The sequence below is a fragment of the Leucoraja erinacea genome, chromosome 14, assembly GCF_028641065.1.
Source record: "Leucoraja erinacea ecotype New England chromosome 14, Leri_hhj_1, whole genome shotgun sequence".
Taxonomy (NCBI): domain Eukaryota; kingdom Metazoa; phylum Chordata; class Chondrichthyes; order Rajiformes; family Rajidae; genus Leucoraja; species Leucoraja erinaceus.
In genome coordinates this window covers 13,467,916-13,577,133 of record NC_073390.1, presented here as the reverse complement: position 1 = coordinate 13,577,133, position 109,218 = coordinate 13,467,916, and the positions used below count along the sequence as shown (strand labels likewise).

The 109,218-nt window shown below is 42.3% G+C and overlaps 5 protein-coding genes across 6 annotated transcripts in view; 3 read left to right on the top strand and 2 right to left on the bottom strand.

The window, feature by feature from the left end:
• Nucleotides 1–6,559, top strand: part of LOC129703786 (thiamine transporter 2-like) — an 18,769-nt gene extending 12,210 nt beyond the window's left edge. Inside the window, exons 3-5 of the mRNA XM_055646498.1 lie at nt 180–372; nt 3,292–3,373; nt 4,796–6,559. Coding sequence (XP_055502473.1) covers nt 180–372; nt 3,292–3,373; nt 4,796–4,996 — 476 coding nt within the window. The 3' untranslated portion in view covers nt 4,997–6,559. The remainder of the gene's footprint in view (nt 1–179; nt 373–3,291; nt 3,374–4,795) is intronic.
• Nucleotides 6,560–12,132: 5,573 nt separating this feature from the next.
• LOC129703290 (thiamine transporter 2-like) lies at nt 12,133–18,726 on the top strand. The gene is made up of 3 exons (XM_055645637.1): nt 12,133–12,590; nt 14,701–15,496; nt 18,287–18,726. Exons 1-3 carry the CDS (start codon nt 12,420–12,422, stop codon nt 18,487–18,489), a joined length of 1,170 nt encoding a protein of 389 aa, XP_055501612.1. The 5' UTR covers nt 12,133–12,419; the 3' UTR covers nt 18,490–18,726.
• A 6,188-nt stretch (nt 18,727–24,914) lies between these two features.
• Nucleotides 24,915–80,465, bottom strand: agfg1a (ArfGAP with FG repeats 1a). The gene is given in 16 exon segments (XM_055646495.1): nt 24,915–25,442; nt 26,331–26,416; nt 26,518–26,673; nt 31,096–31,179; nt 35,056–35,132; nt 43,463–43,547; nt 44,712–44,906; nt 49,386–49,505; nt 51,658–51,808; nt 56,001–56,163; nt 59,366–59,481; nt 68,078–68,171; nt 75,837–75,868; nt 75,870–75,928; nt 75,931–76,055; nt 80,395–80,465. Coding segments are annotated over 16 exon segments (1,674 nt in total). The 3' UTR covers nt 24,915–25,382.
• A 968-nt stretch (nt 80,466–81,433) lies between these two features.
• LOC129703289 (transmembrane 4 L6 family member 20-like) lies at nt 81,434–87,587 on the top strand. Its single transcript, XM_055645636.1, has 4 exons — nt 81,434–81,943; nt 84,919–84,984; nt 85,104–85,255; nt 87,084–87,587. Exons 1-4 carry the CDS (start codon nt 81,773–81,775, stop codon nt 87,418–87,420), a joined length of 726 nt encoding a protein of 241 aa, XP_055501611.1. The 5' UTR covers nt 81,434–81,772; the 3' UTR covers nt 87,421–87,587.
• A 10,222-nt stretch (nt 87,588–97,809) lies between these two features.
• mrpl44 (mitochondrial ribosomal protein L44) lies at nt 97,810–105,181 on the bottom strand. 2 transcript variants are annotated; one of them, XM_055645635.1, is made up of 4 exons: nt 104,901–105,181; nt 102,676–103,144; nt 100,869–101,047; nt 97,810–98,098 (listed from the first exon to the last, which is right to left on the bottom strand). In XM_055645635.1, the coding sequence occupies exons 1-4, from the start codon at nt 105,032–105,034 to the stop codon at nt 97,930–97,932; spliced, it is 951 nt and encodes a 316-aa protein (XP_055501610.1). In that variant the 5' UTR covers nt 105,035–105,181; the 3' UTR covers nt 97,810–97,929. The 2 variants fall into 2 exon arrangements, with proteins under 2 accessions (XP_055501610.1, XP_055501609.1); XM_055645634.1 differs by having other exon boundaries at nt 104,963–105,150.
• Nucleotides 105,182–109,218: the final 4,037 nt, after the last annotated feature.

Genomic DNA, 109,218 nt, shown 5'->3' with positions numbered 1-109,218 from the left:
TTACACAGAATACACTTACAAAGAAATACACATTCCGCATGTTATACATTTTCTTTCTACCCCCAACTGACACTATTAATGTTAAACTGTTGGTACTGTTCAATTTAACTGTGTGTTTGATTTTCAGTGAGTGACTCAATGACATTTAAACATCTGAATTCCCCTCTACTTGACTCCAGGTGCTGTCATGTCCTTTGCTGTTGGCTTTGTAAAGGTGGATTGGGCAGTGTGGGGAGAACTGGCCCTTGGCATCTTCTCAGTGGTGGATGCTGGTGCTTTATACACTATGGATCGTGCAAACAATATCTGGGTTTGTTATGCCAGTTACATTGCTTTCAAAGCATCCTACTTCTTGTTAATTACCATAGCCACGTGAGTATGATATCTACATATATTACTAAAACTCTCATCTTGTTTGTTTCTTTGTATGAGTGCACGTGAGATCCCAAAACCCCACCAAAACGGTACACAATTTTTGGCCCACCGTACTCACCATTGTCCTGTGATTTAGTTCAGATTGATGTTATATTTTACAAGTTATTGACATTTAATAACATTTCAAACCACTTTTCCACTTGCCCAGCCGTGTTAACGTCACTATGTTCACAATGACGTCACAATGGGATCCCGAATCTCATTTACATTAAAAAAATCACGATTTAAAAAAAAAATCAATTTTAATCACATTCTTCCATTTTTATTAACAGTCAACATTATGTTTAGTTTATTTTAAAGATAAAACGCAATTTCCACTGAGGGTAGGGGAAAGGGAGGGAGAGGTGAGGGAGGGAATGGGAGAGGGCAGGAGGAGAGGGAAAAGAAGAGGGAGGGTGATGAGGAGGGGGAGGGAGTGCTGGGGGATGAGGGGGAATGAAGGAGGATAGGGTTAGGAAGAGGGATGGAGAGGCGCAGTTGATGGAGGGATGCCATCTGGCATCACAACAGAAACCCCTCAGCCAAGCCTGCGCAGTTGGGGGCTATGGGGCACCGTCATTCAATGTGATCATGGCTGATCATTTACAATCAGTACTAGTCAAAATTTTAACTAGTCAAAATGTCCGTTAATAAACAAGTAGTTCTAGATCTTTGAGTTGTACTGAGCACAATCCCCAAACAATATCTTTATCTTCTGAAGGGTTGAAGACGGGTCAGTCTGAAGAAGTGTTTCGACCCGAAACATCACCCTTTCCGTTTATGCAGAGGCACTGCCTGGCCTGCTGAGTTACTCCAGCATTTTGTGTCTACTCTATCTCTAATGCTGAACTTTCACTTTCATGCATTTTCCTTATTTAAGTCTTTATTTAATACAAAATAATTCTTCTGCTGGTGAAAATGGTAAAGAATTGGATCACAGAGCCACGACAAACTTCAGATACTGGAATCTTGAGTAAAACATAAAGTGTTGGAGTAACTCAGTGGGCAGGCAGCACCTCTGGAGGACATAGATAGTTGACATTTAAGGTCAGGGTCCTTCTTCAAATTTGGGTCATGTCAGTGGTACATTGAACAATCTCTGTTACAAGCTGGGCACTTGCACCCAAATGTCTGCTGACAGGATTCCTGAACACTGGTGCTGATGGTTGGAATTTCCAATGCTCCATTTGCAATCAGAAATGAGACAGTAGTACAAGGAAAATGTTGAGGAAAGATTTTCATTTGGGAGAAGTGTGTGCGTGTGTTGGTGTATTGGGAAAGGGTGAGTGTAGAAGAAGTGTATAGGAAGTGATTTCTAGCAATCCAGGACATAAACTTTACAATACTGTTGACATGAAGCGGTGTATTTCAACTCTCAGGCCTTACTAACTTTGAGATGGAATCATCCTGCTCGCTGCACAATTTGGGGTAGCACCCCGGCACAGAGGTACACATTAATCCTTGCAACCTTATTTAGTTTTTCTTTCTACATGATACCATCCTTAACTTATTTAGTCAGACACAGATCCTAATTATTTCCTTCGAAGCTTACTTTTCAACCAGGCTTTATCCTTGATGCCAATGATTGCAGTAAAGGTGCTCACCAGTGCTGCTGAATACTATCAGTGGGGAGAGGGGATGTATTACTAAAATTCATCAACAGGCAGCCACTCACCTATTGTTGCAGAGTAGAAGGTCCATGGGTGTAAACAGTTTTAGCGATATTTAGCAAGCAAATGCTTGGTGCACTTGTAAACTGCTCCATCTGCTGGAACAGTACCAACCTTGCCTCTTTATTTTAGCTGAGTTAATGTCTATATTTGATTAAGGAGATGTAGATTAGTGTGTCGATACTATATATATATATATATATATATATATATGTTACCACACAGATTATGCTTGATGCACATTCCTTATGTCACTCATACTACTGGATCGCCCACAGGCTTATTAGTGAGCTCTCTCTCTCTCTCCAGTTAGACTAACTGAATGCATGGAGCCAAAAGCACCTTGTGTTTCCTCCACAGAGTTGCTAATAAAAGACTATGGATTGTAATCACTAAGTGTGAGTCTGATCATTTCCTACATGGTGTCAGAAGTGGGATTCTGTGCAGTGTGCAACAGTTTGGCACCACATCAACAAAAGCAACCACTTCTCTCACACAAAGAGTGAAACACTGCCATTAAGCGACCACATTAATCTACAGGAAAGTTGATCTTCAACAGCATTACCAGATGATTGTGGACAAGTACAATTAGCTTAGAGCGCGGGGTAATTGGACCATTGCGTACAGATGTAAATGAATCTGAAGAAGGTTCCCGACCCAAAACGTCACCTATCCGTGTTCTCCAGAGATGCTGCCTGACCCACTGTTACCCCAGCATTTTGTGCCTTTTTTTTGTAAACCAGCCTCTGAAGTTCTTGTTTCTACTGTAAGTTAGTCCTTATGTTAATGGTGCACACACAGTTCCTATAATATTATAGTTGTCTATATCCAAATTTAAAATGGAAATGTGCTGACTTGCATTTTATTGGTATTCCCCCTTAAAGATTGCTGTTGCTGATCTATACTTGACTTCCCCCCCCCCCCCCCCCCCTCCTCCCCCCAGGCCCATGCCCAATTCCACTTAGGACCACCCCCACCCTCAATACATCAGCTGTCTCCCTAGGGAAGTCACCCAGTACCCACTCTGCCCAGTTTAATATGAGCTATTTGCCAACTGCAGGGAATGCAAACATGGGTCTCAAACTGCCTTGAACCTCAAGGAAGTTGCAATGTAAATGTGGAACCTCCACACACTCAACACGAAAGGCCGAAATGTTGTTCTATTCTTTGTTAAATTAGAATTCAAACAATTATTTCCCTCATCAAGGTTCCAAATAGCAACTAACCTGAGTGTGGAGCGCTACGCCTTATTATTTGGGGTAAATACCTTTGCGGCTCTACTTCTGAGCGTCACGCACCCAGGTGGGTTGAATTGGGAATTGTAATTTCCTTTATTGTCATACAGACCTTGTCGAACGAAATTTTGTGCTCTACTTCTGATACAATACCATTCACTGTGGTGGACCAAAATCATTGTTCTCCCTCTGGCGCTGATTCAAACAAACAGGCAGCTCACCGAACCCCGCGAAATGGTTTGGGGTGGTCGAAGCCGCCGCATCCATTATCAACCCAGGACTCTGACACCGTTAAACAGCCCCCGGACCGGATTTAAACAGTGGATTCCATGAGTGAGCTGTAGTGATGAAGTTTGGGCAATATGGAAGATCAGGTTTGATTTATGGACATATTATTCACCAGTAGATTGAGAACTATTAGAATGTAAATCAAGACGGCACAGGAACAAGCCTTTCGGCCCACAATGTTCTGTGCCGAACATAATGCTAAGATAAACTAATGGCAATTGCTTGCACATGATCCATATACCTCATCTTCTGCATATCCACAGTCAGGATCGAACCCAGGTCTGGCACTTTAAGGCAGCCACTCTAATGCTGCATCACTGTGCCGCCTGAGTTCCAGGAATTGTTAGACGAAACTCTGAAATAAGTTATTAGTTGTGATTTATCAATAGCTCTTTTTGATATGAATCAAAATGTCACAGGTTCAAATCACTCTCAAAACCAAGGGCTGAATCACCATTTTACACGATTACACCTCCTTCAGTCTTATTTATTCTAAACACCGTTATTTTTTTAAAACACATATGTGAAGTCACCAATATTCTTCCTGTAATTAGAAACAAGGAACTGCAGATGCTGGTTTACCAAGAAAAGACACAAAATGCTGGAGTAACTCAACAGGTCAGGCAACACGGAGAACATGGATAGGTGGACACCTATCCTTGTTCTCCAGGGATGCTCCCTAATCCACTGAGTTATTCCAGCATTTTGTGTCTTTTCTTCCTGTATTGACTTGTCTTTTCTAAGCTGGAGGTGTCCAGATCAATGTGTTGCATCCCTTCAGTTGAATTTTCAGTAAAATAAAACCAAAGTTATTATTTCCTACTTGTAAAGCATATAACCTGGCAAATTAGTCTGGGTAAATGTCATTAGACTTTAGAGATAATGGCCCATTAGGTCCACACCGTCCAGCGATCACCCCATACACTAACACTATCCTACACACTAGGGACAATTTGCAAATTTACCAAAGCCAATTAGCCTACAAATCTGTAGGTCTTTGGTGTGTGGGAGGAAACTGGAGCACCCGGAGGAAACCCACGCGGTCATGGGGAGAAAGTACAAACTCCATATAGACAGCAGCCGTGTGTCTGGCGCTGTAAAGCAGCAACTCTACCGCTCCTACTACTCAAGCATTAGCTACTGTATTCGTTACATTGAAGCAACATTGTTGAGCCCCTATGAATCCAGCTGCAACCCATGTTTGGTTTTATTTTGCAGTTCCTTGTTTATGGGACATACTTTGCTGCCATAGCAGGACTTTTCCTCATCAGAGGAATGTACACCTTTTATCAAAGTCGACAGAAAAGAACTCAGCAGGATGGGTCAGAGGTCATCAATGAAAACACTTCACCTTCTGGAACTGAGACATACCTTGCAGAACGATTTTGACATTTTGTCCATTGAAAAGTGTTGGACTTTTGTTGTTACAATTTCTCGCTCAATCCTCTTGGTCAGGTGGCTAGAACATTTGTCCAGGGATATCTGCAAAGATCACATTCAATTAGTTACTCATTAAGAAGATAAAGGACCATTCATGGGATTCAATCCAATGCAGGAAATCGGTTATTTAGAGTGTTTAAACACATTCCTTTCAGCCAAGGGTGTTTTATTGTTAGATACTAGACAAAGTGGGACCCATTGGGTCCAGTCCCCTCAACACGCGGTTGCGTGGGGAGGGGGTGGCCTGCGGCATCACACACACACTGACCAACCCCTCGCCACACACACTAACCATCCCCATTGATATTATATTAATATTATTTATTCACTCCTTTTACCCCATCCCCCGCCCTATCCACTCACGTATAGCCCCTAACTCACAGGTGCAGCTAGAGAGGGACAGGGGCACAGAGAGGGACACAGAGAGGGACTGTACGTACGCATGTAATTGCGCCCAACACTCGCTCGACCGTCTCGGATCAATGCGACCACGAGGTTGCGTAATTTGCGTGCCAAGGGCACGTAAGTGGGACAGGCCCTTTAGTCTTAACGATGAGAAACAATTGTTGTGGTACCACTCAAGCCCGGCACGCCCAGGTTCATTCTCTCCACCGCCATCCTGTAAAAAAAAACAGGTTCATAGATCCTTGGTTTCCCCTTCCTGAAGGCAACAATCAGCTCCTTGATCTTGCTAGCATTGAAAGCAAGATTGTTGTTGTTCTGGCACCATTCAATCAAATGTTCAATCTCCCTCCTGCACTCTGACTCATCATTATCCGTTATTCATCCGTTAACGCTGGTGTCATCAGTGAATTTGATGATGATGTTGGAACAGTGTCTGGCAGTATGGTCATGGGTTTCAAGAGAGTTGGTAGCACCTAAGCACACAGTCTTATGGTGCTCCTGCATTGATAGTTATCGATGAGCAAATCTTGTTGCCAATTCATACTGACTGTGGTCTGTGTTAAGTAAACCAGAAGATCCAATAAGCAGAGACACAGTTCTTTGAGTTTCATGGTAAGTTTCAAAGCGATGACCATGCTGAATGCTGGGCTGTAGTCAATGAACAACAGCAATGAACAACAGGGACATCCAGCTGAATAGACCAAGCTTCAAGCCAAGACCCAACATGGTTTAGGTCACATATAAGCCACTGCCCAGGCAGTCAAAATGAACAGTTGTTGAAATCCTGCTCAATGTCTTTGAGATACGCAAACCTTCAAAAATAGTAAGATATTTAAAAATGCAAAAAAAAGCTTTAGATTTAGAACAAAATTAAAAATAATAAGGCATTAGGAATAACACCTGGCTGAGTGGTACCACAACAATTGTTTACTCATCGTTAAGACAAAAGAACTGATTGTCGATTTCGGAAAGAGGAAGAGAAGATCACACACCTCTTGATTAAAAAATACATGATGTGCTGGAGTAACTCAGCGGGTCAGGCAGCATCTCTAGAGAACTACTGATGCTCCAGTTTGGGACCTTTCTTCATACTTCTTGTGGTGGGAAATGGGGGGGGGGGGTGAAAACTGGAAGAAAGGAGAGGCAGGACAAAACCTGGACAAAGTAATAGGTGGATGCAGGTAAAGTTTATTTTGACAGACAAATTGTTGGACAAATGCCAGCGATGAAAAGACACAAACTACCGCGTTTGATTAGTGGGTCGGCAGTGAAGAGAGCAGCTTCAAATTACTGCATAATTTGTTTTTGTGTGTTTGATTGGGTCTATGTGCCAGGATTTTTCATTGTACCTCTTCCTCACTGTACTCCTACATTGGGCAATCAACCTTAATTTTAAGTACGAACATCAAATACATTTGAGTTAACTGTTCAATATAGTGTTGGCTTAATTAATTCAGAGGAAGTCAATCACCTGAAACGTCCTTTTTTTCCTTGGAGTTACCTTTCTCCGTGAGAATGAATTTATTTAGCCTTTTATTTAGACTTTTAGAGATATATTTCGCTGAGTCCGCATCCACCATTGATCACCCCGTACACTAGCACTATCCTACACACTAGGGACAATTTGTACAATTTTACTGAAGCCAATTAACCTACAAACCTGCACATCTTTGGAATGTGGGAGGATCGCACAGCGGCAGACAGTAGTTGGGACTGTTTGGTGCACTTGCGTAATTTTATCAGCGCCAAAACGTGGCGACACTTGTGTATTGCCAAGGTGAGGTCTGATACATGATTTTACCCAGTTGTATGCAAAACAAAGCATTTCACTGTACCTTTATGTGACAATAAAATATCATTATTGAGTTATTGAATGTTTGAATTGGTACAGGCACAATGCATTAAACACAGAAGACAACATCGACCATGCAGTGTATTCTGATTCCTAAATCAGGTCATCAAATGCTATGGAACAAAATTCAGAAAGGTATACAATTTAGTACAAAGCCCATGTTACATTGTGTGTCTTCAGAATCAACACTAGAATGAAAAAAAAATAGCCCCTGGAATTTGATAGCATTATTGTTAGAATTTCATTCTTTTTTAACATCAATTTGATCGTGCTTTGCTCCATCTGCTGGAATATTTCTGACATTTACACACTTGTATTAGATTAGATGAATGCAAACCCACATCACTGTAGGAGATAGGACAATGCTGACACCACCCACCTGATTCCAGACTTTGGCTGAGCCAACAGGATCATTTGACCATAGTGTGCAAATAGAATTCAATCCCAATTTAAAACCCATGCAAAGGAAGATTCATGAGGATAAAGAGCATGGATTTGCCGCACTGCTCTCCGCTTACGCACAACTCTGTAACATGGTCCACCAATATAATGGCACCTAATGGCAATATTTATTGACAAACCAATGCCAGAGACTGGAAAGGTCATAAGTGGCAGGAGCAGAATTAGGCCATTTGGCCCATCAAGTCTACTCCGCCATTCAATCATTGCTGATCTATCTCTCCCTCCCTCCTAACCCCATTCTCCTGCCTTCTCGCCATAACCTCTGACACCCGTACTAATCATCAAAAGGATGCAGGGTACTTGGTCTGGAGAGTTTGAGTTATTGAGTTTTCACACAGAGGGTGTTGTGTATATGGAATAAGCTGCCAGAGCAAGTGGTAGAGGCAGGTAAAATGACATCAATACAATATAGACTTTATTTTAGACTTTCGAGATATAGACCCTTCGGCTCACCGAGTCCATGCCAACCAGTGATCGAGCACTAACTTACATGCTAGGGATAATTTACAATCTTTGGATTAAGTACAAATTGTAAATTTCCCCTAGTGTGTGTGTAGGATAATGTTTGTGTGTGGAGATCGCTGGTGTGTGTGGACTCGGTGGGCAGAAGGGCCTGTTTCCCTGCTGTATATCTAAACTAAACTAAAATATATAATTTAAAAAAACAGTGGGAGGGGGAAGCTGATCCTTCAGATCATTTTGAAGGCAAATGTTGGTGGATTTGGAGTCGGGTTTAGATCATAATAGGTGAGGATGACTGATTTCCTTCCTTGAAGAACATTAGTTAAACAGATGGGTAAACGTTAGTTAAACAATACGGGATTTTGTAGTCACCATTAATAACACTAGCTGTTTTGATTTCTGGTTTACTGAAATTAACTGAACTGAAACTCCCCAGTGCTTAAGAATTTGAATGCATGAGTCTAGATCATAATGCAAAGCATTGAATAACATACGTCCCAATGTACAAACAGAAAACACTGGAAATGCTCAGGTCCTATGCTCAGGTACATAGTAGCACCCATGAGCTAATGTTTCAGGTCAAAGAGTTTTCATCAGGACAAGGGAAAGTGCAAAAACAAGTTAATTTTGAAAGTTTTTAAGTTGACTGTTATCCTGACTTGTTCCTAAATACACATCCCATCCAAGAGGAAAAAAACAGCTTTCCTGGTTCTTAATCTTTGATAAACATTTGTCTATCATGTTTAAGGTACAAAATAATATTACCTGGGGTTCCCACATTTACAAATTAACAGTTTTGGTATTAAATTACTGGCAGCTGTAAGGATCAGTGATCTGGTATTTGAATTACAGGCAGCTGAACTCTCATATTCTAATTCTGGATCTGAAATCTGTACTGACTGAGCTGATTGCAGAGGAAGGAGTTCAAATGTGTTGTAGTTTTAGTATCTATTCCTTAAAATCAGATTATGTCAAAATCCATTGCCTAAAACTGGCGGTGCTGGCTCGAAGGGCCGAAAGGCCTCCTCCTGCACCTATTTTCTAAAACACCATTGAATAAAGCTTGGGTAGACACAAAATGCTGGAGTAACTAAACGGGACAGGCAGCATATCTGGAGAGAAGGAATGGGTGACGTTTTGGGTCGAGACCCTTCTTCAGACTTGAGGGCAGGAGGAATCACAGGGGGAGCAGTGAGAGAGGATGTTGCTGAACTCTCGTCCGAGAGAGGAGGAGAACTTCTTCAAAGCAGACAAATCTTGAGGAGATTTTGCAGTGGAGCAGACAAAATGTGTAGGACAGAACTGCAGATGCTGGTTTAAATCGAAGGTAGACACAAAATGCTGGAGTTACGCAGCGGGACAGGCAGCATCTCTAGAGAGAAGGAATGAGTGATGTTTTGGGTTGAGGCCCTTCTATAAAGCTTGTTCCATATATATACCCAACCGTGGATACCTTTTAAAACTTTCCCTTCTCACCTTAAACTTATGCATTCTAGTTTTACTTTCTCCAAGCTGAGGAAAAGTATCTATAACCCTTTATAAGGTCATCTTCAGCCTCCCATATCCAGGGAATAAACCTTTCTTAAGGGCCTGTCCCACTGTACGAGCTAATACAAGAGTTCTCCCGAGTTTCCCCTGATTTGAACTTGGAGAATTGCGGTAATAGCCGCTCGTAGGTACTCGGGCTCTCGTGAACATTTTTCAACAGACTCTACAGACTCACCACTTTCTGTGAGAAAAAGTGTTTCCTCGTCTCCGTTCTAAATGGTTTACTCCTTATTGTTAAACTGTGGCCCCTGGTTCTGGCCTCCCCCAACATCGGGAACATGTTTCCCGCCTCTAGCGTGTCCAAGCGCTTAACAATCTTATATGTTTCAATGAGATTCCCTCTCATCCTTCTAAACTCCAGAGTGTACAAGCCCAGCTGCTCCATTCTCTCAGCATATAACAGTTCCGCCATCTCGGGAATTAACCTTGTAAACCTACGCTGCACTCCCTCAATAGCAAGAATGACGTTCCTCAAATTAGGGGACCAAAACTGCACACAATACTCCAGGTGTGGTCTCACTAGGGCTCTGTACAACTGCAGAAGGACCCCTTTGCTCCTATATTCGATTCCTCTTGTTATAAAGGCCATTTGCTTTCTTCACTGCTTGCTGTACCTGCTTGCTTACTTTCATAGATTGATGTACAAGGACCCCCAGATCCCGTTGTACTTCCCCTTTTCCCAACTTGATGCCATTTAGATAGTAATCTGCCTTCCTGTTTTTGCTACCTAAGTGGATAACCTCACATTTATCCACATTAAACTTCATTTGCCATGCATCTGCCCACTCACTCAACCTGTCCAAGTCACCCTGCATTCTCATAGCATCCTCCTCACAGTTCACACTGCCACCCAGCTTTATGTCATCTGCAAATTTGCTAATGTTACTTTGAATTCCTTCATCTAAATCATTGATGTATATTGTAAATAGCTGTGGTCCCAGCACCGAGCCTTGCAGAACCCCACTAGTCACTGCCTGCCATTCTGAAAGGGACCCATTAATCCCTACTCTTTGTTTCCTGTCTGCCAACCAATTTTCTATCCATGTCAGCACTCCACCCCCAATACCATGTTTCCTAATGTTGCCCACTAATCTCCTATGTGGGACCTTATCAAATGCTTTCTGAAAGTCCAGGTACACTACATCCACTGGCTCTCCCTTGTCCATTTTCCTAGTTACATCTTCAAAAAATTCCAGAAGATTAGTCAAGCATGATTTCCCCTTCGTAAATCCATGCTGACTTGGACCAATCCTGTTACTGCTATCCAAATGTGCGGCTATCTCATCTTTTATAATTGACTCCAGCATCTTCCCCACCACCGATGTCAGGCTAACTGGTCTATAATTTTCCCTTCTCCGCCTTTCTTAAAAAGTGGGAAAACATTAGCTACCCTCCAATCCACAGGAACTGATCCTGAGTCTATAGAACATTGGAAAATTATCACTAATGCATCCACGATTTCTAGAGCTACTTCCTTAAGTACCCTGGAATGCAGGCCATCAGGCCCTGGGGATTTATCAGCCTCCAGTCCCATCAGTCTACCCAACACTATTTCCTGCCTAATGTGGATTTCCTTCAGTTCCTCTGTCACCCTAGATCCTCTGGCCACAGGAAGATTGTTTGTGTCCCCCTTAGTGAAGACGGATCCAAAGTACCTGTTCAACTCATCTGCATTTCCTTGTTCCCCATAATAAATTCACCTTTTTTGGTCTTCAAGGGTCCAACTTTGATCTTAACTAATGTTTTCCTCTTCACATACCTAAAGAAGCTTTTACTATCCTGCTTTATATTCTTGACTAGCTTACCTCCGTACCTTATCTGTTTCTCCCCGTATTGTCTTTTTGGTTATGTTCTGTTGTTCTTTAAACATTACCCAATCCTCTTGCTTCCCACTCATCTTTGCTATGTTGTACTTCTTTGCTTTAATTTTTATACTGTCCCTGACGTCCCTTGTCAGCCATGGTCGCCCCTTACTCCCCTTGGAATCTTTCTTGCTCCTAGGAATGAACTGATCCTGCACCTTCTATATTATTCCAAGAAACACTTGCCATTTTTGTTCCACTGTCATCCCTGCTAGGGTATCTTTCCAGTCAACTTTGGCCAGCTCCTCCCTCATGGCCCCATAGTCCCCTTTATTCAACTGCAACACTGACACCTCCGATCTACCCTTCTCCCTCTCCAATTGTAGATTAAACCTGACCATGTTATGGTCACTGCCTCCTAATGGCTCATTAACCTCGAGGTTCTTTATCATATCTGGTTCATTACATAACACTAAATCCAGAATTGTCTTCTCCCTGGTAGGCTCCAATACAAGCTGTGAGCTTGTACAATACAACCTCTTGTTATAAAGGCCAACATGCCATTCGCTTTCTTCACTGTCTGCTGTACCTGCATGCTTACTTTCATAGACTGATGAACAAGATGTACTGGATGTTTATACAAAGATCTTGAATTTGTCCTTCCTGTGCCAAGAGTTAAGCGTTCAGTAACTTATTTACCTCAAATTGTGTAAATACAAATCAGTTTGGGAATCTAATTTAAGACAAGGTTGAAAGTTCATGTTTTTATGAGCAAAGGCTCAGAGTGTAGCTGGAAACCAGTAAATGCTTTTACTTCGTCCAACGACAAGTGTTCAGCACCATGTCATCCTGCTGCCAAGCTACAGACTGCTGGAAGAGAGGACAACCCAATGAGTGGATGTATCCTACATTGATTTTGTGTGCCTTTGGATTTTTCTCTGTGATGAGGCCAATAGATTCTTTTTTTTTGGCTTATCTAGTTGGACCTGACAAAAACATAACTGTTCACCAGGTATGTGTTGAATGGAACTTCTAATCTGCAAAGTTATATTTTATTGCACTAAAATAAGCACTCAAGAAATAATGAATTAATATCGAGTTGAGATAGGGGGATATATAACAATGGGAGTGCCGAACTGTAAGTAGTTCAGGACTACTCTCTAGTTGTTGGTAGGATGATTCAGTTGCCTGATTCAGCTGGGAAGAAACTGTCCCTGAATCTGGAGGTGGTGTGCGTTTTCACACTTCTATACCTTTTGCCTGATGGGAGAGGGGAGAAGAAGGAGTGGCCAGGGTGCGACTTGTCCTTGATCATGCTGCTGGCCTTACCGAGGCAGCGCGAGGTATAAATGGAGTCAATAGAAGGTTGGTTTGTGTGATGGTCTGGGCTGCGTCCACAATTCGCTGCAATTTCTTGCGGTCTTGGATGAAGCTGTTACCAAACCAAGCTGTGATGTATCCTGATAAAATGCTTTTGATGGTACATCTGTAGAAGTTGGTGAGAATTGTAGGGGACATGCCAAACCTCTGAAAACCTTCTAAGGAAGTAGAGGCGTTGGTGTGCTTTCTTGGTCGTTGCTTCAATATGGGTGGTCCAGGAAAGGTTGTTGGTGACATTGACTCCTAGGAACTTGAAGTTTTCAACCATCTCTACTTTGGTGCCGTCAATGCAAACTGGGGTGTGTGCACCGCTTCACTTCCTGAAGTCCATCACTGTCTCCTTTATCATGCTGACATTGAGAGAAAGGTTGTTGTCTTGACAAAATGTGTAGGAAGGAAGAGCTGGTTTAATATTGAAGATAGACACAAAGTGCTGGAGTAACTCAATGGGTCAGCCAACATCTCTGGAGAAAAATGGTGACGTTTCGGGTCGGAACCCATCCCTTTTCTCCAGAGATGCTGCCTGACCTGCTGAGTTACTTCAGAACTTGGCGTCCACATTCTCCAGAGAAGCCGTCTGACCCGCAGTTACTCCAGCACTTTGTGTCTTTTTTTGACAGCATGAACTATATTGAACAATGTACTCCATCCATTATTTGCAACATTCAATGATTTTTTCCTAGAATTGGAGTAACTTCCTTTTAAAAGGAGATGTTTAAGGATTTACTCAGTGCACATCGTCATGAATGGGAATATTATTTTTAGTCCTTTCGAAATATATTTTGTGTTTGAGAGTTTTACATGTCACGCATGATGGTGATAATGACGGCGTCCCCATTGTTGACCTGAAATGTCATCTATTCCTTTTCTCCAGAGATGCTGTCTAACCTGCTGAGTTACTCCAGCTTTTTGTATCTATCCCCATTGTCTTACTTCTATTCAACTAATATAGAAGCCCAGCTGCACTGCCATAGACTAATGCCCCTGTCCCACTTAGGAAACCTGAACGGAAACCTCTGGAGAATTTGCGCCCCACCCAAGGTTTCCGTGCAGTTCCCGGAGGTTGCGGGTGGTTGCAGGTAGTGGAAGCAGGTAGGGAGACTGACAAAAACCTCCGGGGACCTCCTGGAACCGCACGGAAACCTTGGGTGGGGCGCAAAGTCTCCAGAGGTTTCCGTTCAGGTTTCCCAAGTGGGACAGGGGCAATAGTCTACGGCACAAAGTGTGTGCAACTGAGTCCATACCTCATTTTCCTTTTCCATATGGAGAGACAGTCAAACTGTTCGTACCTTCCAATCCAATCTGACCACCAAACAAGCTTCTGATTCAAACCTTCTCCATCCCTAAAGATTATTTAATATTTTCTATCAACTTGGTCACAATTTGTCAACTCTGCTACATTTACCTAATAAACCGCGTATCAAACAACAAAAAATTATTTTTGAGAATCCCAGAAAACCGCAATTAAAGAAATGATGTTTTTAAGAAGGAACTGTAGATGCTGGAAAATCGAAGGTAGACAAAAGTGCTGGAGAAACTCAGCGGGTGCAGCAGCATCTATGGAGCGAAGGAAATAGGCGACGTTTCGGGCCGAAATCTTTCTTCAATTAAAGAAATGACCACTGGATAATATATAATCCAAAATATAATCTGCATACTTATTGTATTTCTAGGATTATTCGTTTTATTTTTAATCTGTTTATTTTAGAAGTAACCTTATACATTTTCCTACTTACTTTCAGGCTATGAATGAAATATTTCCAATATGGACATACTCTTGTTTGGTACTGTTAATTCCCACCTTCTTGCTCACAGACTACTTGAGGCATAAACCTGTCATAGTTCTTCATGGTTTTGCCTTAATTATTCAGTGCACATTATTAATTTTAAGCCAAGGGGTTTTGGCCATGAAATGTCTTCTCTTTGACTACGGGTTGGTGGCTGCCACCAATGTAGCTTACTTTTCGTACATCTACAGTGCCATTAGCTCTGAGCACTATCAGAAGGTGACTGGTTACTGTCGGACTGTCATATTGGTTGGACACACTCTGGGCTCAACTGTGGGACAAGTTTTAATCTCTGTGTGGAACGCCTCGTATTTCTGTCTCAATGCGATTTCACTCGCTTCGGTGTCCGTGGCCTTCCTGACCGCCCTCTTCTTGCCAACGTCCAAGAGAAGTAAGATTTTCCACAGGGAAGATGTGGCTGAAGTCAATAGGGTGTCACCGGCAATTGAAGACGGCCGACAAAAGTGTGGAAAGACTGGACCCCAAGACAACCCGGGTGATCAGACAGTTGATGGACTGGCAATGACAACAGATCGTAACAACGCTTCAAATGTCTTCCTCCAGCTGTGGTCTGATTTCAAAGAATGCTACTCGTCTCCACAGCTGCTCTGCTGGTGCCTTTGGTGGGCATTGGCCACAGCTGGCTTTAACCAAGTTGCAAGTTACATCCAGATGCTCTGGGAACACATTGAGCCAACAGGAAATGTTACAGTGTACAATGGCGGTGCAGAAACCATCTCCAACCTCATGGGTAAGTCAAGAAGCTTTCACCTGTAAAAATGAAATCCGTTGATGCAACATCCTTACTGCTGGTGCAGATGTAAACATGTGGGAGTAGGAAAGGAAAGAAAAGCTTTAGGAATAGGTAACTAATTAAAAAGGGTAATGTGCTGTAAAAGTATCAGCAATGTGAATGATAAGATGGACACAAAATGCTGGAGTAACTCAGCAGGACAGGCAGCATCTCTGGAGAGAAGGAATGGGTGACGTTTCGGGTCGAGACCCTTCTTCAGACAGAGAGAGAGAGAGGGGAGAGGGAGTCTACAGATACGGAGGGGTAAGGTGTGGAAATGAGGTCTGTTCTGGCATTCCAGAGGTGAATCGCAAGTCTAAGTTCCCATCCAAACCAAAGGCAGTCTCGAGGAGCCTGTGAAACAAGGTGAATGAAACATTCATTACAAATAAGACAAAACAACAGGTACTGTAAAAAGATGCAAATCAGAATAGCCAAATAAACTAATGGAAGGCCATAGAAGATGCAATAAATAGAATAGAATAGAATAGAATGCTATTTATTGTCATTCAAACCTAGGTTTGAACGAAATATAATTTCTACAGTTTTTTACATTACAAAACAATCCAAGACCCACACTTAACACAGTTTACATAAACATCCATCACAGTGAGTCTCCAACATCTCCTCACTGTGATGGAAGGCAAAGTCTTTATCTCTTCCCTTTGTTCCTTCTCCCATGGTCCAGCAGTCCAACTGCAGTGTCGAGGTGAACTGGGGCTCCGATGTTAAAGCCCCCGGCGGGCGATGGTAAGTCCTGGGGCCGTTTAAGCCACGCCGGGCGATGTTAGGCCCCGGCTCCATGTCCTTTAAACCCGCGATTCCAGCGGGAGAAGTCGCCGTTGCGGAGCTCGGAAAAGCGGTCTCCCACCAGGGACCTGCGAGCTCCCGATGTTCCCGTCCACCGGGTCTGCGGCCGGTGCCTCCGAACTCCAAAAGTCGGGTCGCAGCCGCACGCCACCACAGCTCTTCCCGCTCCGAAGTTGGCCAGCTCCGCGATGTCAGTTCCGCAGGCTCTGCAACTGGAGCCCTCAGGTTAGTCCCGGCCAGAGGTCGCCGCCGGCTCCATGATGTTAGGCCCAACGACATCCGAGACCCGACAGGGAATAGTCGGGTCCCCGCACAGGGAAAAGATTTAAAACGGTTTCCCCCACAGCCCCCCCACCACCCCCCACATATACACAGCTAAAAACAAATAATAAAAACTAACTCAAGACATACATTTAACAAGACAAAAATAAAAAAAGACAGACGACTAGTCGAGCCGCTGCCGTTAGGCGCCGCCACTGACCAACCAACTAAATGAGCCAATACATTCCATATAAACAATAGTTTAAACCTCAGGTGTTTTATGGTTATGGGGCAGGCACAGGGCTGTAGTCCAGGTTCAACCTTGAGGCAGTGTAGGGTTTCCTTATGGTGCTCTGGTTTCCAAAGAATGCTGGTAAATTCGCTAATTACCTCTATTGTTTTCAGACGACCTCCCCTAAAATAGGGTGTAGTCCCAATCTTCCAATCTACCTCATTGTGGACTTTTTCTCTGTAAGTGCAATACAGACACACTCTGGTATATTTCTCTTTGCACTATCTCTTGTACGTGTACATGTCTTGATTGTACTCATGTACAGCGTGGTGTGGCACTGAAACAAAGCTTTTCATCGTATCACGGAACACACAATAACCAGCACCAATAGTAAAGGTAGCTGACAGAAACATTGGGAAGGGAGGAGAGGGGGAGGGGAGGGGGGTAGTCGAGAGAATAACTTTCTAACTGACCTTCTCTTGCCAACTTTTAAGAGAAGTATGATTTTTCACTGGGAAGATGAGGGTGAAGTCAACAGAGTTTCACCAGCAATTGAAGAGATGTTGGGATGTTGACAAGAATGCTCTGCAGGTTTAAATGGGTTTCAATGTCAATGATACTTTATTGTTGCATGTACATAGGTACAATGAAATGCTTTGTTTTGCATACAATCCTGTAAAATCGCACAGCACACCTCGCCCAGTACAGGCGGTACACAAGAGTCGCCACATGTCTGGTGCCGACAGTTACAAAACGTTCACCGAACCTTTGTTAAACAGCCTCCTTTGTTTTTGTTCATGCAGTTGCAGAAAAATAAATGACAGGATCATTGGCAAGAGTGGGACACTCCCAGTCTTTGGATGATACTCAGTCTTCAGTTACAAATCTCTTGCCCCTGTCTTGTATCTGTGTCTGACATAGTGCATCTCAGAGCTGTGACTTGGAGCTTTCAACTGAAGGCTAATCATTTTTACTTTATTGAAACTTATCTGACTGTAAGGTCTATTGCTACTGCCAGGTTTAACAATTTTTTGCTGGTCTCATCTACCTGGAAATAAATTACCTCTTCTTGGTCAATGAAGCCACAATGAGTCTTTGGGGAAGTTCACCAGAACTTGAAGCAGAGTTATTTTTAAGAAACATTTAGACAGGTACACGGACAGGACCGGTTTAGAGGGATATGGGCCGAATGCAGATGGGGCATGGGACATGGCCAGAGTGGGCAAGTTTCCACATTGTAAGAGTCTTTGACTCAATGACAGAGAGTGTTGTCTGACAGATTTCAGAGATTCTGATTTAAAAGGAAACATTGTTTATGGCAAATACATTACTGTTCATTAAAAGACGGAAAGGGGTGAACAGATCATGTAGACTCCATGTCGGTTACTCAGCTGGCCTGGGTCAAGATTGCTGACGTTGATGATTCTCCTCATTCTGTTCTCCAGGTGCTACCTGTGCCTTTGCCGTTGGGCATACAAAGCTGGACTGGGCCGTCTGGGGTGAACTGGCACTCGGCATCTTTTCAGTGGTGAACAGCGGAGTTTCATATGCCATGGCTTTAACCAAAAATATCTGGGTTTGTTACGTTTGCTACAGCATATTCAAGAGCTGTTACATGCTGCTGATTACCATTACGATGCAAGTATGAAACAGTAACTTTACCGTTGCCTAGTAGCTATTTTTAATGAAAGTGCAGAACTAACCAAAATGGTTAAAATATTTGTAAGATAAGTCTAACGTAATGACTTCCACTGAACTGCAAAATTGTGATGGATACAAAGTGCTGGAGTAACTCAGCGGGAAAGGCAGAGGCAGCATTTCTGGAGAGAAAGGATGAGTGACGTTTCGGATCGGAACCCCTTTTCAGTGTGATTCTGGTTATGAGCAAAATGCTGAAGATTATCTGAATGTTGGATTTTTCTGATCAAAGGGAAAAACCATACATAAGGCTTGGTTTTTACTTTCTCAGTGGTTTATTTTAAATCCTACCTTTGCTGGATTTAATTTAAAATGCTGAATTTAATTCTGTTGAATTTACCCATTAATTACCTAGCACATATCAGACCGTGGCATATGAGGTTTTTTTTTTAAACTTCAGAGAACATGGATATTCCTGACAAAGCCACATTTATTGCCCAGCACTTGTGGTCTTTTATGGTTTGTAAAGGTGCCTCCAAAATTATCACCTGAAACAGCTCAACTCTACAACAAGAAATAGATTTTGATAGAAATCTCACATGAAGTAATGGGAAAACAAACCATTTCGATTTTTTTGCAGTTGTGTTTCAGGAATTGACAGAAATGAGATCTCACTTGTACAGTAAATCTCTCTAAATAGACCAGGGCAGATACATGTGAAAACAAGGAACTGTGGATGCTGGTTTACAAAAAAAGACACAAAGTGCTGGAGTAACTCAGAGAGCCAGGCAGTGCCTTGGATAGATGAGATTTCGGGTCGGAACCCTTCTTTTTGCAGACTGATCGTGGTGGGAGGTGGGGAAGAAAGATGGAAGGGAGGAGGGGCAGGACAAACCTGACAAGGTAATATGGATACAGGTGAAGAGGGGAGGTGTTAGATAGGTAGATGGTTGGGCAAAGACCAGAGATAAAAAGAGTAAAGGTATGTGATGTAACAGTCCTGGTGGGGCACAGGGAAGAGTGGGGGGTGGAGGGGGGGGGGTTAGTAAGTTGCCTAAAATTGGAGAATTCAATGTTCATACTGTTGGGTTGTAAGTTACCTATGCGGAATATCCAGTTTGCACGTAGCCTCACTCTGCCAATGAGGAGGCCCAAGACAGACAGGTCAGTATGGGAATGTGATGCGGAATTAAGATGGTTAAGATTGGGAAATCCAATCGAACTTGGCAGATTGAGTGCTAGTGTTTGACGAAATGGATGCTGAGTCTACGCGTGATGTCGCCGATGTACGAGGTATGTCAGGAACACCGGATATAGTAGATGCGGTTGGAGGAGGTGCCCCTGAACCTGTCACATCTGGAAGGACTGCAGGGATCTCTGGATGGATATGAGGGAGGTGTAAGGACAGGTGCTGCATCCTATTTTCTATGTTTCTATCTCCTGTGGTTGTAGGGAAAAATACCTGGGTGGGGGGTAGTTTGGGCGGGAGGGGATGGTGTACCAAAGAGTTATGGTGTGAGCGGTTTAGTTTAGAGATACAATATGGAAAGTGGCCCTTCAGCCCACCAAGTCCATGCCAACCAATAATCATCCTGTACACTAGTTCTATCCTAACTCTAGGGACAATTTACAGAAGCTACTCTGCAAATCTTTGGAATGCGGGAGGAAACCGGAGTACCTCGATAAAATCCACGAGGTCAGTCACAACCTCTGTATAGACAGCACCCATAGTCAGGGTTGAACCCGGGTCTCTGGTGCTGAAAGGCAGCAACTCTGTAAAGAGTGGGGTTGGGAAGATGGGATAATATTGAAGGTGGCGGAAATGTTAAAGTACAATGTATTGGATGTGAAGGCTGGTGGGGAGAACACAATGAGGTTAGATACATGTTTAGCCCAGAAATAAATGAGTTTTTTTTTGTTAAAACAAGTAATCTCGCGTATAGTGTTAACTTCAGTCTTTGTTTAAATAAGTACAATGACTTTGTAAATCTTTCCGAAAAACGCTGAGAAATTTGAGTGTAACAAGATTTTCTCTGAATCCAGGTTTCAAATTGCAGTTAACCTCAAGAAGGGACATTATGCTCTCATATTTGGAGTAAATACCATGATGGCTATGATACTTCAATCCCTCCTGACCATCATTGTAGTTGATTCAAGAGGCCTCGGTTTGGACGTTATTACCCAGGTTATTTATACATATTATATGTTTATACACACATACATATATACTTATTAAAGCAATGGTAATGTTTACTGGTTATGTTAACGAGATAAATACTCCAGAGGCTGCAATACTTGAGTGGGGCACAGAAGTTCAAATCCTATTACAAGTTTCGGTAAATTTTAACATTTGCTTAATCACCGGATGTCACGGTGGCACAGTGGTAGAGTTGCTGCCTCACAGTGCCCGAGACCCGGGTTCGATCCTGACCACGTATCCTGTCTGTACAGTTTGTACGTTCTCCCAGTGACTGTGTGGGTTTTCTCCGGGTGCTCCGGTTTCTTCCCACACTCCAAAGACATACAGGTTATTAGTTTAATCGGCTTTGGTATAAACTGTTCCTAGTGTGTAGGATAAGGAGTGTACAGGGATCGCTAGTCGGCGCGGACTCCATCTGTTTCTGCACTTTATCTCTAAATGAAACTAAACTACTTCTCCAGATCTAAAAAAAAAATTAACGTAGCTAACATAAAAAATTAACGTAGCTAACATAATGAAACCATCATGATAGCTTTAAACCCATTCAGCTCACCACTAGGGAAGGAAATCTGCAAATTTCTCATTTTGGTCAATAAAAGAGATATCAAAGGGAAATAAGAGATTCAGGGATATTCCCCTACCTCCCTCTTTCCCCTTAACCCCACTCCAGTGCCAACACATTTGTCCCACCATCCTTGTCACTCCTCCTCCATGTGTTTATCTCCCACCCTGTCACATATTTCCCCTTTATCCCCTCCCCACCTCCTTCCGCTCACATTCCTCCCACGCTTTACATTCCACGACTCCTCTGACACTCCAGCCTTTGTCACCGACTCCATCCACCCATCTCCCAGTCACCCCCTGGCCCCCTCACCTGTCTCCACCCCTTCACTTTCCCGGCTTTGCCCCTCCCCCACCTCTCTTTTCCAGCCTTCTCCCCCTTACTCCATCAGTCAGAGGAAGGGTCCTGACCCACAATGTCATCTGCTCATTCCCTCCACAGAGGGTGCCAGAATTAGGAGTTGTTTCCAGCCTTTGTGGGGGGGGGGGGGGGGGGGGGCATTAATATGCCAGAAAAGGCTACAAGCCAGAGGGTTGGAGAAAAAGTCGAATTCAGCAAATTTTCAGTGGAAGATGAAGATGAGGGAAAGCCTGTGTTGACCATAAAAAGTAACCGTGAAATCTTCAATAAAAATGTGCAGAGGAAATGGAAGTGAATACAAATATAGGTCCAGCAATTACCCTGAAACGGGGTTATTTACAATACAAAAATTATGACCAAGGAGCAGAACATTAGGCACATACCATAGATAGACGCACAATGCCGGAGTAACTCAGCTGGTCAGGCAGCATCTCTGGAGAAAAGGAAAAGGTGATGTTTCGGATCGAGACCCTTCTCCAGGAAGTTCCTCCTACACATTTTGTCGGCTCCACTGCGAAAATCTCAAGGTATGCCTACTTTGAAGACGTTTTCCTGTCTCTGACAACCAGCAACTGCAGTTCCTTCCTGGACACATACCATAGTAATGGGGGTAAATGCTAACAAATGTCCAACACTTGAGAATCTGTATCCGAGAGTATTCCAGGGAGCAGCTGGAAATAGTGGATACATTGGAGAACAGCTCTCAAATCTTTTGAGGTACTGGAGCAATTTCTACAGATAGGAAGGTGGCAAATGTAACCTCCCTATTAACTAAAATGTAGGAAATTACTGAGCTAAAAGCATAACATCAATAGTGGACAAAGGTGCCGGATCTAACAGAGATACAATAACCAGACACTTGGAAAGCATTAAAGGAATTGGACAAAGTCGGCATGGGTTTATTCTCTATGAATCTACTGGAGTTTTTGAAAACGTATCCAGGAGGATAGATCAGGGGGTACTTTCGGATGTAGTATATTTGGACTTTTGGAAAGTTTTTGGTAAGTTCTACTTAAGAGGTTAATGTGCAAAATTAAAAAAAAAAAACTTGGAATGGGGATTATGTATTGACACGGATTGAGAATTGGTTAACACAGAAAACAGAGGGCAGGAATAATTGAGTCTCTTTCCACATATCAGGCAGAGACCAGTGGAGTGTCATAGGGATCAGTACTTGGGTCCCTGCAATGATTTGAATGAAGGATCCAAAAGCAAACTGGCACAGCTTATAACACTTTGACCAAGAATATGTTTAAACAAGGCGGAAACACAAGAAGGCTGCTTGAAAGATTACCAGATTGAGTTTGTGGCATGATGTAGCACATTGGCATCTGAAACTAGTTGAATAATACAATAGGACATCTACTTCCATCTCAGTCTTAGGAACATGTACAGGCATTGAAGATGCTAAAGACTTGCTGAGAGCAACCAGCAAATGGGAGGAGATAATAAATTAACTGCTTTAAAGTAATATTTTTTCTTTAACATTATGTACCAGAAAATATGTCCAGTTCTCTATGGAATTTGCAAATAGTCCCAGCAACTATTTTGTGATGATGCCTGTGAATATTGCACTAATTATCTTACAATAATTTCTATATATTTTTTAATTTTTGCAGTTTCTTATTTATGCGACCTACTTTGCAGTAATTGCAGTAATTTTCCTTGTCAGAGGAGTCCACAGTTTTGTCCAAACCAGAAGGAAAGGAAAGAGGCACGTTGGTTCTGGAATCATTGAAAATACTTCGCCAGCCAGAAATGATACTGAAATTACAGCGCAGCTCTGAAGAATTCTCTTTATCCCCAAAATGCAGTAGCGATTCAGAACATTTTGTTTATTTTTCACCAATTGCAAGATATACTACAGTGGGGAGGAGAGCATCAAATGAATTGAAATGAAAGGAAAGACATTTGCTTATTTTTAAAAATCAATGTGAATCGAGCATCATGGGTTTCCTTCATAGTTAGCAATGATTGTGGAAGGGGATAGCATCTTTTGGACAATGAGCAGTGATTGGGAGATAAATGATACACTACTATTCATCCTGCATTTTGCTGGAGGGGCTCATGTTGCTTCAGTGGATAATAAGCCATTGATTAAATAGTTATGTCAAAGATGCCTGAGGCACTTCTGTGCTTTAGGCCAAGATGAACAACTTCCAAACTCTTCCTTATGTCGGGTACGGGCTCCTTTCCACCTGCTCCCCATTTACTCCAACTTTATAGAATTTAACATCATGCAGCACGGAAACAGACCATTCAACCCATCCCGACCATCAAGCAACCAGCGACAATAATCCTATCTTTCCTCCTCATCAATATTTTCCCCCTGATTCTCCCATCATCCACCTACATTAGGGGTGATTTACAACAGTTGACACACACACCAACTGGTTGGGGAGATGGACAAGATAGGGAGGGGCAAATCCATGGGGAACAAGCAGGTGATTTTTTTATAAACGATCAGTTTTAATATTCTCTAAGCCAATGTCACCCAGTTGCAGTGATTTGGATGATCTCAGGTACAAAAAAGAGGTTGGTTGAATGATTTTGTACAATTACTCTTTGAAACATAGAATGGCTTACCACTTATCTTTTGAATCAGAGCCAATCATGACTTGAAACTCAGCATGCAATAGATTTCAACTCCTCGGATAATAACAGAACATCCCATAACAAATTAAATATGTTCTGAAATTTAGAATCTAGATAGAATCTTAAATACAATAGGCTGGCACAGTGGTGTAGTTGGTAGAGTTGCTGCCACACAGTGCCAGAGACCCAGGTTTGTTCCTGACCCCGGGTGCAGTCTGTGTGGAGTTTGCACATTCTTCCTGTGATTGCTTGGGTTTCCTCCAGGTGTTCTGGTTTCCTCCCACATCCTAAAAATGTTCAGGTTTGTAGAAAGTGGCCTTTGTAAATTGCCCCGAGTGTGTTTGAAGTGGATGAGACAGTGGGTTGACACAGAACTAGTGTGAAAGTGAGATAGATGGTTGGTGTCAATTCAGTGGGCCAAAGGGCCTGTTTCCATGTTGTATCTTTCAATCAATTCAACTGCAGAGATGAATGGCTTCCTCCTGCATTGTATTTTCTTTGATTTCATATGTAATGAATGGCAATGCAATATCACAATAATCACATTTAAAATAAATTTCCAAGAACATTCTTACTAATACAGTATTTATTTTGTCAATTGCAAACTGTAGCAAAACATGATCTCCTTTATTAGGCAGAGGTACAGTTCCCTACATGCTCAGATTATAAATAAGAGAATTTTCCTCAGAGAAAGAAAATCCACTATATTTTAAGTCACCAAATTGATAAAACTTCTGGTTTAGTTCAAAACCAGAACTTAAAAGGCAAATGTTGTTGCAGCAATTTCAACCTTGTAGATTCAGCAATCTCACAATCCCTTTTGTTCAGTAACATTTCACATTCAATGTGTGTGTTAAATTACAAATACCAATGTGCACAAATAGCTACATTTCCAAGAAAAATATGTACAGTACTGCACAGCAATGAAAGGTAGGATTTGCAATAACTTAACATCTGCCCATTTCAATATACATGATATGGCTACATCTTGAACCTTCTTGCCAAGTAACGGTTAAATTAAGGACATGAGGGGGAGTCCTTTTTCTGCATATATTATCCCATTTATACAATATACAAGCTTCAGAGACTCCCGTGTTTAAAGCTAAGATCAGTGAGCAACAAAACTGTGCAAGAGGTCTGGAGACGTCACCCACCGACACTGCACTCCTGACGGCAACCACTTGGGCTATAAGAATGGGTTGGTTGAGGAGTTTCCTGTTGGAAACTGACCCATTGGAGCTCCAGCCTACAGGGAGGGGGAAGAGAAAGAAAGGAACAGTGATAATTGCATATAAAAATGAACTGCAAGATTCAGAATTCAATACACCTTTTCCAAAGCTATACTAACTAGGCTAAAATTGGCCCTTTGTCTTCCAAGGACATCCATATATGACTTGATCCATTGTCCAATACATCACCATCTTTCTGCCTCAAAGCTGCAAGGGTCTTCTGCAAAACAGCCTTTTCTGCTACCTCAGTTATTATCATTAAAAATATATATTCACATTATGCTGCACAATTTTACTGTATAATTCTTATCATAAAGTGTTCAGCTTTTCCACATGTTCTCTCTGTCACCACACACATTGCACAGGTCATACTGCTTTCTGCAAAAACACGTCATAGGTTAAAGTAGATTTAGCATATTTATTTAATAACTTCTGACTAAAATCAGTCAGAGCCTTTTTTTCCCCCCAAGGGGGAAATGACAAGGACTAGAGGGCTTAGGTTTAAAGTAAGAGAAGCAAAGTTTAAAGATTTGCACAGTCTATTCTTTTTCTTTTACACAGAAAGGTGGGAACTTTTAGATAGACATGGATATCCAGGGAATAGATGGATATGAATTATGAACAGGCAGAGGTGGTTGATTTATTTTGGCATCATGTTGAGCACAGGCATGGTGGGCCGAAGGGCCTGTTCCTATGTACTGGATACCTGCCTGACTCAAGATCCTTCAAAGACTTTGTAAAACTATTGAAATTCACACTTTCGGACCAGACTAAGGTGACATTTAGCTTTCACTTTAGAGGACATTTAACTTATTGTGGACACATTCAGTGTTGGGTGGGGTTTAAAAGAGAACAGGGAAATTCATATCCAGAAAAACAAATATGAAAACATTTTTGAATATTACCAGAAATGGATTAGTAGACACTCCCATTTGTTGACTATATGGCATCAGCATTGGCTTTGGTTGCCCAAATGAACTAAATCCTCCACCTAAACGGGGGGGAAAAAGGCAAGAGGTTTTAGTGCAAATGGAGCTTCCAAGAGGGGAAATTATGAGAGTGGAGATCACTGAGAGGCTGGGTCCATATTACCAGTGGGATGTGTTGGAAAGGCTGAATGTTGAGAAAAGGCCCCTGGAGCAGATAACACAGGCTGCTGAAACCCACCACTGAAACTGGTGGGGAGACTGTATCCGGCTGGGGTGGCAAACAGTGTAGGCATGCTCATCGATGCTGTTCCAAAACTTACTATTAAACAGAAAAAGAGAAAATGTAAAACACTAATTTTAAAGGACACACGATCTTCATAGCAAACTCTTTTGACTTAGACACAAAAGGATTGTGATCACACTACTGTGGGCAAGCACGGATAACATTAACATCAATTACATTTCACAGCAAGTACTCAACACAACTGGGTAGAACTTGTACAGAAGGGGCAGCAGTGTGGTTCAGCAGTTAGAGCTGCTGCTTCACAGCGGGTTTCATCCTGACCTCAGGTGCTATCTGTGTGAAGTTTGCATGTTCTCACTGTGTACCGTGCGGGCTTCTTCCAGGAGCTCCAGTTTCCTCCTACATGCCAAAGACGTGCAGATTTGTAGGTTAATGGGCCTCTGTAAATTGCCTCCAATGTGTAGGGAGCGGACGCAATTGGATAACATAGAACTAGTGTGAACGGGGGATCGATGGTCGATGTCGACTCGGTGGACCAAAGGGCCTGTTTCCAAATTGTATCTCTAAACTAAATCAAATCCCAGACACCCAGCACTCAACTGTTGGCAAATACCCCAAGTTTCATCAGGTTTGGGATTCCAGCACTTGTTCCACTCTAGGGTTTTCCCATTCAAGGTGGCATGGTGGCGCAGCGCTAGAGTTACAGCACCAGAGACCCGGGTTTCAATCCTGACATGGGTGCTTGCCTACGGATGACTACGAATGCTGTCTGTACGGAGTTTGCACGTTCTCCCAGTGACCGCTTCGGTTTTCTCCGGGTGTTCCAGTTTCCTCACACACGCCAGACGTACAGGTTTGTAGGTTAATTAGCTTTGGTAAAAATCGTAAATTGTCCCTGGTGTGTAGGGTGGTGCCAGTATATGGGGATCGTTTGTTAGGGCGGACTCAATGGGCCGAAGGGCCTGTTTCTGCGCTGTAACTCTACTCAAAAAAAAATTGATGCTGGGATTCTCTTGGGAAACCACAGGTGGAAAGCAAACTCACTGCAATTCGCCACTACCTTTCACGAGAACTAGCCGGATTAAGCTGTGTCAGGTCAGATTTGCAGCAGCAACATGGAGCATATGAGGTTTAAATTGAGTTTATTATTTTTATTTAGTGCTTGTTTCGTAAATTTCTCACTTAAAAAATAGTAACTAAGATTTAAATTGATGCTTTAACATTTTTGCAAATGGTTCAGAATGTCTGGGCAAGTTTGTCAGCAGGCAGAGGGCTTGAGCCCATGGTTTAACTGGCTGTCAAAGTTTGTTCAGCTGTTTTGCTGGTGGGTTTCTACGTGATGGCACTATATTGCACAAGGCACTGACAAGGTAGAGAGGTCAGAGGGTGGTGAATCCGTGTAATTCATTGCGCACAGACGGCTGTGGAGGCCAAGTCAATGGATATTTTTAAGGCGGAGATTGACAAATTCTTGATTAGTACGGGAGTCAGGGGTTATGGGGCAAAGGCAGAAGAATGAGCTTGAGAGGGAAAGATAGATCAGCCTGATTGAATGTCAGAGTAGACTTGATGGGCCGAATGCCCTAATTCTGCTCCTAGAACTTATGAACTGACAAACAACAGGTGGCTCATTACTCGCAGCAAACTCTGGCCCTACCCAAAGAGATACCACATTGACCAAAATGGACGAAGCATATACATGGATATTAAAGTGAAATTATTTAAAATATTCAGCATGAACACTCAAACCAAAGTTATGGTACAAAACTAGATGAGCAGGTGGAAATGCTCAAAGCAACAAGTTCAGAGACTTGTTGGTTGGTTGATTGATCGATGGATACAGCATAGAAACAGGCCCTTCGGCCCCATATAGTTCATACCAATCACCGATCACCCATTCACACTATGTGTAGGAAAGAACTGCAGATGCTGGTTTAATTCGACGGTAGACACAAAATGCTGGAGTAACTCAGTGGGACAGGCAGCATCTCTGGAGAGAAGGAATGGGTGACGTTTCGGGTAGAGACCCTTAGATCAGTCTGAAGAAGGGTCTCGACCCGAAATGTCAGCCATTCCTTCTCTCCAGAGATGCTGCCTGTCCCATTGAGTTCCAGCATTTTGTGTCTGCACCCATTCACACTCATTCTATATTATCCCACATTTGCATTTATTCCCTGTAAAGAGGACAATTAACCTGCAGAGCTTAATGTCTTTGCAGTGTGGGAAGAAACTGAAGCACCCAGAGGAAACCCATACAGTCACAGGGAGAACATGCAAACTCCACACAGACAGCACCAGAGGTCAGGATTGAACCCAGGTCTCTTGTGCTGTGAGGCAGCAACCCTAACAGCAGCGCCACGGTGTCACCAATAGTTAGTAAGAAGCGGGTTAAACAACTGAACAGCTTCAGGAACCAGAAGGTTCACACTTCCTAAACAAGCATATGTGACGCTGGGCATTTCTCTTTGATTTATAACAAACTGCGATGATCAGAGACAACAAAGGCAATTTAATCAAAACAAAGTATCTTAGGCTCCTTAGATAATGAAGCATTGACAAACAGCAATTTAAATAATGTTTTTGATCTTGCAGATGTTCTTCATGTACAAAAGAGATTTAAGGGATTAAAAAGCAGTGGCAAGCATAATGTTGTGACGAGATACAGCAAAGTCACGTGCAATAATTCTTCTGCGGCAGTGCATGAGAATTAAACATTTGATTGCGGAGAGTCTTGAAGTGACCTTGAATCAATTGTTGTTGCAAGCTTTCAATCTTTTTTTTCGTAACAAGGAAGGTGGAAATGCTAGCATATTAGAGCCATTCAAAGTCCCTGTCGTGATTAACTGTCTATGATCTAATTTGGTTGTACCCTCCACAATGGCTGGTCTGGACCAGAGAAGCAAAAATCCAGCCAAAGTTACCATTTCTCATCAACACCCAAAGTATCTGACTGGAAGTGTGTACAAATCTTTAAGATCACTTAAAAAAAATGATACAGCACGGAAACAAGCCCTTTTGGCCCATCGAGCCAACGCCGACCATCAACCACCCTTTTACACTAATCCTACATTAATCTAATCCAACTTTATTCTCTTCACGTTGTTATAATTTCCACCCAGATTCTATCACTCACCTGCACACTAGGGGCAACATGCAGCTGTCAATTAATCTTTAGAATGCAGTGGAAGAGGCGGGAGGAAGTGGTCAACTGGTGAACTCGGATAAAGCCCTGTGGCCACAAGGAAAACATGTAAACTCCATATGGATAGTATATAAGGTCAGGATACATTTTTAGATGCTCTGGCTGAATGACTTAAGTATTGGAATACTGAAATTCTGTATTAGTGAAAAATACAACCTATCTGGCCATCCCGATAAGCTAACAATAGTTGTCCAGCCCTCTAATATCTGTTCAATTCTTAATTACCACAATGTTTAGCATATTGCAAATCTCTACAATATGTCTTGCCTATGCGGATTTGAATCTATCTCCTTTGCCAACATCTGGAAATTTATCACTCAGTTTATATCTTCGCTTTTTAATATTACCAGAACCAGCTTCACAACCTTTGAGAAGAGCAGACACTTGGGAACATCACCCCCTGTAGGTTCATCTTCAAACACCAGTATCACACGCATATATATATATATATACTGACTTGGTAGCAATTCACCATTTTTTCATCGTCATTGAATCTAAACACTGTTGTACCCAACAGCTGCCTTTATAAAAGCGATGGACAAGCTCAACAAAGTTAGGCAGCAAAAAAGTTATACTTTCAGCTTTCCCATACCCACATACTGCTCACAAAGCTCAGAAAACAAAACAAACAAAAAAATCAAAGAAACAATGTTCACAGAGACCACCAGGTATGTTGCTTGTGGAAAACAATTTTCAATTGCTCCTCCCAATCTTGTTCTCTTTCTTTCCCGCCTAAATTATCTGTCTGCATTCTTATCCTGGGACCTCCATACATTTATCCGATAATTAATCTAAATACCACTGCACCTTTTGTTCTAAATTTGAGCTCCAGATTTTGTAACTTGGGATAACTTCAAACAAATTACAAGGATTCTTTTTCTGTCCAGTGCTTACAGATCACTTTCACTAGCTTCAGTTGAAAACACATTTCAACTTCCAAAAAATAAGGTCAAGGCCGTTCATGAAATACAGTAAAAATAAGATTCATTCACAGGATCTATTGCCTCATAACACTCTGTAGTAGTACAGGTTGCTGGTTCTGAGACAGAAATATTGCTTGCGCCACGAGTGATAGTTACAAATAAGACTGTTGCTGATGTTTGTTGCAACTCAGATTTCAAGACTATTAAGTCCACTTATGAAATGATGAAACAGTGGGACCTTTACCTAGACCTATTTGAACTAAATTCTTTGTCCAGTTCAAAGTAGTGCAAAGACTTCAGTTTACACATGTTCACATCACACCATGGACACTAATGGTTTCTGTCGTCTTCACAAAGGCTCATTATTCATACCTGCAGTTCTCCCATTGGTCTGGAACGGGTTTGTGGCAGCAGGTGGTGGCAAAACAGGAGCAATTACAAAAGGATTGGTTGCTGCTGAAAAAGCGCAAGGTGGAAAGGCTCAATTAAGTTTAGAAACAAATCGATTATTTGAAATGTCGGATCACAAATAGCATCAAGGACAAATGCTCATTTTGCCATGAATCAAGAGCACTTTCTATTTAGCCAGTGACATCATGCAACTGCACTGCTCCATCTACTTGAAATCGCATATCACTAAAAAGTCATATACAGTAATAAAACCCAAGTGTGTGACTGTTATCTAGTGGGCACAATACAATTCTGTTTACCTAAACTATTGGGTGTAATCTGTAAAAAATCTAAAAGCCTGCGGCTACAATTTTCTCAAACACAGTCATTTTGAATAGATCTTGCCACCAAATTGTACATATACTATTCCCATAAAGAAGCATGTTGGGGTATTGTACGGCTTTATAACATGAAATTACTGCATTTCAAGGTCAGCCCAGATCTCCTGATGAAATCCTGGAGTGATTGTGATTAACATTATTATAAAGCACCATTTAAAAAAATTGGATGTTTGATAATAAATTACAACAAAATCATTTGCATCTGATTAATTTGTTATAATTTATTATCAGGCACCACTTTTTTCTAAATTATGCAGTGAATGGTATCCATGTTAGTAGAACAATGTTTATCCGTGCAATAGTGATGTGTATGCAAACTTGAAAAACAGTTTTATTCCATATAAAATCTGAAAATCTAGAATTCATGGATAGACACAAAGTGCTGGAGTAACTCAGCGGGTCTGGCAGCATCTCTAGAGAACATGGATAGGTGATGTTTTGGCTCAGGACCGTTCTTCAGACCTGAAGAAGAGTCCTGATCTAAAACATCAGTTATCACTTTCTCCAGAGATGCTGCCTGACCTACTGAGTTACTCCAGTACTTTGTGTCCATCTTTGGTATGAATCTGCATCTGCAGTTCCTTTTTATTACAGAATTCTTGGAGTGTTTTCAGGATAGTTTTTATTGCAGAATGGTATGTTCTGATGCCAACCACAGTGCAGATGACTATGGTCCTGGCATTGTCCAATCAGATAGAAAAATAGTTATAGTGATTATAACATGATTGAATTTTATATTGTTTAAGGGGGAGAAGAATGGGCCCAAGACAAGTATTTTAGGCTTAAACTAACGGTAGATACGAGGGCATGGCAACGGAGTGAACCAACAAATTAGGTTAAGAATTGACCTTTAAGTGAATCTTTCAAATATACTAAATGCATTCCAAAGAGAAAGACCTAATATCTGGCTGACGAAAATGTTAGATAATATTATAAATTAACGAAAGGGCATACAATTACACAAGGTGAAATGTCAGAAGGCTTGATTGAATATTACAACCTAACGAATGAATTAGAAAACAAAAAAACTAGAAAAACAGCAAGAATTTCTATAGATATTTTAATCAGAAAGAAATTAAAGAGTAAGGAATTAACAATGGAACATGGAAAAATGGCAACAAGTATTTTGCATTGCTCTTCACTATAGAGCATACAACTGGAAGGGAAGGAAGAATTCAGGGAAGTTACAATCATGAGGGAAGTGTTAATGAGAAAACTGTTAGAGCTGGAAGCTGAGAAAATCTCTGGCTTCAGAGTGGTTGGCGAGAGTGTTGATTTTCATTTACAAGAATCTCTGAGATTCAGTGAAGATTCCAGAAGATTGGAGAATGTCAAATGTAATTCCTTTATTCAGGAAGGAAGGAAGAAAGGCAGAATTCAGGAAACTACAGGTCGGGAGTAGATAACATGCTAGAAGTTAATATATACATTATTGGATGGGACTTTCAAATATTGCAATGCCAAAGTAGTTTAATGAAAGGAAAATTCAAGTTTGAGCAATTGACTGGAGCTCTGAGAATGGGCTGTGGATAAAGAGGAGCTAATGCATGTACAAGTGTTTACACAAAGTACTTGATAAGATATGGCATCAAATGCTACAGCAAAAAAAAGTTCACAGTGAAGGAAATAACTTATCAGCATAGACAGAAGATTAGCTCACTAACAAGAAACAAACAGCAGGCATAAATGGATCTTTACTCGTTGGCGAGATGCATGCAGTAGTGTACAACTGGAACCAGTACTGTGACCTTGACTTCTGACAATTTATGCAAATGACTTAAACAAAGGTACTAAATTTGCTGATAACACAGTTATTCTGGCAAGTGCATTGTGAAGAAGATACAAGGAGGTTACAGGGGTTATGGAAAGTTTAAGTGAGTCACAAAATATTAGAGCTCAAGTACAATTAGGAAAGCTAATAAAATGTTAACAATTGTTACAAGGACCACTGAATACAAAACTTTTGAGAAAGTGGACCAATTATGTGGGGCAATGGTGCAACCATATTTGGAGAACTATGTACTATATTGGTCTCCTTATTTATTTAAGGATTCATATAACAACATATAAAAGGCCTTTGGACATGTACATGGATACGAAAGGTTTAGAGGGACATGGGCAAAACACAGGCCGGTGGCACTAGTGTCGATTCAGCATCTTGGTTGACAGGACCAAGTTGGGCAGAAGGGCCCGTTTCCATGCTGTACGACTGTGAATCATACTGGAAGCAGTTCAAAGAACGTTTGTTAGATTAACACCTGGGTATGAGCAAAAGTTGTATAGAATAGGCTTGCATTAGCTGGAGTTTAGAAGGGCAAGAGATGACTAGAACAAAATACAAAATCCTGAAGGGAATTGAGTGTGGATGTGGAGAGGATGATTCCTCTTGAAGAAATCTGAAAGCAGGTGGGGGTCACAGTTTAAAAATAAGGGTTCACCCTTTTAAGATGGAAATATGAACACTTTTATCTCACATGGTGAAGAAATATGTGGTGCTCAAAATGCCGTGGATGCAGAGTGTGAATATTATTTTAAAGCAGGGGTGGATAAATTATTGATAAGGAGGATGAGAAATGTTTCTGGAGCTGGCAGGAATGCGCATTTGAAGCTGCAATCAGTTCAGCCATGATCGTGATGTATGGAGCAGCAGGTTCGAGGGGCCAAGTGGGCTGCTCCTGTGCCTACTTCATGCCTTTATACAATCATAAGCAGCAATGAAGTGAAAAATAGTTTACTGTCAGAATGGAAATTCAATATGCTGAGGCAATCATCTTTGATTTGAATGGCCCCAGTTTAGGTTGTATTATAACACAAAAACCATCAGGGTGAAAGTAAAGGTTATACCGGAAAGATCACAATATTTTGGTTTCATTTGGTGACATAATGTGGTATAAAACCACTCACTGATCACTAAAAGTTATGGTGAGATATGCCAAAAAGGAGGGAAGAATGAGGCAAAATCCACAGTGGCTTCTTCGCTCAAAGTAAGCTTTCAAAATCATTAGTCTCAGCACTATCATTAAACTCAACTCAATCATTAGTCCCAACTTAGAATGATCTTGTGCTTAACAGCAAAAAAAGCATATTTCCATTCCACCCCCCCCCCCAAGAAGGTTGGTCAACCCATTGAATCAAAGCCAATTCAGAATAACCCGAGGGGGAACTTGGCATGGATGAGTTGGGCTGAAGTGCCTATTTCTGCATTGTACAACCTTATGACCCTAATTCCACTCCCTAATAATTTTCCTTTAAACCAGTTTTCACCCAAATCTCATCAATTTTATCAACTACCGACACGATGGCCAATTGATTGACCAATCCGCAAGTCTGTGAGATGCAAGAAGAAAGCAGAGCACCTGGAGGAAACTCATGTTGTCACAGGAAGAATGTGTAAACTCCTCACAGACATCACCTGTAGGTTAGGGTTGAACCTGGGTCACTGGAGTGTGAAATTACAGCACTATCACCTGCAATATTGTGCTGGTTCTTATTCTAAAGTTTGTCAAATTAAAATATTGTCCAAGCGAAATAAATTATGTACCTCCAAAAGCTGCCGGTGTGGTGTTGACTCCTTGGTGACCCTGCATTGTTGTAACACTTTGAACTGTCCCAAACACACTGCAGGAGAGAACGATCTTTACAACAGTCTCCAAACATAATACAGAAGAGTAAGGCATTAGAATCAACATTACTCAAATCAAGACCACTATCTTCCACATACCTCTGATAACTTCTTTATTAATAAATGACCAGAATTAACAACACCTAGAGCTAACATCATTTGACTGGGCATTGGGGAGGCAGGAGGTCAGAAACAATTTAATGCAATGTCTTGGCTGGACATTCGGAGCTGATCATATTCAGCATTTCATCACTACGCAAGGTTGTAATCAACTTCCATGTTGAAGGTGGATTACTCGCCTTTCAGTGCAATAACAATTTTCTGAAAGTTTAGACTCCATCTACCATAAGTGAAGTGAGATACGTAACTGGGAAAAGTCAGATATACCTGTTCCTTTAAGAGGTTTCAGGTCAGATCTGTGTGATCTTCACTTACTGTATCTATAAAGATTGCCCCATTGCTGCGTCATCTCCAGTTCTTTTCAACCAGAGGCGGTATATTCGGGTTTGTGAAGAGATGCGTAGATTCACTGTCTTATGATCTTTAGGAGAGAAAACCCTTGCCTGTAACACTAGAATAGATAGAACTATTAAACATAAGATATTTTTAGGGTGCTCCATAGACAGTAAAAGGAAATGGTTTAAATAACTGAAAATATTAACATAGCAGAGTGTTGACGCACTCTGTTAATATGATTGGAATATTTGAAAACTAGGGATATTTTTTTGAAAAAAATACACAATGGAATTTAAGTAAATCACAAGATTCATCCAAAATAGAGGACAAATCCTAATCTGCATTCAAACAATTGTCAGTGTTGAGTAAGGTATTCTGTGTCATTAAGACAACACTGATACATTCAAGCAAGGACAGATGAGAGGGTATATGAGAAGGCTTACAGGAAGCATAAATGTAGCACACGCAACCCATAAGAACCATCTGCTTTAGACTAAAAGGACATGCTAAGCACAGATCTACCAGGCAGCAGGAATTTCCTAGCAGCTGTGAAAAGGTATGTTGGATTAATGAGATGCTGAAAAAACACACCAAGAAATGAATTACAATAAGCTGATATTTAAAGAATGGTGTTTCTTGGTGGTGGAATAAAATGGTTTTGATGCGTACTAAATGGGGAATAATACAAGCAATTAGGATTTTGTCCTTCTTGGTGATGTGAAAACAGATACATTTTTTCTATCTTAAAATCAATCTAAACAGATAATGAAAGCCTGCTATTATCTGCCAATATCCAGGCAAGGACACCATTGATATTTGGCAGTTACCAATAGAAGCTTTGCAGATTTTAAGGATTTCCTTAACGCCCACATTGGAGCAGAACTCAAGTACACAAAATGTCAAAATAACCACCTAATTACTTGGTCACTGTACATTTACATGTTTTCACCTTTACTGCTACTTTCCAATTCAGGGTGTTTTTTTATCTTCAGTAACACATTTTTTTTTGAAGGAAGAGTTTCATTCCTTGATTCAGTATATTTGACAGATCACTCACTATTCAGGATGAATTTTCATCAAATTCTTGACTTGATTGGATAATTACCCTCCCCGGCGGCTAGAGTCAAAACACACGCACACAGATTCTAAAAAATTGGTCCCAGCATTCATGTCGTGTGCTCAGTCCCAATGTACCGTCAGCTTCCAGGCAGCACATCAGAAAATCAGATGGACATGGAAGCTGGCACTCTCCCAGTTCACTCTTAAGATCATATTTAAATTGATAAAGTTTAGAATTACAATGAACAATGCTTTAGTTGTAGAGCACAAGGAATTACAGCTGATGGAACCTGACATAGGTGCTGAAGTAGGTCAGGCAGCATCTCTGGAGGGAATGGGTAGGTGTCATTTCATATTGGGACCACCCTTCAGCTTAATTAATTGATTAGGAGTGGGATCCAATAACTTGCTTCCTTAAAAAAGCTTGCCATTTAATGCAATTATCAGGAATGCAAGTACTTAAATGTTTGCCCTTTATTTGTGGCTAAAAGGGCCTGGTATTTTAAATGAATCAGGCCCATGCTGTTGAAGATTGTGACAATAACATTAAAATAACATCCTGAGTGTACTGAGGGATTTTGAAACAGTTACTTGGACAGAACCATGGGAACACATGGAAAATCAAGCTGTCAAACTAATGAATAGGCTTTTTTTCTCACCCACAAAGCTGACCGACCTACGACACTGCTGATAGCGAAAGAGGGAGACAATGCAGCAGAGGGCAGACAGGTTGGAGGTTTTACTGGAACAGTAAGTGAAGATCATGTAGTTCTGGATAGAAATCTCTGAAAGGGATAGGCAGCCATCTGATTTTAATGCCAGTATTTGTCTCCTTGCCCAAATGATGTGTGGAGTCTTACCAAATGCACACAAAACATTTTGTTCATTTCTAACTCTATCATTGCAAACAGTGTCAAAGTTCAACATAATCTGCAGGGAAAAAGTGATGTGGTTTTATGTTTTGCAGGTACTAAACCGAATTAACTGACATTTCACATACACTGTTTTGTCTGCAAGAATAATGCACATAGCTCTGCTTCCAATCTTGAAAATTACTAACCACAAAACAGAAACTGTTTCCAAGTGCACAACACTATGAATCACCCAATGACGTAAATGATTCACAGCAAGGCTTTGATCATTTCCACACACATAATGAAAACCTGAATTATGAGACCAAAGACAGATTTTCTCCAATCAGTTAGAGGGGCTCTTATAACTTAATCTGTTTCTGATGTTAGACTCTTGTATCGTATTTGCATGAACTTTTAGCTGTTTTTCATTTATTTAAATGAGAATAAATATATATATTAGATTACATCTACATTTATGAGTTCAACTTCAATAAATCATATTGTGTGAGAGAAAAGGGGGATGAAGACCAGGTTGTGGGCAGAAATTCAAACTGTGATGCATTTTAGGGAGGTTGTAATGAATTGCAAACGAAAAGAGCAGCAGGGAGGTCCATAAGCTTGCAAACTGAGAACGTTACCCTATTATCTTTACACCTTACAACCATTCTAGTATGCTGCTTTTTTTCAGCTAAGGGATTATATATAGCATGAGGGTACAGACAAAAATGCTAGGGGGAATGAGTAATTTGACTTTTCCTTCCTTTGTTCCACCTCCATAAGTTTTGAATGGAGAGGAAACAAAAAGATAAATCACACAGCCACAATATCCCTTAAATGGCCCCACGGCCTTATTGAATGTTTTATTACAGCAAATTTTGCAAAATTGTTTCCGAATTAATAAATTATTGAAAGATGTTTTTCAAAGTCTCAAAGTGTGAAGACTTGCCTCATTTTTGTAAGCAGTACTGTTCATCTCCAGAGGACATCTTGACTTGCAGTGTCAGCCCACTCAGGCTAACAAAGCTGTCCTAATGCTGCCTTTCTATCTTCTATCTCTGCTTAAGCTGGTGCTTGGTTCTCCACCTATAAAGCTGCCCAATGTCCAGAAAAACAGTTCACTGCAACCACCAAGAACTCTGGTTTAAAAAAAAATCCCTAAATTTCACACTGATCTAAAGCAGAGCTCTTGGAGGTTGCAGTGAATGGTTTTTCTGGACATTGGGCAGCTTTGGACATTGAAAACTCCCTGCTCTTTGGACAATCGTCAGCTGACTAACGACCTGAATGCTTTCTACTGCAGGTTTGACAAGCAGAAACGTAACCCTGGTACCCCCTCACCCCCTCCCCAACCAACACAGCCAGACCCCCAGTCTGCAAAGACGACCCTTTTACACCCACTCCTCCGCATTCACCACTTCACACCTAAAAGCAAGACGCCAGTCTGAAAAGACTGGACCCTTTCCCACCCCAACCAACACTTCGCACCCACTCACAGCCTGACTCCAGTCTGAAAAGACTGGACCCTTTCCCACCACCACTCTACAATCACCACTTTGCACCCAATTACCCATCCCTTCTGTGCTGCACAACATCACTGCTCCATCATCAACAGTAAAAATAGAGACAGAAGACAGAAAATCAGGAAATCTCCACGACCGGGCAATGTTTTCCCCTCAACTGGCACCGGTCTATACAGACATTTTCAACCAGTCCCTGCAAACCTGTACTGTCCCTGCCTGCTTCAAAGACTCCACTATTGTCCCTTTACCCAAAAAGGCAAGGATTACTGGTCTTAATGACTACAGGCCTGTCACACTGACCACTGTAGCCATGAAGACCCTTGAAAGGCTTGTGCTGGCCAAGCTGAAAAATATCACAAACCCCCTGCTGGACCCTCTGCAGTTTGCATATCGGGGCAATAGATTTGTGGATGTCAACCTGGGCCTGCACTTCATCCTCCAGCACCTAGACCGCCAAGGGACCTATGCGAGGATTTTCTTTGTTGATTTTAGCTCTGCATTCAACACCATTGTGCTAGAGCTACTACACTCCGAACATTCTGAGTTGACTGTGCCTGAACCCCTCTGTCGGTGGATCACCAGCTTCCTGACAGACAGGAAGCAGCATGTGAGGCTGGGAAAGCACATCTCGGACCCGCAAACCCTCAGCATAGGAGCACCACAAGGCTGCGTACTCTTCCCTCTCCTCTACACCAATGACTGCACCTCCACTGACTCCTCTGTCAAGCTTCTCAAGTTTGCAGATGATACAATCCTGATTGGACTGATCCAGGATAGGGAAGAATCTGCCTACAGGCAGGAAGTGACACAGCGGGCGTCCTGGTGCCATCGCAACAACCTGGAGCTCAATGCTCTTAAGACAGTGGAATTGATTGTAGACTTTAGGGGAGTTCCCCCTCCCCTCACCCCACTCGCCATCAACAACACCAGTCACATCTGTGGAGTCTTTTAAGTTCCTGGGAACCATCACCTCCAAGGACCTTAAATGGGGGGCTACCATCGATTCCACAGTCAAAAAAGCACAGCAGAGGATGGACCAATGATGGTCCAATTCTATACGGCCATCGTAGAGTCTGTCCTCACTTTCTCCATCGTGGTCTGGTTTGGCTCAGCCACCAAGCATGACATCCGGAGGCTGCAGCGAATCGTCCGATCAGATGAGAAGGTTATTGGCTGCAACCTTCCCTCCTTTGACAAACTGTACACTGCAAGGACCAGGAAGCGAGTGGGTAAGATCATCTCTGATCCCTCACACCCTGGCCACAAACCCTTTGAATCACTTCCCTCTGGAAGGCGACTCCGGACTGTCAAAGCTGCCACACCCAGACAGAAAAACAGCTTTTTTCCCCATGAGTACTAGCTCTACTCAGTAACCAAAAATCTGTAGCCTCCTTTTGCTCTGGTATGTTTAATCAATAATGTTTTATTATTAATGTTTAATGTTTTATTCCCAACTGTCACTGTATGTCATGTTGTCACTTGCGGGCGAAACACCAAGGCAAATTCCTTGTATGTGAATACTTGGCCAATAAACATTAATTAATTCATTCATTATAGGTGTAGGTATCACCAACTGATATTCAAAACTTTAGAACCAAGAACCAGCTTAAGCAGAGACAATGTGCTTAATGTGCAACTTCATATTTACAAATCTATAAGACTTACATAATCATCTGATGGACAAGATACAGTAGAACTGGTAAAGATTCCTGCCAAGCGAATAGCTTCCGGAAGGGTGTTTTGGGGATGGGAATTGGGTGATAAACCAGTTTATTAGTGGTAACCTGTATCAGGTGTCCTTATATAATGGAATGCTTCTGCACTTAATAATTTTCATCACGTACAAGATTTATCCACCAAGATCAAGAACAAGGCTGTCTCCGATGGCCAAAGAACCAAGGTCATGCTTAAAATAAAACATTACATCAGAATAGGAGGATCTTTTGATCAAGATAAATGCATCGGCATTAAGTCCTAGAAAGCGATGGACTGCAGCTATTTGGCCTATTTCTGCCGCCTCTCAGAATCAGTTGATAGTAACAGCCTATTTTTTTTTTTTTGCAGTACCAGAACGTCTTTCAAAATTGAAGATGACTTATCTTAGTCTAGGTTTGTAAAAATATGTTTTTACAACGAAAATATGTTTTTTAAGAAACTACATAAGCAATTGGAGCAATGCACAAATGTTCTAATATGTTCTAGTATACCATGGAATGTGATGGAGTTCTGGAAGTAAAGTTCTCATTGAATGAACTAACTGGCTTTTGGTCTCATCTCCAAAGATCGTAATTCTGCTACATGTGGGGTTTCCGATTTGAGTTCAGAAAGTCTATATTCTGAAGTGCCATGGAGACAGTGCACGTTACCTGCTTGTACTAAATACATTACTAGCAGGCATGATATTCACCTCCAGAAAAAAAGTAGGAAGTATTGGCCGGGAGTCCAGGAGGCCGGTTAGGCTCCAAGCGGGGTCAAGGGGGGGGGAAGTTCAGTGGACATTTTCAATAAATTGATGGTGATTCCCAAGCTTTCTGCTGGTAGTTTACTTAACAGAAGTTTAGAATTATAACCAGTAAAATAACCCACAAAAGATAAATATTTCATGAAATGAATGACTTCATACAACTAAAAAAAATCTTTACAAAAAATGTTTCTTTGCCTAGCACCGTCTGCAAACAGCACAGAAAAAGTAATTGATAAACCTATGACATAAGTAACATTACCTAAACTCTAATTTGACTTCCTCTTTGCCTGACACTTTCTTTTTGTAAACTTGCTCAACATGGCTTCCCTGTGCTTCTTTCTTGCCAGTTGAGCTGCAAACATGTTCCTTTCTCGTGTATTCTTTTTGGCTGGAAAATCGTCTGCTTCAGCAAGGGAAGCTGGTCAGTGATTGGCCGCAACGTCCCTTGGAGACTGGGTCTAATTGGCCACCGAGTGATCTGCACATATAATACACCTGGACCATTTCCGACACTTCCCTACCATTCTTTGACCTCACCATCTCCATCGCATGGGACAGACTTCTGACCAACATACACTACAAACCAACTGACTCACATGGCTATCTGGACTACACGTCTTCCCACCCAGCCCCCTGTAAAGACTCCATCCCCTACTCCCAATTCCTCCGCCTACGCAGCATCTGTTCCCAGGATGAGACATTCCATACCAGGGCATCGGAAATGTCCTCGTTCTTCAGGGAACGGGGATTCCCCTCCGCCACCATAGATGAGGCTCGCACCAGGGTCTCATCCATACCACGCAACACTGCTCTCTCTCCCCATCCCCGCACTCACAACAAGGGCAGAGTCCCCCTGGTCCTCACCTTTCACCCCACCAGCCGGCAAATACAACACATAATCCTCCGCCATTTCCCCCACCACTCGCCACATCTTCCCATCTCCCCCCATATCTGCCTTCCGCAAAGACCGCTCCCTCCGCAACTTCCTTGTCAATTCTTCCCTTCCCTCCCGTACCACCCCCTCCTCGGACACTTTCCGTTGCAACCACAAGAAATGCAACACCTGTCCCTTCACCTCCCCCCTCGACTCCATTCAAGGACCCAAGCAGTCGTTCCAGGTGCGACAAAGGTTCACCTGTATCTCCTCCAACCTCATCTACTGCATCCGCTGCTCTAGATGTCAGCTGATCTACATCGGGGAGACTAAGCGGAGGTTGGGCGATCGTTTCGCCGTACACCTCCGCTCAGTCCGCAATAACCTACCTGAACTCCCGGTGGCTCAGCACTTCAACTCCCTCTCCCAGTCCCAATCCGACCTCTCTGTCCTGGGTCTCCTCCATTGCCAGAGTGAGCAACACCGGAAATTGGAGGAACAGCACCTCATATTCCGCCTGGGTAGCTTGCGTCCTGATGCATTAACGTTGAAGCTAGCCCTTGCTCAACCCTCGAGCTGTCTCCTCCCACCCCCCCCGTCCCCTCCTCCCTTTTTTTTCCTTCCTTCTCCCCCCCCCCCCCCCCCCCCCCACCCCCCAGGAAGATGGGTTTTGGCCCGAAACGTCGCCTATTTCCTTCGCCGATGCTGCTGCACCCGCTGAGTTTCTCCAGCATTTTGTTATGTGATTGGACTCAACGCCCTTGGAGACAGCGGCTGATTGGACGGCAGGAGATCGATTTGTTGACTGGACGGGAATTTTAAGAGACTGTGGTAGGTGATTGGATGAAACGCCCTTGGAGACAGCGGCTGATTGGAGAAATATAGGCCGAAGCGGATTTTAAGGGAAGCTGGTCGGTGATTGGACACCGTCCCCTTAGAGGCAGCGATTGATTGGCCGCCAAATAATCGAGCACAAAAAATTGAAAAATAGGAAAACAAAAAAAATCGGAATTCCGATTTAAATTGGAAGAATATCATGCCCGTACTAGTGGGTGCTGGAGAGCTAAAGACATTATCTAATTCTGCTAGTGCTGCATACTTGTTTGCCGAGCTTGACTGATTGGCAGTCATCACAGAAGATCCAACAGGTGTTGAGCCGAAATTAGTCAGTTGACTACTTGCCCCTAAATATAGGAGAAAAGAAAATGTCAAAAATATGATTATGAAGCTTGGAAAAGAAAACTTCAGAGCTTCAAAGCAACATATCAAACATTCAAAGGTGGACACAAAAATGTTGCTATCCATCCCTCCCCAACCCAAGTCTGTAACTCATTTTCACATAGCCCACAGCAAACAATGGCCTGTTTCCTTTATCATCGTTACTTTTGTGCAAATCTTTATATCACTGTTTATATCTCTCATTTCCCTTTCCCTTGACACTCAGTCTGACAATGGGTCTCAACCCGAAACTGTGCTGTCTGACTCGTCGAGTTACTCCAGCTTTTTGTGTCCATCTTTGGTTTAAACCAGTTCCTTCCTATACATCAAATATTCCGTTCTGAGGAGGTTATAAATCAAATTTCTTTCTTGAACTTGAAATGCTTTGAGTTATGGAAATTGTTGTGGGTGATTACTTTGCAGCACGTTGTGTCAGTAAGAGCGAGTCAAACCCTGAGCTTCCCACAATACAATATTATTCATCACATGATAGCAATGATAAATAATAAAGATTTCAAAATAATGACGTTGGGTCATTTAAACCTAATTCGAGAGCATATGAATGTTTGGCTTATCTCACACAAAATGAGCTATTCCTGACAACTCAATGCTCCACCAGTATTACGTTGAAATGTCAACCTAGAGTCTTGTATGCAGGTCTTTGGAGGTGAACATGAATATAACATTGAGGACATGATAGACCAACTCAGGCATCTCCAATCCTACTTCTGGAATGTGGATGCCAGTGAAATGTTGAGATTCATTTATAAGACTATTTATAAGACCAAGCTAGACACAAAATGCTGGAGTAACTCAGTGGGACAGGCAGCATCTCTGGAGAGAAGGAATGGGTGACGTTTCGGGTTGAGACCCTTCTTCAGGTCTTAAGACGCAAAACGTCACCCATTCCTTCTCTCCAGAGATGCTGCCTGTCCCGTTGAGTTACTCCAGCATTGTGTGTCTTCCTTCGATTTAAACCAGCATCTGCAGTTCTTTCCTACACTATAAGACCAAGCTAGTGTCAAAGAGCTACTTGGATTAGGTAGCGAACGACTGATGATACTCAGCTACCAACACTGCCAGGTAACGCAAAACCTTACTGCAGCTCAGTGGTGTCCAAGTGAATTTACCTTGTGTTTGCGTATTGCTGCTGAAAACGTTATCTAGGTCAGCAAGGGCTGCGTATTTATCTTCACTAACAGCATGCGCTTTGATTACTGATGTGTCACTTCCAGAGAAACAGAAAGCTCCAAAGTCGGCACTAGAAGATTTGGGGAAGTTATCAAAATTTGCAAAATGAGCATTTGTTGATGCAGAGGATCCACCTGATGAGAGAAGAACAAGAATATTTGGAGCAAGAATTGTCATTAGCACTAGAGAACCCCAAGTATCATTCAGCTGGAGCTAAAATAAGCAACTTGAATACATCTGCATTTCTACTGAATTGTGTTACATAATATCATAAGGTCAGAAGTGCTAGGAGCAGAATTAGGTCATTCGACCCATCAAGTCTACTCCACCATTCAATCATGGTTGATCTATCTCTCCATCCTAACCCCATTCTCCTTCCTTCTTCCCATAACCCCTGACACCTGTCATTTAACTTGTGAATCACTGAACTAACCTTTGTATCAGATTGTACGTTCTTGCAAATGGAATTACAGCTTAACGATGGCATTCAAAATGTTGTCCATAGTTGAAATGAACGGTAGCACGCTAATGAGAAGTTAATTCAATCAATTAATACTCCTAATGCCAATTAAGTCTCAAAGACGTGTAGAAATCTCTTTAAGCATAACAAGTTGAATTCAAATTTAATTTAAAAGGAACAAGTACAGCAAACGGAACAAGCCAAACTCTGGAACATTTCACACTTGAAACCAAAAATACACCGTAAACCAAATAGTTTCACACTTTCATGCTTTGTTGGTTCATGTGGATACTAGCCCAGTCTATAACAACTTAGAAACTTAATTCACTATTGCTGGAGAATAATTTGCCTTTATTTTCTGGAAGATTACATCATCTTCAAACAATTCTACTTAAAATTGAGCATACCATCCAGGCTATATGCTCTCCTAACAAAAACCTGAGTAGAGGAATGTGATCCTCACTTTTCCCTGTCACGATGGGAAAAAAAACATATATGTGCTGTGGAAATGACAAAATATGGGGCTTTGCCATCCTATCACCAGTGGGAGATACTGTTCATGAAAAATCGCTATCCATTGAGATTAAAGCAGACTGACCAACAGACACTGCAGTCACCTACCAAATGTGAGGCTACTGTGACATTAACAATGGCATCAAGCTGGCTGATCCAAACCAGGATGCAAAAAATCATTCATTTTTATTAATGTTCTAATTTTTGGGGGAAAAAGCAAAATAAAGTGGATATACTCTTGGTATCAAAGCAGAAGCTGAAATATCAAAGGATGTTTCTAAATTGATCTGTTTAAATTAATCTAGTAGTTAATCTATGGAACTCATTGCCAACGAGGGCTGTGGAGGCCAAGTCAGTGGATATTTTTAAGGCAGAGATAGAAAGATTCTTCATTAGAACGGGTGTCAAGGGTTATGGGGAGAAGGCAAGAAAATGGAATTAGGAGGCAGAGCAGCCATGATTGAATGGCGGAGTGGACTCAATGGCCTAATTCTATTCCTATAACTTGTGAACTTGTAAATAAATTATTTTATTTCAAAGACATCATGCAATTTGGAAGTGTTCTTCTGAGGGAGTGAAAATTGCCAGACTGAAACTCTGTATAGCAAGGACTGAAAGATGACAGTCAATTATTCCATAATGAGAATTATAACTCATTCAACATCTAATGAGAATTATATCTCATTCAACAAATAACGGTGTGTTAAAACACAGAAAATCTTTGATTCTGCTCTGTTTACATCCATAAAGACCACAGCAGCAGGAGGCACTGACAGCAACATTTGGGTATCAACCTTTAATCATAAGCACTCAGCAAAATCTCCTGTCAGCTTAACAGTGTCATTACACCAAGTGCCAGCTGTTTCTGTCATCACCCTCACAAATCATAGGTCAAGATTTAATATCATATATAAAATAATTTGACTGACAAAATCTATTATTCCTCTGCTTATTGTTTGCCTCATTTGGAAAGCCCTTTTATTTAAGCATCAGAACTCATAAAATGGTTGAAAACCTGCATGGAAATTCTGCTCTATTCCATCTATTTTGTTGAGAATAGGGAAATAAGGCACACAGAGTAAGGTTTCATGTACAATTGCTGTGACAAGTCAGCAGTGTATTCTTTGCAATGATGGGTTTCGATCATTTATCCTTCAGGATCAAGGCAGCTAGCTAATTTCATAATTACAATTAAAGTACATTTTATTATAAATTAAATGCTCCGCAGTATTCATGTTTTGTGTCTTTAAAATGTTCCAGAGTGTGTCCTTATGTGTACCAAGTCCTTTTGTACATATCAGAGCTGTGAAGTTCCTCCAGCACTCAGCATCTTTTCAAGGTGCCCCATGTCTTCGCTACAAAATTTATTGTCGGCAGCTTCTTTAAAAGTTCACAACTAAATGGCCTATGTAATAAACATTAAAAAAAACATTCACAGGATCAAAGGGACTCAAAAATACAACGGGGAAAAATATAGAACGATCTTGTGTAAAATAAAGTACAAAAGGATAAACATAGTTTAATAAGATAAAGGGCAATATAAGAATATGCACTGCACCTCAAGGCACCTTACAGTAAAGGAAAACCACTAGAGAGAGATGGGATATGAGGAGCAGTGGCAAAGTCACCATAACTGCAGCCCAGAAATGAATTAAACTTTAAATGGATTATGTGTGGAAGAGAAATGAATGGAAACTAACTGGGAGAAGTCAAGGGCCTAATTCATGACCTCTGCCGAGTTTGCCCGTGACTCGCAGCATGGTCGTCACGGGGTCGCAGGAGGTCGTAGGTAGGTTGTAGGTGGGTAGAGGGAGGTCGTAGGTATGTCGCAGGTACTCGTGGCATCAGGTAGGTCGGGGCATTTTTTCTAGCATGATGAAAAATGTTCACGAGTAAAAAAGGTCGTGAATTAGGTCGCGAAAGTGGGACAGGCCCTATACCAGTGTTGTCTTCCAGGGAGAATCAATGCAAAGAAAACATATTTCCAAAATGAAGAGCTGGTGAGAAAATAACTGAAGCAGCTTAAAAACACTTTCAAAATGACAAATCAAATTCAGATTTCTCAGCTTAATATTTGAAAAATCAGAGGAATTGGAGAAAACACAAATTGCACTGGCAAGTATATAAACAGTGTGTGTGTGTGTATAGATTTTTTTTTCAACAGCGGTAAGACAGAATTCCTCCTCATAGGCTCCAAAGCCACACTCAGCAAAATCAATAACCCCACTCTCACCATCTACGGCACCACTGTCTCCCCATCTCCCCAGGCCCGCAACCTTGGCGTGATCTTTGATTCCACCCTCTCCCTTGAGCCTCACATCCGCCATGTCATTAAAACCTCCTTCTTTCATCTGCGCAACATCGCCAAACTCAGACCCTCTCTCACACCTCCCGCTGCTGAAAGACTCATCCATGCCTTCATCTCCTCCCGCCTCCCGACTGGACTATTGCAACTCACTTCTCCTTGGCATCAGCTCCACCTACATCAACCGACTCCAACTGGTCCAGAACGCAGCCGCCTAACTCCTCACCCACACCAAATCCTGGCATCACATCACTCCAGTCCTCAAACAACTTCACTGGTTTCCCATCTCCCACCGGATCACCTACAAAATCCTGGTCCTCACCTACAAAGCCCTCCACCATCTGCCCCCCCCCATATCTCACTGACCTCCTCTCCCCCCCTACCAACCCTCACGGTCCCTCAGATCCACATCAGCCGATCTCCTCTCCATCCACAAGTCCAACCTCTTCAGTTTTGGGGACAGAGCCTTCTCCAGGGCAGCTCCCAGGCTCTGGAACTCCCTCCCCCAACTGATCCGCAATTCCGTGTCCCTCACCATCTTCCAGTCCTACCTCAAGACCCATCTCTTCACCTCTGCTTATCCTTAGCCCCACGTCCCCCTCCCTTTTGATCTGTGCATTAATTGCCTCATATTGTGTTTTGAATTGTATTCTGTCTTTACTTTGTGTATTAGTCATGTCTCTACTATTTATTTAATTCCCCTTACATGTTTTTCCTCTACCTGCTAAATTTTTGTAAGGTGTCCTTGAGACTCTTGAAAGGCGCCCATAAATAAAATGCATTATTATTATTATTATAGATATCTTCCTTGTCAATGCATCCTGCCTTCAACATGATTAAATTGAAACATAAAAAATAAGAGCCTTTTCACTTCCCTCTTCTGTATTTGAGCCTATGTCCCACTTTCACGACCTAATTCACGACTTTTTTACTCGCAAACATTTTTCATCATGTTGAAAAAACGCCCCGACCTACTTGATGCCACAAGTACCTACAATTATCATCACGACCTGCTACGACCTACCTACAACCTCGTGACGACCATGATGCGAGTATGAGTTGTGAAAGTGGGACAGGCCGTTAAGCTATCATGTTTGTGATTTTGTTGTTATTTTTAGCTGCTTAGAGGCTTTTTCTTGCAAGGTCTTGTTACGTTACATTTTCAACACTTACTGCTTTCACATAATGGATCATAAACTAGAAAAAATAACAGGACTGAAATTCCTTTAGGTATGTGGGTGCGTGGTTAAATGCACACACACACACACACACACATGAACACATACACAAACGCAACTTAAAAATGTGAAACTGGGCAGTTACAGCTACCACTACCTGAACTGTTGGACTGGAAGGATGGCAGACTTGCTGAGGAGAAACTTCCAAAACTATCAGAAGCATTACAACTTTCAAATGCATCAAAGTTTGCAAAATCTGTATTCATAGAGTTGGAAGCTGGAACAGTAGCATGGAGGAAAAGAAATGGAAAAAGAAAACTGAATGTTAATGGATATGAAAACCATGCACAACAAATAAACCAGCATGAATGAGATAATGTCACAAAACTGTACACAACTCATGACTGTAGACATCTTCAATACATATATACAAGACAACCATACACAATTATGCGTACGTGGGATAAACTGTGTACTCTGTCCTAGATAGAAATTTTCTAATAGTCGTTAACCAAGCCTTCCTATTTAGTATTAACCGGTCGGTATCAATTCATATAGATTGGTATCCCTAAAAATAATGGGAATATTTGGAGAAACACATTAGTTTCCCCAGGTGATGAGATGTGTATGTTGAGGAATGCAGTGCAGTTATTTGATCATCTGTAATAAATTGAAAGTTGAAAGGATGACTATTGTTTCTGTCATTCGACAATAATGCTGTAAAGATTATGGGGGAAATGATGCCATTTGTTTTAGATCAAGAGCAGCATCCAGCACCGAAAGGCCTATACAGGTCTTCCCCCAGGTTACAGTAGGGTTCCATTTTTGTAAACTGTTCATATCCAGGACATTTGCAAGTTGCAAATGCTCCCGCAAAAAAAGATCCCAGGAAAAAGGAGATGCGAGCAGCCTGGAAGCAGCTGGCAAATTCATCCCACTTTGATTGTATATACAGATTATACATAAGTCTGGTGTTCATAACCTGGTGAGGAGCTGTATCTAGATCTGGCTGCCCCCTTAGTTTGTATAAATGCTGTCAATACAAGGAAAAGGTGCAAGTGGTGCAAGAAAAAAGGATTTTGAGACTTGTGTCTTTGAGTCTGCAACCGTGGTAAACTACACATAACAGTCACATTGGGGAAGATTCGCAATACTTTGATCACTGCAAAGTAAAACCATTTGCAGTTCAGGATTTTGTTACCATCAGTGGAAATCCTTTGGTACAGTGGAACGTCAGTTTTGTGGAGATCGACTGTTGATCCTATATTCGGCATGTGATTTCACAGCATCATAATGTACTATCAGGGTTGTGAACTATTACTGGAATCAAGAAGAATGCATGTTGATATTCTACAATAGTACTCTGCTAACGATACAAAGAAAGAGTCAGCTGCTCTACATCGGTGAGACCAAGCGTAGGCTTGGAGATCGCTTCGCCCAACACCTCCACTTGGTTCGCACAAACCAACCTGATCTCCCGGTGGCCCAGCACTTCAACTCCCCCTCCCATGCCGAATCTGACCTTTCTGTCCTGGGCCTCCTCCATGGCCAGAGTGAGTCCCACCGCAAATTGGAGGAGCAGCATCTCATATTTCACTTGGGCAGTTTACACCCCAACGGTATGAACATTGACTTCTCCGATTTCAGGTAGTTTCTCCCTCCTTCCCCTCCCCTTCCCAGCTCTCCCACAGCCTACTGTCTCCGCCTCTTCCTTTCTTCTTCCCGCCCCCAACCTCCACATCAATCTGAAGAAGGGTCTCGACCCGAAACGTCACCTTCGCTCCATAGATGCTGCCTCACCCGCTGAGTTTATCCAGCAGTTTTGCGACCAAAGAGTGAAGCTCTTTTTTCCTTTGTACCATGCAACTAACTTGCACCTTTAATACAAACTATCAATTTACTAATGCAACAAAGTAGCTTGAATATTTTTTAGACTGGAGAATAAACAAAATAAAAGAAGTTCTCCAGAAGATTAGCAGCATCACTTCTTTTCCACACGCCCTTGGTCTAATACTATTCTTCCACCTAAAAATTTCCAATTATAAGCTAACATTCAGAGATTTGCCAGTAGATGACTTCAAGGAAATCTTGAGAAGAATGAGACATCCAAAATACCCTGAGTGTTGTGTGGTGTAGCAACCAAAACATTCACATGAAATACTCAAATCGAATATTCCATGTCAAGCATCACACTAGTTCTAGGTACCTTTTGAAATCTTAACTAAATGATGTTAGTCTAACTTATTGAAGAATCAATCTGCAATTAAATATTCTCTTTAATAGCTGCTGATACAGTTATGAAACTGCACTATTTAAGGAAAAATTAAATATAGTTTTTCTAAAGTCCAAACTTTTGATTGCTTAAGAAATACCTCGATCACTTAAGGTCACAACATCACAGATAACATAACCAGTGAACAGCACCTTACCTGTGTGACTGTTAAACTGTGCAAAGTTTGCAAAGTATGGAGGTGCAGACTGTGGAGTAGCGAAAATGTCCCCTCCAAGGTCTGCGAGGAGGTCAAATGGAGCCACTTTCTTCTCCTGTTGTGACCCTTGCGATCGACTCGCTGCTGGGGACTTCAAGCAAATGTGATCACAATTTTAGCTTTACTTCAGTCTCAAACTGACAAGGTCTTGCTCCAATGAGCATTGGATATAAAGGTTGACAAATGGCAGTCTACAATGAAATCAGCATTTGTTAAACTCACTAAATGATAACACACGAGATTCATCCATCATCCATCATCTCTAAAACTGGGGAAATTATCTCAGAATTTTCCAGAGTTTTGCCAGAAATCAACCACCATTTTGGGTAATTTTTGAATAATTAATAATTTTGGTGGGAAACAAGTTACCCAGAAACATAGAAAATAGGTGCAGGAGGCCATTCATTGTGATCATGGCTGATCGTCTCCAATCAATAACCCGTGCCTGCCTTCTCCCCATATCCCTTGATTTCACTAGCCTCGAGAGCTCTATCTAACTTGTGGCGTCCAATGGAACAAATGAGCCCTTTGTCATCCTTTTTGTAATTTTATAGTCAGCAATTCTAACATTCTTAATAATTAATACAGTTGATGAAATAAACCATTAAAAAAAAATTACTTGATTCTTTGAAATACGATTCTTTGAATAAGTTTACTTTCTCTGACTAATGTTCCGCAGTAGGTTCGACAGTGCTTACTATCCCAGGCAAATAGCACAATCATCAGAAATATTAATTGCATAACTTTCTAAGCCCAAAACATTTTAAGTCATTGAATCATTATAACACAGGAGGCACTCATTCAACCAAATGAGTCCATGCTAGTTCAATTCTTCCACTTGTTCTCTGTAGCCTTACATATTATTTTCCCACAGTTTTTCAACCAATAGGTACATGGAAAGAAAAGGTTTAGAGGGATATGGGCTGATTACAGGCAGATGGGACTAGCGTAGACAGGGCATCTTGGTTGGCATGGGCAAGTTAGGCTGTTTCCATGCTGTATGACTCTATGACTGAGAGTCAAATTACTTTTGAAAGGCTAGATTAACTGTTTGCACCACTTTTATAGTGACCTTCAGATCACACTTATTATCTACTTATTATCAACTAATGTGAGGAAAAATACACAGTGTTGGAATCACTCAACGGATCAGGAGGCATCTCTAGAAATTATGGAGTGACATTTCAGGTCAGGACTGAGACTGAAGAAGGGTCCCAACTTGAAACGTCACCTATCCATGTTCTCCAGGGATGCTGCCTGACCCGTTGAACTACTCCAGCACATTGTATCTTTTTTGGTAAACCAGTATCTGCAGTTCATTGTGGCTCAACTAATCTTAACTCCAGCTAAACTAAACAAAAGAGGCAATTATTAATATATTACGGGCATTAATTTATTTGGAGACTGTCACTATTATAGCACATGGTGCAGTGAAGCTGTAGGGCACTACCATTCTGCTTAAATTAATGGATAATAATGTAAAATTAATACCTGTGAATGTCACATCCTGGAGGGAATCACTGCCACCTCTGTAAATGGCAATCAAATCTCTCAGTACAGTAAAATATAATTATTTTGCCATTATTTGCAGGATTTCTGTTTTGTCCAGTCAGTCATTCGTAGTCTTAAAGACTGAAAAAGGTTGCCCAATTGTGTTGAAAAGAGCAATAAAGGTACTTCCGTTGCAAGTAATGGATTGACAAATTATACTTGTCTCAATAATTATCCTTCCATTATCTAGTATGTGAGTCTCCATGAAATTAAAACTTTTTATTTTGTAAATGGTTTTATTTTCAAATTTCTGAATAATTTTCCGTTCAATATTTTTCTTTTCAAGAAGGGAAATCAATTCAGTTGGCCAATAAACTGCACCTGTCCAACATTAGAAGGTCAAGGAAAATTTGTTATGTTATTTTAATGTCAAACTGTTGAAAAGTGCCTTAATTACACATTTAACAGGACCATTAAAGAAATAATGAAAATGTTGGAATAACTAAAAAGGTCAGCTACATTTCTAAAGAGAAAATAAATTGAAGTCAAAGACTAGAGTGCATAGCTTTAGGTGCGAGGAGCATAGTTTAAAGGAGTTGTGCAGGACACGTTTTTGTTTTACACAAGAGAATGGTGAGTGCCTGGAACACACTGCCAGATACGACAGGGACATTTAAACAGGGAATGGATCAGGGAAGATTAGTTTAATTCAGTACAGACATTGTGGGCCAAAGGATTTGTTCATATGCTGTGCTGTTCTATGCAATATTTTGCTGTCATAATAAGTATGTGGGTCAGGTGGAAACTAGCTTCATCAATCTGCTCACAAGCTGCAGTCAAAAATACATGCAAGTAATTCCTCATAAAAGAACCTACAATCATAGTTTCAATATAAACTAACAAGCTGCAATCAAAAATACATGCACGTAAAATTGATAAAATAACTATCTACAATCATATATAGAATGTAGTCGGTGACAGTAAGACTGGTGGGGAAACTGGGAAGGGGAGGGGATGGAGAGGGAAAGCAAGGGCTATTTGAAGTTAGAGAATTCAATGTTCATACCGCTAGGGTGTATGCTACCCAAGCGAAATATGAGGTGCTGCTCCTCCAATTTGCCCTGGGACTCGCTCCTATTCCCAATCTGACCTTTCTGTCCTGGGCCTTCTCCATTGTCAGAGTGAGGCCCAGCACAAATTGGAGGAACAGCACCTCATATTTCACTTGGGTAGCTTACACCCCAGCAGTATGAACATTGACTCCTCTAACTTCAAATAGCCCTTGCTTTCCCTCTCCATCCCCTCCCCAGTTCTCCCACCAGTTTTACTGTCTCCGACTATATTGTATCTCAGTCCCGCCCACTCCCGACATCAGTCTAAAGAAGGATCTCGACCCGAAACGTCACCCATTCCTTATCTCCAGAGATGCTGCCTGTCTCGCTGGGTTACTCCAGCATTTTGCGTTCACCTTCGATTTAAACCAGCATCTGCAGTTCTTTCTTACACATTTTATCTACAATCATAGTTTTAAAATAAATAAACTAGTAAAGTAATTTAATGTCACCTTTTGGAATATTCCTATTTATGGTAGACAAAGGTCTGTTAAGAAGTTGTGCATTCAAGTGCCACACAGGGATCTGACTTTGTAATCCTGATTGATGTTCCAGTTCAGTATTGTCAGATGTTACACGGTGAACGTACCAGAATTTAGATTATATTAAGCCGAGTCTTGGTGGCTGTTAAGTAAATGTTGACGATCCAAGGCAGATTCCACATGTTTGATTTTACTGTAAAACCCAAGCCATAGAGAAACAAAAATCGAAGAATTTTATATTCAATTGTATCCAGCACAAATCATTTCTGGTAGTTTAAAAAATCATGGCACAGTTGGGCCCGATCATAAAACTAGTCCCACTGCTTTAATAAATTAATCATTTTGGTAAAAGATTCTGACAATTGTGGTCATTGCACAGCCTCCAGAAATCTCTTCAAATTAAGATATAGAGACATATCCAAAAAAATTAAAAGATAATTCAATTTCCAAAAACTATGAGTAATATTTGGAGATTAAATGGATTTACATGGATTAATCTTATTTAATGCTGCTACTCTTAATGTATAGGAAAAAAGAAAAATATGAAAGAATTCTCACACAATTATACACATTTGTTCAAGCAGAAACTTCAATCACAGTTCAGGTAAACTAAGAAAATTTGCACACAATTTGAACTTATATTTTCAAATGCACTCACAGTGAAAACTGTGGCATTTTTGGTGCATTGAAAATCAAAGAATTGCAGATGCTGGTTTACCAAGGAGAGACACACACAAAATACTGGAGTAATTCAGCGGGTCAGGCAGCATCCCTGGAGAACATGGATAGGCGACTTTTCAGATTGGCTCTGAAGCAGGGTACTGACCTGAAACACCACCTATCCATGTTCTCCAGGGACGCTGTCAGCCCACTGAGTTACTCCAGCATTTTGTGTCTCTCCAATCATTAGTGCCCATTCCTTCCACCAACAACAAAGGATTAATTTGTTGTTTTTCTTATTCATTTTGCCGATATTGCAGTCACTGGCATGATAAGCCATTTGAGATAAATTACATAATTATGAAAATTTGATTCAACTGCGAGCCTTTACTTACTTGGGAAGGGTGGAAGATTGCAGCCTTCACGTGGTCCGCCCTGTTTCGACAAATGCAATCAACCCGGCGTGTACAATCAAATTGAACAAGTTGTCCTACAACTTTAGGCTGTGCATGCCATACGCAAGAGGAAGAAGACTTACTTGGGTGGGTGTCCCTTTATTCAGAGGAAGAGCAGGTGTTGTGTCAGAGGTTTGCAACTTTCCCGGCTTTATTTCTGGAGTACTACTTGCACTGCTGGCGGAGGAACCTGAAATAGATGCATGGGCTGCTGCTACGGCCCAGGCTCGTTCAGCCGGCACAAACCTAACAGAGAAGAAAGCACAAAATGAATCATGATGAAACAAAGTACCGGTCAGAGCAGCAATGGTCATCAAAGGATTAGCACTGTGTTGAAGAAGCATCAGTGCTGCCACGATAAATCAGAACGCCACTCAGGCAACACTGACACAATGGAGCCATTCCACATTTATTCCAACAGTGAGTATACTTAACTTTCCATTTCTGAACCAAACGTGACTCCAGGTTTATCAAGTGATTAGGGGTGGGCAATAAATGTCAGCATTTGCAGTAATTAAGGCTGAATAAGGATTACACCAAACAAGGAAAAACATTGATACAATTTTTTCTAAACATGAAATTCTAAACTAAACAGATATTTTGAAGAGGATGACAATGAAAACAGCTTTGGTACATTACATCACAGCAGCACATTTTTGTGCGTTGGTATAAGCAAAATAACCCAAACATGTTTCAGTGCCATTCCTAGTAGATAAATGAAACTATACAGTTACAATAAGAGAAGGAATAGATGTGTATACTGCAAGATTCAGAATGTGATTCTTTCACGGTAATGTACAATTAAATGAATAGTATTAACTCAGCTGCAATTATTTTGATTGCGCGACAGAGGTTATCGGTCTCCTTCAATTAATCATCCTGAATGTGTTAACAGATTTTACATTTCATAGAAAATGTATCTCTCAGTTTTCATAACTATTGGACGCTTTTTTGTCTTTTAATACGCTATATATACAAAACTAAGTCCGGGAGTTACATTGCCATTTTCCTCGCTGAAATGTTTCCTTTGAATTCGAGAGACTGCACTATGCCACTATCTGTTGGGTGAACAAATCTTGGAACCCCGAAAGAGTTTTGGCGGTTGCTGTCAAAGATGACCCAAGAACATGGTAACCCAAACATCAGTATAACTCCAGTCTGTACACTGGCAGAAAACAGGAATACATGTTATTTCCATCTTGTTTATCCAGTCTTAGACATATGACAATATAGGAATATTTTAATCTTTCCTTGCTACCTATCATGGGATAAACACTTAAAATTGGCCGCTAAAGATGGAGCCTCATAGAATCTAGGAACATCCTTTGAAAGTTTGAACCAGATGAGCAAACTCTCTCCTTGGGATGAGCAAATACATATTTCTAGTAGATGTTCCCTGCTCAGTTCCAAGAAATACCACATGATTGCACATTGACCAAGTTGTACAATATCAATACAGCATTAAGCCGGATTCTGTAAATTAGACCGACCGGGTAGGTGGGGTTTAGAGTAGGAATCGGGAATTTACATTTTATGCTCTGCTGCCTAACATTAAGTACTTATGCAGGGCCCCACTGTGAACATAGTGAGTACAGTATTTGCTTAGGGTCATAAAGCAAGTCTCAAGATTTGCTACTCCATGGAATAAGCTGCTGCCTGGAGCTGTCGATGGACAAACCTCAGTGGAAATATTCAATATTAATGATTAAACAACTTAATTGAAAGCAGAGAATTAGAACCTTCACAAGACAACGTGTCAGAAAGTCTTGCATGCTTAATTCAATGGACTAAACTTTGCCTGTTACATTTTGTTTTAGTTTGTTAAGTTATACTTCTGTTGATATTTTAGCAATGCGATCACAATAAGTTAGATCGATAGAGTTAGATAGAGTTCTAGGGGCTAGTGGAATCAAGGGATATGGGGAGAAGGCAGGCATGGGTTATTGATTGGGGACGATCAGCCATCATCACAATGAATGGAGGTGCTGGCTTAAAGGGCCGAATGGCCTCCTCCTGCACCTATTTTCTATGTTTCTAATAACTTCTCTATGGGAAAGTGCGAGGAAATGGTATTTCAAAATCAGATGCAATCATTTCTCACTGTGCAGCAAGGCAGACCTTAAAGTAGATTAAAACATACAGATCGTCCATCGTCCTAAAAGTCAGATGCCTATGAACACAGCCCATTTGGCCAGTTGATCTGACATCGCACTATTGATCCCACATACTACACCCTTGCATCCCCTTTTATAGTCATTCATCACCTACTCCTCTCTTGTAACACACAAATGGAAATACTCATTCAAGAACAAGAACAGAACCCTTTAATTCATGATGTGCAAATGGGCCCTAGGGCAGGCATCTTTCTCACAAGTTGTGTATTCCCCAGTTCTCCTCAAGCATTTTATACTTATGAACTAAAGAGAAAAGCAATTCAGTTTAATCTAGAGGGCTGATATTGGTATTATTTAGAAAAGGTAGCAAAGCTGTCTTAAAAAATAACCATAATTCGAGATTTATTTAATTTGCTGTGAAATGTTACAGACAACTAACAACAAATTCGCCTATCTGGTGACAATCCTGACCAATTCAATTGCTACAGATTTTTAAGTATATAATTTTCCCTTTTCACACTTCTGAGACATCAATTTTCCATTCAGTCCAATTGCAAAGATCAGTAATTAATTTTGACGGTGTGCAAAGAATTAACACTAAAAGATTGTTTGCGATTGAGAGAACATTATGCAAAGAGCATTTAGTAGTAACAACTATGATCACTTCTATTTACTCCAATTTAAGATTCTAATTAACTTCCTTCACACCCATTAAGTAATGAAAGCAGGATTATGACAAAGTGGTACCTGTGTAGCTTTGCTGAAAGCCAAGGTTTTGAACTTGTTAGAGGATTCTGGGTTAGTTTCTTTTGAGTTTTTGATGATGTTAATAAATTAATACTTGCGTTCCACTTGCAAATCAGTATTATATGCTATACTGAACAATAATCATAGAATTCATAACATTCCTACAACTCAGCTACATTATCCATATATCAACATGACTTCAGTACCAATGCCCACTAATTCTTTTTCCTCTTGCAAGACCTATGTATTTCATCCCCTTTCAATCTGCACATTTCACCACATATTTGTCCATTTCCCTATGTGTACCTCCCATGATTGGTCATCACACTTCACGAACGCTAAAACATCAAGCATACTACCTGTTCCCATGGAGCAATAACCAATATGCTGTCTTCCTACCTTCTTCCATCATGGCATCTGAGCTTCCATATTGGGCTTCCCAATGGTATCACAGACTCATGGCATGAACAAATACACACCAGGATCTTGCATACAGAATCAAACCAAAGCCAAACAGATAAACACTGACTGGTACACATCATTGTTTAACCATTAGCAACTTGAACACACAGAGATTTGACATTTACCATCTTTTCTTCTCATATTTTTCCTGCAGGAAAACTTTGACTTTCTGAGGATCTCTGAAATCGGGATAAACTGACGAATTTTCATCATACAATCCAAGCCAAATCTGTTTACACACCTAAATTAGAAAAAGACAGAAAATATTGTTACACATTTCAAATACAAGAGCTTATAGGTGAAAATTAACTAAGATCCAAACATAGCTACAATCAGGCAACAAATCAGATCCAAATCATAGCTACAAACACTATGCATCTCAAATTTACATTTCATGATGGTTTTTAAAGTTTTACTCAATTGGCTTTTTGATATAAATCTCTATAAAAATCAAAATAGTATTAAATAAGTATTAATATTGTTTGTCTACTTGTGTAGTGGACAAGGTGAATGCAGATGGCATCTGGATCACATGCTCCCAGGACTGGATTCTACATTGCTTGCTATTTTCACCCTGCATGGCTCTATATCCAGTGCAAGGCTATAGTATATTATATTTCACCAAAGAGGAAAATACGTAATTGTGGCTAGCTGCCATATCTGCTTTAATCAGCACATTTTGAAGTCATTTTTCTTGGAAAAGACACAGATCTTATGTACTCAGTATAAAGAAATTCATTTGCACTTGTCAAAATATATTCGACTCTGCACGTACTGCACAGAGTGCAAAACCAGTGGAGTTTTTTGTGATATGTTGGATTTTTGTCCTGAATCAACCAAGAGCAGAATGTGTACAAGAAATTATGACTTCAATATTCACCTTGAAGAAAACATGAACATTTTGGATCAGGCATTGGCTACATTTATTCAATGCATTACCTTAAACAGACCCTCCCAAATTCTGTTACAGATGGCATCGCCAAATAACCTGTTTTTATTAAATTCTTCTTCAACTCACGGGTGAACCAATTCGACTTCCGAGCTAAGCCTTTTCATGTCATCAATTCATTTGGAGGGGCATATGTGCAAAATGTGCTTACAAGAAGTTTTTGAGACGTGAACACACAGTTCCAAAGGGAATGATTTGCAGTGCAATATTTATGGGGATGTATTAACGAGGAGGATTTTCAAGGAGGTCAAGATCTCTCTCCAGTCAGGACCATGTTCATCTTTTTATAGCAAGCGAGTAGAGCAAAGACCTGGTGTGTTCTGGCATCCTTATACCACTTTAAATACTTCTTGCAACTCATTACTTAAATGTAATTTGGGACATTACTTTGTCTAAGTATTCCCTTGGCACAAATTACAGAACATAATTGTTATCTCTTTCTGAGAAGTCTTTTATATGCAGAAACAGGAAATAAACACAGTTTGTAGACATCAAATATCAGAATAACCAACTTGTCTTTATATAGTATCTTTCATATCCTTTTGCCATCTATTATTTTGTATAAAACCTAAGTTATTTTGACATGTGCCACTTATAGATATGTAGATGAGCAGTTTTTCTCTCTGCAGGATCCCACCAACAGAGGAATGAGTTAAATGACTCAATTAATCAATTTTTTTGGTGATACTGTTTTGGAAACATATGGTAATGCATGCATGTAAAACTTCCCACACTTCTTTGAATAATGCTGTTGATCTTACTTAATTGTTGAATTTAAAATCCATACATAAATACACGTCTGAAGCAGTTTATAGATTATATGCATAAATTCTTGAGAATTTGGTTTCAATCCACAACCTTTTGACTCAGCAATATCACTGAACCAAGCTGAAATGGCATCGTTCCACCTCATAGATGCTCAGCTCTAGCATTATCGACCGTTATCAATCACACAATATTTTAATACACCAAAACAGAAATTGATGGAAGAACATTGAATTTTGCTGCCCACCCAGAATGTTGCTTGGATTAGGGGGATTAGCTAAGGGAGAGGTTGAACAGACTCAGATTGTTTTCTCTGGAACATCGGAGGTTGCGGGAACACCTGATAGAAGTACATTAACTTATGCGAGGCATAGATAGGGTAGACAGTCAGAACCTTTTCCCCAGGATGGAAATGTCAAATACGATATGAAATGATGATAGTGGCATTTAAGAGGCGTTTGGATAGGCATATGGATATGCAGAGGATGAAGGAATATGGATTATTCACAGCTAGATAACAAACGGTCAGCACAGTCACTGTGGGAAAAATGGCCTCTTCCTGTGCAGTACTGTTCTATATTCTCCCCTGGTTAAATGCAATCATTACATAATGCAAATTAGACAAACCTGTCAATAGTTTTTGTCACTATTATTTTATTTTAATTTTCTCTGCTCTTCCTGAAATGAAGAAACAAGTGTTTTACTATTAATAAAGGCATTGGATAACTCATCTAAACTGTGTCATTTCAGCAATTTGCTGTAAATTTGACTTTTTTCTGCAGCAAGCTTCGCTTCCAAGAATTCATTAAACTATAAATCTTTGCAATCTGTCACAGAACACTCCCGAGTGCAGAAAACACAATTGAGAGGGTTGGAAGAGGTTCAAAATCCAATTAAGAAAATGATCCTACGATGACAAGGTGTGGCGAATAGGTCTCTGCCACCGATGCACAGGACAAAGCTTGTTCTTATACAGTGCCCTCCATTAGGTTTGGGACAAAAACCCATTGTTTATTTATTTGCCTCTGTACTGCACAATTTGAGATTTGTAATAGAAAATGAAAATCTATTCTCATTGAGTAAGAAAACTAATGATATAGTAAATGTAGAACGGCAATTTAAAAAGAAGATTTATAATCTAAGCTAATAGTTAAAGACAGGCTTTGGGCATCTTCCTTCACTTGTGTTACAAATAAGGATATGAATGTGGAGATGAGAGGCAATGCTAGACAAAATGATATCCAGAAAAATTGCAAAAGAGGCAAAAATAATCTCAGGAGATTATTTTAACCAAATGTACTTTTTGATCTGGAGATCTTTCATTCTTGTCATTTGATCTCCAGAGATCATGTATTAACTGTTGCCACCCACTAATTTGCACTGTAGATTTTAAAGCATTTGATCTGGAATAGAGTTTTCTGTTTCCTTCGATCACAACCCTTTTTTTCTCACTACCCTTTGTTCATATTTTACCATAAAGAACCAATAGAAGATGGTGAAATACAGTTTGCTATTGGAATGATCAGTATAGCAAATACTTGTTTTGGTTGTGGAACAAGACTCCTGCCATGATTTCATTTACTGCGCTGTCCTCAGTCTGCTAAATGATGGTACAAGGCTTAAACGAGTAGACATGGGACTAGGAGAGAAAGAAATATTGGATTTAGATCAGGTGTTTTTCCACTATTGGAGCCTGGTCGGGGCCTTGTGGGTCAGAGGAGCCTCGCGGACCTCGTGAGTTGGAGCCCAGGTCGGCAGAGCAGCCGACGGAGTCCGCGGCTGGGGCCCAGGGCGGCACCACGGAGGACTCGGCAACGCCGTGGAGAGGTCGGTGCGGTGGCCGATGATGGCACCGACCGACAAGACGGACACGTGAAGTGGGGCGTCGGCCGCGGTGGGACCTCAGCGACAGCAGCGGTGAAGTTTCGACGCAACGGTGCCTCGGCGATGGTGAAGCCTCGCGGGTCAATCTGTGATTGTCAGTCGACGAGGGCATGGGGGGGGAGGGACTGCCTTGAGGGAGGGGAAAGAACAATGGACAATGATGAGGGAGGGAGAATAAAAGACATATGGGGAAGTGGTGTGGGGAACTGCTGTTGGGGGGAGAAAACAAAGGAGGAGCCTGCATATTTTGTAACTTTATCTGCGCCGTAGGTAGCCGCTTTTTGTATACATTGGGTATGCAAGCAAAAAAATTCACTGTGCCTTGTCACATGTACCAATAAAGTATTCCATCCTATTCCATTCATTTTTCCCTACGTCATCATTTCTCCTTTGTTAATTCCATTAGTTTTAAAATTTCCCCTCAGATTTTTGTTGTTCCATTGCCTGCCCCCTACTAAGCTTTTCCATTTCCATGGAAACATCACATTAACTGTTCATTTACCCACAGATACTGCCAGACCTGCTGTCTTGTGTACAGTTGTCTCTTTGCTGGATATAAATGCCAAGAATAAACAACTTGAGATGTACATCGATTGATGGGAAAATTAATTTAAATTTGATGCAAAGCTTCCAGACTATTCAAGATCCTAAGATGCAAGTACATTGCTCGCAATAAGTGACACCAGAAGTAGATAGAATGGTAAAGAATGCATGCAGCATACTAGCACTCATCAGTCAGGGCGTGGAATACAAAGGCCGGGAAGCCACGATGCAGCTGCATAAAACTTTGATGAGGTCATGTTTGGAATACAGTGTGCATATCTGGCCACTGCATTACGGGACATCTGTTGAGGTTTTGGGGAAGATGCAGAAGTAGTTTACCAGGACGATGTGTGGATTAGAAAGTGTTAGCTATAAATAGAGACTGGACAGATTTTAAATGGAAAAAAAAAACTGACTGCTGGAGGAATACAGTGGCTCGAACAGCATCTGCAGGGAGAAGAAAACTGTTGGGTTTCGGAGCAAGTCATTGCATTAGAACAGAGTGTAGAGGGAAGTTAGCCAATACAGTGAGGAGAGAGGCAAGAAGAGGAGTCAGACAGGGGTCAGTCAGTGGATTTAGGAGAGATGAAGGAAGAGGGATGATGCAGCAAAGTGAGCTAGGATGTAAGGGTGGCGTTGAGAAAGAGGCAGGGAGATGGCAGGTGAAAACAGACAAAAAAGAACAGAGCCAAGTGGGGTGAGGGGAAGGTAAAGCTGCAGACAGCTGCTGGAAGGTTACCAGTTTTGGAATCTAATGATGTGATAATGGGAACAATTAGGAGATAGATGAAAACTAGATGTGGAGAGGTGAAATACTAGATGGGTAGAGGTTCCGGTGGATGAAATATGTAGGTATTATGTGGATGGAACCATGAGGGGAGAGGGACAAAAATGAGCGATGGGGACAAGGGGGTATGGGAAAGGGGGACAAAATGGGAGGGCTGGAGGTGGATCGAAAGGAGAACACAGAAGGCAAGGGTTACTCAAAATTGGAAAATTCAGTATTCATATCAATGGATTGCAAAGTACCCAGGTGTAATACAAGGTGTTGTTCCTCCAGTTTGATTGCATTTGCTGGAAAGTTCGATGCTGAGCATTGATAGGGTACACAGCCAGAGGCTTTTTTCCCCCCAGAGTGGAAATGGCAAATACTAGTGGGCATAGAATGAAGGCAAGAGGGGGAAAGTTTAAAGGAGATTTACGGGGCAAGTTTTTGTTTTACAAAGAATGGTAGGTGCCCGGAATGTGCTGTCGGGTGAAGTGGTGGAAGTAGATACCATAGTAAGGTTTAAGAGAGAAAGTACAAATGCTGGAATCCTGAACAAATTCCCAAAGAGAGATTAGTTTATGTGCAATTAGTTTAACTTGGCATCATGATCAGCACAGACGTTGTGCCAAAGTGCCTGTTCCTGTATTGTTGTGTTCTGCCTCATGTTCTTCGTTATTAAAATTGATTTAAATGCTAATGCAGAAATATTAATAGAATGGAGAAAAGCAGAGGAAAAGGCCTTTCTGTAGGTATGTTGCAAAGCCTACCTGAAGATCTCTGAAAATCTGTCCAAGCCCGTGTGCGCGATTTTGGCGCCGTTTAGAGGGGGGCGGGTTTAAAACGCGATTTTCCCTAGGCTGTTCAAATCGAGGTTTTTCAGCCTAGTTAATTATTAACGTAAAATCGCTGGAAGATTCCGTAGCTGGAGATACTTTTAGTTTTAAGGGCTTTCTTTAATTGTTATAGTAGGTTAAAAATTAACCTCTAAACCCGCGACCGCCGACAACGGGTCGGATCTCATGCAGGGGAAAACGGAAGGTAGGCTGTTTATTTTTACGTTAAAAAGGGCTTCTTAAGATCCCTTTATACAAAGTTTAATGTTGCGAGTAGCTAATTTGGGCCCCATTATATCACGCAGTATTTTTCTGGGCATTTGAGGGCACAAATCTACCGCAATGTGAACGTTCTAAACCAGCGCGTTCACAGGATCCCACTAGAAAGCTGATTTAAATGGACTTTAATGTACAGCAATTGAACACTAAATTCCTTCCATTTGGCCTATAAATTAATGTAAATGAGATTTAAAAATCATGTTTTATTGTGAATTATTTGTGAATATTATTTGGACACTTAGGCTATTTAAAAATGTTAATCATTTATTAAGAAATGGATAGATGTTTAGATCTAGTAATTGAAGTTTGAAATTAGCTACAATTGGGTAACTAACTAATTATATGCTTTAATTTCAGGTCATCCAAGTAAGATTATTTTATACTTGTTTCAGAATGCTTCAATCTATGAAAACCGAAAATTTAATTCAGTTCTTTTAATTTTTATGAAAGTTATGTGCTTTTGACTGTCCACGATCACAGCTTTTTTTGTTATGTCCATAGAAAATCAATAGGGAACAAGATGCTAATTTCCGAGTATGAAAATGGCCATAACTTTTTTTAATACTTGAGATATGAAAGTGAATTAGGTGTCAAATTAAACTTCTTTTTACGCTTTATCTGATGGGATAAATTGCAGACTTGATTTTTAAAATCTCAAAATTTTGTAACATTGTTACTTTCTGTCCACAAACAAAATATGTGACTATGACTCAATAAGAAATATCACATAGCATTGTGGACGTCACCTAGAAATTTTGAAGTCTCATTAAACTTTGTACAGTTAGCTAACAGATCAGATCAACATTTCCCTTTGAAAGAAATCTTTGCATTTTTCACCTTAACTATACTATAATATTCCAGAAATTCACCATAAAAAGCTACGTCTGAAAACAAGTGTGTCAACAATATATTTTAAGTCCAATATCTGCATCAGAAATTTGCAAAGAAGAGTTAAGGTCAGACTTGACACTTCACCAGCCATTTCTTGGGCTGTTATTCCAGAGAAGATACATTTTAAAATGGCACTCATTAACAACAACCATTCCTGTCATGCAATAAGTACATTGGCTCAGATCGCAGCTGCAAAAGAACTAGGGGATTCAGCTTGGAATAAGTAGATACTTCTATTAGATAGCAACAGAAATTTTAGAATTATTACCTGACCCTTTCCGCACATCTGGGGTGTATGAGAAATAAAATTTGTGAATCTTTTTTAGATATATTGTGCCCCAACGTATCTAATGTATCAAGCTAACTACATAGTGTTCATAATCACAGAGGTAAACTATAATTGTGAATAACATTATTCAATGAGCATGAGAACAAACCATAAATACATCTATGTTTTAAAAAATAATTTCTCTTTCATTTCTGTTCCAGCTTTCAGTTTTTTTATTTTATTTATTTATTTTTTTTAAACAGACTCATGCTCCTAAATAACTCATGAAGCAATTGCTAAACTCACTTTGATACTCCAAAAACACAATAGTTGCAAAGCCTGAGCAGAAATGTGTTGAGTTCAACTAAGAAATTGAAAATTCCTATTGGGAACTCGTGTTCTGTTGATCAGTGATAATTTCAACTCCATGGTTGAGATTATTCCAAAAGATGATTCCATAGTTATAATCAAGAAGGCATGCCAGTCATTACTTTATCAGAGTTTTGAAAAAAATTGTCAATGAATGCTCCAACAAATGTCTAAAGATACACTGGAGATAGTATCTTGACGAGTTGCATCACAACCTGTTAGGACAATTACAATGGACAAGAATGCAAAAGGTTGCAGGCTATCCCCACCAACGAAAGCGTGTATATGAGTGCTGCATTAAGAAGGTGGAATCCATCATCAAGGGCTGGGCTGTACAATCTGAGCTGTACTCTTTTCTTGCTGCTACCATCAGGCAGGAGGTACAGAAGCTTGAAGTCTCACGCCACCAGGTTCAGGAACAGCTATTTTCGAACAACAATCAAATTCTTGAACCAACCTGCACAACTCTAATCCTATCTCAGCAATGGAATACAGACCACCTTGTGCACTGCTATCGACCCCTTTTCTAATTGTGTTTGCACTAATGTCCTGTTGTTGCATATTTTTTCTTTTCACTGTCTTATAGAATTTATGTATAATTTATGTTTTTGAGAATTTGCCCGTGATGCAAGCAAGAGTTTCATTGTTTCTGTACCTCACCATATGTGTGCATACAACAATAAACTCCAGTTGAAGATTATTTGTGGAATATTTCTCCACAAAGAGAGCTAGTTTAACGAGTTAGCTTAGCAAATAGGCAGATCCCACTTTAGGACGATCTCAGGAATATGATCGTGTAGGCATGGTAGAGCACCTGCCTTTTTGGCTTAAGCAGCAGAGGCATGTGATTAACAGAGTTCTCACCCGTGGTGACAACATTACTTAAAGAAGTACAGCAGGAAAATAATTGATAATCGTTGTGAGGTGGTCTAAAATCTGAAACATTTCCATATACTCAAGGCGGTGCTTGAGCTGGAAGTTCAAAACGATCAACCTAGAGGGGAGCCTAGATTTCTGTGAGATCTTACAACATTATTGTGGTCAGCCCAAGTGGACTAAATGTAAATAGACCTCTTTACCAATAGACCTAAGGAATTTAAAGTAAACATCTGGCAGAAACCTCAACATCCTGCAAATTACCAACATAAATTATTTGCATGTCATTTCATCCAAGAGAATAGCTGAGTTGAGAAATGAAAGACACTGAGATTATGTCAATGCTAACAGTACTTGGTCAATTCATTAAACAAAGTAAATAAATTCAAACAAATTCTCAATCGCACTTACATCATTACCATGTGTTCTCAGAAATTCAATTTCTTGCAGTGTGAAGGTGGTCATGGAGATTGACTTGACTCTGTGCGGAGGATTCAGCCCTCGTCTGGAGATGTAAAGCAAAATTGATTTGCAGCCATTACAATTTGTGCATTATTGAGAATACTCAATTTAATGAATGGGTAAACTACACTTTTCACATGAACAGAATGGCACAGGAATAGTCCCTACAGCTCACAGCCGATATCTTTGCCGATTAAGATGTCAATCCATGCTGCTCCTCAGCCTGCACGATATACCTCAATTCATGTTTGCAAGTGTCTCATGTTTTACTAGATATAATGCATCACAATCGAACATAATGAATCTTTGTAATTCCCCACGGAAATGTTAAGTGGTAGGTGGGGAAAAAAGTAGAAGTTTAAATAGGGTAGACAGTCCAAACTTTTTTTCCTGAGTGTAAATGTCAAAGACTTGAGGGTGTATCTTTTGGGTGAGAGGGCAAAGTTTAAAGGAGAAGCATGGGGCAAGTTTTTTATTTGAACAGAGGGTAATGGGTGCTGGGAATGCACTGCCAGGAGTGGTAGTGGAGTCAGATATGATAGTGGCATTTCAGAGGCATTTACATAGGCACATGGATATGCAGGGAGTGGAAGATACAAGATACAAAATAAAAAATTGTCAAGTATGTAAGAACATACAAGGAATTTGAGCTGTGATGGAAGGCAACAATGTCTTATCTTCTTCCCTCCTTTTCTCCCGTGGTCGGGGCAGTCGAGGCGATCAAAGCTCCCGCGATCGGGGTGGTTGAAGCTCCTGCCGCTTGGAGCTCCCGACGTCGGTTCCATGATGTTAAGTCTGCAGGTTCCTGTGGTTGGATCACCCGAAGTCGAACCCTGGCAAGGGATCGCAAGCTCCACGATGTTAAACTCGCAGGCTCCCGAGGTTGGAGCTCCCAAAAGTCGATCCCCAGCAAAGGGACTGCTATCTGCACGATGGTAGACAAAAGTGCTGGGGAAACTCAGCGGGTGCAGCAGCATCTATGGAGCGAAGGAAATAGGCAACGTTTCGGGCCGATCTGCACGGTCAGGCGCAGTGCGGACGGAGCTACGATACGGAAAAGGTTGCATCTCCGTCGAGGAAAGGGATAAAAAAAGTTCCCCCCCCATCCCCTACATAATACAAAACTAAAGATGCATTAAAACATATATTTAACAACAAAGTAAAACCAACAAAAGAAGAAAAGGACGAGACAGACTGCTTTTCTGGAGGCAGACAAGAAAAGCAGTCTTTTCTTTTCAAACAAGATTTGTTTATCTCGGCACCATCCGCAGAACAGACTTTGTGAGTCGAAGGGTCTGTTCCTATTCTGTAATTTTCTATGGCCTAATTAAGGATCAGGGGAGCAATTTTAACTGTATCCCATCGTGAAGAGGGAGAATCTCTACTGACACATACTTTTGAATATCAGCATTTAATGCTACCATGTGGAAACAGAAATCCTTCCCCATCACATTCTTTCAACAAAAACTACGGTAAAAATCCAACGGACTCAAAATGTCCATCAGGGATAAAATTGTTAATATTCAACCTCAAATGGCTTGCATCCGTCTCCAGTTCCTTCCAAGCGTGATTGATTCACAACTGACTATTACTGGTAGTAGTGAGTCACTTAGTTGCCTTAACCCACTTCAAATATGGACGAGAGTGGTTCATAGCCACTAGAGGTTTCTTAGATCTACCAGGGTTGGTCAACGAATCGCAGCCTTACCAAGGAAATTAACGTTAAATATATATTTTTTAAATTAGAATTTAAAAAGATAAAACGGCTTCCTTCCACATCAACTGGATTTCTGTTTCATTGCTCTCTACATTATATTCACCAAGGCAGATAGGAACTAAAGGGGTGGCACAGTTCTGCAGCGGTAGAGTTACTGCCTTGCAGCAGCAACATTCCCAGCTTTGATCCTGACTATGGGTACTGCCTGCACGGAGTTTATACGTTCTCCCCATGACTGCGTGGGTGCTGCAGTTTCCTCCCACACTCCAAAGATGTACAGGTGTGTAGTTTAATTGGCTTTGGTAAAATTGTAAATTGCCTCTAGTGTGTAGCATAGTGTTAGTGTAATGGGCATGGACTTGGTGTGCTGCAGGGCCTGTTTCCGTGCTGTACCTCCAAACTACACTAAACTTCATTGAAGGGAAATACTGCAGCAGTAGGAAATATCATGGTAAAGTATTGTATAAAGACCTGGGAAATGCGACTTAAAACAAGCTAGACTGCCCTCAGAAGAGTGGGTACAGATTCATTCAAAATTTGACCAATTCTTATGGATTAAATTATGATGAGGCTACACATAAATTATTTCTCTAGATTATCAAAAATTAAGTATTGATCGAGTCACACAGTGTGGAAACAGGCCCTTTGGCCCAACTTGCCCACACCGGCCAACATGTCCCAGCTACACTAATCCCACCTGCCAGCATTTGGTCCATATCTCTCCAAACCTGTCCTATCCATGTGCTTATCTAACTGCTTCTTAAATGTTGAGATAGTCCCTGCCTCAACTACTTCCTCAGGCAGTTTGTTCCATTCATCCACCACCCTTTCTGTGAAAAAGTTACGCCTCAGATTCCGATTAAATCTTTTCCCCTTCACCTTAAACCTATGTCCTCTGGTCCTCGATTCACCTACTCTGGGCAAGAGACTCTGTGCATCTAATCGATCTATTCTTCTCTTGATCTGACACACCTCTATAAGATCACCCCTCATCCTCTTGCGCTCCAAGGAATAATAAGATCCCAGCCTATTCAACCTCTGCCTATAGCTCTGACCCTTTAGTCCCGGCATCATCCTCGTAAATCTTCTCAGTAACCTTTCCAGCGTGACATCTTTCATAGAACACGGTGCCTAGAACTGAACACAATGCTCTAATTAGAAGTTACAAGGATTTTGAGAGGAACTGATGGGGTGAGAAATTTCTCATTATTGCATCTTGAACAGAGGCACAGTCTTAAATTCAGAGCCAGGAAATTCCGGGATCAAGTTAGGAAACACTTCTTCACATAATGATGAAGAACTCATGAATAGAGGAGGCACAGGTGCGTGCTAAATTACTAACTTTAAATCAGAGAACAATATTTTTTTTTCTGGCCAAGAGTATAAAAGGATTTAACCTCTTGGAATGGTGGAAGAGATGATTGATTTAAGGGCAATATTGGCTCTGTATGCACCCACTTCATTCCCATGGGCTATTTGTAAGGCTGACCTGTCCTCAACCCCTTGCGAGACATTATGTAGTGTGGAACTGAGACTTCAGACTCCACCAATAGAGATCATTAGACACAGGAGCAAAATTAGGCCATTCGGCCCATCAAGTCTGTTCCGCCATTTGATCATGACTGATCTATTTTTCCCTCTCAACCCCATTCTCCTGCCTTCTCCCCGTAACTTTCCACGCCCTTGCTGATCAAGAACCTATTAATCTCAGCTTTAAAAACACCCAATGACGCTGCCGACACAGCTGTCTGTGGCTATGAATTCCACATATTCACCAACCTCTGGCTAAATAAATTCCTCCTCATCTCCATTCTAAAGGTGCATCCTTTTATTCTGAGGCTGTGACCTCTGGTCCTAGACCCTCCCACGACAGAAAGCATCCTCTTCACATCCACTCTAACTAGGCCTTTCATTCTAGGCCCCCTCTCCAAAGAAGGAGGTTGTCCTGATCTGTTACCTTTCAGTCCCATATATTTCTTGCATACCAATGTTTCACTAAATACAGCTGAGCCATATTATTCCGGATTTTCCCTAGCAACGACTGCACTGAGAGATTCTAATGATACCCATCAATACAGTGCCAATGACAAGAGTTTCTGCATATTTTTGCAGAGTTGGAAATTAAGAGAACATGAGAACTATAGAACATGACCTCATCTGAATGATTGGGCACATTTTTAGAGAATTATGAGCCCATTTTGTAAGCCTTTGGATAGATTGAAATGATTTTTATTTTTATTTCTGCTCCAAATTTGACAGAACCTATCTGGAAGGCTTGTTTTCTATTTTTATGAATTCTGGCACATTTCATTTTATTCAATTTATTCCGATTCCACACAGGTTTATTCTCCAGACACATACTTTTTGTGTTTTGGAGCGATCTAGAATACAGTAGACAGACACAGTAATCCCGTGAACATGCTTTAGTTATTATACTGTGCAAATTACAGACCAGTGAAAACTCAGATTAAAGTGTTTAAATGTTTTTCAATTTTCTTGTTCAGATTGACATGGATCACTGTAACTGAAGATTGTGTTAATGCACTATTAAAGCCGCCATAAACAGTGTAAAACAAAACAACGTACACCCAAGACTGACAAGTGGCACATCACAAAGCTACTGTCTACAATAATTAAACAGGCTGCATTATTGAGTCTTCCTGCACCATCTGACCAGTTGGTCTTTAAACACCGGAACAAATGCACCTATTCAAATTCCACTGCATCCTCTTACCATCTGCATTTACATTTAATATATTTTGTTTCTTTCAAATCGCTGTCATCCCGTTCCAAGATATTTACTTGTTCTTTGATTCTAAGACAACTCTAGGTCTGTTCAGTGGTGCAGGGGCAGTACAGCTAAAGAAGCTGCCGTCTTATAGCTCCAATGACCTTGGTCTAATCCTGACCTCCAATGCTGTCCATGTGGAGTTTACACATTCCCCCCGTGACGTCCTGGGTTTTTGTCGGATGCTCCAGTTTCTTACCACATCCAAAGAAGCATGGTTACGTGGGTTAACTGACTATTATGAATTGTGCCAAGTGTCTTGGTGAATGGTGACATTTCAGGGGAGATAAAATGAAATGAGTGTAATGGGTATTTGACGGTTGGCAATGACTTAGTCATAGAGTCATACAACGTTGAAACAGAGTCTTTGGCCCAACTTGCCCACACCGCCCAACATGCCCCATCTAACTACTCCCACACCTGCCTACACTTTGCCCAAAGCCCTCTAAACTTATCCTATCCATATATCTGTCCAAATGTCTCTTAAATTGGTGGGCCAAAGGGACTTTTTCTATGCTTTATGACTGTGATTAGAAATAGTAATAATCAAATGAGCTATCTCACAATGAACATAATTTTAGGTCAAAAATGTACTTCTAAGTGCCCTATTTAGAGCTATGCTGGCAACTGACAAAAACAATGACTGCCCTTCCACAGTACTTTATTATTGGTTGAACGGATACTAAATAGAGTACAAAGTACTTTGGAATATCCTGAAGTTGCAAAATCCATACACTATCATTAAATTATAAAATAGTATGTATGACACAACGGCAGGTGGTTAGCCCCTCGTGACCATGCTGGCCAAAATTATTTTTTGGTTTAAATCCACTTCTCAGCATTCCATCTTCAAAATGTGGTGGGTGTTTCTGTCTCTTATACCTTTTCAGTTAGTGATTTTCACACTCCATCTGGCCGTGAGAAATACAATTTCACTGCTTTGTTCTTTTATTCCATGAACTCCTACAAAATGTTTCCCACTTGTAGTTCCTATGAAGCCCATTGGCAATGACACCGTTTACATGGTCCCTTCAACTCGGATAAACATTCAAAAGCACATTACAGGAGCTGCGGCAAATGAAATTTGGCACCGTGCCATGTGGGAGATTAGGTCAGGCATTAAAGGATTGGTCAGAGAAATTTTAAGGAACATCTTTGTAGGGAGTTTGTACCTTCTCCCTGTGACAGTTTGTATGTTTTCCTTTTGACCGTATGGGGTTTCTCAGGGTGCTCCGGTTTCCTCCCACACTCCAAAGACGTATAGGTTTGAAGGTTACACAAAAAAGCTGGAGAAACTCAGCGGGTGCAGCAGCATCTATGGAGCGAAGGAAATAGGCAACGTTTCGGGCCGAAACCCTTCTTCAGTGGAAGGTTAATTGACTTCGGTAAAATTGTGAATTGCCCCTAGTGTATAGGATAATGCCAGTGTTCGAGGTGATCGCTGGTCAGTACAAACTCAGTCGGCCGAATGGCCTGCTTCTCTAAAGTCTAATCTTAAAAGATGGCAAAGTAGATCAAGACAGCCTGTGTGCTCAAAAGTATTGCCAGTGTGCTATTAATAAATGTAGACACAATGATGATGGCCAATGTTTTGCACAGGTAATAAGCTGAAGGAGGTTACAAAAAAAGAGAAGGATAAAGGCATAGGCAAATTTAAAAACAAGCAGAAAATTTTAAAACAGAGGCACCTGTGAATCAGAAACCAACATAGGCTTGCAAACACAAGCATTGAACAAAGCTTGTACCTGTTAACACATGGGTAGCAGGGTTAAGGATGTTTCAATATTACTTCAAGTGAAAAACGAAAGGTTGTCCAGGAGGGTATTGAAAAATATTTGAATAAAGATATGAAATGCACAGATAAAAGTGAAAAGTTGAGCTGATGCTCTGGCGCGATCAGGAGACATTCCAAAGATGGAAATAGATCTTGTGGTGGCATATTCCATAAGTCATCTCCGAGTTCGAGTGTGACACTAAAATTGCAAAGAATCAGACAGTTGGTGGGGACAAGGATGGAGTCTGGCTGTGGATCAGAGTTTTTGGCAGAGCCTAATGGTAGTTGCTTTAGTCAATCCAAAATTTCACTGGTGCTCATTTTTGCTCCTGCAAAATTGCATATCAGACATGCAGTTGGCCCGTTTAAAACTCAGCAGAGGAATCAACATGGCAGTTACTACCTCCCACATGTGGTGTGCATTTCTTGTTAATAAAAATAAAGCAGACTACCCAAATTCACACATTTATGATTTAGTCAGTGATCAAGCCTCTGCCAAAGCAGAGTACTCAGATCTTAAGGGTGCGTTTTCTCCTATTGACAATGGTAGTTTTCTGCTGTCAGCCACATGGACCGTTCACTCTCTCTGCTCTGTGGGGATGATTTAGGGGATTTTGATTGTGGGAGAGGGGGGGGGGAGATAGGGGGGGGGAGAGGGGGGGGGAGAGAGATAGAGGAGAAGAAAAGGGGGGGGGGGAGAGCGAGGGGAGGGGGGAGGAGAGAGAGAGGGGGGAAGGGGGAGAGAAAGAGGGGGGAGGGAAAAGGGGGGAGGGAGAGGAGAGAGAGAGGGAGAGGGGAGAGAAGAGAGAGAGAGAGGGGGGGAGAGAGGAGAGGGGAGGAGAGGAGAGGAGAGAGGAGAGGAGGGGGCTCTCGAGAGAGATGAGAGGGGAGAGGAGAGGATGGATGGGGGAGGAGAGGGGTCGGGTCGAGAGAGGGGAGGGGAGAGGAGAGAGGAGGGGGACGGGAGGGCGGGAGGAGAGGAGGAGAGAGGGGGGGAGAGGAGGGGGGGAGAGGGGGGGAGGGGGGGGGAGAGGAGATCGAGGAGGGGGGGAGAGAGGAGGGGGTCAGGGAGAGGAGAGGAGGGGGGAGAGAGGAGGGGGGGATCTTAGGAGGAGGAGGGGGGAGGAGGAGGGGGGCCAGAGGGGGGGTGATCATCCAGAGAGATGGGGGGAGAGGAGAGGGAGAGGATAGGGGGGAGAGATAGGAGGGAGGGGGGAAATAGAGGAGATGGGGGGGGGGAGAGAGAGATGGGGGGGGGGGGGAGAGGAGGGGGAGAGGAGGGGGAGAGGAGATGGGGGGGGGAGAGGGTAAGGAGGGGGAGAGGAGAGAGAGAGGGGGGGAAGAGGAGGGGGAGAGGAGGAGAGAGGACCTCGAGGGGGGGAGAGGAGGGGAAGAGGAGGCCTGGCAGCTGCGGGCTCTCGCTACTCACAAGATGCCGCTGCAGGACGTGCAGACGAAGGAGGCCGATGGTCATGTCGGCGTAGGTCGGGCCCCTCTGGTCGCAGTCGAAGCATTTCCTATGTGCAGCAGCGTTGTCATCTCCCGCAGCAGCTTCAGGTGCCTCTCCTCCTGCTTTCGCTTGGCTGCCATGGGGACGGGCGGGCGGGCGGCGGAGAGGACACGGCGCCGCGGCACAGGCGGGGAGCGACTGGCAACGGCCAGCGGAAACACACTCACGCCGCTTCCGCGCCCGGGGATGCCGTCAGAACTCGCCGTCGGGGGGGGGGGTCAGGGGCGGACACGTGGTGGGGGGGGGGGGGGGATGGAGATGGAGATGGAGATCAGTGATGGAGATCAAAGATCTCTGCTATAGGATCTTTGATGGAGATGGAGGTGGACCCAGGGAGGAAGAGGAGGCTGATAAAGATGAGGATACGGATGAGGATGAAGATGAAGCGGATCTTAGGAGGAAGAGGATGAAGATGGGGATGGAGATGAAACATAGAAATTAGGTGCAGGAGTAGGCCATTCGGCCCTTCGAGCCTGCACCGCCATTCAATATGATCATGGCTGATCATCCAACTCAGTATCCGGTACCTGCCTTCTCTCCATACCCCCTGATCCCTTTAGCCACAAGGGCCACATCTAACTCTCTCTTAAATATAGCCAATGAACTGGCCTCAACTACCCTCTGCGGCAGAGAGTTCCAGAGATTCACCCCTCTGTGTAAAAAATGTTTTTCTCATCTCGGTCCTAAAAGATTTCCCCCTTATCCTTAAACTGTGACCCCTTGTTCTGGACTTCCCCAACATCTGGAACAATCTTCCTGCATCTAGCCTGTCCAACCCTTTAAGAATTTTGTACGTTTCTATAAGATCCCCCCTCAATCTTCTAAATTCTAGCGAGTACAAACCGAGTCTATCCAGTCGTTCTTCATATGAAAGTCCTGACATCCCAGGAATCAGTCTGGTGAACCTTCTCTGTACTCCCTCTATGGCAAGAATGTCTTTCCTCAGATTAGGAGGCCAAAACTGTACGCAATACTCCAGGTGTGGTCTCACCAAGACCCTGTACAACTGCAGTAGAACCTCCCTGCACTTATACTCAAATCCTTTTGCTATGAATGCCAACATACCATGAAGATGAAAGGGATTCGATTTCGCCTCTCTGGAAAAATGTATCTCCAGGAGGAAGATCATATGTGAGTGGCCATAGGTAGCCAGGAGCAAGTGACTCAACTGGGGAAGATGAATGAGAAAGCGATACTTAGAGAGAGAGAGAGAGAGAGAGAAAGAAAGCACCGCATAAAGAAGGAAGGGAAGAAAGGTATAGAGATGGGACATGGTATATTTGAATCAAGGACTGTTCAACTTAACCAATGTGGGTGCACATGGTTACATGTTTAACTTGACGAAAGTAAGAGGAGTCAAAAGATAAGTTGTTGAGGGTGAGGACAAGTTCTGCCAGGTTGAGGAGAGTTTTAGCAGAAGGGAACTGATCGGATATTTGTACAAGGAAGAAATGGAGGGCCTGAGAATTTCCTGGTGAAGATTGGAGATGCAAAGGGACTGGACGTCCAAGGTGAAGATGACGCAATGGAACCCTAGGAATTGAACGTTATTGAAGCATTGGAGAGCGTATCTCAGATGTAGGTCAATGAAATGGACAAGGGGAAACAAGATGGAATTGAGGTATTTGAAAATGAGTCCGGTGGGACAGGAAAGGGTGGACACAACAGGTCTGCCAAGGCAGTCCAGTTCAAGGATTTTGGGAAAGAGAGAAATGGACAGTGGGGGTTGGGGAACTATAAGATCTGAGGCTGTGGAAGGATGCCCACACGAGATCAATAACAGTCTTGGAGATAGTGCCTGGACTTCGTCTGTGGTCAAGGGGTAGGTAAGAGGAGGGGTCCGAGACCTGGTGCCTGGCCTCAGCAAGGTAAAGGTCAACCTGCCACATGACAACAGCACCTCCCTTGTCGATAGGTTTGATAACAATATTTGGATTGTTACCGAGTGAGTGGAGGGCTGTGTGGTTAGAGAGGCTGAGAATGGAATAGGTAAGGGGAATGGTGGTCAAGACATGAGTGGCAAAGGTGCTCTGTCTAAAGATAAAGGGAGGTGCCATCATATCAGGGTATAACACGATCAATATTGAATTTAGACACTAACACTTCATTAAGAGTTTTGCACTGTTGTACATGTTTTTTTATTACAAATAAAGTTTATGTTTGAAATAAAAAGAAATTGGAATTAATTCATACTACATTTCACATTGAAAAGCAGTTTGATAATTAACCATAGTGCTATTGAGGAAAAATAAACAAGCTACAGGCAAACAGTGTGTTTATTCCTGGAATGACATGGCTCTCCTATGAATTTGAATACGATGTGTAAGCTTGAATAATATTAAGATTGGACTATACTCGCTGGAGTTTAGCATTCTACTAAGCCTTGCTGTAACTGGAAAACCCAGAACGAGGGGGCAAAGTCAAAGGACACTGGGGGAAATCAGCCATTCTGACATGCATCATTTTGTTATGTAGAGCATTATAAATCGCTGTAATGTTTTACAGAGGTCTAACCCTGCTCAGTCAATGTAAACTTGAAATGAATAGATTTTTGGAGATAAAGGCAACATGGATTTTAGTCGGGGAAATGTAATTGAGGCCAGATCTGCAATGATTTCATGGGCAGGCAGAATGAGCTGGAGAAGCTGTAAATATTTGCCAGTTATTACATATTGTAGGGTTGTCCCTTCAACGGTTCAATTGTGATTTATTGTCACAATTGTAACTCTAAGACTGTTACTCCTGGAATTTGCTTAATCATAATCATACTTTATTAGCCAAGTATGTTTTGCAACATACGAGGAATTTAATATGCCATAGTCATGCCAATAACAAGCAACAAAACACACAAAATGCATTTTAACATAAACATCCAACACAGTGACTCCTCCACATTCCTCACTGTGATGGAAGGCGAAAAAAAAAGTTCAATATTCTTCCCTTCTTTGTTCTCCCGCAGTTGAGGGCCTCGAGCCTTCCGTTGACGGGACGATCTTGGCTCCCATAGCTGGCGGTCGGGCATGAGATTGAAAAAAAGTTTCCCTCGACCCCCCCCCATCCCCCACATAAAACAAACCAGAGAACATTAGCAAAAACTTGGTAAAACATACTAAAAATAATAACAGAATAGACAAAAAGACAGACAGACCGTTGGCGAGGCTGCCATCGCTTGACGGATTATAATCAAGGCAGAGATTGATGAAGTTTTGGACACTGAGAAGTCAAACAATGTCAGGAGTAGTCCACACACAAAATGGAGGAACAGTACCTCGTATTCTGCTCGGGTAGCTTGCAGCTCAAAGGTATGAGCTTTGAATTCTCCAATTCTAGGTAACACCTAACAACCCCTCCCCTTTCTCCTCCACATCCCACCACTTTCTTCCCAATCCCCTGTGTCCACCCGGACTTGCACCAATTTCTCCCTCTCCCTCCCCCTCCACCTACATCCCTTTCTATGGCTTCACAACTTGCAACTGTTCAATCCTTTTGTCTTTCACCTTCTGTTTTTATATCTCCTTTATCCAACCATCTGCCTATCGAAGTAAAACCTTTGCCCATGTTTACCAATTACCTGCCATGCTTTGTCCTGCCTCTCCTCTCTTTCAGCTTTCTTCCACAACCTCCCTCCCATCCCCACACATACAGTGAAGAGTCTGGTTTTATACAGTTGCAACATAACATCCTGACTTACACTCAATGCCCTGATCGAAGAATGCAAGCATGCCATAAGCCTTCTTTACCACCACATCCACTTGCATTGCTAAGGAAACAATTACAGCTGCAGGAAGGAATGATATGTTTGAAGGATTTTCACATGAGGCGTAATAGGCTGAATAAGCAATGGCCATCGACTTGCTGGGAGTGTATAATAAAACCCTAAACCACTCAAAAGGGATTGAAGATCTCTGAAGAAAGGCCCCAGCCCGAAATATCACCTATCTATGACCTCCAGGGATGCTGACTGACTTGCTGAGTTACTCCATCCTTTTGTATCTTTTTTTGTAAACCAGCATATTTGTAAACCATTAACAGTTCGTTGTTTCTACAAAGGTAGGATTAGTGTGGTAAATGTCAAATATTAGTCATAACCTGAGCGAATGGTGGAGAAGGCTGGAGAAGGCTGAAGGGCTCAATTCTCATATTTCTTAAATTCGTACAATACTTACAGAGCGTAAAGTACATGTGCAATACATGGCACACACAATAGTTACAGAAGAATACATCTGACTGTGTTATTAAAAAGCATTTTCAATGCGGATGAGATTTGCCCTTTGGACCTACTCGTAATAAAATAACTAAAACCACCTTAGTAGTTATTGGATGGTGACAACAAAATAAACTCAAACGCAAAAAAACATGATTCCCACATGTTAATTGTATCATTCCTTTGTGAAAACTCAGAAATCCAATTCTACTGTCATGCAGAATATTAATAATAAATGAAATACATTAATGTATTTTTTTCCTGTTCTTTTACGGTCTTGTACAATTCATGTTTTGTGTGTTGTCTGCGTCCATGTGCCTGTGATTCTGTTGCACGATTTCCATCGTACCTATACCTCACCGTACGTACAAAACGACAATAAACTCAACTTGACTTTACTACTTTCTTCAATTTCTGCTGCAATTTACCTATTTTTTTCCTCCTTTCCATCATCTGACTGCAATTTATTTCTACTTTTCTCATTCTAATGAAGGACCCTTGACTTGATTAAAGGGCCTGTCCCACAGGCAATATATAAAAAAACGGCGACTGGATCCCCCCCTCCCCCACGACAATGTCTGCGACAAGCTACCGACAACCTTCCACCTAATCGACGCCAAGCTACCGACAACCTGCGACCCAATCGTCGTGACTTAGTGGACGTCCGCTTACGACCGCCCCATGACAACCTACGATGACACCTACGACAACCAAACTATGACGTTGTCGGCGACAACTGAAGCCAATGCCTGTCGCTACTTGACTTCTCTTGACGCTGACGCAGGTAGTCGTCAATGGAATTCACCGAAGTCAGCACCGGCGCCAACTTATGTCACCTGGCGACAACCTACGACAACGCCTATGTCAGGAGAAGTCAAGCTACGCTCACTGGCGTCAAACCCATTTTCCGACTGTCGCCGAAAATATTTGAACATTTTGAAAATTCAGCGGTGACCAGAAAGACGCTATGACTCTTTGGGCAGGACAGGCCCTTTACTCGTTTTTGATGCTTCTTGACCCATTGAGTGTTTCCAGCATTTTTACCTCGTTTGCTCAATTATCTCATACAACAATCCCCTTATCTCATAAATTAGTGAACCAACCGGTGCTTGGATTTCTTTATTTCAATAGTGACTATACGTTAAAAGTATTTCATTTATAATAAAACCCTTTGGTTGTTTCCAGGTCATGATGTATTTGCAGATCTATTTTTTTTAATATTCTCATGAAGGCAAGTATAAAAAAGATAAGAAAAAGAACTCTGCAACTATTGGTCTCAGACTAAATGGGCAATAGTTATCTGTTTTCTCAGTCTTCCTAAACTTATGTGGTTGAGATTACCACAGGTTCACTTCCTCATCACAGTCCTAAATATCTTGTTGTTTCTGAGAAATATACAAAAATCGGGGAAATTCAGATCTTAGAGAACTGTTTGAAAACCTATTGATGTTAATAATTCAACAGAATTAAAACTAAGAAACTTGGTGAGTTCATTGAAAACATAACTGTTTCATCTCGTTACTTAAAAAAAGTCCCCGAGTTTAATCATTGACGTAATATATAACTACAATGTTTCGAAACTTATTCATCGTGAAATCTATTGCTCCCGAGTTCTTGCCGTGTCAACTACTGAATTTGTCAGTGAACAGGAATGGCTTGTTTCACCTTATTTAATGGCTCTTGCCTTCTAGCTTTAACTATTTTGGCTATAATTATGAATTTAATACCTCTGTTCATGGATTATCATGATGGGCACTTATTTCGAAACTCCATATCATGTTACGAATGGTGGCTACCGGGTGTTCTTGGAGGTGGGATCTTGGTAAGAGATTGCACAGCAGTACAAGGAACTATATTGCTTAGTAGATGTGTGTGCTCCATAAATTAATCGAATTAGAAATATTAAAATTGTGGACGATAACAGGGGCATGGAACAACACATAGTTAAGAAGTGAGAACACTGCTAAAGTGTTACTGGATATTGAATGGTATGTTGTCGTAGGAGATCAAACTTCGATAGTTATTTCATCCTCGAATATAATTCTTGTGCAAGCATCGCATCGGGTATTTCAGAATATTTTTCAGTTCCAAAATAGTTCAGTATCAATGCCTGTAGAGTAAGGATACATGTTGTTATTTCAGACATTGATTTTCATATTGTAGAAGTAAAATTGCTGCAATCATTGAAAATGTTAATTAGAAACTTGTCCAAATGATACAGGGTACATACAACCACAAGGTTTCCTAAAGCATGACACAGCATTAGAGAGTCTAGTTCTGATTTATTTAATTTCTGCAAATGTTTTAGCAACAGGGTACATCGATTGATGGCACACTTCTTGCAAATTTAGAAATGGTTGTTCCTAGATGGCATCAACGTAACTAGAATCTGTTTCATCTTTAATTTGCAGCATGATGACATTATTGGGGTGGGAGATTGCAACCTTCACGTGGTCCACCCTGTATCGACTAATGTAATCAACCCGACGTGCATAAACAAATAGATCAAATAGAACAAGTTGACCCACAACTTTAGGCTGTGCACACCATACGCAAGACGAAGAAGATGACATTATAGTGTTACTTTTTATTACTGTGCTGCTGAAAATAAGATAAGATAAAACCAGAACTTTTGGTCATTTGATTAGAACATGGAAGGATAGGTGCAGAAAGAGGTGGTGATACATTCACGACTAAACCTCTATCAAAGTAACATATTCCTCTTTTCTCTCCTTATTCGTGGATGCCTTTAGTGCTTAGAAATCAACCTGCCTTGATTAAGTATAACCAATAAATTGGTCTCCCCAACAGTTGTGTATATGAAACAAGGAACTCCAGATGCCGGTTTATACTAAAGATAGACACAAGGTCCTGGAGTAACTCCGCATGTTACTGCAGCTCTGGAGAAAAAGGATGGGTGACGTTTTGGGTCGGGAGTCTTCTTCAGGCAATTTGTGTCTATCTTTGACGATAAACTTGACTTTCGGTGACAGAAATTTCCACAGGTTCACTCCTTCATCACGGTCCTATCTTGGGACCGTGTACCCTGGTTTCAGGATACTCCAGGCTGACAAATTAGTCTCCCTGCATCCATTCTGTTGAGCCTTGTCAGAATTATATATTTCAATGAGATGTCCTCTCATTCTATAGAGAATTGTGCACGCTACTCAGCCCATCACACAAACCAACCTCCCTTCCATTGACCCAATTTACATCTCACGCTGCTTCGGCAAGGCCACCAGCATAATCAAGGATGTTACACCCTGACAACTACCTCTTCTCCCCTCTCCCATCAGCCAAGAGGTACAGAAGAGTGAAAGCGCACACATCCAGATTTAGGGACACCTTTTTCCCAGCTGTTATCAGGCAACCGAACCGTCCTACCAACATTTAGAGAGGATTCCTGAGCTACTATCTACCTCACTGGAGGCCCTCAGGCTATAATTAATCAGACTTTACTAGACTTTAGCTTGCACTAAACGTTATTCATATTACTCCCTTATATATTTACATTGTGGATGGATCAAATATAATCATGTATTGTCTTTCCGCTGACTGGTTAGCACGCAAAAAAATATTTTCATTGGCATTTTGATGTTGAAGGCAAAACTAAAGTCCATAAATATGAGTCGAATATAGGTATCCTTGTGATCCAGACGTCCCAAGGATAAGTGTAGGGCCACGGAGATGGCATTTGCCATGGACCTTCACACAAACCAACCTCCCTTCCACTGACTACATTTACACCTCACGCTGCCTCGGCAAGGCCACCAGTATAATCAAGGACAAATCACACCCCGGCCATTCCCTCCTCTCCCCTCTCCCCAGTGAAAATACACTGCTCCAGATTCAGGGACAGTTTCTTCCCAGCTGTTATAAGGCAATTGAACCATCCTACCAACAACTAGAGAGCAGTCCTGAGCTACCATCTGCCTCATCGGAGTCCCTTAGACTATCGTTACTGGACTTTATCTTGCACTAAACCTTATTCACGGTTCTCTTTATCATGTATCTGTACACTGCGGTTGGCGATTGTAATCATGCATTGTCTGTCTGCTGACTGGTTAGCATGCAAGAAAAGCTTTTCACGTACCTCGGTACACGTGATATAATAAACAAAACCTAACTAAACCTGTTGTGGCAATAAGCGAATTGCAATGGATCAAGGCTGGCTGGGTGGCTGGAGCTGACTGGTCTCTCGAAGCACTTCATGAAGATTGATGCGACCAGACACCATTAAGGCACGCTACCTTGGTTTTCTTGGGCACTGGGATAAAAGTGGTCTTTTTAAAGCCAGTGGAACCACAGATAGGCATGGGGAGAGGTTAGGATGTCTGCGAATACTCCCATTAGTTGATCCGTGCAGGTCCTGAGGAAATGGTCAGGGAGTCCATCAGGGCCAGTTACTCTCGGCACGTTCACTCTCAGCAAAGGGTGACCTGTTGTCAGCGATGGTGACCATGGGTACACATGCACCTGAAGTGGTTGGGAAGCGGGTAACATCATCTCACTGACCCGCTGTTCAAAACAAACATAGAATCTATTGAGGTTGCCTGGGAGGGATGTGTTGTTGCCAGCGATACTGCCCGACATCGCTTTGTAACCCTTGTCATAACCAACAAGTGTCTGCGTGGGTATCCAGCGGGGTCTAGAATTGTCTCTTGTCCATAATTGTTTTGCAAACTTTGGAACATGCCACTTTGCAAAAGTTGCTAAAGCTGCAAACTTGTTGAAATTGATGCACGCTTTTAAGACAATTTAATAACCTTAAAGTGGATGTTTCTGACTCTGAAACAGGTTATACCAGCTGCATCCATGTCTTTGGCAGCACGTAAGGGACAGAAATGCAATACCAGAACTGGGGTAGGTGGAAAAATCTAATCGATCTGCTCAATCTAAATCAAAATGTGACTTATTTTTTTCCTCCAAAGTTCCGGTATGTCTATAAAAATTTCTTGTCGTTTTTTTGTTCTGACTTCCAGTTCCTACTGTCTGCACTTTTCAGCCTGATCAGCATTGTTGGAGCCTTCTACTGTGCTTCGGTTTCACTTTGTTCCCTCGTGAACGGGCCGTTGATCTGTAATACAGCAAGTCACAGTGTAGACAACTGCACATTTTCAATGGAAGATATAAGGTAAGGTCATTGAACCACCAAAGGTGTACAAGCACACATGGTACACCCGGCTACATTAAAAAATCATTCATTCTGGATTAACAATTCACGTGGTCATGGTGGCGCAGCGGTAGAGTTGCTGTCTTACAGCGTATGCAGCGCCGAAGACCCGTGTTCGATCTTGACTATGGGTGCTGTCTGTGCGGAGTTTGAACATTCTCCCCGCGATCTGCGTGGGTTTTCTCCGAGATCCAAGGTTTCCTCCCACACTCCAAACACGTACAGGTTTGTAGGTTAATTGGTTTGGTAAATGTAAAAATTGTCCCGAGTGGGTGTAGGATAGTGTTAATGTGCGGGGATCGCTGGTCGGCACAGACCCGGTGGGCCGAAGGGCCTGTTTCCGCGCTGTATCTCTAAACTAAACTAAAATTCTCCAACCAATTTATCCCGCGTCCTAAACTGCAGAGATAGAACATAGTTCACTGGTTTTTATAGTTTTAGCAAAGATTAAACTAAAGAAAATTTTGTCCTTTCAACACTTATAGTAAGAAAATAGGGATTAACAAAGAAATCTGGCCTTGGTTGCTAAGAAACAAACAAGGTTTCACAGATTGGAGGCAGTGCAAAAGAAAAGCAATTTGTCAATGTTCTCTTATCCCCACCATCAGACTGGGGATCAAAGCAGTGATAAAGAATAACACCTTATAATAAATCTCAACACCATTAAAAAAGCATCAGTTAGTTTTTGTCTGAGAGAAAAATTTTCTCAAGGACAGGAAGTAAAACTCCCTGTCCATCAACTCATTTGCCATTCACTGTTATGTCGACTCTATGGCATGGTCCCCGTTAAATATATCATCCCTTAATACCTTTCATCACATGTTGTATGTTTTCTCCCGACCATGAATGAGGCGATTCCGGTCAACAAGTCTACGTTGGGTCTCAAAACCCACCCATCCTCCCACTTAGCTCCCTGTAACTATTAAATGGTCTTGTTTGTTATTGTCACATGCATTGAGATAGATGGCAAAGAAAGCTTTTCACTGTATCCAGTCAAATCATACTATACACAAGTACAATCAAGTCATACAAAAGCATAACAGGGAGTGTACAGAGAAAAATGGTGGTGAAGGCAGACACGATAGTGGGTTTTTTTTTTAGACAGGCACATGGGAGTGAGGGAATATTAAAATATGGCTTATATACTGGCAGATGAGATCAGTTTACCTTGGTTTGGACATAGAATAGAAATGTTGGATGTAATGTTGCAACTTTGCAAAACACTGCGTGGACAACACTTTGTGCTGTTCTGGTCACTACATCAGAGGAAGGATGTGGTTGCTCAAGAGGGAATGCAGAGGAGAATCACCAGGATGCTGCTTATATTGGAGGACTTTACTTATTTAGAGTGGATAATCTGGGTTTGTTTTCCGTAAAGCAAGGGGGGGGTGACCTGATAAAGATATATAAAATCATAGGAGGCATAGATAGGGTAGATAGTCTATCCTTTCTCCATTATAGGGATATCAAGAGTTAAAAGAAGGAACAGTTGTAACAGGGATTTGAGGGAATAGTTTTTTTACACAAAGACTGATATCGTGTTGATATCTGGAACTCGCTGCCAGAGGAGGTGGTGGCGACAGAAACAATAACTGGTTTAAGAGACACTAGACAGGCACATAAATAGTCACAGCATAGAAGATGTAACCCCCAATCCAAGCAAATGGGATTTGAATGGTAAAAAGTGTGGCATGGACACAGTGGGCCAAAGGGCCTGTTTCTTTCGGTGCTGTATAACTCTATGACTCTTAACTTTACATTGTATTAATCAATTAATTTATTTTTACAGCTCTCTTTCAAAACTCAAGTTTGAATTAAAGTGGTTTCTGGAAGATGAGTGTGGAATTAATCAAACTGCCTTTGAAACGGAACCAACTCTTCTGCCAAATATAAATGTTACCAGAGTCCCTATCAATGAATCACTGGTTTTGGGAACTACAGCTGAACCAAATGCTCAGATCTCAGAGATACCTGCAGAGCTGCAAAAGACAATTCACGTTGTCACTTTCACTGGACTCCTTCTAGTGGCAATACTGGAAGTGATTGTCAGCGCAATGCAAATAATCGTTGGAATTTACGGCTGTTTCTGCAGATCATCCAGAAGATACGACAGCGGGCCTGTGTAATATATCATTTCTATCCACAACAACATTTTGTCCAGAAAAACATCAGTTACATCACCCTTTTAAAATGTGCCAACAACAATGGTTTGTGAAAATTGAATTGTCCAGCAACTTTTGCCAATCAATCTCCTCCCCCTTCCCTTTTGCTACCACATCCCCTTTTCTTCCCACCCCTCAGAAACATCTGTGTTTAGGTGCACCCATTCGGCCTTTGCAACGATATGATCATGGCTGATCACCAACTCAGTCCCCGTACCCCTTCCAACACACCTTAGCCTCTGGCACAACCAACTTTGCAAATCTGGCCTCAATCCCTCTGTCCAGAGATCACATCTTCTTTTCTCTCTGTCCAAGGATTTCCCCCTTATCTGCCTATCAACCCCCCTGCATCTCCTGTCCCCCCTTAGTTACAACCCTCCTCTGTGTTGCACCTGTATTTGCATCAGTCCCCTCCCCCAAGAACCTTCCTCTGGCATGTCCAATCCCTTTGTCTCCTTCTTTCATGAAACCATCATCACCCCCCTCCTCCCCCATCCATCTGAAGAAGTTCTCCAGTGATGATGCTGCCTGACTCCAGCACTTTGTGTATTTTTCTGCAACAAAAAGCACAAACCTATTTGTGTTGAATCGTTTCATTACATGGCACAGGTATCTAATTGTTTGTATGCAATTCTAAAGTCACTAATGTTGACTCCAGAATATCTCCTACATGACCCTTATTATTGTTTTGTATGAAACTGAGCTTAACAAATCATATCTTGCTGCCATTGGTTATAATCTTGTACTCAAGCGTTGTGGCTTCTTTTTCTATATATTCTCTTCTTGAAGCAGAATAAAGCACTGGTTTTAACACTTACAGCTTACAACTGAGTCCAATCTCTTAAGTCCCATTGTGGGCCCTATGATCAATTATTTTTAAGAAGAAGGAATGAAATTGAGAAATTTATCATGTTGTGTTGCCAACTTGCTCTACTTGCCTTGGCTCTGAGATGACTTGTTTTCACTCAGGTTATGGGGGCTCTGAGATGATGCGATGAAGTTCATAATGTCTGCTTTGGGAGTCACGTGTTAGGGGCATAGAAGAGGTGGCCTGTCCACTGCCATTGTTCTGCTGTGGTGGCAGATTTACAATGGATGTTTATCTTACAGATGCCTCACTGATGATTTGCAATTTGGGATTTCAGAGTACACATACACAACCTTTGCTACCTGCTGAAGTTCAGTGATTGATGTTAGAGTGACCGTGGCAGCAGATTGAACGTTTGAGTGTTTGTCAGGACTGGGTCTATAATCGCTGGAGTTTAGAAGGATGACGGGGAAACCTTAGTGAAACTTACCGAATAATGAAAGGCCTGGAGAGAGCGGATGCGGAGAGGATGTTTCCACTAGTGGGAGATCTAGTAGAGGGTATAACTTCAGAATAAAAGGATGTACCTTTCAATTGGAGATGAGGAGCAAATTATTTGATAAGCAGGTGGTGAATCTGTGGAATTCATTGCCACAGATGGCTGTGGAGGCCACGTATTGGGTATTTTTTAAGGCAGAAATTGACAGATTCTTGATTAGTAAGGATGTCTGGGATTATGGGGAGAAGGCAGGAGAATGGGCTTGAGAGGGAAAGATAGATTAGCCCTGTTAGAATGGCGGAGTAGACTCAATGGGCCAAATAACCTACTCTTGACTCGTATGACATGAATTTATGAACAGCTTCAAAATTGTTCTGTAGTTTAATTTTAATCCAGTTAGGGTTTGGTGCATTGGAGGCATGGTGCAACCTGGCAAGGAAGATTCATAAACAATGATGCAGGTTTGCTTGTTTCACATCTCCACTGGGATTGTGTCTGTAGGTGACATCAGGGAGTGAATGTGGATTGAATTAAGGTAGAATGTAATTGTGGAGATTAAGATGATTGCAGAGACAGCAAACTCACTCTGTGGGCAAGGGGAACAAATGATTAGCATCTCATTATCAAGGCAACAAGGTTCTACTTGTGATGTATAAAATTGTAAAATGATCTGGATCAGTGGCTCCCATAATGGACGGTACCACCCCGTTGGGGGGGGGGTCTGGGATTATCTGGGGTGGGTGGCTAAAATGGCTGGGGGCTGAAGACATTGCGGTAGTGGAGGAATAATTAATTGAGCTACATATGTCATTGAGCTGAAGTTTAAGGAATCGTAGCAAGAGTTTGGGTTGGGGAAGGATATTTCTGATCACTATCCTGAACTAGGGACAACTCTGTGTTGCATTTCCAACATCGTATTTGGTGTAACGTGGATTTAGTCTGGTCACCCAACTTCTCCCCAAATGAAGAAATCAACACCAGATTACTGAATGTGAAGATTTGTGACTTCTGTTAAGTGACTTTAAACCAGTCATCGGGAAACCACTTTCACTTCATCAAGCCAATCCATTGCTCTGAGAATTTACTGAACAGTGAAGTACAGGTAGTTACTAAATGTGGTACCTAAGACTCTTGCTAAACGACTATTAGACTTTGCAAATCTGGTATCACTGGATCAAGTTAATCAATTTTGTTAAATTAATTCAACTAAGAAGCTGTAAGTGGATTTTGAATGAATATGCCATCAATCGTCACTGTTTTGAATGTTATTGTGTTAATATCTTACTTAGTGGGTCGTTCAAACAGCGACACTGAATAATGTTTTTTCTAAGGCAGGGAGCACAGGGGATCAGTTTATGGAGCCAAGGGGTGGTGTCTAGGAACCTCTGGTTTAGACCAACCTCACCCCACTTTATACACAAAGTGCTGGAGTAACTCAGTGGATCAGGCAGCATCTCTGGAGAAAAAGGATGGATTCCAGTCTGAGGAAGGGTCCTGACCTGAAACGTCACCCATCCTTTTTCTCTAGAGATGCTGCCTGACCCGCTGAGTTACTCCAGCACTTTGTGTCTATCTTCGGTATAAACCAGCATCTGCAGTTCCTTTCTACACACTTATCCCACATTAATGTCCAAGGATGCAAATAAATGTCAATGACAACTGGAGAGGTTTGGTACAAGAAATATGAACTAGATGTATTATTCACTAACTTGAAGTGCTTCTTTACGGCCAGGATCTCTGCAAAGTATCACCATTGATAACTCCAAATTGGACATCAACATTTGCAAAAATACTTACATTATTTTGATCTAGTGGTTTCCCACAATCATGACTAGAAGCTACTGAAAAACATACATTACATGCAGCAAAATAAAAATAATTTGAAATTCTATGATGGCCAAAATCTGCTGTGGTTCAGTTTGAAGTAGACCTTTGCGACCATTACTTTTCAATCTGAAATCAAAGATTTGCTGCTTGCAGTTAAACATTATCATGTTGGGAAAATGCATACAAGAACTAAACTGTAAAGCCAGCAAGAAAATCATCAACCTTTGCCCGGTGAGAGCTGTTTGTGAGAACAATGCCTAGATATTATGACTAATGGTCAATCATTCTTCTTCCCAGGTTTCAATGAATAGCAGAATAAAACAAATAATGAAAAATCATTCAGTGAAAAAATGTTCCCTCTGATGTTGCAGTAACAGGTTTGTTTGCCAGCAGTCGATGCAATTATCATTTTAAAGCAGGGGTTCCCAACCTTTTTCATCCAGTTTACCCCTGGCAACTTTAATAGCACATAAAAATGTTATTTCACTTATTTATGAACAACTAATGAACAGATACCAGTATACCAGAACCAAACACAGTCAGTCAATGAGAAAAAATATGTACAAATCTAAAATCAACCAATTTACCTCATGTGGGTATTTACCCCAGATTGGGAACCCTTGTTTTAAGGCATCTCTACATGAAATTAGCATAAACTGATCTAGTTTCTAATTGTCATTAATCAGAAATGCTTGGAGATTTAGTTATTTCAGGCTGTCGTCCAACACACTTTTCAAAATGTCCCGAGTAAAAATATAGTAACAACATTTCTTGATAGTTTTCATTTCATGTTGTTTTTGTCAAAAAATCCAGATGTGCCAGAATTTTTCCAACCCTCACGTTACATGCAGAAATGGCACATCTCTATAATAGTAAAACTCTTTGTTTTGTTTGTGGCGTGTGTGAATATCTGGTTAATACCTATTTTCGTCCAAACGCTTGGCCACAGCCTTCTCATTTTCACACATTCTACTCACATTTTTCCCGTCGAGGCAATAAACATCTTCCTATCACATTCCCATCTATATTTCCGAAGTTGTTAATCATTTAAAGTTTAAAAAACAGCCCGAAAACTCATCCATTTTGGGAAAAAAAACCCAGTGACGTCACAATGCACTTGCAAGGCAGGACGGGACACTCCGGGAGGGAGGGGCACTCTAGCGCTCGCGGTGAACGAGGAGTGGCGGTGTCTGCCGGCGCCCAATGCCAGGTGGGGAGGGTGGAGCTGGAGCTGCAGTGAGGACCGGGCCCGGGGCTTGGGATGGGACCGTGATCGGGGCCGAGAAAGAAGCCGCCGCTGGAACCAAGGACAAGCCTGGGTCTGGGGTCAGGGACGAGCCCGGAGATGAAGTTGGGGCCTGCACTGGAGCCCAGGTGACGGCCAAGCTGACGGCTGGAGTCTACAGCCAGGGCCCAGCCGGGCCGAGTACGAGAACAGGCCGAGTTTCAGGCCCTGGCGCTGCTCTACGACCTGGGTAGGTCCTGGGGCAGGGAATGGCAGTGAGGGGAGGAGGATGAGGGAAATGAGGAGGAGGGAGATGGAGTGGGGAGTGGGGTGGTAGAGGGAGATGGGGAGGAGTGGAGGAGGGAGATGCCCCCTCCCTATATACCTTCTTCTTCTTCTTCTTGCGTATGGCGTGCACAGCCTAAAGTTGTAATACAACTTGTTCTGTTTGATCTTCTGTTTGCGCACGGCAGGTTAATTGCATTCGTCGAAATAGGGTGGACCACGTGAAGGTTGCAATCTCCCACCCCCCCTATCTACCTTCATTCATTCCCCCTCCCTCCCTCCCCCCACTCCCCCTCCCTCTCTACCCCCTCCCCTCTCCACTCCACTCCCTACCCCCCCTCCCTCTCTTTCCCTTCCCTCTCTTCCCCCCCCCTCCCTTGCCTCTCTACCCCCTCCCTCCCTCCCTCTCTACCTGCCCCCCTCCCTCTGTAGGGATTGAAGAGCGAGGGTGAAGAGGTGGGGGAGTTGTTGCTGAAGTTTCTGGAGAAATCAGCATTTCTGCGCGATTGGGGGCTATGCGTGAGTGGTGGAATATTGCGCTGGGGGAGCAACGGGTCTGCACTTGGTCTAGTCATCCTTAATTGTTCGACATTTATCACGTGGGATAGCTAAACAAAAGACATTAAAAAAAACAAATCCAACTTACCGGGAAAAAAATTGTTAGGTGCAAAAGTACAAGGAATGGGTGGGGGGGGGGGTGATAATTCGCACCTCTTCTATCCTTATGTCTTTTCATTTCTGGCCTTTATCCAACCATCTGCCCATCACCACCCCTCCCTCGACATGTACCATTACTTGCCTGACTTTGTCCTGCCACGTCTCTTCCAGCTTTCTGTCCAACCCTCCGCCCCCTCCCCACCACCAAATCAATCTGAAATATCACATCCCCGTTCTCCAGAGATGCCGCCTGACCTGTTAGTTACTCCAGCACTTTGTGTGTTTTGTTTTGAAAATCAGCATCTGCTTGGGTCCACATTTGTGTGTAATCTTCATGTCACATGGAGAAATGGAGCATCATCCATAATTAGTTGCAGTTTATAATGTAATAGTTAAAGGGCAGAAAAAAAGAATTAGCAGTTGGGTGCAAAACTACAAGGGGTGGGAGGGGTGATACTAATTAGTCACGACCATGAAGGATACAAGGAAATGATTTATATTCTAATTAATGACCAGTGGTTCCCTGATTAGTACCACAGTTAAAATCAATTCACAGACTGGAGCTACTCATTGGAATTTAGATGAAGTGCCTAAATAATGGTCCTTCAGTATTCCAAAGAACCTGGGAATATAACATAATTAACATACAATATTACAATTTATTTGGAAAGAAAACAAAAAATAGTCAACATTATAAACATCCCAAAGGGATTGTTCACTGGCAATTAACAAAATTATTGTATATTTTTGTAATTTAGCTCGAAGTGACATGACATGGCCCGACATGAGAATTCAAGGCATGAAAATTCAAGACATCCCTTTCAGAAAGGCAGGCAGTGACTGGTGGGGTACCGCATAGCTCGGTGCTGGGACCGCAGCTATTTACAATATATATTAACGATTTAGATGAAGGGATTACGTAACATTATCAAATTTGCAGATGACACAAAGCTGCGTAGCAGAGTGAACTGTGAGGTTGCTATGAGAATGCAGGGTGACTTGGACAGGTTGAGCGAGTGGGCAGATGCACGGCAGATGCAGTTTAACGTGGATAAATGTGAGGCTATCCATTGTCACATAAACTGAGATACAATGAAAAGTTTTCTTTCATTAAACATTTCTTAGTCTTTATTTCATTGAAATATGTCGACTCCAAAGTCTCTTCAGATCTGCACTTCCAGCTTTTCACAATTCAGCAAGTACTCTGGTTATCACTTTTAAGTCCAAAATGGATGAACTCATATTTGCAGGTTTAGAATTTATCAACCACAGCTTGGTCCATTCACGATCTGCTAATATCTATGAATGTTTCAAGCTGCATTATTTATAACATTGCCTGTAATGTTAATAGCAAACGTGGATACATGGCTTTCTATCATCTCCGCACTGTCTCCACGTGCTTAGAAAATACATTACTGACAATAAGTTACTTAAAATGTGCATTAAACATTAGCATTTAATGTTGTCGTATGAGTTAAATTAAAAATCTAAAGGGCTTAGTTGTTTGTAATGTTTTCTGCAGCTGTTTTTTTGATTGAGAGCAGATGAGTGAGCAATGATCAATTTTTGCTGCTTCCCTTAAGCTCCTCCATTCTTTGCATCTAATTTGATCAAGATAGGTTACTGCACGCTTCTCCATTATAAATGTATCCAAGAATCATCTGTATTATTTGTCATCAGCATTCCATGAAGTAGCAAATTGCCCATTCTCACCATTTTTAGGTGTAGTATGGTGAACGCAATACTCCCTCACTCGGGCTGCGGGAGCAACCTCCCCACCAAGCACCGATGCGGGGCGAGTCTAGGGCCCCACTTGCTCGTTCTTTCTGCATCTTTTGATTAACCGGTGGGGGGGGGGGGGGGGGGGGGGCGAAAGTAATGGTCAGGGGGGTGACGTTACTCACAGCGCGTGGAAGACGGCAAGCACGCAGACCCATTGTGACGTCATCAGCAAAAGACAGTCTTTTTTATTTCAAAGTTGTGTCCGATTTTTGAACATTTTCAGTAATAACTCGAGAAATAAAGTATGACATTTGCAGATAAGATGATTTTGGACTCCACGGGGAAAAATCTCTACTGGAATATGTAGAGTTTTAACCGTTACCGCGTCGATTTTTCGAGAAGATGTCATTATACACAAACACACACACAGACATCCAGGATCTGGCTTTTATTAGGTACTGGACAAAGTGGGACCCGTTGGGTCTCATTTCCCTCAACGCGTGGTCTGCAGCGTCACACACACTAACCACCCCTCTTGATATTATATTAATATTATTAATTTGCTCATTTTCCCCATACCTGCCCTATCCACTCACGCATAGCCTCCAACCGCAGGCGCGTCTAGAGAGGTAGAGGGGGGGGGGGGGGGGGGGGGAGAGAGACAGGGGTGGAGAGAGAGGGGGGGGGGGGGAGAGAGAGAGAGAGGCAGAGAGGAGGGGTGAGAAGGGGAGGTGGAGAGGATGGGGGGGGGGGGAAGAAGAGGGGGTAGGAAGAGGTGAGGGGGAGAGGAGCGGGTGGGGAGAGGAGGCTTGAGAGAGGAAGAGGGGGTGGAGAGGAAGAGAGGGGAGAAGAGTGGGGGAGAGGAGGGGAGCGGGGCCGGTGGGGGCCGGGGGGCAGCAGGGCATCAACCAATGGACTGCGAGTTCGACGGCTTCAATCCAGGGCCCAACTTGCTTGTTCTTTCTGCATCTTTTGAATAATGGGGGGTGGGGAGGTGGGGGGTGACGTCACTCACAGCGCGAGCAAGACAGCGCAGACCCATTGTGAAGTCATCAGTAAAGGACAGTCGTGTTTAAATTCAAAGTTTTGTCAGAGTTTTGAACATTTTCAGTAATAACTCGAGAAATAAAGCATGAAATTTTCAGACAAGGCGATTTTGGACTCCATGAGAAAAACTTCTACGGGAATATGTAAAAATATTACCGTTAGCGCGTTGTTTTATTCGAGAAGATATGATTATACACAAACATACACACAAACGTCCAAGATCAGAGTTTTAAGTACAGGTGCACAACCTTTTATCCGAAGATCCAAATAACGAAAACCTCCGAATAACGGACATTTTTTTCGGTCCTTGAAGAAAGGTCCTTGAAAACGTTCACCGAGGGCGGCCCGCAGAGGTGACAGCGGAACCTCTGGTCGGTTCTCGAAGAAAGGGGAACTAAATCCCCATTCATAAAAGAGAAGGCGAGGGTATATTGCGCTGGAGGGTTAATAATTGACAATATGCTGCTACCTGCCCGCTGAGTTAAAAAGTTCCCACGGTAGACTCACGATACACAGTGTATCGTGAGTCTTGCGTGGGAACTTTTTAACTCAGCGTGCAGGCAGCAGCAGATTGTCGCTCCCTTCAGTTTCACCCCGCCTACACCCCTCTGCTTCCCGGCCATGTGTGGTGACCCCGGCCCTCCCAGCGCTCCAGCTCCCCGCGGGGAGCACGGCGCGGGGGCTTTGGACTGCTGTGGCCAGGGGTAGAGTTGCTAGCAGCACAGTGGCAGTCACCGGAGACGTCAGGACCAACGGGACACCGACCCCCAGGCCCACTGCAAGCCCAGAGATCCCAGAGACCCACAGCCAGCAGCAGCCCAGCCCCGTTCCAACTCCAGAGGAAAACGGCAAACTGGCCGGAGACGTCAGAACCACCAGAAGCCGTTCCCCGAGCTGCGCCCCTTCATCGGGACACCGACCCCCAGGCCCACTGCAAGCAGGGAGATCCCAGATCAGCAACTCCAGCCCAGCCCCGTTCCAACTCCAGAGGAACATGTGGGGGCTGATGGTGTGCAAAGGACGTCTTGTTCTTGGGGTCGCGCAACTCGGGCTGTGGGCAAACTGCCACTTGTCGCCGTAGCGGCCCATCGGGGAGAGGATTCCTCTGGAGTTGGAGGGGGAGGGGGGTATTGTGCTTTGATCGCCCCCTGCTATCCCAGGGACAGGGTCTGGTCCCAAGGCTGTCGGATAAAAAGTTGTGCACCTATATATATATTTTTACGATTATTATGGAATCCCCAGACTTCTCTTTTCAAGTGAAATTCCTTGCTTATTCGTTTTTGTTGGTTATAAATTCACACGGGTTTTATTAGAAATTATGTTCAGTGCACAAGAATAGCAAACCTAGTAGATTTGTTTTTTTCACAGTTCCAGCAACCTAGGTTCAACTCCTGACCCTTGATGCTGTCAAGAGATTGCATGTTCCCCCTACAACAGTCATCAAAAATTGCCACTAAAATGTGAGTGAGTTGTGAGATCTGGGGTTAGTTGATGGGAACACTGCGTGAATAGCATGCAGGGATAATGAATGCAGTGGGATTGCTCCGAGCTGGCATGGACACCATCGGCCAAAATAATCTCTTTTTGGGATCATGTGGCCATTGCATACTGTTTAAACTAAGCATCATTCGTAATCTGACTGTCACTCAGTTGCATTTACACCCATGAACTCTGCTAAGATTGTTCTCACTACTTCATGTAGTAACTTCCATATGCTTTGAAAGAATGAGTTCATGAAGAAAGGATAATCTGAGAGAATGGGGTGGGGCTGGAAAGCAGTTGGTTTGAATAGCAACCGATATTGAATATGGGTAAGATCTTGTGTTTTTTTGTTTGTGTGGGAATGTGTGGTCAGATTGTATCTAGTCTTTTTCTAGGTATGTATTCTTCATAAGTTCAAAAGAACTAAGAAAGCGAAGCAGGAGTTCATCACCAAGTCCTCCAGGCATTCAAAGAGATCAAGGCTGATCCAATCTTGCCAAACTCACCCAAACCTCTTGCTCCCCTGCGGTTTAAATGTTTACCAATCTCCACCTTAAATATATTAAATGACACCATTTCGCCATCTCTCTGGGGTAGAGAAGGTCACAACCCTAGAGCGGAGCCAGGTCTCCAGTTATCCTGCAATCCCTTGCCATGGCACGTCATCATTCTGTCAAGCCAACGTGGTAGCTGGTATGTAAACGCCACATTAAAAACATATACAAAAGGTACATACACAGTTACCAGAACTCCACAGAATTTTAGGCTTCCAGCAAATACTTTTTCATCAAGTATTGAATGTTGATTTGTATGTTTTTTATTTTGTAATTATAAAATTCAGTAGGTTTGTACAATGATCAAAGTTCCAAATGAGAGAAATAGTACTTGGATGATGTGAATCACGGAGGCTGAGCTTGTGCTTTAACTGCTCAAAGCCTCAACTGTTTGAGGCTCCCTTGTGGGGCTCGAATAATCCCACGGGCGCCGGTTTTCTGTATAGCCATAAATTTTACGCAGTGCCACACGCGCTGCCTCTTCTTCAGCTGCCAACACCGTTTCACCGGGTCCTTCTGCGATTAGCTGCTTATCACTGCAACAAGATATTGAACACTTGTTAAGACTGAGAATTCACCAGCACAGATTCAGATTCAGATTCAATTTTAATTGTCATTGTCAGTGTACAGTACAGAGACAACGAAATGCACATTGGCATTTCCAGTAATACGTTTTATTTAATTTAGTTAATTTAGAGATATAACACAAAAACAAGCCCTTCGGCCCACCAAATTCGCACCAAACAGCGATCCCCGCACATTAACACTATCCTGCACGGACGCTAGGGACAATTTATAATTCTCTCAAGCCAGTTAACCTACAATCTTGTATGCCTTTAGAGTGTGGGAGGAAACCGGAGCTCCCGGGGAATACCTATGCTGTCACAGAAAGAACATACAAACTCCGTAAAGACATGCTCTCAAAGTCATGATCGAACCCTGGTCTCCGTGCACCACCATTCCTCTCTATAATACAGAATTAAGGAACTGCAGATGTTGGTTTGAAAACAAAAGGAACAGTGTGCTAGAGTAATTCAAAGGGTCAGGCAGCATTTCTAGAGAAGATGGATAATGATGTTTGTGGTCAGGAAACCTCCTTCAATCTGAAGAATGGTCCCGATCCGCTGAGTTACTACAGCACATTATCTTGCCAATTGTCTTATTTACAATGCCATAATAACTTGACAATTGGCAAGATTTTTTTCATTTGAAAGTTGAATTTAGTATTCAAGCAGCGGTTTCAAAAATCATTGACTCAACATCACTTCACGCAAGTCAGTCTATGGGAAATAAAAATCTGGGAGGTGCTTGCGTGCGTGTGACTTTTAGGAGTTAGTACTCTTCCCCTTCCTCAGAGGAAGGGTACTATAATATAGGAGTAACTTTGTCCACCCATTTTTTAAAATCCATTTTGTGCACTTTCTTAATTTTCTATCAGTCAGTTGCTTTTCTCTCCACTTCAAATAATAGCAAATTGTGGTTGTCATTATCTAATGATCACAAAACATTCATTGTGCCTTTGCCACTTCAGTCAACTATAAACCTTTTATAGAGAGAAGCAACACAGTGTTCATTGATGACTTCAGAGGAATCATCCATGGCCAGAGTGAGTCCCACCGCAAATTGAAGGAGCAGCGCCTCATATTTCGCTTGGGCAGTTTACACCCCAGCGTTATGAACATCGACCTCCAAATTCAGGTAGTCCTTGCTTTCTCCCTCCTTCCCCTCCCCTTCCCAGTTCTCCCACAGCCCACTGTCCCCGCCTCCTCCTTTCTTATTCCCGCCCACCCACATCAGTCTGAAGAAGGGTCTCGACCCGAAACGTCACCTATTCCTTTGCTCGATAAATGCTGCCTCACCCGCTGAGTTTCTCCAGCATTTTTGTCTACCTTCGATTTTTCCAGCATCTGCAGTTCATTCCTAAACATTTCAGAGGAACAGCTCCCTTAAGAATGCCTGAGAATGAAAACACCCCAGTGCTTGAACTGTAATGTGTCAAGTACAACAACCGTCTCCGCAGACCCACAAAATCACTAATAATCAGTATCCACCTGCGTTACATTTATGGCCACAGTAGTATGGCCACAGTATTTGCCACAAACAGGATGAATGGCAGGAACTCACAAGGTTTATATCAACTATTTACTTTTTTTTTTATAAAGCAGCATCTGCAGTTCTTTGTTTCTTCACGGTGGCGCAGCGGTAGAGTTGCTGCCTTACAGTGCCAGGGACCCGGGTTTGACCCTCACTACAGGTGCTGTCTGTACGGAGTTTGTACTTTCTCCGTGTGACCTCGTGGGTTTTCTCCGGTTGTTTTGGTGTCCTCACACATCCCAAAGGTGTGCAGGTTTGTAAATGAACCGGCTTTTGCAAATTGGCCCTGGCGTGTAGGATAGTGCTAGTGTACGCTGGTGAGCGCGGACTCGGTGCGCCAAAGGGCATGTTTCCACGCTGCGTCTCTAAACTAAACTGTATCCGGAAGCTGCAGATGCAGCTAAGTTCAAGCTAAATTTGCCATTTATCTCCCTGTGTTTATTGCTATTGGGTCTAGTTTTCATTAAGATAAGGCAAAAGGAGACTTAGTGGAGCATAGGCATTGAGAGAAGAGAAGAGAATGGCCTGTTTCTGTGCAATATATTTGATGTGATGGAATCCAAAATCGGAAAACTCCTCACCAAGAGAGGTGGGATAACAACACCAAAAACTCACGCTACCTCCACTAAACAAATTACCCCTCAACCAGTAGACACAAGGAATTGCAGATGATGGTTTACACAAAAGGACACAAGGTCTTGAAATAACTCAGAGGGTCAGGCAGCATCTCTGGAGAATATGGATAGGTGACGTTTTGGGTCTGGACCCTTCATCAGACTCTGAAGAATGGTCCCGATGTGAAATGTTACCTATTCTTTTCTCCAGAGATGCTGCCTGACCCGCTGAGAGTCCTTTTTTTAAATTCCACAACAAACTGGCTTCATCCCTCCTTCCAATTGATCAGGAATTTAGGAACAGGACTATTCTCACAAAAGGATGATTCATCATCCAGTGAGATCTTCACCCATATTTCATCACAACCGCATTCCCCTATTTAGCTAACATCAAATTCCTCCATTGTGTTCTGTAACAGCATCCAAACCTTTCAATAACTCTTCAGCGACTTATTGTCAGCATTTTAGTTTTCAGTACATTCTTACTATTGGCAGGAAAGAACATATGCACATATTATATGGAATAACACAATACCATGCGTTTATTACATATTATAGGTTTCAGGTCCTGTAACATTGACCAATGTTCTGCCCCTACCTGTACAGTCCAACAAAATATACTGGAAGCACGGTGCCAGATCCTGACTGCCTGGTCAGCCTGGGCTCAGGAAGCGACACATTCCTCTTCTTCAGTTCTTCCACTAAAAGTCCCATGGGATTAATGACGCTCCACATTTCAAACAGATCTTTGCCAATAAGTTGAGTAATTAGGAAATCCTAGAAGAAACCAATACGTACTTTTATTAGAAAAAAGGAAACTACAAATGATGGTTTACAAAAAACGACACAAAGTGCCGGAGTAACTCAGCCGGTCAGGCAGCATCTCTGGAGAATATGTACAGGTGACATTTTGGGTCAGAGTCTGAAGAAGTGGCACGACCCAAAACTTCACTTATTCATGTTCTCCAGAGATGTTGCCTGACCCGCTGAGATACTCCAGTAATAAGTACATTTCTTCAGAATCAAATAAACTATTCAAAAGTGAAAAGAGATTAAAAGAACCAGTTGTTTTTTGGGGAGCATAGTGGTGCAATAATTAATGCCGCAGTCTTACGGATTGAGAGATTCAGGTTTGATCATGACCTACAGAGCTGTGTCTGTGGGGCTTGTGTTGGTTACTGTCAGGTGCTTCAGGTTCCCCTCAAGATCCTGTAGATACTCTGATAAGTAAATTACCCCATGGTGTGAGTTGATGGCACAGGAATCAAAGGTGAATTGACAGGCATGAGAGTGAATATGTTCTTCTTGGTTTCTTGGTCCTCCAAAATATTCCAAATGGAATTTAAACTAGAGGTGGTGAAGGGAGGGCTTAAGCCAGAAACGGTTATTGGGAAGAAAGAGCTACTTTGAATTTAGTTGCATCTGGTTGGGTAACTATAGTTGGGTGGAGATTATTCCATGCTTTAATTGTGCGGGGGAAGAATGAATTGCTGTATACATCTGTCTTTGTAGCTGGGATCACAAATTGGATTGAATGCCCTCGTCTGCTCCTAATTGGTTTGGGTTTGGTATAGGTCTTGTAGTCTATGTCGAGTTGACCATTTAACATTTTGTAAAAACAGGTCAAAAGGTGAGCTTCATGTCTGTCTTGGAGAGGGTTCCACCTCAGAGAATTCAGAAGTTAGGTGGCACTCACTTCTCTCTCATAGGTGTTTGTAACAAATCGAGCTGCCTGTCTTTGGACACGTCCGATGGAAGAAATGTTTTTATTTGTGTATGGGTCCCATGCTGCAATAGTCCATGCACACTGGCCATATGTAAAACAAGGAAATATTCAAAGACATTCAAAAGGCTTTCATAATCTATTTTGGAAAGTATTGTGAGAAGGAAAGTAGATTGTTGCGGAGAGGGAATGGGACTGATAGAATTATTCTACAGGAAGCCAGCAAGGATTCGACAGGTTGAATGGCCTTTTATTTCATAATAAGTAAGTGAATGAGGTGTGGACGGTTCCAGTTGTCTAATACCATGCTTATGACATGACTGTCAACAAACAGCAACTATTATCAGTGCCTGGTGAAAGATTTCAACAGAGCTTGTTGAGCCAGATGCAAAAGAAGCAACTAGCGTGATACATTTGCACAAAGTGCTGGAGTGACTCAGTGGGTCAGGCAGCATCTGTGGAGGGAATGGATAAGAGACATCCCAATCCTTGTTCAGACTGATGGTAGTAGGGGCGCGAGGTTGGGAAACAAGTGGCCACGGTCCAAAGCCTGGCTGGACAGACATTTGCATGGTGACCCTGTGCAGGTTGGGAAACATTGGCTGTCTTCTTAGTTTCTTTTCTGCGTTAATCTTTTGTTACTCTCTGTAAATACAATCCCTATACTAAAACAACATCTTACCCGGATAAATAAGTCGGCTTTTTCAGTTCCATTACTCTGAAGCAAAGCTCCGACAACGGCAAAGAACGTAGATTGTAAAATCTCCTGTGGCACAGGGAACTCTGCACTTAATGTCAAGTCTTCTACAGCCAAGTTCCTAGCAACATGACACACAACCTGTGGGCCTGTAACATAACCAATAAGTGCCTCTATACCATCATCAGGCAAGTTTGGGTGGGCATGACTAAAACAGTCCTGGAGATAAGCAGTGACAAACAATGAACCCTTCTCCGATAATTCCTGGTTGTCCTTCAGATTTAATTTGATGCTTTCTTTGTCAAGTTTAAGATCTTGCCGGCGTGATTCCTCAGCGGTAATGTAACAGTGATTAATGAAGGCTGTTTTGAGAAGATCCAGGTTGAAATTCTCTTGAAGACGATGACCAAAGGCCTCTACTTCAGCATGCAAGTCCCAGTTTGGCTGCTGCGATCTAAAACAAAACAATACTTTTAAACTCAGTTCAATGGATCATTGTGTCCCAATACAAATCAGCCATATTTGATAAGTTTTATTGAAAGCACCTTTAATCAATATTGTACTTGTACAATTTATCTAGAATCCATAATTAAGATTTTTACCATTATCAATGTTCTGTTTTCAATTCACACAAGATGCTCCCGGTGTCTGTTCTCGTGATTTTCTTCTTTGCTCTCTGTTAACTTTAGTCTCCATTTGGCACTTACATTCCCTCAAGCAAACCAGGAACGTGACATCAGAACCGCAACTCACCACTCCATAGTACAACGTATCATTTAGTGTTTATTAGTGCATCACTATTGGTACATCATCACAGCTGGTTCTGGTCCACCACGTGTCTGAGGTACAATATGTTCTCCTACTTTGGGGTGGCAGATTTGCTGCCTTAAGGGCCTGTCCCATGATGCGAGTTCACCCAAGAGCTCTCCCGAGTTAAAAAAAAAATAATCAAACTCGTGGTATTCTATGAACTCCTACGACCGTCCACAAATATGTTCATGAGCTCCTACGAGTAAAAGTAACCATTTTTTCAGCACGAGAATTTTTTTACTCGTGAAGTTTTTTCAACACTGCAAAAAAGGTCCACGAGTAAAAAAAATACTTGTAATGAAAAAAATGGTTACTTTTTACTCGTAGGAGCTCGTGAACACACTCCTGGAACGTTGTAGGAGTTAGTAGAATACCATGAGTTTGATCTTTATTCAACTTGGGAGAGCTCTTGGGTGAACTCGCATCGTGGGACAGGCCCTTTACACTGTACCCTTGTCATTCCTCGGCCGTGCCCATCTCACCCCCCCCACCCCTCCACTGTACCCTCGTCATTCCTGTACAGTGCCCCATCGCCCCTTTACTGTATCATAGAAACATAGAAATTAGGTGCAGGAGTAGGCCATTCGGCCCTTCGAGCCTGCACCGCCATTCAATATGATCATGGCTGATCATCCAACTCAGTATCCCATACCTGCCTTCTCTCCATACCCCCTGATCCCCTTAGCCACAAGGGCCACATCTAACTCCCTCTTAAATATAGCCAATGAACTGGCCTCAACTACCCTCTGTGGCAGAGAGTTCCAGAGATTCACCACTCTCTGTGTGAAAAAAAGTTCTTCTCATCTCGGTTTTAAAGGATTTCCTCCTTATCCTTAAGCTGTGACCCCTTGTCCTGGACTTCCCCAACATCGGGAACAATCTTCCTGCATCTAGACTGTCCAACCCATTAACGATTTTGTAAGTTGCTATAAGATCCCCTCTCAATCTCCTAAATTCTAGAGATTATAAACCAAGTCTATCCAGTCTTTCTTCATAAGACAGTCCTGACATCCCAGGAATCAGTCTGGTGAACCGTCTCTGCACTCCCTCTATGGCAATAATGTCCTTCCTCAGATTTGGAGACCAAAACTGTACGCAATACTCCAGGTGTGGTCTCACCAAGACCCTGTACAACTGCAGTAGAACCTCCCTGCTCCTATACTCAAATCCTTTTGCAATGAAAGCTAACATACCATTCGCCTTCTTCACTGCCTGCTGCACCTGCATGCCTACTTTCAATTTTGGTCAGGCGAAGGGCCTCCAGCTTTTTTGTGTAACCTTCGATTCTCCAGCATCTGCAGTTCCCTCTTAAACACCATTTAGATAATATCCACTTTGCCCTCCACTGGGCCCACACCCCTCCACCATATCCGCTTTACCCCACACTGCACCTTCTTCACCTCCACAGCCTGGTGATCTGTTGACCCGGGTAACCAGGGGCCGGCGCCTCACTCATACCCACCGAGGTTTGGGTGGAGCAGGTCCTTCTAGTTTCTTGATCCTTTCCATCACCATAATGTAGGACCTCATCCATCGCTTCTTCCCCCTGGTTTGTGTGACGAGGACGGCCGGCCTGACAGCGAGTGCTTGTCGGAAGGCGCCGGGGAGGCTGCGGCACCCGAGCAGAGCGGCCATTGCACCGCGCCTGCGCAGACAGGGGTGACCTGCGGAACGGCGCATGCGCACCGCACTCGTTCTTCCCGTTGCACCCAAACCTTGCGCCTGCGCATTTGACAACTCCCACCACCCCACTACTGGAGACCAAAGATCCGATAGCAAGTTAAATAGGATCTTTGCTGGAGACACTGCAGATGCTGCAATCCTGAGAGAAAGAAAAATAAAGTGCTTGTGTCAGGCAGCATCTGTGGAGTGAATGGACTGACGGCGTTTCAGGCTTCATTCTGAGTTCCTTCAACACTATTTTCCTCTCAATAGGTCACAGGAGCCTTTGATTCGTAAGTTCTTGGAGCAAAATTAGGCCATTTGCCCCATCAAGTCTAATGTACCACCCACTCAACATCATGGCTGATCTATCTTTCCCTCCCAAGCTCATTCTCCTGCCTCCTCCCTATAACCCCCCCCCCCCCCCCCCCCCCCCCCGACAACTTTACTAAGCAAGAAAAGATTCCCTGGTTATTATCGCAGAAGACCAATGATTTATTGAACTTTTGTTCTCTTCCCCCGTTATGTACTATGTTTACATATCCACATATGCTGCAGCAAGTAAGAATTTCATTGTCCCATCCGGGACATATGACAATAAAACACTCGACTCTTGAGTGGGTTCAGAGCAAAAAAGTGAAACAGCAAATGCTTCACGTGAATAAGTGAGTTCGGTATTCCTAGATCAAAGGTCACTATGCATAACATTGCTGGAAAGCAATGGAGCAGTGGACCTTCATTTCTTCCGTTTTTTCCAGCTTTGATTCTTCTAGGATAGAAAATACTGCTTTCAAACTATGAAAGAGTTGTATTTATTGTTCCTTTGTCCATGATTTCCCCTTCGTAAATCCATGCTGACTTGGACCCATCCTGTGCTGCTATCTCATCTTTTATAATTGACCCCAGCATCTTCCCCACCACCGATGTCAGGCTAACTGATCTATAATTCTCTGTTTTCTCTCCCGCATTTCTTAAAAAGTGGGGTAACATTAGCTACCCTCCAATCCACAGGAACTGATCCTGAATCTATAGAACATTGAAAAATTATCACCAATGCATCCACAATTTCTAGAACTATTTCCTTAAGTACCCTGGGATGCAGACCATCAGGCCCTGGGGATTTTTCAGCCTCAAGTCCCATCAGTCTACCCAACACCATTTCCTGCCTAATGTGGATTTCCTTCAGTTCCTCTGTCACCTCAGATCCTCTGGGCACTACAATATCAGGAAGATTGTTTGTGTCCTCCTTAGTGAAGACGGATCCAAAGTACCTGTTCAACTCATCTGCCATTTCCTTGTTCCCCATAATAAATTCACCTTTTTTCAGTCTTCAAGGGTCCAACTTTGGTCTTAGCTATTTTTTTCCTCTTCACATACCTAAAGCTTTTAGCTAACTTACCTTCGTACTTCATCTTTTCTCCCCATATTGCCTTTTTAGTTATCTTCTGTTGCTCTTTAAACATTACCCAATCCTCTTGCTTCATGCTCATCTTTGCTACATTGTACTTCTCTTATTTTTATACTGACCCTGATATCCCATGTCAGCCACGGTCACCCCTTGCACCCCTTGGAATCTTTCTTGCTCTTTGGAATGAACTGATCCTGCACCTTCTGTATTATTCCCAGAAATACCTGCCATTGTTGTTCCACTGTCATCCCTGCTAGGGTATCTTTCCAGTCAACTTTGGCAAACTTCTCCCTCATGGCTCCATAGTCCCCTTTATTTAACTGTAATACTCACACCTCCAATCTACCCCTCTCCCTCTCCTATTGTAGATTAAACTTGACCCTATTATGGTCACTACCTCCTAATGGCTCCTTAACCTCCTTCCTTTATCAAATCCGGTTCATTACATAACACTAAATCCAGAATTGCCTTCTCCCTGGTAGACTCCAATACAAGCTGCTCTAAGAATCCATCACGGAGGCACTCCACAAACTCCCTTTCTCGGGGTCAGTACCAACCTGATTTTCCCAGTCTACCTGCATGTTGAAATCTCCCATAAAAACCGTAGCATTACCTTTACTACATGCTAATTTTAACTGCTGATTCAACTTGCACCCTATATCCAGGCTACTGTTTGGGGAAGTGTAGATAAGTCCCATTAGGGTCTTTTTACCCTTTCAATTCCTTAGTTCTATCCATACTGACTCCACATCTCCTGTTTCAATGTCACCCTTTGCAAAGGACTGAATTTCATTCCTCACCAACAGGGCAACCCCACCCCCTCTGCCCACCTGTCTGTCTTTTCGATAGGAGGTATACCCTTGAATATTCAGTTCCCAGCCCTGGCCCTTTTGCAGCCATGTCTCTGTAATTCCCACATCCTCTAAATGAGCCTCAAGGTCATCCACTATATTTCTTATACTTCGGGCATTCATATACAGGTGCACAACCTTTTATCCGAAAGCCTTGGGACCAGACACTGGTCGGATTTCGGACATTTTCGGATTTCCGAATGGAAGATTTTTAGCGTAGATTAGGTAGGTAGCGCGGGCGGCTTGAAAAGTCTGGAGCAGCTGCCTCCTCCCCGGAGACCGGGAGAATCATTGCATAAATGTTAGTCAGTTAGTTTGGAGGGATTTTATGTGGTGGTGGTGGTGCAGTAGGGGTGAAGGGGGAAACTTTAATTCTTAGTCCCCTACCTGGTCGGCGACTCCCAACCTCGCGGAGCCGGGGGCTCCGTCCGGCCGCGGGCAGTGCCGGTTGGAACTCCGACCCCGGCAACTCTACCCCTGGCTGCGCGGCTCCAAATCCAGCGACGCTCGCGAATGTTGGGAGTCGGCGGCCACAGCGCTCCGGAGCTTGCCGCACGGCGACCCGGTAAGGCATTGCCCACTCCCCGCTGGTATCCCAGCGCTGCGACGCCGCCGACTCCCGACATTCGCGGAGCTGGGGTGCCCGGCCGCGGGCCGCGCTGGATTTGGAGGGCCTCGCAGCCAGGGGTAGAGTTGCCGGGGTCGGAGCTACAACCGGCGCTGCCCGCAGCCCCACCGGCCACAGCGCTGCGGAGCTTACTGCACGGCGACCCGGTAAGGCATTGACTGCTCCCCACCTCTCCGACCAGGTAGGGGACTAAGAATTAAAGTTTACCCCTTCACCCCCCCCTTCACATAAAAGCCCTCCAAACTAACTGATTAACATTTAAGCAATGATTTACAGATGTTTAAGCGTCTCCCGGTCTCCGGGGAGGAGGCAGCCGCTACAGTAGTACAGACCTGGGTTGACCGTGGGTCGTTTCGGGTCACGTTTGGCGGCAAACGCGAGCTTTGGTGCGCAGACGACATCTGGAAAAAATTGCCGGTTTTCGGAGTGTTTCGGTTTCCGGATCTCCGGATAAAAGATTGTGCACCTGTACAACACTTTGACCTCCGTATTCACCTCCCCCTCGCACTGCTCGCAATTGGCCCTGACCTTACTTTCTTATCCCTTCTCGAACTTTCCTTCCCATTAATTAGAGAATCTTTTGTAATTTTTCCTCTACTCACTTCCCCTTCAACTCCTTTATACTCCCAATTTGTCAATCCCTCCCCCCCACTATTTAGTTTAAACCCACACGTGTAGCCCTAGCAAACCTGCCTGCCAGAACGTCGGTTCCCCTCCAGTTAAGGTGTAACCCATCCCTTTTGTACAGGTCATCCCTACGCCAGAAGAGATCCCAGTGGTGTATAAATCCTTGCTCTCTGCACCAGCCCCTCAGCCACACATTCATATCCTTATCTCTCTGTTCCTGTCCTCACTAGCATGAGGTACTGGAAGCAATCCAGAGATAACCACCCTAGAAGTCCTGCTTTTCAGTCTTCTTCCTAACTCTCTAGACTCGCGTTGCAGAACCTCCTTCCTCTTCTTCCTGATCTCGTTTGTGCCCACGTGCGCAACTACTGCCGGCTGTTCACCTTCCCTCTCGAGGATGTTCTGAATTCGGCTTGCGACATCTTGAATCCTGGCACCAGACCATCCTCGCGTCCCGTCTGCTGCCACAGAATCTCCTGTCCGCTCCTCGGACAATGGAGTCACCCACCACTATGGCGCTGCCCGACATCGGTCTCGCGGTT

Coding starts and splice junctions, on each gene's coding strand:
- LOC129703289 (XM_055645636.1), top strand. CDS start 81,773: ATGGCTTGTTTCACCTTATTTAATGGCTCTTGCCTTCTAGCTTTAACT. Junction 81,944..84,918: donor TTCTTGGAGGTGGGATCTTG/GTAAGAGATTGC, acceptor ACTCTGAAACAG/GTTATACCAGCTGCATCCAT. Junction 85,256..87,083: donor TTTTCAATGGAAGATATAAG/GTAAGGTCATTG, acceptor TTATTTTTACAG/CTCTCTTTCAAAACTCAAGT.
- mrpl44 (XM_055645634.1), bottom strand. CDS start 105,135: ATGGCCGCTCTGCTCGGGTGCCGCAGCCTCCCCGGCGCCTTCCGACAA. Junction 103,145..104,962: donor CCTGCTCCACCCAAACCTCG/GTGGGTATGAGT, acceptor GTTTTGTTTTAG/ATCGCAGCAGCCAAACTGGG. Junction 98,099..100,868: donor TATTTTGTTGGACTGTACAG/GTAGGGGCAGAA, acceptor ATCTTGTTGCAG/TGATAAGCAGCTAATCGCAG.
- LOC129703290 (XM_055645637.1), top strand. CDS start 12,420: ATGTCATCCTGCTGCCAAGCTACAGACTGCTGGAAGAGAGGACAACCC. Junction 12,591..14,700: donor AAAACATAACTGTTCACCAG/GTATGTGTTGAA, acceptor ACTTACTTTCAG/GCTATGAATGAAATATTTCC. Junction 15,497..18,286: donor AACCATCTCCAACCTCATGG/GTAAGTCAAGAA, acceptor TCTGTTCTCCAG/GTGCTACCTGTGCCTTTGCC.